This window comes from Notamacropus eugenii, chromosome 4 (assembly GCF_028372415.1).
Source record: "Notamacropus eugenii isolate mMacEug1 chromosome 4, mMacEug1.pri_v2, whole genome shotgun sequence".
NCBI classification, from domain to species: Eukaryota; Metazoa; Chordata; class Mammalia; order Diprotodontia; family Macropodidae; genus Notamacropus; species Notamacropus eugenii.
Genome location: NC_092875.1, coordinates 271,116,463 through 271,260,641, shown reverse-complemented (window position 1 = coordinate 271,260,641; position 144,179 = coordinate 271,116,463).

Below are 144,179 nucleotides of genomic sequence, written 5' to 3'. Positions count from 1 at the left end.
TGAAGCTAGTACCAGTGTTGTATTTCTACAGGAAGATTTCAGTTAACAGAACACACACATGCACACACACACACACACACACACACACACACACACACATATACTCTGACAGCTATTTTTTTAGGTTTGTGATCTTTGCTTCTACTTTTCTCAGAAATAGGAAAAATGAATCCTATGGCTTTGAAAACATTTAAGCATTGGTTTTGAAGGCTACTTTGTAGCAGAATATGGATTACTTTTTTAAAAAAAGTTTTTATTTATTTAGTTTTTAATTCATGGAATAAAACACATTTCTATAACATAGCAAAATAAAAATGATTATATATGAAACTGCAGATCTGTTATGTACAACTTGCCATTCCTTTTAAATATACAATAAAGTTATCATGCAAGTTTCTTTTTTTCACCCTTTTTGCTTTCCTCCCCTTGTTCTAGAGTATATGTATAATCATTCTACAGTCTTCTGTTTATTAGTTCTTTCTGTGGATTATTTATTAAGAGTCATTATTTCTATTTTATGACAAGACTCATGTGTCTGGTTTACTCTGAATTGATATCTAGTAAAATTGCAAGGCAATGGTTTTGTTTTCTAATTGAGTTCATGCCTTTGAAGTGAGGTTTGTATTGTAAATTGAAAAGAACAGTATAAGCTTGCAGACATTTTAGATACTTCTAAGCTAGACTTGCGTTGGAGTATAATAGAAGAATAAGAAATAAGATGTCAGGTACTAAATTAACTTGGCAGTAAAGAAATAAGGAGTTATTGTTCAATACAAGTACTCCCAGATAATGGATAACAAGGGTCACAACTTTGTACAACTATACGTGGATTGATTTCAGTAGCTCTAGAAAACCTTGCCTACAAAATAGCTCTTAGGAGTTAGTCATTCTTTCCTCCCTGGCTTGAACTTTTCCTATTGTGATTAAACATGGTTTGGTATCTGTTGTAGCAAATTAAACTAACAGGTAGGCTTAAGGTAGCTGGCAAAGAATCACATCATATTAGAGTTTGGTTGGACCTCAAAGGTCACCTAGTCTAATCCATATATGAATAGATATTTACTCTAGGGCAGCTAGGTGGTGCAGTGGATAGAGCACCAATGCAGGAGTCAGGAGGACCTGAGTTCAAATTTCACGTCAGACACTTGACACTCACTAGCTGTGCGATCTTGACCAAGTCACTTAACCCCAGTTGCCTCATCCTGGGTCATCTCCAGTCTTCCTGATGAATATCTGGTCACTGGATTCAGATGGCTCTGGAGGAGAAGTGATGTAATTATATATTAGTAAATTATATATATTTGTATATGCTTATATCTATTAATATATCATTTGTCCATAGCTATTTGCACATTTTCTTTTCCATAAGATTGAGCTCTTTGAGAGCAGGGGCAATTTTTTCCTTTCTTTGTATTCTGAGTACTTAGCATGTTGTCTGGCACACAGACACTTTAATAACTTGCCGACTGACTAATACAAAAATGTAGTTCAGTCTTGCCATAATGTGCCTGCCATTTTACAGTTGAGGAAACTGAACCCCAGAGGGGTTGTGTCTTTCCCAGAGCTAGGACCATGTTCTTTAACTCCAAGTCTAGGTCTCTTCACTATGTAGCAATGTCTTTATCACTCTAAGACCAATTATGCCATGTATGAACGTGACAATGGCTCTTAAGAATACTGACAATGGCTATGGTTGTACCTGAGTAAATATACACCAAAGAGATGTGTTTGAGATGACACAAAATGAAAAGCTCTCACAGAGTCGATTGTCAAGTAATATTTAAAAGGTGAAGATTCAAAAATAATGGAAAAAAAATCATGGATGGAACTTTATGCAGAGAGAGATGACCATGAAAATATCAGCAATGATTTATTCATAAGCCTAGTTTCTTATTTTGAAAATATCTTTATTAAAAAGGGGCATTCATGCTTCAAGAATGTTTTTAATAAAAAAACATGAGCCGAGATCAGCAAGACTGTGTAAACAATTTCCTGCAGAAGACTAGATGCTGATAACTGCACAATTATTGAGAGCTATAGAGATTATCAGGTAGCACTTTGTTTATTGTTTGTTCATTTCAAATAAGCATTTGATTTAGTAGAATAAAATATATCTTCAAAAGTTTCCCACAAGTAAGGTGTCTCCCATGGATATGTTAAAACCAAATGAAAGTCTGTAACAAATGGCATAAAAACTCTTAGGGAAAAAGATATCCTAGGATATTTTTTTTTCTTAAGGGAAAAGATATCTTAGTCTCTTTTTTGGAGGCGTCATGGACCAATTTGACGATCTTATAAAGACTATGCCCCCTTCTTAGAATGTTTTTAAGTACACAAAATAAAATATAGGATTACAAAAGAAACCAATTATGTTGAAATACAATTTTCAAATATAAGTTAATGAACCCTAGGCTCAGAGCCCTTAATCTAGAAAGAAAATAATCCCTACTGATGTTAAGGTTCTGCAAATATTTCAGCGTAAAGGAATATCTGGGAAAACACTAGTATCATTGATTTAAAACTGGAAGAGATTTTAATGGCCATCTTGTCCAACCCTCTGAAGCCCAGAGACATTAAATGATTTGCCCAGAGTCCCATGGATAATAAGTGGTACAGCCATAATTCAATCCCTGATCTTCAGACAATAAATCCAGTTTGCATTGTAGAATGTTGCTTCTTTAATTGCATTAAACCCAGAAGAAAAGAAAGACTTTGCAATGAAATCCATAATTATTTGAAAGGGATTAATTGAACCATCTACATTAGAAAAACAAAGTAGAGTAAAAAATCATATTCCCCCAATTATGATATACATTGATTAATAGTTCAAAAGTTGACTTGTGTTGAGCAGGTGTCATAAATAGGCCCTGATTTTGGGCCAGATTTTAATTAGCATAAGAAAATTGTACTAGATAGTATTGGGGAAATTGTCTATTATTTTTCAATCATTTGGTCCTGATAATTTCTGGAAAAATAAAAGTAAACTCTAAAAAAAGACATCCTCCTCCACTTCCCCATCCTTCTTTATGATTATTTGTTGTTCAGTCATTTCAGTTACATCCAACTCTTTGTGGCCCCATTTAGGGTTTTCTTTTTTTGGAAAAGGTACTGGAGTCATTTGCCATTTCCTTCTCCAGCTGATTTTACTGATGAGGAAACTGAGGCAATAAGGGTTTAATAACTTGTACAGGGTCACATAGCTAGTAAGTGTCTGAGGCCAGATTGTAACTCAGGTGTTTCTGATTCTGATCCTCCACTGCATCATGTAGCTGCCTGTGACTATAAATGATAATAAATTGTGAAATACCACAACCTCAGAAAAATCAAAATTGTAGAGACAAAGAAGCAGGAACAAGAATTATATAGGATGAGAAGGCATGGAGGGCTTTTAATTTGCATCAAAGTATTTATAAAATTTTCCCATTCTTCTTAATCCAACCTCTTTTTGTCTTCTAGCATTTTAGGACATGGAATACCCCTTATTTTGTTTCTTTGAATTTTCAGAAATCTGTTTTGCTAACATCTAAGGACTACTCCAGATTAAGCTTGGTCTTCGCCTCTTTATTTAGGAGGACCTTTAAGATAGTGTGAACTTTAACCCATCATTCTTGTTGTTTTATTTTATTAATTAGTCTTTCTATATTTATCAGAATCATGACTGGAATTATTGTGTTATTCATCACAGGTTTAGAACTTGGAGGGACCTTAAAAGCTATCTAGCCCAAATTCCTTGTGAAAAATGGAATTTTCTGTATGACAAACCAAGAATGCTTTGTATTATCTGCTTTTAGTCCTCTAGTGAGTATCCAAGTAGTAGAAGTTCCCTATCATAATCATATTTGCTTCTCTACCTTTTCTGTTGTCTTTCATAAATTCATCATCTGCCTTCTCCTTCTGGTCAAGAGGTCGATAATATAATTTCACAACAATATCAATTCTATTCCATTTTTCCTTCCTTTGATTCTTCCCAAAAGATCTCCACCATACTTCTTCCTCTCAGGTTGAAGAATTTCAGCATAGCACATATGTGAGGAAGATATGTACTTATAATCACTCCTACCTCATTTGTTTCCTTTGAACCAAGTATTTTTATCAGTCAGTCATTTTTCCTGTCATGCCTGACTCTTTTTGACCCCATATGGGGTTTTCTTGACAAAGATATCGGAGTGGTTTGCCATTTCCTTCTTCATCTCATTTTCCAGTTGAGAAAACAGGCAAGCAGGATTAAGTGATTTACCCAGGGTAACACGACTAGTAAGTGTCTGAGAACAGATTTGAACTCAAGAAGATGGGTCTTCTTGATTCCAAGCTTGGCACTCTGTTCATTGAGTCACCTAGCTGTGTCTGAACAAAGTATATACACTTCTATTACTTAACTTCAGTCACGGGAACCCATCTAAACTAGTTTCAGTGAATCTGTATTTATTTCTGAAAAGCCACAGTGCCTGGCACATAATAAGCTCTTAGTGAATACTTGTTCTTGCTGTTGACCTCTGTGTTAAAGTCTCAAATTCATTTCATCATTTACCTTTACATTATTGTGTATTGATACTGAAGATTGCTTTGATGAGTATTTTGCATACATAAAAGCATGATGAAGCTTTTGCTTCTCTTTCTAGTTACTCTCTGCATGAAATACCAGACATTTCTAGAGCTATTTTTATTGTGTGCCTTGCTTATGATAGGGTCTAGTCTGAGACTTGGATCTGGGCACTTATATCTATATTCCTCCCTTACCCTACAATTTCAAGTTAAATTCCTCTTGATCAGATGGAGATAGGTCAAATTATGGTATAAGAGCTTCTGAAAAGGTGATCTTGCTCATTTTGTTCAAGAATTCTGAGGGTGTTCTTATGAGTTCTACCCTTCTCATGGCAGGAATGATAATAACAGTCCCTACTGGAATGAAGCACTTTCCACTTAAGAAGGAGGAGGGAAGAGAAAAGAAATCATTTAGTTAGTGCCTATTAAGAGCTAAGTACTGTGCTAAACACTTCACAAATGTATCTCATTTGCTCTTCAAAACAACCTTTCAAGGTAGGTGCTATTCCATTTCACAGAAGAGGAAACTGAGGCAAATAGTGGTCACATGACTTATTCAGGATCACTTAGCTAGTAAGTATTTTAGACTAGATTTGAACTCAGATCTTCCTGACTCCAGATCCAATGCTCTATTTTCTGTGCTACTGTAATGCTAAGAGTCAAGAAGACCTGAGTTCATATTCAGCTTCAGACATTTACTAGCTGTGTGACCCTGGGAGAGTTACTTAACCTCTGTCTGCCTTAGTTTCCTCATCTATAAATTGGGGATAATATTAATATCTACCTCGTAGGGTTGTTGTAAGGATCAAAATAAGATACATTTGTAAAGTGCTTTGCTAGCCTTAAAGTATTATATAATATTTGCTATTATCATCTCATTTTATAGGTGAAGAAACTAAGTATCATCTGATTTGATAGAGTTTGGAACATAGGTCTTCCTAGGAATTCATTGTGGGCTTGGGACTAAGAATCACTGCTGTAAAGTCATGAAGTATCTGAATATTACTTTCTTCAAATATTTTCACAGAATCACAGATTTGGAGGTGCAAATGTGTAAGGCCAAGCAAAATAGAATCTTTTGTTGTTTTTGTTTTACTAAAAATACCTATGAATAATGATTAAGGAGGATCTTTCCCACCCATTGTGAGGCCTGGGAAGATTTGTAGTAAGGTTCAAGCCTTTTGTTTATGAGGCACTGGTTCTCAAGGGATGTGATGCCCTCTGGCTCTAAAAAGTGTATAAAGACTCTGAGGGGTGGTTTTATTTTGGGACTTATTGACTAAAAGTGTTTGTTTGGCCAGACAAGGACTCTGGGAAGCTGCTAAGGAGCCCCTGGCTTTGAAATCCTAGACGTTGGTGGTTCCCTTTCTGGTAACTACAGTCAGACAGTTGGACCTGTCTGTTGATGGTCAGGCAGAGGAAGCCTGTTGATCTTTGATTTCTCTGTATTTTCTTTGAAGTTCAGGGGACTGACTCCCCTGAACTAGGTGAATAATATATGTACGTGATTAAAGTCATTGTTAACCTCTCAAAAGCTGTTTTTCCTTTTAGAGAAGCAGATCTAAGAACCTGTGATACCAGGCCCCCCTGTGTATGTTGGGGTGCTTACTTTTACAAAATGACCTTAGAGATCATCAGTTTTGAGTACTTAATTTTGTACATGAGGAAACTAGGCCTCAGAGAGGCTAAGTAACTTGCTGAGGACCACACAGCTAGCAAATATTGATTCCTGGCTCAGCACTCAAATAAGATCATGCTTATTTTGTGCCTGCGACTTTGTAGCCTCTCCACTGTCCTTCCTGTTCTGGTATTCGGTGAGAGTGTTTCCTGGGCTGTGCCAAAATCCTAGACAGTAGAATCAGGTGTAATACAGAGGGAACGGAGGATGGTTTGCAAGGGGGTTAGCATCCAGACTGGTTCCTGTCTCTGTGGCCTTTGAAAATGTGCTATGCCAGTTCATGGGCATTTGAGGTTCAGACACTTCTTGCTTTGAAGAATGTTACCGCACTGCCATTTGAGGAAGATTTAGATAACATGACTGTCTCTTCCAAAGGGAGCGGTGCCCTGGTGGAAGGAGTCCCTCCTCATCACCCATCCTGAAACTCTAAAATACTGTTAAGCTCTGAGATGCTCATTGTAGTTAATTGAATTTTCTAGTTAATGGGGAGGCAATAGAAGAAGTCTTTTTGTGGTGTCTTTGTTGAAGATCTGAATAAAAAAGTAAGAGGGCACTCTCTTGTGTTAGTAAGTGCAGTCTAGTAATCAGTTATTTGAGGCTATTTGAGGGCTTCAGGTAGCAGAGGCTGAGGTACTTGTGCTTTTTATTACTATAAATGGCCCTTTCAGAGCCAGACTTTGGATATCCCCTTGAGATTTGCTGTTCAATATCCACCCTGCCATCTAGATATTATTCTCTAATCTAGAAGTTGTATTTACTGATGCCAGTAGAGCATTCTTTAACCTTTTGAAATCATTTTCTGTAATTCTATGGTGATATTTACTCTTGTGCTTAGCTTTCTCTCTAAATAAACTACATAAAACTCCAACCAAAATGTTAGTGAATGTGGGAAAGTGAATAGTGGAGTACATTGACTTTTTTTTTTTATAATTTGGGGATTAAAAAGAATGATTTACTCCTCAAAACTCATGGAATTTGATTACAAATATTGCATTTAAAAGGTAATGGCTTAATAGTGCTTTAATATTTTACTTTGTGTTGCATAAAAAATTTCCTTAAAATGAAAAATAATCCATTTTAATGACTGTTAATCCAAAGAAATTGAAACTCACTGGGGAGGCATGTCTTTTTTCAGAAACAAAAACCAGAGGGAAAAAAATCTCCATGAACACTATTGTGTAGGAATAATTAACAGATTAGCTACCAATTAAGACTATAATTACTTACTTCATAGACACAATAAGATTTTTCAAGGCTTTGAATTTATGAATTTATATGAATTTATCTTGCTAAATCCCAGTGGGGTGACTATGAGGCAAATAAGAAAACATGTCTAAGCCTTTTTTTTGGTGCATGTGTTGGGAAAGGAAGGGAAGGAGGAATCTGGGGAGAGGAGACCAACAGTGTCATTTATTCTCCTTATGAAATCCTGGAGTGAATTAACTCTGAACAAAAACACCAACAATTCATTTCATTTTTTACTGTGGAATTTTCTCAGAAAAACAAATGAAAATTACTCAAGATTTTGTCCCAGAAAGAAATTAAAGGAAAAAAGAAAAGAACTGAGAGCCTGTAGTGTCAGCAACATCTGCCAGGCTATAAAATCAGTACCACTTGACTGCACACTTGAAACAGTAAGCATACTGAGCACAGAGGAAAGTGGCTTTTTGGCAGCAACAGGGAAAGATGTACCAACAGCTGGATGGAAGGATTATCTCCCTCTCCTCTCTGCTGTGTCCTTGGCACAGATGAGAACTTTTGGGCACATTTCCATGAAGATAGAATGAAGTTATACAATTAGAGCATATGCTTGCATGATTACTATGGAAATTAAAAAAAAAAAGGCATGACCATGCTACCTTTAGCAACAACTAATCATATATTTAGTTTCACCAAGGCTGTGGTGATACAACAGTAAGATGCTGTTGGAAAAACAACAGATCAACAGAAAAGGTAACAATACAGAAAGGCAATCTAGGCTAATAGGAAAGCAAAGTACTGACTTGGGTCCAGAACCTGTTTTTTATTCCTGACTCTATGATGGAACAGCCTTTTAATCGTAGTCAAACTATTAAATCTCTGTGGTCTTTGGTTTACTATACAAATTACATGTGAACTGTAATAGTGGCTGTATCTTCTTCACAGGAATATTATGACAGACGACATAGATCGCTCTTAGTAAGTGTAGAGTGAGCTATATCAAAACAGACCATTATAAGCCATCTTTTAACACCAACATTCTTTTAGTTATACTCTATGGTGATAAATAATACTATCTCCAAAAAATGAAGTTACTGGATACTCCAAAGGGAAGTGGTAGGTGATGGTTGCGAGTAGGCTGGCACATATTATCAATGACAGCTTATATATTAGAAGTGGAATCAATATAGTATTGAAGGTCATGTAACAAGCAATGGTTGGACAGCTTGCTGTTCTACTGGTGTCTGTGTCATATCAAGTGATCTAGGGCATGACCCCCAGAACATTGGGTGGGATACTTATAGGTAGATTAGAATCTTGCAGCAGGAGAATGTGTGGATGTGTTGTAATCTGCATGATAGGAAGGAGAATTCTTATTGATGACATCTCACATTTATGAAGGGATTGAGCTACTATCATCCAGTATCATTAAGGGCAAAAGCTACTGGCAAAGATGATGCTGAGCTAGATGACAATATTAATAGCAGTAGCACTTGCTAACGTTTGCATAGTGCTTTAAGGTTTGCAAAGCATTTTACAAATATTATTTTATGAGGCAGCTAGGTGGCACAGTAGATAGAAGGCCAGGCCTGAAGTCAAGACTTGTATCCTCAGCTATGTACAACTGTGTGACCCTGGGCAAGTCACTTAGAGCCATGAGAGTTTAAGGATTTATAGAAGTTTGGTACTCTAGAAGTTACAGCCAGCATGAACTTTCTTACTTTGCAGCATAGCCAACAGACCCCTCCCAAAACAAAACATAAACAAACCAAAAACCCAAACCAAATATAAACATACACACTATGTGGCAACACAGAGAAACAAGGCCACACACAGGCCCAGGGTCCCTCATGTGAGGGAGGAGGCATGCACTATGGTAAAGATGTCAGTGAGAATACATGAGTGATGGAATTTCTGATCAGGGATGAGAACAGGTAATCCATACCAAATATAGGAGGGTGCATTCTTACTCAGATCTGGTGAGGATATTCTCCAAGGTGACTTACTATACCAGACTTGGATGGGGAAGTTTCCTAATCAGGGTCATAAATTGGGTGAGAATTTGAGTTGATAATAGGGACCTCAGTAATGGGGCAACTGCTGCAATGGACCTGGAGCCTCATCCAGTTAGGATCTCTGCTTCCTTATGCACTTGAAAAAGGAGTTAGAATGACAGATGAAGTGAAGAGTACAGGTTATCTATCATTGTTTATTTACGTATAGTCCATAGGACCACTTAGCCTGACTCCTATTAGAGTCCTGTTCTTTCTAAATATAACATCAAGTAGTAAACGTAAACAATGGCAATCATCACATTCCTTACTTATCCTTACAACAGCTCTGAGATGTAGGTGCTTTTATTACCCTCCTCTTACAAATGAGGAAACTGAGGCTGAAGTTGTGACTTACTTAGGGTCACACACCTAAGTAAGCATCTGACACTGGATTTGAATTCAGGTCTTTGTTACTCCAGATTCAGTATTTTATTCACTGTGGCACCTGACTACTGCATCTGTGATCTTGGGCAAGTCATTTCTTTCTGACTCTCAGTTTCTTTATTCTGAATGGAACCCATGCCTATGCTAGGAATACCCATATCAGATCACTTCCTCTGTTATAGACTCTCATGTGTTTCAGGCCCTAGAACACTGCAGGGATGGGGAAACTGTGGCCTTCTAGGTCCTTGGGTATAGCCTTTTGACTGAGTCCAAGTTTTTCAGAACAAGTCCTTTTCTTAAGGGGATTTGTTCTATGAAGTTTGGATTCAGTCAAAAGGCCACATTTGAAGATATAGAGGGCAACATGTGGCCTCAAGGCCACAGGTTCCCCATTCCTGGTTCGAGGGCTGTGAGAAGTAGCAATTTTTTATTTTTAATTTATAGAATAAAACATCTATTTCCATAACATTGTACAAGAAAGTCTAGGTTCATATTCAGAGGAAGATAGCGAGACAAGAAAAGCTACTCCTACTTTGAAGAGTAATGTTAAATGGTCACAAGCCCAAAAAGAGATCTTGGAAGAACTTAAAAAGGAATTAAAAAACCAAATAAGAGAGAATGAAGAAAAATTAGAAAAAAAAAGAGAGAACAAGGAAAAATTAGAAAAAAATAAGAATGAAGAAAAATTAGAAAAAAGTAATCCAAGAAAATTATGAAAAGAAAGTTAACTAATTAGAAAAGGAGATACAATTTTTAAAAAGCATTTATTTATTTATTTGTTTTTAGTTTTCCACATTCACTCTTATATAAGATTCTGAGTTCTAAAATTTCCCCCCTCCCTCTGCTCTCCAGTACCCAAGATGGCATGCAATCTGATATAGACTACACATGTATGATCATGTTAAACATATTTCCACGTTAAGTCATGTTGTGAAAGAAGAATCGGAACAAAAGGGAAGAACCATGAGAAAGGAAAACCAAAAACAACAATAAAAAAAGAAAACAGTGTGCTTCAGTCTGCATTCAGACTCCACAGTTCTTTCTTTGAACGTGGGTAGCATTTTCCATCTTGAGTCTTTTGGACTTGGTCTTAGATCCTTGCATAGCTCAGAGGAGCTGAGCTTAACAAAGTTGGTCATCACACAATGCTGCTGTTACTGTGTCCAGTGTTCTCCTGGTTCTGTTCACTCAGCATCAGTTCATGGTAATCTTTCCAGGTTCTTCTGAAGTCTGCCTGCTTGCTATTTCTTATGGAACAATAGTATTTCTTTATATTCATATACCACAACTTGTTCAGTCATTCCCCAATTGATGGGCATCCCTTCAATTTCCAATTCTTTGTCACCACAAAAAGAGCTGCTACAAATATTTTTGTACATGTGGGTTCTTTTCCTTTTTTTATGATCCCTTTGGGATACAGACCTAATAGTGGTATTGCTAGATCAAAAAATAGGTAGAGTTTTATAGCCCTTTCGGCATAGTTCCAACTTGTTCAGGGAGATACAAAATCTTAAGGAAGAAAATAACTCCTTGAAAACTAGAACTGGGCAAGTGGTCATCATACTGTCTTTGTCTCTGTACCATACATCCCACCCTCCCACCCCATACACATGTTACCTCCTCCCTGAGTTCCAGGGAATGCTTGCTTGCTTTGGGAGAGGAGGACTCTTCCCTCCCTTCCCCACAGCAAAAATAAGCAGTAACATTTGTTCCTTCTTTTCTCGGGCCTTTGAAAATTAGACTAGATGTCCTTCTTTGCCATGTAGGATTATGTAAACCTTTACCTGATGCTGACTTCATGTATAGTTATTTCCAGCCCTGGAAAGTATTATGGCATCAGCCAGAGAGAAGTTTTCAAGAAGTCATTCCAGTACAAGGTACAGTATAAAGGCAAGGAAATATGTGTTAGTCAGGTTTTCCTGCGTTGCTGAGTAGCTGCTGGGGTCTATACTTCTACATGCAAAGACTAGGATGAGTGAAACAAGATCGCTGTTTTGGATAGGAAGGGAAATCTGCCAGATGGAAACCAGCAGATAGAGAACTAAATTGAGTTGCAGGTCAAGAGCCAAGTTACCTTCCAATAATCTTATAGTCTGGTGAGAACAGAGAAGGGAGTTCCAATTCTCTGACACTTTCCTGAACTTCCTTAGTTTTTCTTTGCTAAATGGCCCAGCTTCTAATATCTCCCTTCATACATAATCCCTTCTAATATGTTCACAGGTAAATGGTACAGAATTTTCCCAGGAACCCTAAAGAAGTAGGAACATGACGGTGAGGGATTGAAGATATTTTGAAAGTATAGAACTTGACAGATTCTTTTTTTAAATAAATTTTTCAATCAATGTAAATCCACCCTCCTCTCACCCCCATTGTGAAAGAAAGAAAAAAAAAACCCTCTATTACAAATATGCACAATGAAGCAAAACAAAGGCCCAAATTGGCCTGTGTGTGTGAAGCATATGTAGCACTAGCCACCCTGTCCCATATTACCTGAAGACCAGATATGTTCCATTTTACCTCTCCTAGGGTGTTCTAGCACACTTATGGATGTTTGGAGTGCTACACTCTCCAAATGACTCCAGATTCTACCAATAATGTTCACCCTAATGTAGGGAGGTATCCTACATAAAAGTTCTATTTAGTTACTAACAAGTTAGTTTTTAATAAATATATAATTCAAAAATATGACCATAAATATAGAAACTTACTCACCCAACACATGGGAGACATAATTTTCCTCTCCATACCACATCAATCTCTGGGGAGGGAAAAGGAGGAGATTCAGTTCATAGATTAATTCAGTTCTTATGTAGCACCATACTAAGTTCCAAATCCAAAGTCCTCTTTGAACTTGAATTGCAGGCACCCTATCTTCTCTGGGCTTCCCTGCCCAGGCTGGCTTGCTGCGAGATCTCAGATGCAAACCTGCCTCTTGAATGCCTATATTCAGTGGGGATCACCCTTCCAGCACTTGAAATTGGGAAGGACAAATGACATAGAACAGAAAGAACCCTTAGGATATTAACAATCTCAGAGCCAAGGGTCAGAGGGAGAGCAAAAGAAAAAAATCCTTCCCCTCTTAACTGATGAAATGAGAATTTTACTCTCTGAAAGTGGGAGGAAAGAGATCCCAAGAAAGAGTATGAGGTACAGAGCCACTGTCTCAAGTCTCAAAAGTTTTAAAGATGCAGGCTTTTTGGCTACATAGCCAATCAAAGGAGGCTACCTTCATCCATGGGATAGGATATTCAGAGTAAAAATTGTAAATTTTTCAAAGCTGTCTTTATGAAATTGTTGATACTATATAAATTGTTCTCTAAGTTGCATTCACTTTGTATAAATTCATACAATTTTTCACAGATTTCTCTGGGAAACCATCCCTTTGATCATTTCTTATAGCATAAAAGTATTGTATTGAATTCATGCACCATAACTCACTTTGCCATTTCCAAATTGATGCCCTTCCCTTGGTTTCCAGTTCTTTGCCACCACAAAAGACTTACTACAAATACTTTGGTCCTTGTCTCTTTCTTTGATCTCTTTGGGGTCTAGGTCAAGTTGTGGTATTGATAGTATTTTTACAAATTTGAATCAATTCTTGATATATCTCAGAAATGAGATTTTATCAGAGAAACTTATTGCAAATATTTTTTTCTCATTTACTTGCTTCTTTTCTAATTTAAGTTGCTTTACTTTTGCTTGTGCATTCACAGCTATGATAATTAATTGTGTACTTTTCTTCATCCTGTTTTCTTACACTTCTTATTCCCTTTGTAAATTCTTCTCTTTATAAAGAAGAAGAGGGTGTTGAGAGAGGGAGTGTTTTCAGTCCAGGTGCTCTAGGTGAGGTGCAATCTGTTTCAGATTGATTTGTTCCTCTGCCTCTTTTTCTCTTTTCACCCACTCGTGATTCTCATCCTTTCTTTCTTTTCATAACACATTTCCCTTAGTTGGATTTTGTTTTTCTTAAGACAAAACTCTCTAATCTACCTAACCTTTTATTTTGTCTTCTCTCTTTTGTTTCCATGTTGAATAAAATGTATTTCTGTATTCAACTGTGCCTGTGCTGGGGGTGTATTATCCACTTTGACCAGTTCAAGAAACAGGTTGTATCCCTTCCTCCTTTGTGTAATCTTTTACTTGCACATTTAAATTATGTGAGATAATTTCCTCCATCCTACCTTTTCCCTTTCTACACTAGTATATTCCTCTTTTTCTCCCTTTCCGTTCTTCTTTTAAGATCACCAAAATATAACACTATCATTTCCAGGCCCTTTACCTTGTTAGACTCCCTCTCTAACCCTTGATAATAAAGTTCTATGGGGACACATGTAACATCTCCCTACATTAGAATAGAAGCATTTCATCCTTTTTTCAAAATTCCTTTTGCTTGCTTGTGCATGCTTTCCCCTTTTATTAAAGATACATTTGGGCAGCTAGGTGGTGCAGTGGACAGAGCAGGAGTCAGGAGGACCTGAGTTGAAATTTCACCTCAGACTCTTGACACTCACTAGCTGTGTGACCTTGGGCAAGTCACTTAACCCCAATTGCCTCATTCTGGGTCATCTCCAGTCATCCTGATGAACATCTGGTCATTGGATTCAGATGACTCTGGAGGAGAAATAAGGCTGGTGACCTGCACAAGCCCTCCCTCTTTCAAAAAAAAAACGAAGTCAAATGCAAGTCATATCATTATTTCTCTGATGGCATGGTCTTCTTTGGCAACGCAGGATGAAGACAAACACAGGTACATTTATTTGACCTGCAGGATTATATTCAGTTTTACTGGACAAGTTAGTTTTGGTTTTAAGTCTATATTCCTTCTGGAGTATCAATTCTAAGTTCTCTATTTCTTTATAGTAGTGACTGCTAAATCTTATGTGATTCTGACTGTGGCTTGTCAGTATTGGAGTTCTTTCTGGTTGCTTGCATTATTTTCATTTGATCTTGAAGCCCTGAATTTTAAATATAGTGTTCTTGGAAGTTTTTATTTTGGGTGACTGGAAGATTGCTTCTTTCTTCATTTTGTCCTTTGGCTGTAAGAGACTTGGGTAATTTTCTTTTATGATTTCTTGAAATATGATGTCAGAGGTTGAGGGGAAGAAATTGTTCTTAAATTCTTCCATCTAGATCTGTTTTACAGGTCAATTGCTTTTTCTGTGATCTTCCTTCCTTCCTTCCTTCCTTCCTTCCTTCCTTCCTTCCTTCCTTCCTTCCTTCCTTCCTTCCTTCCTTCCTTTCTTTCTTTTTCTCTCTCTCTCTCTCTCTTTCTTTCTTTCTTTCTTTCTTTCTTTCTTTCTATTTTTCCATCTTTCCTTCCTTCTTTCTTTCTTTCTTTCTTTCTTTCTTTCTTTCTTTCTTTCTTTCTTTCTTTCTTTCTTTCTTTCTTTCTTTCTATTTTTCCATCTTTCCTTCCTTCCTTCCTTTCTTCCTTCCTTCCTTCTTTCTTTCTTTCCTTCCTTGCTTCCCTCCTTCTCTTCCTCCTCCTTTGTGTTAACATTTTTTGTTGTCTTATGGAGTTCTTTTCTTTTATTTGGTCCACTCTAACTTTCAGAGGCTTTTGTACATCTTTTGCCAGGTTATTAATTCTATTTCCAATTCTTTCTTCCATAGCTCTCATTTCTTTTCCTTCCCCCCAACCCAAACACTTTGATTTCATTTTAAAAAAAGCAACACCATTTGAATGTAAAAAAACCCTCTTGTTTCATTTCTTTTAGCGTGCCCAATTTGTGTGGCCCTATCTTATGGGTTTTTTCTTTAAGAATCTGATTGTAGATGTTTTGGAGTCACTCTCTTTTTCAAGGTTTATTTCTTGAACTTTTCAATTTATGCTATTTTTATTGTAAAGTTATTTTTTAAATTTGTTTTCTCACTTTTTCAGCCTATGCTCTGACTTTGGATTTTATATCAGGCACAAACTCAGTGAATTTCTGGAAGTAATGTCTGGGCTGTGTTTGTATTCTCTTGTGTCCCATTGTTGCTTTCTTGAGGGGGGTAATTGAATGTTGTGTTATTCCAGGATTTTAGGCACATGTTCAGGATGGGGATCTGAATATTTTTAGTGCTACCAAAATGTTCTGATGCAAGGCAAAACCTGATCATTGCCCTCCTCATCTGGGCTCTGCAAGATCTTTTATGGGTTTGTGCCTTAGGAAAACATCTATGGACTTGATCCTGATTTGAGTTCCTTTACATTGCTGCTGAACTCAGGCATTATCAGCAAGTTGGAAGCTCTTACGATTCAGTGACAGAATGGAAGGCTCATTTTTAGTCCAAGAATTTCTTCCCTGGTTATTCCAGAGCAGTCTTTGGACTGAGTGACACAGTTACTTCTTGGTCTGAACTTCTGGCTAATGACACAGATTAGGATTGCTTCTCACCCTGGAGTACTCCTCCTATACAGAAGTTTCCTCCTTAGTCTTCCTTAGATCTGTGGCCTAGAATGGGCTAGTGATTGACAGAGTTGACACTTGGCATCTGTTTTTTTTAATCCTTCACAAGGTTTGGGCTCCTCTTTTCTGGTGCTGGGACCAGAATGGTCTAATAATGGTGATCAGCCACCTTGCACCATAAAGTTCCCTTTGGCTGTTCTTAGTAGCCCTTATCCCCAGGATTTCTCTGTCTTTTTCTCTATGTGAACTTGGTTGGTAAATATGACTCACTGCAACATTTTCTTGGGTTTTTCGTTAGTACTCAGTCTTGTGCACTGTCTGAGTTGAACAGGACAATTTCTATGGTTCCTTCCAGTTATAACTCAATAATATTAAGGGTTAAAAATTTAAAGGTGAGGTTGTTTAGTTATATGATGGAAATGAATCTATTAGCTGGCAATTGAATAAAGCTTTGCAAGGGAAGATAATTCTGGGTTTAGTGGGACATTGTAACTAGCTATTTAAGGCACCTTCTAACTGTAGTGAATAGGATCCATTTTTGTCACTGGATATGCTAATATTTAATATCTCTGTACAAACTGTTGTGGCAGATGCTGGAGTGCCTAAAAAGGGATCTGGAACAGTAGGGAGAGAGGGAGGCAAAGAGGGGTACATTGTTTAAGAGAGAAAAGACTGGCAGTTTCATCACTGTGTCACATTAGGTCCAATACCAGCAAACTTGTTTGTGTGAACTTCTTTAAAAGCCTAGCTCCCCACAGGGAGCAGAGCACTGTAGAAAATATCACAAACATAAATCAGACTTTTCCAGGGTTCCCTACTGTTTTTCAGGTTCCATTCTGGAGACAGATGTTTTGTCTAGTATCATCTGTTTCTCCTCTGTAAATATCAGTAGTATCGCCTCCATAGAGTTGTTGTGAGGTTCAAGTGAGCTGAGCAAAGTGATTTACTAACCTTAAAGCACTATACAAATATCATTTATTATTCCTAATAATTTCTGCTCTCTGTCTTCTTTTACCATGATTGATTTTAGAGAAAAGGAAATGTTTTCCACCAATTCATGTTTCCATTGAAAATGAAGCCATATCATTCTTCTTTCATTAAAACTAAATAAATATTATTTTATAATCTTTCTCCAGTGGAATTGTCTGATTAGCTTGGGGTGGGGGAATAGACACAAAATCTTGGCAATTATATATTAAGTGATTGATTTCTGTTGAACCCAGTAAACAACTGAGGAAACCACTGGACAGCTCAAGACAAATGGAGAGGACAATAGCACCCTGAACACAAAAGAAATAAAATTGGATTATTATTTTTAAAAATGATTCCAAATCTGGGAAATATGATGAAGGCATAGTTGTGTCCCATATATAAACTCTCTTCCAGATCTGTGGGATTAAATCAGTGGTGGCAATCTCTTCATTGTTCTCTAGGTCCTGGGTCTTCACTGACTGATTTCTGTGTAAGAGAGGATTAGAACTCTTGTGTTAAATAAAATTTTACAGAATTAAGAGGGAAGGAAAGGGGAAGGCAATATACATCTATTACTCTATGTGCCAGGCATTGTGCTAAATGCTTTATAGATTTTCCTTTTATAATTAAGAGCTGGCAATAATCTTAGATATTATCTAATCCAAACCACTACTTTATATATAAAGAAAAATATGACCCAAAGAGAATAAATAATTAGTACAAGGTCATACTAGATAAAAAATGACACAGCAGTATTCAATCATGGATCCCCTGACTTCAAATCTCATATTTCCCACTGGATTTGCAGTTAAGAGTCTAGTAAGAAGAAGCTGAGCAATAGTACCTTGGACGTGTAGTGGTTAGTGGATGCCATAAGACTGATTGTCTAACTTATGGACAGAGAAGGTGGCCATCTAAGTAATGACTTGAGACCTTCTACCTTAGATGTGTCCCTTCTGAATATATTTCTCAATTTGATTTAAAAGTCAGCATCAGAGTCAAAGGACTGAGGTTCAGATCCTATTTGTGCCCCTTACAACCTTTGTGTCCTTGAACAAGTTATTTTAACTCTCCAGGCCTCAGTTTCCTAATTTTTAAAAATAAAGGAGTTGAAATAGATGACCTCTCCAAGGTCTCTTCCAACTTAGATACTTAACAAGCTGTGTGATCCTGCACAAGTCACTTAATCTCTGTTTGCCTGATAGTTGTAGGGGAGGGAAGAAAATTTGCATTTATAAAACTTCTACTTTGTGCCAGTCACTGTGCTAAGCACTTTTCACAAATATGATCTGATTTGATCCTCACAACAACTCTATGACATAGGTGACCTTATTATCCCCATGTTTCAGTTGAGGAAACAGACAAATAGGGATTTAGGTGACTTGCCCAGGATCACACAGCTTCTAAGTAACTAAGGCTGAATTTGAACTCAAGTGTTCCCGATACCAGTCCCAGTGCATCAAGCCACTGCACCCCCAGCTGCTTGTACTAGCATATTAGCATAGCTTGTGTTGGGATTTTCTTTTTTCTTTCGCCTGTCCCCTTGGACTGATTTAAGAGAGTTATGGTAATGTTCTAAGGTGAGAAGCATTTTCCTTGATGTCTCTCATTTGCTTGAAGAGATTTCTTGTTTTGCCCATCCTATTGTTTTCTTTCTTTGTACTACTCATTTAAGAAAACCTTCTTACCTCTCCTTGCTATCTGTAATTCTCCATTTTGTTGGATATATATATATATATTTCTCTTTTGTTTTCCTTCTTTCCTCAGCTATTTGTAAAGCTTCTTCAGATAGCTGGTTTGTTTTCTTGCTCTTGTTTTCCTTTGGAATTTTTTATTGTTGTTGCTGCTTCCTGTACAATGTTGTGAATCTCTGCCCATAGTTTTTCAGGCAGGAAGTCTTTCTACCAGATCTATTAAATCTATTCATCACTTCCACATCATATTCATAAGGGATATTATTTACACCATACCTATTTGATCTGATGGTTTTTCCTGCTTTCTTTAATATGTCTGAATTTTGCAATAAGTAGCTCATGATCTGATCCACAGTCAGCTCTAGGTCTTCTTTTAACAGAGCTTCTCTACTTTTGGCTGTAAAGTATATAATCAATCTTATTTTAATATTGACCATCCAGTATGTCTGTGTGTAGAGTGGCCTTTTGGGTTGTTGAAAAAGTGTTTGTTATGACCAGTGAGTTATCTGAATAAAACTATACTGATCTCTGCTCTTTTCATTTTGTACTCTAAGGTGAAACTGACCTGTTATTCCAATTATCTTTTAATTTTCTCCTTTAGCATTCCAATCTCCTATGATCAATGTGACATCTTTTTTTTAAAAGTGTTATTTCTAGAAGATGTTATATGTAGTCAAAGAGGAGATGGAAAGATGAAACATTGACATGTTGGGTGTTAATAAATCTGAATGAATGGAAATGGGTAAATTGAATTCAGATGATCAGTACACACACTGTTATGGGCAAGAATCCCTGAGAAGAAAATGGAGTAGTACCCATAGTCAATGAAAGAGTGAGAAAAGCAGTACTGGGCTATAATCTTGAAAATGACTGCTATCTGCTTTGAATCCAAGGCAAATTATTCAGCATCAAAGTTATACACATCTATGCTCTAATCACTGATGCTGAAGAGGACCTGAGAAGAGACTGGTAATTACCATAGATTGTTAAAGACCATTTAAATAATCTTGCTCAAGCTTTCAGAAGAGAACATTCAGGGACAATTATGGTGCACTATCATTGAAAGATAATTAGATTTGAAGTCAGAAGAGGAGATCTCAAATCTTGCCTTTGCTACTAACTAGTATGTGATCTTGGAGAGGTAGTCTATTAAATTTCTAGTTTTCTTATCTGAAAAATGAAGGGTTTAGACTGTTATCTTAAGTGTCCCTTTTAATTTTAAATATCCTATGAGACTAATCAAGTAGGTGATATTTGATGGTAGAAGGATGTTCATTCCATGGATCAGAGAGAGAGATTAAGAAGAAGTGAATGTTTTGGGTTACGCTACCTGAACCTGAAATTTGTTCTAGAGATATTCACAATATTATAACCCAACAATATATCCTACTATGTCTTCTCAAAACATTATGGAAATGTCTGACAAACACAATTGCTGTTTTTGTGACAAACACAATTTTTGTTTTTGTTGTCATTCATCCTTCATTCTCCAAGAGGACCAATGACATCTAGGCTGATGTCTTGACTTGCAAGTGAACTGGATTTAAGTGAGGTAGAGCTAAAGTCATCAGCCTCCCTCTTTCTTCCAGAGTCATCAGTGTACTGTGGTAGGACATGAATCAAGATGACTGGCAATGGCCTAGGATGCAGTGGGATACCTAGGCCTTTTTAATTTAAGATCTTTCCCAAGTCTCAGTTTGTCTGAGGCAACATGCATTCAGTAGTTAAAAGCTAGGTAAGAACTGATACAAAAGGTGACGTAGTTTGCCTTCCTAAAGAATCATTCTGGGAGGAGAAGACCCTCAGAGTTTATGACCAGAATAGAAAACAATTGCTATTTGCACACATTCTGAGCCAGAAAAACCAAAAGAATGAACAAGTGAGCCTTGAACTGGGACCTATTATTGGCCATTCAGGATAAACACAATAATGTTCTGAAGAGGGTGCCCCTCTATATGTGTAACACACTACTCTGAGAGCTATATGTAAGTCTTGGAGAGGACTTCACAATCTGAAAATATTTCTCTCACTCTGACTTTGTTGACTGGACTTGTACTTACAGACCTAACACCTTTAAAACTTTCTTCCCCCCTCAACTGATCAACTGCCACAAGACAACTGTGAGATGAATCTTGAAACAATCATTAGCTGAGGGCAGCAGAGAGTAATACCTCAAGTCACCACTGAGAACATCTGGAACTAGAGAAGAGAATCTTATCATGGGGCTATGGACAGACAGAAGCAGGTGACGATGAACTTGTGAAGAGCCTCAACTGAAAGAAACATTATATTTGAGACTTTAAGTGACTCTGGGAACTCTGGGAATAAGAATTCTTTCATTGATTTTTTCTTACTTTTTCAATAAAACTGTCTTTTATGTGTGAACTGTATATTTGCAAGTGACAGGTGGAAAGAATTTCATGGGTTTTCTGGGTGGGACTGTATGTATTCTCATCATTCATGCAATGACAAAAATATTGATTGATATTCCCAGTTATCACTCCTTTAAATTTCTTTAGGCTTGGTTGCATTGTCTTCTTAAGTACTTAATTAACAAGTACTTATTAAACATCTGCTAATTGTTATTATTTGATTGGGGGCATAGAGCATGTTCATTAACAAATATACAACAAAATAAATGCAAGTTGAATTTTTGGAGGAGGGGAGAGAGACTAGCTGTTCAGGATATGAGGAAAAGTATTTTTTAGGAGAGTAAAATTAAGATAATCTCTGAAGGAAAATAGAGATTCCAAGAGGTAGTATTGAAGAGAAAATATCAACTAGTAATGTGGGTAGATTGTGCAAGATGTTGGACAAAAGATGGAATTTTATGTGTTTGGAGTAGCAAGAAAGGACTGTTGAGTACATGAAGAGGAATAATATATAATAAACCTGGAAAAGTAGGTTGGAGCCAGGTTCTGAAGAGCTTTAAATGCTTTACAAAGGATTTTATATTTGATCCTAGGAATGATAGGGAATCATTGGAGTTTATTGATAAACCTGTGCTGTAAGAATGTTATTTTGGCAGATGTGTAGGATGGACTAGAGAGGAGAAAGATTTGAGGTGGGAAGACCAATTTAGAAGGTTATTACAATACTTTCAGACTTGGATTGCAATGATCTGAATTAGGGTGGGGTTGTTTAAGTGAAGAAAAGTGATATGAGAGATTCTGTGGAGAATGACAAGAGGGCACAACTTATTGCATATATGAGTTGAGGGAGGATCAGGAGTTGAGAATGGTTTTGAGGGTGTTAACCTCTTGACTAGAAAGAAGATGATGCTGTTGACAAAAAGCTAGAAGTTCAAGGGACACATTGGATTTGGGAGAAAAGATATTGAGTTCTCTCTCAGTAAGTTGAGTTTGAGATGTCATTGTGGGCCTCAGTTTCCTGATGTGCCTTTTTGAGACAGATAAGTGGTACAGTAGACAGAACATTGAACTGAGTTCAAATGCAGCCCCAGACATCAATAGCTAGTCATTGAACATCTGTATATCTCATTTTCCTTATCTGTAGAATGGAAATAGAAACCATACCTATCTCCCAAGGCTGTTGTGAAGATAAGTTGAGATAATATCAGTAAATCACTTTGCAGGTCATAAATCATCATGTAAATTCTAGTTGTTAGTATCTATAAAGCAATAGGTTTAGACTACATTGCTTCCCAAGTCACATCCAACTTTAGCCCTATCATCCCATGAATATGGAAATTGGAGATAGGATCCTGATTTTAGGTAATTGGCATCAATAAAAATTTATTGGGCACCTGCTCTGTGCAAGGCACAGGACTAGGTACAATGGATGGATATAAAGATCAAAATATAGTACGCAATTCTTGCCCTCAAGAATCTTACATTCTACCAGAGATTGAACAAATATACCAACAGGTGATGTAAGGAAAAGATAATTAGAGGAAGCTGAGATCAGGAGAAGGACCTTGTAAAATGTGGAAGGTTGGAGAATTTGAACTGCTTATTGGTACCCTTGCAGCATCCTTAGAATAGCAATAGCTGGGGGTAGTGGTTATACCAGGAGAGGAAGATAATTGAAATGTTGAGAGAAAGCAGTTTAAGGACAACAAAGAACCCAGCGGAGGACTACACCATGCTCAGGGGAACTTCATGAGGGCCCCACTAAGAACCACAAAGGACATTTTAGCAAAAGGACTTCCAAGATCTATGAGTTACTCCTTTCCAATATATGTTCTCTGAGCTTGAGCCCAATTTCCCCTGGTCTCTGAATGACCTTGTCAATGAATATGTTACAGAGTACTGGGGGCAATGTTTATATCAGCTGTTCTTACTATTGTCATCTTAGTAAACACCTGTTTCTAATAGCTAACAAAATGGCTTTTTGCCTTGATGATGGGAGGGGAAAATGCCATTGAATTCTTTATAGACACATTGTGCTTATTTGTTTGAGTGATCTAACTATTCTCTTTCTTTTGAGGAAATAAAATGTGTTAAGTTCAATGATTGTTTATTGGTCATTCCTGTGTGCAACAGTCATTTGTAGTACAGTGGACAGAGAACTGGCCTTGGATTCATGAAGCCTGGGGTTCAAGTCCCAGCTCTATCACATACTGGCTGTAACTTTGGGAAAGTCGTATAACTTCTCACTGATCCCAGGGAAATACCAAAGACTATACTTAAATTTCTGGTGCTGATTTCCATTGGTCAAGGTGGTTTCCTCACGAGAAGTTGTGTACACCAATGAAGTCATATGTCTGATTCGAGAAACTATGCTTGGAGTTGGGGAAGATATAAAGATAGGCACAACTCTTGGCCTCATAGAACTTAAATCTAGCAAGGAGCAGACAATAAATATAGACATAACTATAAATAAAAAAGGTAAATATAGGAGAGGCACAAAGAAAAGAGGTCTGATCTCTGATGAGAAATGATCACTTATCTTGTGGGGCAGGGAGAGGCTGGAAGAAGAGGAATCTGAGTGAACTCTTTAATGATTATAGGCTAATATACTTAGAGCTGGAAGGTGCAATTGTTGTCATCCATTCCAGGCCCCTTCACTTTATAGATGAGGAATCTGAGGCCCAGAGAGGTCACTATTTTCTCAGAATCACACAGTTAATAAGTGTCTCAAGTGGGATTTGAGCCTAGGTCTTTCTAACTTCAGGTGTTACTACTTTATTTCCTATAGTATGCTGCTGCTTCATGAATAATATTTAAACAGGTTGGGATAGAAGGTGAAGATTCCAACATAAAGTAAACGATGAAAAAAGGTGGTGGAAAAGTGTGGAAAATGTGTTGGAGACCTCAATATGTTCTATTTGGCTGGCATACAAGGTATATGATGGAGGGCAGTGAGAAATAAATCTATAAGGTAGGGAATATAATGTCAGATTACAGAGGCCTAAGGAACTGTCATTGCAAATGAACAATTATGAAGAAAGGATGTCAGCATATAAATACATGAACACGAAAGATAGGCTGGTCATGTGGCGAAAATGAAGGATAACCAATGGATAAATGTATTCCACTGGCAGCCTTACAACATTAAGAGAAAGCAAACAAGGTCCCTAGGACTTTGAGTAGACCCCTTGTATCGAATTTGTCAGAGAACATAGACAATAATTGAATAGATTAGGTAGGCATGTATGGATTTGATAGGCTGAGGACAATTAATTTTGATGTGTAACCACAATCAACAAAGTGGTCATTCAGGTTCAGGTACTAAATCTCGAGACTCACTTTTCATCTGATTAATAGCTATTAACAAGAAGTAGGAGAGACAGCTAGATCATGCAGTGGATAGAGTACCAGGCCTGAAGTCAGGAAGACTCATTCGTCTTCCTGAGTTCAAATCTGACTTCAGACACTTACTATCTGTGTAACCCTGGGTAAAACACTTAACCCTGTTTACCTCAGTTTCCTCATCTATAAAATGAGCAAAGAAGGAGGAGAAAATGGCAAACCATTCCACTTTCTTTGCCAAGAAAACCTCAAATGGGATCATGAAGACTTGGACATGACTGAAATGACCGAACTACAAAAGATGTAGGATAGAAAAGCAAACATGGAAAGCAAACAATCCAGAAAGATATCTGCAGCTCAGATTTGGGCAAAGTAGCTGACTAATCAGCTGGGAAGTCCTACTTATGAGTCGAATCATCCATCGTGGTCCATTATTGAAGTCTCAATGGCAGAGATTAATTTCAATATGAATTTAAAAGCAAATTCAAAGCCAACTCATTTCTTTCTTTTTTAGAAGGGTCAAGAGATTCACAGAGAGGTAAAGAGGTTTAGTAGAATTAGATATCATAGAACTGGAAGGAACATTCTAATGTTTCTTTTTAAAATGAGTTTTAGAGATGAAGAAATTGCAATCTAGTGACTAATAACTTACCCGAAGACACATAGTCAGGTAGTGAACTACAGTCCAAGTCTCTTGATTCCTTTCCAGTGCTTCTTCCACTCACTTCCTCAGGCTGCCAAACATGAAATGATCTGACTCCCCTCCCGCCCCAATCCTATGTTCTTCTATTAGCCTGGAATATTTTGGAAAAATAAGGAACAAGATAATTAAAACACATATACATGGCACAATTTATTGCCATTCAAATAAGCATTAAAACTTCTGTGTGGGCTCTGTGAAATGGAATGAGCTCCTGCTGTTCTTGTGCTATATGTAAGGCTCTGTTTGCTTCTCAATATGGGAAAATTAATTTCTACTTGACAAGCCAAATGTTATGCTGCTGGGATCAGATAATATTTTTCTGGCTCATCATTGTGTTCTTAAAAAATTCTAATCATTTGGAATAAACAGTAGGAGGTTTTTGCTGGTTGGTTTTATTAAAAATGTTTTCTTTAATCTTTTCAGATGAGGTTCATTTAAGTGGCATTAAAGTGTTCTTCTGCTGCCTTGGACATACCTCCAAAATCATGTACTTATCACTAACAATTACGTATGACAAGAGGCTTAATTTAAGCGTAAGAATGTAGGAGAAACAAAAGCAGTGTGAGTTACCTAAAACAATTCCTTTGACAGCTATTTTTTCCTAAATAATGGCTTCCCTTTATGGTATGTCTTACACTCAGGCATATTGTGACTCTGATTTTTCCTTCTTTTAAAATTAAAGTCATTTAATGCTTACTGAATATAAGTGTGGTCAGGACCAGTAAACAGATAAAATGACAAAGGGACTGACATCCATCTTTAGTGCACGTTAGAATCCCCTTTTTGGGTGCCTCTCCCTATATTCCATTGTTATTTGTACAAGTGAACTGGGGAGGAATCCTGCCACTGACACTAGCTGTATAACCCTTGCCAAGTCATTAACCTTCTCTAATCTTTAGTTTCCTCATCTGCAAAATGGGGATAATAATAACACCTACCTCATAGGGATATTGTGAGGATCAAATGAGATGATTCAGGAAAAGTGGGTCGTAAAATACATACTCCTTTATATAAATGATTAAAAACTGTTTTTCATTAATTAAATAAAGATCAGTGATATCCTCTTAGAAAGGGCTTTTTCATACCCAACTCCCTATTTTTGGGATTGTTTGACATCCATTCCTATTTAGATAAAAAAAAAGTCTATCGTCGTGAAACTTAGAATATAATAGGGAAATAAGAAATACATAATAATGTACAATCAATGTGCTAGAGAGGTGAAAAATGAAGTGCTGTGCAAGGCTTAAGGAGGGCACCTGGGTAGTACAATGGTTAGAGTGCTGGTCCTGGTGTCAGAAAGACTTATCTTGGTGAGTTCAAGTCTGGTCGCAGATACTTACTAGCTGTGCGACCCTGGGAAAGTCACTTATCTTTGCCTTAGTTTTCTCATCTGTAAAATGAATTGAAGGAGGAAATGGCAAACCACTCCATTGTCTTTGTGAAGAAAACCCCAAAGGGGATCATGAAGGAGTCAGATATGACTGAAATCACTGAACAAAAACAAGAAGAAAGGTCTAAGGAAGAAAAGGAGCAATAAATAAAGCTTCCTAGAAGAGGTGATATTTAAGGGGAACCTTTAAAGAATGGGTAGGAATTCATTATAGTTAACCTATATATTAAAGTGCTAAACAAATGCAAAGCTAGTAGAAGGTAAGTGTGATATGGGCTTAATCAGAGATAGATTCCTGGAGGTGATTGATCTTAAAAGAAAACATGAATAACACTGGGTGGAAAGGAAACGGGACCATATGGCGGACGGAGAGAGGAAGGGAATAGATAAGGAAAAAATGAAGGCTCAAGAAAAAGTGGACTTATTCAAGCACTGGACTGAGTAAGATGTGGAGATGCTGTTTAGAGAATTAACAAAAGACAGGTTTGGATAGGTCTTGGGAAACAGTTAATGAAGAGTCTTGAACATTAGCCTGGGAAAAACTGGAATCCGTCTAAGCCTGAACTGGATGGGCCAAATGTTCTTCTATTATGTGAGATTTTATTTCCTATCAAAGTTATGCACTTTGCCTAACTTCCTAAAAAAGCAATTTCACAACCTAATGAACTTTGTAATGCTCTCCTTTTCTGCTGTCTTCATCTAGTACAGGATTGGGAGTCAGACTGTTTGGATAGTAGACTTGGACTTGTAATTGACTAGCTTATGACCTTGGGGAAACACTTAACTTACGTGGGCTCAAGTTTCTTCATCTGTAAAAGAAAGGAATTGGATAAAATAACCTCTGAGATCCCTTCTGTGATTTATGGAAGGTGATAATTCTTGGAATCTACACTTACTTCTATGCTTGAAACTTTCTGCATTCACATTAAAAACAAAATCATGCATAATCATTCTATCCGATACATCTGCATTTATATTAGCAAATACAGAACATGGATTTAAACAACTGATGAGTTACTTTAAATCACAACAGACTGATTCTCAGTTTTATATATATATATGGGAAGATTTTAGATAGCATAAACTGGTCAGCACCAAGGATGACATTAGCATCTCTGACTGGAGACCGAATCATCAGGATGGGAGGAATTAATAATTCTTTCAACCAACCAAAAAAATATTTGGCAGTGTGACACTGGGCAAGTTGCCTCATTTTCCCCATCTATAAAATGGGGATAACAATAACACCTACTTCCCAGGGTTGTTGTGAGAATAAAATGAAATAATATTTATTAAGTGCTTTGCAACCTTAAAGATATATATAAATGCTAACTATTATCATATGTTGGTGCTAGCTTTTTAAACTATGATGCTACAGTTCTGACCCATGGAAAGCTTACCATTCATACCTTAAGATTAGCAGGCAGTTTTTGTTACTATTTTTCCCATGAAGTGTTTGTGCCATTTTTTTCAACTTTGCTTTTTCTTTAAGTGTCCTTCTCTACGTGTGATCTTACTGAAATTCATTCAGTTGATTTTTGCTCAGTGTTCCTGTTTATTAAGGCCATTTAGAATTTGAAAATGATGTTTCAAGGATTTATACTGTTCTGCTTTCTTCCCTTCCTTCCCAACATCAAACTCTGCCTTTCCCCAAAACATTCTTCTCTTATTTTATCACTATAACCATAATTGCCGACCTTATTTATGGAGTACTGTTGAGTCACATCATACATACACACACATATGCACATATACACACATAAATATGTGTGTATATATACATATACATACCTACAGACATATATACATATGTACTGTATGTATGTATATACTGTATATGTGTGTGTGTATATATATATATATATATACTTTCCATTCAGTCATCCACATAATCATGTGGTCACAGGGGTAAAACTATTTTAGAAGAATTCTAGTGATTATTTCTGTTTTATTAGAATAATTTTTAATGTGTGAGATTAGTTGCTCAACCTTTCCAGACCTATGCAATTCTCCTTTTTGTGCACTTTATGGTCCATGCAAATTATTTTTCATGCTGTCCCTCAGAGATGAATCTTCCTTTTGTGTGTCTGTATCTTTGTATAGGCTGTCCTTTATGTACTCTCTACTCAGCTCTGTCTCAGAGAATTCCCAGTTAGTTTCCTTCAAAGCTTAGCCCAAGCACCACATCCTCCATGAGACCTTTGGTGATTCCCCTAAGCTCCCAGTGCCTGCGTTCTGTATGAAGAAAGGAAATAAGCATTGAATAAGTGCCTACTATCTCCCAGTCACTGGCTGAACATTTTATCTCATTTGATTCTCACAATGACCCTGGTAGGTAGGTGCTATTAGCATTTCCATTTTACAGATAAGGAAAGAGAGGAATTAAGTGACTTGTCCAGGGTCATACAGTTAGTAAGTATCTGAGGGTGGATTTTAACTCAGGTCTTCCCTACCCCAGACCCAGCACTCTATCCACTGTGCCACCCAGCTGCCTCCAATTACTTTGTATTTACTTTGCATATAATGCCATGTGTACATGTTGTTTCCCACACTAGACTATATAATAAGAGCCCTGAGAGGAAGCATTATTATGTTTTTATCATTTTTATTATTATACCTTCAGTGCTTAGCACAGTGATTAGATCATATTAGTTTCCTAATTAATTCTTCTTTGATGCTTGCTGATTTAAAGCTCATGAAAAAACAGTATCATGAGAGCACATTTCTAATTAAAATTACATATTTGGATCGGACTAACATGATAAATTCTGAAGTTTCATCAGGAATCAAGATTTATACAAAAGTTATAGAAATGGGGAGAGTGAATTTATTCATTCAACAAACATTATTATGAGCTAGGCACTGGATGAAATATTGGGAATCTATAGATAAGTATAGGGTAGGGAGGCTGCACAGTGGATAGAATGCTGGGCTTGGAGTCAGAAAGATCTGAGTTCAAATCTGGCTGCAGACAATTACTAACTATGATCATGGGTAAGTCACTTAACTAAGTTTGCCTCAGTTTCCTCATCTGTAAAATGATCTGGAGAAGGAAATGGCAAACCACTCTAGTATTCTTGCCAAGAAAACTCCAAATGAGTCAAACATGACTGAAACAACTGAACAGCAAAAAACAAGTAAGTACAATATAGTTTGTTATTCTCTCCTGGAGATGTCAAAGACAGATTGAAAACCAGAGGACATTCCAATTAATACTGAGACAAAGGGAAGGTCTATTTGCCAAGAAATAAAAAAGCAGAAAGAAAAGTGAGGCATTGGCTCTAATAACAAAAAATATCACTTTGTTAGAATTCTAGTTTATGTTATTCTATTGAATAGAGAGCTCCATTCTAATCCTCACTCCGCAGCTATCTCACCTTTGACATTACATGAGTTCACTTCATCTCTCTAAGCTTTGTCTTTCCTGCTCATAAAACTGAGGAGTTTGGATTTGATGGTCTCTGAGGTCCTTTACAGCTCTAAATTAAATCTTGTTCTTAAACAGAATTATTTTTCTTCTTTTTCTTGCTTTAGAACTTTGTTGCTTCTGGTTTTTCTCCATTTAGCCATAGCTTAGCTAGCATCATATAAGAAATATTGAAATAGGACTGAAAGTTTCGTAACTAGTCCTCATTTTGGGGGGGAGGGGTTGATTTATATAGTTAAACTTTCCTTTCCTTCAAAATGTGACACATTGGAACAGAGTGTTCTAAGATGCATTTTGAATGCAAAGACATTTTTTTTTTGTCAAACCAATAGCAATTAATGGGACCCCTGATAATATATTAGGAAAAAAATACATAGTTGTAAAAGTATGTGCAATAGAAAATTCCTTATAGAGTTTTAGATGAAAAATAGATGGTCTAGATTCTAGTAGAAATGGAATGACAATTCTATCAAGAAAATGCAGTTCCTCTTTGTTAGCAGCATGGGTATAGTCAAATTATTTGGAGAGTTGTATACTTACTTGAGTAATTGAATTTGTTTCATTTCATCTTTTGATTTAATTATTATTCAGTTATTTGAATGATAATAATCATCATTTATATAACACTTTATACTTTGTAAAACATTTTAAAAATATTAATCTCATTTGATCCTCCCATCAATCCTGAGAGGTAGGTGCTATTATTATCCCCAGTTTACAGGTGAGGAAAGGGAGACAGACAGAAATTGAGTGACTTGCCTGGGATCACACAGTAGTTTCTGAGGCTTGAACCAAACTCGGGTCTTCCTACCCAAGGTTAGTGATATTATGCCCCTTAGCTGTCGATCTGAAGGCAGCCTAGCTGGATGGTTCAGGTCAAACCTTGTCCCAAACTCTTCTTTCTTGATAAGAGATTGTGTGTGTCTGTGTAGGGCTTAAATTTTTCCAATAATTGTCTCCACTGTGGACTTGCTTTTTTAAAGTGCCATTGTTAAACTTTTTCACTAGGAAGACTGGTGTTTAAGAATACTTTGAAGGATCAATCAAATTTTTGAATCATTTGATGTGCCTGGTCCTTTTTCAAAGTGGCATCCAAGTCCAATCTTGTATGATGAGGATGTGTGTGTGTGTGTGTGTGTGTGTGTGTGCATGCATGTATTGGGAAATATACTGGAATTGGAGTCTAAAGACCTTCCTTGGCTACTTTTTATTGTGAAGAGGAAGAGGAGGAGTCAGGTAAAGAATGGTATAAAAGAAATATAATTATAATGTATGCATCACCTTTTGGTATAAAAAATAATTTGGAGCAGCTATGTGGTGCAATGAATAGAGCACTGACCCTGGAGTCAAGAGGACCTGAGTTCAAAGTCTGACCTCAGATACTTAGTGGCTGTATATATCACTTAACCCTGATTGCCTCCAAAAATAATTTTTTTAAGTTTCCTTCAAAATAGATTCATGGAGGGAGAAAGGGTGAGTACAGAGGAAAAAAAAGTTGAAGATTGTCAAAAATATGACAGAGGACAAGAACAGAGCAGTCAGCCAAAAGAGAAACTTCTCTGTATTACCATTTCACTTGAGACTGGTCTCCGTGAAACTCCATTAAAAAATAGTTACTTTCTGAGAGATGAGTTGGAAGGGATATCTCCACCCTAGTTAAGCACAGCCAGGCTACTTCTATTTAGTGATACCTAAAATGGAGCTACTATTAAGTAGCACTTTGAGCAGACAGAAGTTTTGCTGCAGCCATTACCCAAGGTCATTTAGAAAGGCCACAAAATACCTTTTGGCTCAAGAACAGAGGGATATTTGAATGTAATGAGTGAATTACAAGATACAGCAAAGTCTCAGGGAAAGAGATAAAAGAAGTGATCTGGCCCTGGTTTGCTGAAATTCGTGTCATCAGTACCACTCAAGAGTTTCAAATTGGCTCATGGGATTATAGAAAAATGAAAATAGAGAAAAATGAAGGTAATGCTCAGCATTTCTACATTCCCCTCATCTAGAGTGGTGCAGAGAGTTTGAACACAATCCAAAGGAAAATGAACCAAAGAATACTGCACTCATCTCTAGAAATCCTTTGCTAGGACATGTTTTTCCTATGGGGAAAAATTCCTTCTAAAGATGTGAGAATAAACATACTGATAATTTTCCAGGACAAATATGCATATTATAATAATAGCAGCTGTGTTTATACAACATTTTAAGAATTATGGAACACTTTCTTTACAAAACACAGATAACATGTTGATATAATGGATAAAGTGCTAGCCTGGGATTCTCTGAGACCTGGATTCAAATCCTTCCTTTGACATTAATTGCATGACCCTGGGCAAGTCACTTGACCTCTGAGTGACCACTTCCTAGTAACGAGGGTTCTTTTTTTTTTTTTGCTCAATTCTATAGTTTTATTTATTTTTAGATTTTGACATTCATTTCCACAAAATTTTGAGCTCCAATTTTTCTCCCTACCTCTCTCCTCCCCCTACCTCATAACACTTTGCATTGTGATTACCCCTTCCCTCAATAAGCCCTCCCTTCTATCACACTCCACTCTTCCCTTATGCCCATCTTCTCTCTTTTCTTGTAGGGCAAGATAGATTTCTATACCCAGTTATCTGTATTTCTTATTTCCCAATTATATGCAATAACAGTTCTCAACATTCATTTCTAATACTTTGAATTCCAACTTCTCTCCCTTCCTCCCTCCCCACCCATCCCCACTGAGAAGGCAAGCAATTCAATACTGGCTATACATGCATTGTTTTGCAAAAGGCTTCCATAATAGTCATGTTGTGAAAGACTAACTATATTTCCCTCCATCCTACCCTGTCCCCCATTTATTCTATTCTCTCATTTGACCTTGTCCCTTCCCAAAAGTGTTTACTTCTAGTTACTGCCTTCTCCCATTTGCCCTCCCTTCTATCATCCCCCCACTCCACTTGTCCCCTTCTCCCCTACTTTCCTGTAGTGTAAGATAGATTTTCATACCAAACTGAATGAGTATGTTATTCCCTCCTTAAGCCATATGTGAAGAGAGCTTCACTTTTCCCCTCTCACCTCTACCCTTTTCTCCTCCATTGAAAAAGATTTTTCTTATCTCTCTTATGAGTGATAGCCTGCCCCATTCCATTTCTCCCCTTCTCCTCCAAATATATTCCTCTCTCACCCCTTAATTTTGTTTTTTCTAGATACCACCCCTTCTGTTTCAGCTCAACCTGTGCTCCCTGTGTGTGTGTGTGTGTGTGTGTGTGTGTGTCTGTGTGTGTGTATAATCCCTCCACCTACCCAAATACTGAGAAAAGTCTCAAGAGTTACAAATCTTATCTTTCCATGTAGGAATGTAAACAGTTCAGCTTTAGAAAGTCCTTTATGATTTCTCTTTCCTGTTTACCCTTTCATGCTTCTCTTGATTCTTGTGTTTGAAAGTCAAATTTTCTATTCAGCTCTTGTCTTTTCTTCAAGAATGCTTGAAAGTCCTCTGTATCATTGAATGACAATTTTTCCCCCCTGAAATATTATACTCAGTTTTACTGGGTAGGTGATTCTTGTTTTTAATCCCAGTTCTTTTGACTTCTGTCCTCTCTTCCAGTTACTGAATGTTTATTCTATTGCAGAGGTTTTAATCTGATCAAATCTTTTTACAGTGATAATGAGTGTAATGAAGTGTTTTAATACTGAGTTATACTGATTCTGGAAACTCTTAACTTTACATAGCACTATAAGTGTGTGCCATAAAACACAAGGAGCTCAGTCCTGTATACATTTCTTTAGCATTACACCTCTGTGTCTACATTTTCTGTATCAGTCATGAATTGGTACCTTATGATAGCATGACATAGAACATATTTGACTAGCAGCTACTTTGCTATATTAAAACCATGCGTATCTTCCACAAAGAACATTTGCTGTGGATTTTCCTTGTGCAAGAGAAAACAGTGCATCTGCTCCCAAGGGTTCTACCCCAGAGATATTGGCCACTTTGGGGAGAAATATTTAGGTTTGCCACTTAATTGGATTCCTCACATAGATTTGGTGTCAGTGTCTTGCTTTGCAGAAAAATATTCTTAGAGAAAGAGAATTTCTCTTTCAATCATCTTTGAAGGGTTAAGTTCACAAAGCTGCAAAAAAGCTGATATACCAGGAAGTATCATCCATGATTTAGTAGAAAACCGTAGCAGTAATTTGGTGACAATATAAAAAAAGAACTCTCACTATGATTATGCCAATCTTCTATTAAAAAATAAATGTTTCCCCTTGTCTCCTGAATCAATTTGATGTTCCTGACCCTAGCTAGCATTCAAGCTCTTAGACAATCTAGCCCCAACCTACATTTCTACGTTTATCTTATATTACTGCCCTTCACATACTTTTTGTTACATCCAAACCATCTTGTGCTCTTGTATTGCCATCTCCTATCACCATGCCTTTACTTGTTCCATACTTTATGTCTGGAATGCTCTAACTATTAATAGTTGGGAGCAGGTAGGTGGTGCTATGGATGGAGCACTAGGCCTGGAGTCAGAAAGACCTGAATTCAATTCTATTCTCAGATACTTATTAGCTGTGTGACCCTAGGCAAGTTATTAAACCTCTGTCTGCCTCAGTTTCCTCACCTGTAAAATGGGGATAATAATAGCACTTGTTTCACAGGGTTGTTATGAGGGTCAGATGAGATAATAATTATAAAGCACTTAGCACAGTGTCTGGCATATAGTAAGTGCTACATAAATGTGAATTATTGTTGTTGTTACTCTTAACTGTTATTATTATTAACAGCTAGGTGATGTAGTAGATAGAATGCCAGGCCTGGAGTCAGAAAGACCTGAGTTCAAACCTGGATTCAGAAATTTACTGTGTGACTCTGACAGGTCACATAATTGTTTTTGCGTCGGTTTTCTTATCTGTAAAATGAACTGGAGAAGGTACTTCAGACCACTCCAGTATCTTTGCCAAGAACACTCCTTACGAAGTCACAAAGAATCAGACACAACTAAGCAAAATCTTTATTATTATTAATGTGACCCTGAACAACTCATTAATCTCTGCAAACATCCACTTCCTTGTTTGTAAAAGCAGGAATAATGATATTTGCATTAGCTACCTTACAGAATTATAAAGAGGGAAGGCACTTGGTGAACTCTGAAACATTAAGTATGAATTGTTTTTCACCCTACACTCTTCCCTTCTCAATACTTCTTTTCTTTCAAGATATAACTCAGGTTCTATTCCTTTTTGAAGTTTTCCTTCCTTCTTCCATGAGAAAATTATCTTTCCCTCCTCAAATCTCTTTTGTAAACAATTAAAAATTTATTCATAATTTAAAAACAAAAAGAGCATTTTTACATAAGTAGTAGAAGATAAAAGTGGACTCGATATGAAAAAAATGAATCTCTCCTTAGAATTTATGTTAACATATTATCTGCACATATTTATGATACTTTCTAAGATACTTTGAAAATTGCCCTACTTACCTATACCTCCTTCTGTTACCTTCTTTGTATTTAAAAATGCTTTAATAGTTCTTTTTTGGACATATACTATTATTGCTTCTGCCTGTTCCCTATCATAATTAAAACTTGATAGAAGGGGGAAAAATAATCTTGCAACAAATAAACAGTCAAGAAAAATGAACCTATCAGTGGCTATGTCCAAAAAAAATGTCTGTTTCTGTACTTTATGTCTATCGTCTGTCAGGAAGTGGGCAACATATTTCATCACTGGTCCTCTGGAGACTTGGTTGATCATTTTCTGTTTTAATATTCTCTTCTGTATCGGGAATTTTGTTTTGCTTGTGATTATCCTTCTCCCTGGTATTATCCTTCCTCTTAACTTATTCCACTTACATGTACTGGTTTCCCTGTCAAATATGGTGTATTTTCATACCAAACTGTTAGTCTGCGTATTCAGGACTCCTTTGTCCATTGTAGATAAGAGTGTCATCTCATGTCTGATCTTCATATTTTTACTTCCATGTTCATATTCTTCTCAATCATCCCAGATGAGAGAATCAACAAATTCTATCCCCTTCATCATTCACTGTACACTAGTATTTGCCTTTTTCCTCTCCCTTCTTGTTCCTCTATTAAAACCTCCATAACAAAACCAATTCACCTCTAAGGCATAATTTTTTTTTTCTAATTTAATCTCCTCAATATCCTTAGAAGACATAAAGATTCTGGAGGGACACTAGTTTCTTCTCCTATTAGCATATTAGCATACTAGATAGCCCCTTCCAATGGCTCAAATAAATTTACTTTCCTAGGTTTCTCTATTTCTTACGTTTGTGCTTCAGTTTCTCCTCAGTTCTGATCCTTTCTTTAGAAATGCTTGGAAGTTCTCTTTCTCATTAAAAGTTGATTTTCTTCTCCCTCAGTCCCCCTATCTCTGTAAGTTTATTCAGCTTTGCAGGTTAACTTATTCTTGGTTGCAAGTCTTTTGCCTTTTGGAATGCCTAATTCCAAGATCTCTCTTGCTTAGAACAAACTGCCGGGTATTGTGTGATCCTGAGGTATAGATCCTCGGCATTTGAGCATCTTTCTGAATATTTGGATATTTATTTTTAACAAGGGATCTTTGGAGTTTGACTATGTTTCTTTCCATCACCAATTTTTTTCCCACATGAGATAATCATTGGATTCTTTCTGTTTTCACTTTGCTTTGTGGTTCTAGTAGATTTGAGAAGTTTCAGTTTCTTATTTCTTGAAATATTTTGTACAGGCTTTTTTATTTTAAGGTAATTTTTTGGTTGCATTCTAAATTCTGAACTGTCTCCTTCCTTCTTTCTCTACCCCTCATTAGCGAAGGCCTCTGACACACATGTAAACCATACTATGCATTCTTCTTTTTAACAATTCTTTCTGAAGGTGGATAGCATCTTCTTTCATAGGCCCTTCGCAGTTGATTTAAGTATTTATAATACTCAGAATAACTTAGTTGTTCACAGTTATTCTTCCAACAATATTGCTATTACTGTATACAATGTTCTTTTGGTTCTGCTTATTTAACTCTTCAATATTTCATGAAAGTCCTTCCATGTTTTTATAAGTCAACCTGCTCATCATTCCATCATAGCACCAGGGTTTTTAAAATCCTGATTTGTCAGAAAATCCAATTATTCTTAATTTTCCTTAATTATTCTTTAATTTCCAATTATTAGTCTTTATTCTTTATATTCCAATTATTCTTTAATTTCCTTATCTGTTTTCCAGGTCAATTGTTTTTCATATTTTCAGTCTTTTAATTTTGTTTTTCATATATTTCTTGTTATCTCCTGGGATCACTGATTTTGTACTATTCTAATTTTCAGGTAGTCCATTACTTGGAGAAGGTTTACCATTATTACAGAACTTTTATTTCATGTTTCATCTCTTTATTTATTTTAGGCATCCATTTAGTCCTTTTGAAAAATATTTGTTTCTGCTTTTGAGTTATTGCTTACAGGTGTTGAAGAGATACTTTTTATGTGTGTGTGGATCTCTTGTTCTTGTTCAGCTATTTCATGCCCAATTCTTCTTTACTCCTTTTGGCATTTTCTTGAGAAAGATAGTGAAGTGGTTTGCCATTTCCTTGTCCAAGTCACTTTATAGCTGAGGAAACTGAGGCAAGCAGGGTTAAGTGACTTGCCCAGGATCACGCAGCTCATAAGTGTCTGAGATTAGGTTTGAACTAAGGACTCCTTGACTCCAGGCCGAGGCCTCTATCCCCTTGCAGCACCTAGCTGTCCTGGGAGGAATAATAACTCAGGACAATTTTGTCCTTGTATAATTCTTAGGAGATACGCAGTACTTCCCTTACAACAATTCTGTGAAGGAGCTAGATCAAGAATTATTATCCTCATTCTACAGCTGAGAAAACAGAGGTCTAGAGAACTTAAATGGGCTGTCGTGAGCCACATAGCTATGACACAGAAATTTGAATTCAGCTCTTCTACACTTTTATGTTTTTTTTCCTTTACTCCATATTGCTTCACAGTAGACTAGGTCACAACAAGAAGCCCACATTGTTCCCCTCAAGCCATCTGCCTCTATGTCCATATTCTTGATGAAACTCTAAAAACTAGCTTCATTTTTTTGAGGGGGGAATATTCAATAAGGTTTTACCTAGAGGGAAATTCTCTTTTAAGGCATTGAAGCATTGTAAGTTTCTCACTTGTTTTTTTGTATTTTTTGTAGAGTTTGTCAAAGTTATTGACATTTCGTGACATGTGCTAGAACATCCACAGGGAAGTAAAGCAAAATGACTCATTTGGATGAGGACAAATCTTTGGGCACGAATTGAGACTAATGAACACATAGCTTTGCTGTGCTCTTCCTGCATTTAGTGTCCAAAAAATAAAGTCAGGCATTAAAGGCTTTCAAAGTCATTCCTAATAGAAATAAGTATGCTCAAGATCTGAACAGTGGAAAATCAGAGCAGAAAAAGCTTGTTAAATATAATAATATATGAGAATATGAATAATGTTTTCCTCATTGGTGGAAGCATTACAAACTGCACCTACTAGCTTTTCCTCCTTTCCTATCCTTCCACTCTTATGAAAGTCTTGACATTAAAATAGAGTGGAGAATGAATGGATGGTTATGATATTTATTTGTTAGTCAGCTCAGCTCTCCCTTATCATTGCTATCTTCATGAACACAATGTGTTTGGGAACCAGTTATTGCTCTTACTCAGAGAAGGGAATGGGATAAAGCAGAAAGAACATTTTCCTTGAAGAATGGACATTGCTTCTTTTTGGACTGCAAGTCATAGCCTAAATCCAACTTTGCATATCTCATGAACATTACCTGATTTGTAGGACAGTGAATTTTCCACCAATGGAGGTTTAAGTGGTGGAAGAATAAACAACCATTAAAGATATTTTAGAGCCCATCCGTATACCCTTTCATAGACTAGATTTTGTTCTAGATTGTATCTAATGGCTTGCTTTTTTAGGTCTAAATTTGTGATTATGATTAATATTTTATGCGCTGAGTTTAAACTCCTCTGTTGTTGCCTTGGTGTGCACCGTGCCTCACACATGGTTGGTGCTTAATAAATATTTGTTGAATTGAATTAAATTGCCTAGTTTTCAAGACCTTCTACAGTTTGACTCTGGTCTCTCTTTAAAATCTACTTTCATATTACCTCCTAACATACATTCTTCCCATCAAACCAATTTTCCCAGTGACCCATGAACATGTCCTGCTTATGTTCAGGAAAAAAAAACATTTTGGAAGCCAATGATTTATTATTGCTCTTATTATTAGTATTATCATATCATCATCGTGATCATTAATTATACTTATGTTTAGAATAAGCAAAGTCTTGGAGTCATCAGACCTGGATGATGTTAATCAGGAAAGACTGTCTAAAAATGTATTTTAAATGAAATTTTGAATAATATAGAACTTTAGAATTGCAACGTACTTTAAATATAGTGTTTAATTTGTGATGAAATTATAGGATTTGGAACCAGACAAAGTCTTGGAGATCATTTAGTCTAGCTCTCCCCCTTTTAAAGAAGAAACTGAGGCCAAGGAAGGTGAAATCCAAACTTGACTGGGTGTTCTTGAACTTAATGTCTGAACTCCTGTCTGCTAGCTTAGTGTTCTTTCTGTTACATTATGACCATCAGATGGAATGGCAGAATGGCAGTATTCTATGCTGCAAAAATTCCCAGAAGACACCTGTGCTTCAACATTGTGATACTATTCAATGATCTGAAACCCAATTTCTCCAATGAGATGTTCAGTCACCAGGACTTTAAAGGGTGTTCTGGGCTTGAGTAGAATGCTGAGCAAAAATGAAAATGTGATGTGCATGCCATAATTCCAGTTATTTTCACTGAATGGTGTACACTTTCTGAATAGCAATTAGTACAAAAATTAGCCTTGGTCTTACCCATCCAAATATATTATTAATTGCACTTATAAGCATTCCACTGACAGACAGAGTGATAAGAAATGGATTTTCAGTAGATTTTTTTGACATTTAAACAATCTGATAAAGTGTTTTCTGATAGTTTTTATTTAACTATAGCATTTTAGATGGAGATTTACTGAACTTTTGAAAAAATAAACATTATAATTTAGCTGCTTGAATTGTATTTCTAGCATTAACTATTGACATGCTCATGCCATCATGGAATTTTGAACACTTTTGTATGGTTGTCCAGACCCATGCCTACATTATTTTTATGAAAGAGAGAGCTTTATTGTAATTAAACAGAAGAGTTACACAGTGTTTATCATGAAAAAAAAGAATCCCCAAATAATAGATAAATTAATGCTTCCTAACATTTTTCCAAGATGAAAAGGTATTTCAGGGATTTTGTCTTGTTTGAATGTACTTGAATCTGTTTTTATATTTTTGAAATTGTATTGAACAAACACTTCCAACAAGTAAGCCCCAAAGTAAAATCTCACCTCAGAGTATGTATACACTTTTCAGAGCCAGAGGGCATCACAACCCTTGAGAACCAATAAGTTGCATGGTTAGAAATTAACAAAAGGTATGGGCCTCCCCTAATCAAACTTCTCTTAATAGGCAGACCCATCAATGAATGGGAGAAGATCTTTAACTCTCTAATTAACATTACAGATTCAAACCCAGGTCTTCTGGATCTGGATTCCATACCTTTTTCTATCATAGCACCCCATCTTCCTCTGTGTTCAAGGTGAGCCCATTCCAGAGGGGAGGGTTAGGAAGAAGTGTCTACTTTCCCTCTACTTTGTTAAACTTAGTGGGTGAGGCAGCTTTTTAAATGACACTTGAATAAAGGAATAGGGATGGCTTGCCAAGTTTGAGTAGAGAAGATACTGCTCTAATAATCCTTGATAGATATCAATTTATGTTTCACGTAGGGGACAAATGTTTATTTCATTGCCAAGCTGTTAATGGATTAAAATTGTTTAGATAGTCACTTGTTTCCTCTTAATCTAAGTATCTAAAAAGCATTACCTCCAGATCATTGACATTCAATTCTTTTCCCCAAAAGGAAAATAGACCTTAAACTGACATATCCCTAACAAAAGAATATTTACCTAAACAGTGGATGACATATAAGCCATTAAACATCATCTTTTTGTTTTATTTTGTTTTATTTTTTATTTTTATTTTTGTGTGTGTTGAAATATATAGTTGTATATTTATTATGTAAAGTATGTTTACATAATATATACATGTGCAATATATTTATAAACATATTTGTATACAGATATATAAATTATAAATATATAAAAATATATATACACATATATATACATATATATAAATATAAACACATAAACTTATTTTGTATTTGTACATATGTATATACGTATGTGCATGTATATATGTATGTATATATATATGTATGTATATAAACACATCCATACATGTACACACATATATCTCATTTTGAAGCTTGAATCTATCGCTTTTCTGTCAGGAGGCTGATAGCATGTTTAATCATCACTCTTCTAGAATCACAGACGATCATTGCTTTTTTTTTTTCTTAATCAATTAATTAATTAATTAATTTAACTTTTAACATTCATTTTAATAAAATTTGGGGTTCCAAATTTTCTCCCCTTTTGTCCCCTCCCCCCCCAAACACCGAGCATTCTAATTGCACCTATGACCAATCTGCTCTCTCTTCTATCATCCCTCTCTGCCCTTGTCTCCATCTTCTCTTTTGTCCTGTAGGGCCAGATAGCTTTCTATACCCCTTTACCTGTATTTCTTATTTCCTAGTGGCAAAAACATTACAGTTGATCCTAACACTTTGAGTTCCAACTTCTTTACCTACCTCCCTCTCCACCCCTTCCCTTTGGAGGACAAGCAATTCAATATAGGCCAAATCTGTGTAGTTTTGCAAATGACTTCCATAATAGTTGTGTTGTATAGGACTAACTATATTTCCCTCCATCCTATCCTGTCCCCCATTACTTCTATTCTCTTTTGATCCTATCCCTCCCCATGAGTGTCGACCTTGAATTGCACTCTCCTCCCCATGCCCTCCCTTCTATCATCCCCCCCCACCCTGCTTGTCCCCTTATCCCCCACTTTCCTGTATTGTGAGATAGGTTTTCCTACCAAAATGAGTGTGCATTTTATTCTTTCCTTTAGTGGAATGTGATGAGAGTAGACTTCATGTTTCTCTCTCACCTCCCCTCTTTATCCCTCCACTAATGAGTCTTTTGCTTGCCTCTTTTATGAGAGATAATTTGCCCCATTCCATTTCTCCCTTTCTCCTCCCAATATATTTCTCTCTCACTGCTTGATTTCATTTTTTTAAGATATGATCCCATCCTCTTCAATTCACTCTGTGCACTCTGTCTCTATGTGCATGTGTGTGTGTGTGTGTGTGTGTGTGTGTGTGTGCATGTGTGTGTGTGTAATCCCACCCAGTACCCAGATACTGAAAAGTTTCAAGAGTTACAAATATTATCTTTCCATGTGGGAATGTAAACAGTTCCACTTTTGTAAGTCCCTTATGACTTCTTTTTGCTGTTCACCTTTTCATGCTTCTCTTCATTCTTGTGTTTGAAAGTCAAATTTTCTTTTCAGCTCTGGTCTTTTCATCAAGAATGCTTGAAAGTCGTCAATTTCATTGAAAGACCAATTTTTCCCCTGAAGTATTATACTCAGTTTTGCTGGGTAGGTGATTCTTGGTTTTAGTCCTAGTTCCTTTGACTTCTGGAATATCCTATTCCATGCCCTTCGATCCCTTAATGTAGAGGCTGCTAGATCTTGTGTTATCCTGATTGTATATCCACAATACTTGAATTGTTTCTTTCTAGCTGCTTGCAATATTTTCTCCTTGACCTGGGAACTCTGGAACAATGTTCCTAGGAGTTTCTCTTTTTGGATCTCTTTCAGGCGGTGTTCTGTGGATTCCTTGAATATTTATTTTGCCCTCTGGTTCTAGAATCTCAGGGCAGTTTTCCTTGACAATTTCATGGAAGATGATGTCTAGGCTCTTTTTTTGATCATGGCTTTTAGGCAGTCCCATAATTTTTAAATTGTCTCTCCTGGATCTATTTTCCAGGTCAGTTGTTTTTCCAATGAGATATTTCACATTCTCTTCCATTTTTTCATTCTTTTGGTTTTACTTTGTGATTTCTTGGTTTCTCCTAAAGTCATTAGCCTCCATCTGTTCCATTCTAATTTTGAAAGAACTGTTTTCTTCAGTGAGCTTTTGAAGCTCCTTTTCCATTTGGCTAATTTTGATTTTTGAAAGCATTCTTCTCCTCATTGTCTTTTTGAACCTCTTTTGCCAATTGAGTTAGCCTATTTTTCAAGGTGTTATTTTCTTCAGCATTTTTTGGGGTCTCCTTTAGCAAGGTGCTAACCTGCTGTTCATGCTTTGACTGCATGTCTCTCATTTCTCTTCCCAGCTTTTCCTCCACCTCTCTAACTTGATTTTCAAAATCCTTTTTGAGCTCTTCCATGGCCTGAGGCCACTGAGTGGGCTGGGATACAGAAGCCTTGACTTCTGTGTCTTTCCCTGATGGTAAGCATTGTTCTTCCTCATCAGAAAGGAAGGGAGGAAATGCCTGTTCACCAGGAAAGTAACCTCCTATAGCCTTATTTCTTTTCCCTTTTCTGGGCATTTTCCCAGCCAGTCACTTGACTTCTGAATATTCTCTTCACACCCACTTCACCTCCAGATCCTCCCAGCCAGCACTTTGGGTCTGAGATTCAAATGCTGCTTCCCAGCCTCAGGGCTTTGGGCAGGGGTGGGGCTACTATTCAGTGTGAGATCAAGTTCAGGTGCTCAAGTAGGGGCAGGGCCGCCTCACGGTCTCAGTTCCCTGGGAGTGGCGGGGGTTATGCAGAGACCTTCAACAATGAATATGGGCTCCTGCCTGCTTGGGGAGCCCTGGTCTGCTCCCACCTCCGCTGTTGCCTCCTGAGGGGGCCTGAGTTATGGGGGCACCCCACTCCCCTCTCAACCCACCAAAGAGACCCTCTCACCGACCCCCATCACCTGTGGGTGGAGGGACCCACGCGGCCGCTGGAGATCCCGTCCCTGAAGCCTGCTCAGATGTGCTCCTCTTGGTGCTGTGGCCAACGCAGGGCTGGGCTCAGCTCTGTGTCCACAGTGTGACAGACCTTTTGTGAGAGGTTTGCAGGTCCCTCTGGAACAGAAATCTCCTCTGCTCCACTGTTCTGTGGCCTCTGCTGCTCCAGAATTCACCAGGAGTTCTTTTTTTACAGATGTTCTATGGGTTGTGGGTTCGGAGCTATGTGTATGTGCATCGTTCTACTCCACCATCTTGGCTCTGCCCCCCATTTTTTTGTTTTAAAATGAATTATTATTTTTTTTTTAACATTCTTTTCTTTTCTAATTTTGAATTCCAGATTCTCTCTGCTTTATCCCTCCCACACCCAACCAAGACAGAAACAATAAAACATAATCTTTTAATGGCCACTTTGGTTTAAAACTGGAGTAGAATTATAGCAAGTTAGGACTGGAGGAAACAAAGACTCAATCCAACAACCTTTATTTAAAAAGAAGGAAGTGAAGTTTAAGAGAGGTTTTCCTTTCATTTGGCATTTAAAATGTTCTTTTTGGATAGGGTTAGATTTGAGTTAACCAACTCACACAGGGCAACTATGTGGCACAAGATAGAGGATTCAAGTCAGAAAGAGTCATATGCATGAGTTCAAATCCAGCCTCAGACACTTACTAGCTGTGTGGCTCTGGGCAAATCACTTAACTTTATTTGCCTAAGTTTCCTCATCTATTAAATGAGCTGGAAAAGAAAATGTCAAATCCCTGTGGTATCTTTGCCAAGAAAACCACAAATGAGGTCATGAAGAGTTGGACATGACTAAAATAACTTACACAGGTTTTAGGCACAATCAAGTATTGTGTTCGTCTGGGAGTCACATAAAATCATTAGAAAACGGTGACATTTAAAAGATGGGTCCTTATTTCAGGCAGAGACTTGAGGTTAAAACTTCTGCACAATTTCTCATATGCAATCCAGCTTGTTCTCCTCTAGCTGAAGTGTTTGTTCAAGATGTGTATCAATTAACAAGAAATTTGCATCATCCATCTAAATGCATTCATGCAATCAATCAGCAAGTATTTATTAAGGATCTGCTACATGTCAAGGATTGTACTAAGTACTTGACATGCACAGAGGAAAAGGAAACAATCTCTGCTCTTAAATCTTATATTCTATTGGAAAGACATGTATATATACAAGTATTTATAGAATAAATGAAAGCAAATATTAGACAGTTAATTGTAAGCTAGTTAGTGAAGGAGGACATTAGTAGATGGAGAGATGCATGATGAAAGGCATCATGAGAGAAATGTTGCTTTTGCTACATCTAGAAGGAAACTAGCAATTCTTTAAGGTCAAAATGAGTACATTCTAGCTATGAGGGATGTCTAGTATAAAATATGGAGATAGGAAATGGAGTGCTATGTGAGGAATAAAGAGAAGTCCAATTTGGCTGGACCATAGTATTTGGGAAGAGAGTAAAGTAAAAGGAAATTAGAAAAATATTTTGGGATCAAGTTGTAAATAGATATTTTTTTTCTCAATGGGATTTCCTATATGTGATTATGGATTTCAGTTAGGAGATTCTATTATGATTCAAAATTTGATGGAATACCATATGGCAAAGCCTGACCTCCCAAGGCTAAAAAGGATATGGGGAGATGGGGTAACTGTAAGTTAAAACATTTTGCCAATGAAGACTTCTATAGGAGAATTGGAATAAGGATACATTAGAAACACATATAACCAGAAAAGGAAGTTGGCTGGTCATATAACAATAGCAAGAAATAACCAGTGACAAGTTTTCATATTCAGTTGTATCCTTATACCAAACAAACATTTGTTGTATGCCTGCTGTATAGCACAGAATACTGTGCTAGTTGTTAGAGGAAATACAAGGTTAAAGATGATATAACCCCCACTTTCATGAACTTTAGAGTGCAGGAAGAGGCTAACACACAAATGTAGATAAATATAACACATAATACTATATGACTCATTTTTTTTTTACAGATGAGTAAACTGAGGTGAGCAAGGTTAGGTGACTTGCCCAGGGTCATACCAACCTGTAAGTGTCTGAGGTTGGATCTGAACTCAGGTCTTTCTGACTCCAGACCTGGCACTAGCCCTTGTGTCACCTAGCTTCTCCTTTACTGTCTTAGATTTGTGCAAAATTTAAAGAAATATTTATATAATGAGAATTATTCCTTTTCTCTTGGATAATCCTCTCTATCACTTGTTTAGTCATGAACTCTTTCCTTATACATAGAATCTGAAAAGCAATTTCTTCCTTGCTCTTCTGATTTGTATCTCCTCTCTTTGAGTTTTTCTTCTTGGTGGCTCATCTTCCTTTTGAGGAATCAAGGGAAAGGAAAACAATAAACTCAAAACAAAATTTTTCACTTGACCTTGCTACTTGTCATTTAGCTATCTATATTTTTTTTCTGTTCTTGTATAAGACTAAGTAGCTCAAATTGTTCCATAACAAGTCTTCTGAAATGAAAGGTCTACTACCTTTTGTTTATTTCTATACATGTTGCTATTGCTTTTTAATTATGTTCAAAATAATGCTCCATTGCTCTTTGGTTTTGTCACAGGGTCGCCCCTTCAGTTGGTAGACTGCAGATCCTCAGTTTCTTGGTTAAATGGTCATGAGTTGTTGTGGTGGCGAATTTTTTATTGTTCATTGAATAGCTTTTCTCTCGGAGCTTTAGCTAGACTGTTCCTCAGATGACCTGGGTCCTATAATCAAAGCCTTCCTAGTTTGGTAGGATCTCTCAGAATTTTCATTTTGTTTGAGAACCCAGGGTTACCTCCATGCTACCATGAAACATTTAAGTAGGACTAGTGGAGTGTCCAAAATGATAGTTCCCCTTAGTTTTGAACTGTAATAGTAAAAATATTTATATAGCAAACACTTTAAAATTTTAAATGTATTTAATGTAGAAGATGTTTTGAACTATATGACAACCTGGTTAGGTAGGTGCTGTAGATTGTACTATTCCCATTTCACAGATACATTTGTTTCAAAATAAAAAGCAATATTAAGTCTGAAAGTCGTTATTATAAGAGTGAAGGAATGGAGAAGAGGGAAGTGATCAAGGAAAGCCTCTGATATCTGAATTGGTCTTTAAAGAATGGATAGAAATTCATCAGGTACAAAGGAGAAGACAGAATATTCTAGGCATAGAGATCATTTTGAGAAAAAGACAGGAGAGCACAAGAATCTAAGAATCTAAGAATCTAAGAAATTCTTCCAGAACATTCTTGGCAGATGACCCTCCACTATCATTCTTGTTCCATTTCAGTAATGAGGAGCTCACTACTAGCCCACTCATTGTTGGATGGATGCTAGAAGGTTCTGGATGTTATTCAATAGACTAAATCGTTGATACTTTCCACTGACTAGCTTTTTCATTCTGTCCTATGGACCTAAAGGAATCGTAAAATGGAGGAGATTAATCACCTATAGAAATCCTCCTCAAAGTCACTCACTATAAAATAAGATAATAAGTAAACTGAAGAAACAAAGGTGACTTGTAACTCTCCATGAACAATTTCTTTATATGTAAAGAACAGTATAAACAATAATATGAAGCCTGGCTGGATTATAGATATGGAATGGGGAGTAAAATATGTCTGGAAAGCTAGTTTAGGATCACTTGTTGTAAGAGTTTTAAACATCAGAGGAGTTTGTACTTGGTTCTAATGGAGCCACCATAGCCTTGGGCATCACCATTTCCATGGGAAAAGAAACAAACATCCTTGACCTTCCAAGGTGAAAGTGATCTCTCCTTCCTTAAATTTTTCATAGAGCTTTTCCTGGACCTCTCGTTTGAATTTTCCTTCCTTCCTGTATATCTTTCTTTACCCTGTGCCCTCCTTTTCTCCTTCACACCATTATATTGGAAAGTCATGAAGAGCAGGCTTTGTTTTACAGCACTTTTTCTTCTCAGTGCCTTTCATGCACTGATGGTTAACAGTTGAATGGTTAAATGTTGAATTTATTGAATAAAAGGGAGTTCTTAAACAAGAAAACTCCAAAGCCAGAACCTTGACAGGGTGTAGGTCTATCCAAAAGAATAGACAGCTATCTCCTTACTCATTCATTTCAAGGATAGTCTGACATGAAAACGGACAAAATTGTCTGTGTGTTTGGAGAAGTATCAAGAGCGCTTAGGATGGAATTTCTGAAAGTCAAACCAGTTTGAAAGTGTAGTAGAACACAGAAGACCCAGATCTTTTCAATTGAATCAGTCAATTAAAGGTATGAAATAGGTATAAACAAGACCTAGATACCTTTTTTTGAATGAATTAACCAAAGCCCTAAACTAGGTTTGAACAATCAAAGAAGGAATAGAATACTTTTGAGCTGTTGATTGAAAGTGAATGATGCCACACAGGAAATATTTTGTGGGTTGAGGAGAGTCATTGAGTGTGAGGATTGTATAGATATAACTAGCTAGTTTCAAACTTGCAGATTCAAGAAGCAGGTTCACCTAATGGTGGAGCAATTCTGGTCAATCCTCTGAACAATACTTGAAAAAGGATTAAGGGAAAGGACAAAGACTCTCTTCCACTTCATCCTTTGACTAGAGGATGACCTTGTGGGGCAGCTAGGTGGTGCAGTGGATAGAACATCAGTGCAGGAGTCAGGAGGACCTGAGTTCAAATCTCACCTCAGACACTTGACACTCACTAGCTGTGTGACCTTGAGCAAGTAATTTAACCCCCATTGCCTCATCTTGGGTCATCTCCAGCCATCCTGATGAATATCTGGTTACTGGATTCAGATGGCTCTGGAGGAGAAGTGAGGCTGGTGACCTGCACAGCCCTCCCTCACTCAAAACAAAGTCAAGTGCAAGTCATGTCATTACTTCTCTGATGTCATGGTCTTCTTTGGCAACAAAGGATGAACACACACACAGAGGATGATCTTGTGAACTTCAAAAGGTCAAAGGATTTGAATTTAGCTTGGTCCCTGTAACAGCAGTGGCTGGATGGCAACAACTGTACCAGGAGTTGAGGACAAACCAAGTATGTTGAAGAAAGTAAATGTAAGGATTCTACAAAGAGCCCAGCAGAAAGTTATACCTAAAGTGAAATTTTATGTGGCCACCATGAGGGAGAAAAGATCTTCCAATAGTCAGAAGAAGCTACGAGTCTATCACTTTGTCTCATGAACTGTCCAATATTGAATCCACATTCTCCTGGTTTCTGCATGTACTTGTGGGAGAGTGTATCCCAGAATTTTGAGAGAGGGGATATTTTATACCAATTATTCTTACTATGCTACCATACCTGGTTTTTATTTATTTTGATAGCTACATTCCAATAAAATTTATTTTCTTCCAAGTCTGTGCATTTTATTTTGTGTATTTAAAAATATTATTTAGGGAACAGGTCACCAGGATTGAACAGAATGCCACAGGAATCTATGAGACAAAAAAACAGTAAAAATTCCTGTACTGGAGGAAGTTGATTAACCTCTCTGGGTCTCAATATGTCAAATAAAGGGATCAAACTAAATGACTTATTTTTTTGCCCTTCCAGTTATAAATATAAGATTCCAGTACTTGACCTGTTGGACAACCAGATGGTACAGCAGATAAGAGTTCCATGCCTAGAGTCAGGAAGACTCATCTTCCTGTGTTCGAATCTGACCTTGGATACTTGCTAGCTGTGTGTCCCCAGGCAAGTCACTGTTTCCAGTTTGCCTTAGTTTTCTCATATATAAAATGAGCTGGAGAAGGAAATGCCAAACTAGTCCAATATTTTTTACAAGAAAATCCCAAATGGAGTCATGAAGAGTACATGACTGAAATGACAGGCCCAACTGAGCTGTAGCCCAGCCTGTGTTGTAGAATTTGTATGACTTTGGGCATGTGTTCACATTCCTCCTTCACAGTTGTAGAATTGTTTCGGTGGCTTCACACTCTGTGTGAGAATTTTTTTTAAAAAAAGACTAATTATTGTGTCCTTCACCCATTTTGGCAGTCTTTTCATGCCTATTTTCTCCTCAGAATGTTTTAAAATGTGTAACATTTTAAATATATAATATTTTAGATATATGAAATTAGATACTTGGGATTACAAAGGAAAGCAAATATTACTGAAAATAAAACATCATTTTTTTCATGGATCCCCTGAAATTATCCGTTGGGATTCTGTGGAACCTAGCTTTATGCTATTTAATTGGAGAAGATGGAAGGGAGACTACTTGAAGATCAAGAAGGAAGCTGGCTTACAATGTCTTCGATGCTTAAAATTCTTAGTAGATGATGAATAGGCTTCTTGGTGTTATCTGTGCTGGTTGTGTTTACAGATACAGATAATTTAGTTTCTGAGGGATAAAATGAAGAAATGGGAAAAATACTAAAATGAATCAACAGATTTTGTTTTATTTAATTTAGTTGTTTAAATTGAAACTCTTTTTGTATTGATAACAGTTTCAATTGAATGAGTCTACATGGAAGTTTCTTGTGTTTTGTCAGGCTTGGCTGATTCTCAATAAAACTAGAAGTCTTTATTATTAACCGAACTGTTCTGCTCCTTACATTTGCTCCAGGAAACCTAATCCCCAAGGCAAAACCAAACAAAAACACAAAAAAAGCATGTGTGGGTTGTTGTTTGATTCATTCATTTTCCAATTTCAAACTGAAGCTTCTAGAGTTTTAAAAATTTACATTTTTGTTCAATTTGATAGCTTGATTTCATTTGTTTGTCATTGGTATTTTGCATAATATGATGATTACAGAGTGCACAAAAGGAAAAAAATATGAATAAAAGTCAATGTAATTAAAACTAGGTACTATAGGAATTGTACTGGATATAAGTGGTATTATTGAGATTTATAGAATGGATAAAACTTTAAAAAAGAATGTAGATGTAGTGAGTCAACAACAATCTTGTATGTTGATGCTTTATCAATCTGTGGAGATAGGCGTGAGTCTTTAAAGGCCTTGCAGTGGAAAGATGAGCTCTGATATAGCCTACCAAGCCAGAAAAGGCAGGTTCAAGGATGGTCTTCATGTTTGGCCTCTGAAGACTAACCAGCTACAGAGTTGTGGAAGGCTGTCAGTCTTTATCACCATCACTGAAATCATAAATGTTTGAAATGTTGAAGCAAATGGAATCAGATTCCATAAAAGCAATTTTAAATGAGTGCCATCAATCTTCCATAGAGCAATGAGGTGGGGAGTAGAAGCTTGAGAACCATCAACTTTTTTTTTTTTTTGTTGGAGGAGAGAGTCAACTCTTGTTCTTGAGCTAAAATAAAAATGATGCCAGTGAGTTCAAGTGTTTAACAGTTTAACCAGCAGATAAAGCAGGGTTTTTAAACGCTGTACCTGAGAAATCCCACCAGAAAAATGTTGCGGGACTCAATAGGCTACTAAAAGTAACATTATTGAAGTAATATTGTCAAGTGGAAAAAAGCTGTTAAATGTTTTTCAGTGAGGCTACTGTGTAATCAGATAATAATATGACTGGATGGTCTCTGAAGTCCCTTCCAGTCTCAGAGCTATGACATTTTGATTTGTTAGAATTGTACCTATGTGCAAAACATATAATTGTGCCTTACTGAGTGTTAGGACAGGTACAGACAGGCTCTGGGTACAGACAGGAACACAAGTAGTTGAAAAATGAAGAAATCAGATGGTGGGAGAGGATTTTTTTGTGGTAGTAGAAGGAAGGGGTAAAAAACTTGTTTGACTTATTTTTTATCAGCACTCATTGAACTGATTGATTCAATGTCATCAGGAGAAAACTATAGTTATTGTCTGTAAGGGCAAGCAAAGTGGGATCTTTTGATGTTTTTATTTTAGTATAATCAAGAAGTATATTGCCTTTGATTGAATCTTGCCTTTATCAACCAAGAGTCTTTACTAGGAGAAAGTATAGAAACAAGGGTTTCTTTAACTAGAAACACTATATGTATTTGTATTGTTAATGTGATTGAAGATCTTCCCCACCCATTAATGGGTCTGTCCATTAAGGGGAGTTTGATCAGGGAAGATTTGTAGGAAGGCCCACATCTTTTGCTAATGAGGCACTGGTTCTCAAAGGTTGGGATGCCCTCTGGCTCTAAAAAAGGTATAAATATTCTGAGCATGAGGTTTTACTTTGGGGCTTAGTTTCTGGAAGAAGCTTTGTGTGCCAGAGGACAACCCCCCCCCCCCCCCCCAAACTCAGATGTTGGTGCTTCCCTCTCTGGCAACTATGGTCAGACTGTTGGACCTGTTTGTTGATTTGTGATATGAGTATTGCTTATATCAAACAGTTTGGAAGCTCTGTCAGTTGATTTCCTGAACTAAGTGAATGATATATGTGTTTGATTAAAGAAGATTGTTAACCCCTCAAAAATTATCTTTCCTTTTAGAAAAGCAGATCAAAGAAACTGTGATAGCACACACCCCTGTGTATGTCAGATGTTGACTGTTACATTGTCCTTGAAAAGCATGCCCAAGTTTCTTCTTCTGTTAAATGGTGATAGTAATTATAGATGTTGTGTTTCCAGGTGGAGAAGACAGATGGGGAAAAGTCAGTGGTCAAGTCAGCTAGTCTACAACCACTTATTAATTATGTACCACATGCCAGGCACTGTGCTGAGTGTTGGGGAGACAAAGATAAGCAAAAATAAATCCCTTGTCTCAAATGGTAGGGCTATCTCCCTCCAATGGGGAAGAAAAGAAACAACCATGTATAAAAAAAGATATTGATCTCTGTGTGTATGTATCGTTTAGATGTGTGTGTGTGTGTGTTTGTGTGTGTGTGTGTTTGTGTGTGTGTGTTTGTGTGTGTGTGTGTGTATGGTGTGTGCTAAGTCAGAGATAAGACACCTAACTTTAAGGAGAATTGGGAAGAATCCAGTGATCAGTTGTGACTCAGTGATGAAAGATGTTATCCCTTTCCTTTCGGAGGTGACAGAACAAATATAGAGAATGAGAAAAATAAATTTGTACATGGCCAATTTGATAATTTTTTTTTTGCTTAACTATGTATATCTGTTATGAAGGTTTTAATTTTATTCATTTATTTTGGTGGGGAAAGTAGGAGAGATAGTAAGTACCTGTTAATTGAAAAATCACAATTCAATTTAAAGTAATTAGTACTTATTCAATATATTAAAAGTTTCAAAATTATATGTAATTTCATCATATTAACTAATACTAATTAATTAATAATTACTTATTAACATTTATATAGTTCTGTAAAGTTTGCAAAACACTTTACAAATATTGTCTCATTTTATTGACATACCAATCCCGGGAGCTAGGTGCTATTATAATACACACTTTACAGATGATGAAATTGAAAAGATTAAGTCACTTGTCTAGGGCCACACAGTGTAAGTGTCTAGGGCTGGTTTTGAGCTTATCTTCCTGACTCTAGGTCCAGTGTTCTAGCCACCGTATCACCTCTTTATAGTCTCACAAATGTAATAAGTTTATAGGTATCATTATTGCCCCATTTTATAGATAGGGAAACTGAGACTCAAAGAAATTAAGTGACATGCTTATGGTTACATCGATAGTAAATGACAGACAGGCTCTAAACCTGTCTTTCTGATTCTAAATTCATCATGCTTCATCCTACCTCTTAGATGGCTGCTCCATTAATTGAATTCCTGTTTCAGGTCTTTCCTAATACATGACTGCAGCAGAAGGATTGACTGTCCACAGAATCCAACTGAGTCAGATAAGTTTAGCACCACCTAGGACACCTTGTGGGCAATTATATTGGAAGCTATTTGTATCATCATGGAAAAGTTTTTACCAAGGATTATGAATTTGGCCCTTTTGACTATTAGTAACTTTTGCAAGACCATTTGCATCCATAGAAGACCACAACACATATAACCTTGGGTGAACTCTTCGTTCCTATTATAGTGACTTATATTTTGCTCCTGGCCAAAAGTAGTGGTGACTAATTTGGGGTGTTGGGGGAGAGTCTTGTCTTCATTTCAATTCAAAAGCATATTAAGTGCCTAATATGTATAAGGCATCTTGTTAGTAGTATTTAAAGAAGCATGAAAAATCACAGACTTCTTTCCTCAAAGGAGCCTACCTGATATAGAGGATAAAGCATATACACAGGAAGTAATATTTCAATGCAATGGAAAGGTCTAGCTAGAGAGTTATAGGACATTTGAAGAAGGTGGTTCCATTGAGGGATGGGGAGGATCCAGCAAAACTTCATGGAAAAATTTTGAATGGAGTTGGTGTTTGAAGGAATAGAGGTGTTTGAACAATCAGAAATGGAAGTAGGAAGGGCAGAAGGGGGGATGGTGAAGATAAGAACTGCCCGGGGCGACTCCCGGGCCTTCGCCTTCTACTTACCTATCCCCGGTCCTCGGACGTCTCCGGCCCTCCTCCTGGTTCGGGGGAGGGAATTCCCTCTCCCTGTTGGGGAAGGGGAATAAACAGGCAGGGCACCCGAAAGGAGTTGCAGCCAGCAAGCTTTATTCCCTTTCTCTCTCTCAGCTCTCATGGTCATCCCCTTTTATTATCCCCTGTCTCCTCCCCCGTACCTCCCATGGGCGGGCGAGCTCCTCCCAAGTGCCTCCCCGTGGGTGGAGCCAGCCTGTTACCAGGGCCATCCCAGTACCTCGTGGCTTGCTAGACCAGCTAGCCTGCCACGTAAGCAGGTTCGGACCCTCAGGCGGCTCACGGTCCTCACAGGGGACCCCGGTCCAGAGCTGTCCCCCAACATCTCCCCCTTTTTTGTTTTACACGGGTAGATTGGGTGGTTCCCCCCACGGGGACCTGTCTTTGCGATGTCTCAGAGACAAAACATCGCCTTTAAGACTCTCTAGTGCCCGTGTCAATAATTGCAGGAGGCACTTCAGGAGGCACGGCAGGACGAGACACATAAGGACAGGAACTGCAGCAGAGGAGAGCATGCCTGGCAGCCAATGCAAGTCCAGGATTCGTTGTAACCAATCAAAGATGGAACGCTCTTCTTGTTCACGCTTTTCCTCAAACGTTCTGGAAAGGTTATTCAGCTGATCAATGAGCAAGTCCAACTGATGGATGTCATCTGTGGCGTTGTAAGCCAGCATAGCCCCCTGGAGGGCTTTGCAGACCGCCGGCCATTGATTGGGGAAGGTTGAGGAATGTTGAGTCTGCATAAGGCGGGGAGTCCCTGTGCTAATGTCCAGTAGGTGTCGCCCCTTTGATCCGCGGCTCGCTGCTCTGCGGGGGTGGTGTTGTACCATTTGGACTGGACAGCCTCGGACCCAGGAAGGAACTGTTGTAAGTCCATCAGAAGTGTGAGCATGGTTATCTCACGCTGTTTGCACATCTGCTTCGGACGGTGCCTTCCTCTCCGCCCTCGTCTCCTCCTTGTTTTTGGCTTTTCGCAGCTCAACTGCCCATCGTGTGGGGATCCAGATCTCCGTCCCTGGGTCAGCTCCATCTGGTTGGACGCAAAGATACCCCTGACCTCTCGCTATAACTACTCCAGGGCCATGCCATTTGCCTTCTTGGTCCCTCCACCGGATTCGAGCTCCGGTGAGGCAGGCAGTAGGGGCCTTTAACGGCCTTTCCCTTCTGCCTCCCTTCTCGTGGAGATAAAATCTTTGTGCGGGGCATGTGCCATCGTCTCGGATTTGCAAAAAATTGTGAGTGAAGACGGCTTGTGCCAGATCACCTCGGGAGAGGCGCCCTGCTGCCCTTACTCCCCCTTTTTGTTTTAACAGAAGAGTTTTTATAGTGTGGTTAGCACGCTCAACAATGGCCTGACCTGTGGGATTATATGGGATGCCAGTAATATGAATAATAGAAAATTCTTTACAAAAAGAGGCAAAGGCAGAAGAAGTATAAGCTGGCCCATTGTCTGTCTTTATGGCTCGAGGCACCCCAACCATGGCAAAGCAACCATAGAGGTGGTCGATCACTGCACGGGCTGTTTCCTTAGGCTGTATAGAGGCCATAATAAAATTGGAGGCCGTATCAATACAAACATGTATAAGAACTTTGCCAAAATGCGTTACATCCATTTGCCAAAGATCGTTAGGGAGATCACCACGGGGGTTAATTGCGGTGTCTCGGGCAAGAGGGCGAAATGGGGCACAATTGGTACACTGTTTGACTATTTGGCGAGCATTTTCTCTGGACAATCCATAAAGGCGTCGCAAAGATCGTGAAGATAGGTGATACTTATCATGGGCTGCCTGTGCTTCTAAATGCAGAGGGAATATAAGGGCTTTATCTACAATATCATTACCCTGATAAATGGGTCCTATGGTGGACATATGTGAGCGAATATGCAATACATAAAGAGGAGTAGAGCGTTGTAACATGGACTCTTGAATATCATATAGGATTTGAGCTATAGTTGAAGCACGGGGATTAATGAGGGCAAAAGGTAAAGCAGCAATAGCATTTGCACAATACAAGCTATCAGTAACAAGATTAAAGCTCTCATTAGGTAATATGGAGAGAGCATATTGTATTGCCAGCAATTCATTTTTCTGGGCTGAGGAATGCTCGGTGGTGTACACCTTAAGGAATTGCCTGGAAGGGATCTAAACCGCAGCCCTATGGTTTTTAGTAGCATCCGTAAAAACAGTAGGTCCCGTAACTGGCTGTAGAGATACAATAGTAAAAGGCATATGAATAGGAAGGACTTCCCATCCTCTAAGCGCTGGGGGGAGCGGAAGCTTTATGGTATTACACATACATAAAAGAGAGGCCCATTCTGGAATCTCATCGGAGAAGCACCTTAAGGCTTCCTCTGATGCCTCTAAATTCAAAATGGGAAATCTGCCAAAAGCCAATAGGCAGCGCTCGGCACCTAAAAGAAAAAATTGGGCGACCATTCGCCATTTATGTGGAAGGGCCTTTTTGTTGCAAGGGTACAGCCACTCCAAAATGCCATGTGATTGATAGAGGCACCCAATGAAAGTACTGGCTTTTAATATAGTGGCATAAATGGGTTGGTTGGGTTCCTGCCGCACAACAACTGTGGAGCATCTGTTGAGGATGCTCTTGGCTGCCATTAAGGCCTCGGATGTCCAATGTCTGGGTGAAAGCAGAGTGGAATCCCCTCGCAGCAAATCATACAACGGGTATAATTCACCATCAGGGATAGGGGTAACTGCCCGCATCCACTGTATAGCGCCAATCAGCTTTTGAAAATCGTTGAGAGTGGTGAGCTGAGAAAGATCAATGCTCGGAGGACGGCGAGCAATCCGTCCTTGTTTCAATTCATGGCCAAGATACTGAAAAGGGGGTGTAGTCTGTACCTTGTCTGGAGCCACAGTTAGCCCGTGGGCAGCTAAGGTATCGACCATAAGCGCCATCGTGGAATCCTGATTAGGCGTAGCAACAAGAATGTCATCCATATACTGTTTGCCATCCCTTGAGGGAGCACGGTAAAATGATACCTTTCATATGGCTGCTGGCGATTTTCCGAGGGAATGGAAAAGGCAAATTTGACTCTATCTTGTGGATGTAAGGGAATGCTATAGAAACAATCTTTGATGTCAATAATTGTCATACTAAAATCTCGGGGGATCGCAGCAGGGCTAGGGAGACCAGGTTGTAGCGCCCCCATAGGCAGCATGCATTTATTAATCTCTCTAAGGTCTATGAGCATGCCCCAAGATCCATTTTTCTTTTTTATAACAAAAACAGGAGAATTGTAAGGGCTTGTAGTGGGCTCAATGCGGCCCTGCTCCAAAAGGGAAGCAACTATAAAGTGTAAGGCAGTGAGCTTTTGAGGGGTTAGGGGCCACTGCTCAACCCACACAGGGGTCTCGGTTTTCCATGTTATAGGCGGGCTGCTCACCGTCACAGTGGCCCCAGCATGTTTAACTGAAGGTGTTCTGGAGTGGTGAGGTGTAACCCAAGTTGCTGGAGAAGGTCGCGCCCCCAAAGGGCGTAGGCAAGGCCGGTCAATTTCAAAGGCCTAAAATACCCCTGATGATTCTCAAAGGTCCAATTCAAATGTTTAGCAGCCCGTAGTGCCAAACTGGCACCCCCTACTCCAGCAACCTGGGCAGCACCATCGTTCACCGCCCAACTGGGATCCCACTGGGATGCATTGATGACTGAAATATCTGCTCCGGTGTCGAGCAGACCCATGACTGGGCGTCCTTCAACCAAAACTTGTATCACGGGGCGATCGCCCACAATGGGAGAGCACCAATTAATTTGATGGGTGTTCTGCTCAGGCTCTTCAATCCAAGGCAGGGAGATACCCCTCCCAACGGGAGTCCCTGGGGCAATATTTATAGGATAACAATGCGGGTTAGTCAAATAAATCATGGAGGACCCGCTGGACAACAATTGAGTATGGACTATGAATGGCACATAGCCGGAGGGTCCCACCACCAAGCAGGGAAAGGGAGCGGGGGGCACGTCGATCCCTTCAGTATGCCAAGGTCTTATAACTAAATCGGCATCGGGGGAATCCGTGGTAGACGTGCATATTAGGGTTGCAATTTTTGGAGAGCCTGTTGATACTGCTGCGGGAACGATAGGGGTACAGAATTCCCGGGCTGGGGGGCAGGGACAGGGCCTACAGCCTCCACTGGGAAGATCTGTTTCTGGGGTCGGGGCCCCCCCGAGGGAGGCCCCCTTTCCCGTTTCCCGACCGAGGTGGTTGAGGCTGCTGCTTTAGACGGCAATGTTTGGCAATATGGCCTGGTTTCCCACAGCGAAAACAGGTGGGCAATGCTCCCATTTTAGCGACAGGGCACTGGCTCTTAAAGTGCCTCATTTGGCCACAGCGATAACATTGTTTCTGGGCCTTGATACCTTGAAGGGCCTGAGTCACCCCTTGGGCCACCGCCGTCACCATGGCTTGGTGGGTGTCTTTGGGTGGAATGTCTAACAGCCTCTCTACTATCTCCTCAAGGGAGGCGAGAGGCCCCAAGCCTGCTAGGGCTTGGGAGCATTCAGGACGCAGGCCATCTCGGACCAGCTGAGTTATCAGGGAGTCCGTTCCTGGTCCCGAGCCAAGAGACCGCTGGACCACAAGCTGGACCCGACTCACAAAATCAGTGGGGGACTCGCTAGCCCTCTGCTTTAGCCCTACCAATTTGTCCCTCATAGTCCCCGGGGCATCAATCTTGGCAAAACCCCTAATATGACAATACTGAACTGCAGCCATCACCCGAGGATCGAATTGGAGCTGGTCAATAAGCTGCGAGTATGGCCCTGCCCCTGTTATCATATTCACAGCGTCCTCTGTCCCTGCAATATTGTGTTCCTTGACATATCTGAGCGCCTCTTGTCTAACGGCAGAGCCATAAGCCACTAACTGTCCTGGTGTAAGGATAGCCCCTGACACTTCCTTCCAATCAGCTGGGGCCCATGGCCAAGTGGCTGTGGTATTCGCAAGGAGGTGTTTCACATAAGGTGACGAAAGGCCGTATTTGGAGACGGCCTCCTTCAGTTCTTTCAATAATTTGAAGGGCACCGGTCAATGGAAACGGTTCTCGTTTCCCATCGGATCCTGCTCCACAATGACAGGGTAAGGGCCTGCCCCCTCCCACTCCTCTAAATCTATCTCCTGTCCCTCCGCCAAAGCTGCGGATAGGCTCTGAGTGAGTACGCTCAGAGGCTCCGAGGGCCCAGACCTCCCGTAGGTAAATGACCGCGTTCCTTGTGATGATTGTGACAAGGACGTGGCGGCTGGGGAGAAGGAGAGGGCATTCAGCCTGACCTCAGGAGGACTGGGAGTTCCCAAATTCCGTTGAAACTTTTTCCTGTGAGTTCCCCAGCCCTCTCTCTTGGGCGTTGCCTCCTCATCAGACTTTCCCTTTGTCTCGGGGGCTTTCCACTCCCTCTTGGGCGTTCCCTCATCAGACTTTCCCTTACGGTACTTGTTAACTATCGGTCTCGTGCCACCTCTCAACGGTTTCACACCCTCTTGAACTCTCTCTTCAAAGTCCTTTTCAACTTTCCCTTTTGTTCTTCCCCTTGGGGCTCTAGCGTCCCTGCCTGCACATTCTCTTAACATACCCCATGGATATAAGGGCTTGGGGTTGGGATCATCCTCATTGGATTCCTCTTCTTCTTCTGTCGTCCCTTGAAGGGACTGCCCTGACTAGGTCTCGCCGTTTGATCGCCAGAGGGGACGGGGATCCGAGCACAAAAGTGCGGCGACCACTTGAAAGAACGTAAAGTCCTCCTCTGTTAATACACCCGGGTTCACCCTCTCATAGGCAACCATCTGTTGTCCCACTATGTCCCATTTAGCTGGGCATAACCCACAATGCTCTAGCCAAGGGGAAACATCCCAGATCTTTTCCACAAATGCTCTACAGTCCCGAATGTGGGGCTTAAGCCCATGGATCTTACAAAGCTTATACAGCTGACAAGCAAGTACTCCTTTATCTTCGGGCTTTAAACTGGGAAAACTATTTCCCTGACCCATCCTGGCCACTTCCCAATATTAAGACTGCCTGAATCTTCCCGCAGTAGCGGGTCAAGGCCACTTCTCAATACTGAGGCTGCCTGAATCTTCCCGCAGTAGCGGAGCAAGGCTACTACTGCGGGGCAAGGCGGATTCTCCTCTCCCTACGGCGGTCCCTTGTTCGGGGTGCCAGATGCCCGGGCGACTCCCGGGCCTTCGCCTTCTACTTACCTATCCCCGGTCCTCGGATGTCTCCGGCCCTCCTCCTGGTTCGGGGGAGGGAATTCCTTCTCCCTGTTGGGGAAGGGGAATAAACAGGCAGGGCACCCGAAAGGAGTTGCAGCCAGCAAGCTTTATTCCCTTTCTCTCTCTAAGCTCTCATGGTCATCCCCTTTTATTATCCCCTGTCTCCTCCCCCGTACCTCCCATGGGCGGGCGAGCTCCTCCCAAGTGCCTCCCCGTGGGTGGAGCCAGCCTGTTACCAGGGCCATCCCAGTACCTCGTGGCTTGCTAGACCAGCTAGCCTGCCACGTAAGCAGGTTCGGACCCTCAGGCGGCTCACGGTCCTCACGGGGGACCCCGGTCCAGAGCTGTCCCCCAACAAAGAACTGAAGATAGTGAGAAGTACAGTTGGGCTGAAATAAAAATCATACTAAGGGTATCCATGGGAAATAAGACAGCAAAAGAAGACGTGCTTTGTGGAAGGTCTTGAATATGAAGATAAGTTGGTAGTTTATTTCTATTCAACGGAAATTCATCAAGAAGCTCTCAGACGTCTAGAGTAATATGGAACACTCTAAAAGTCTCATTATCATTATTACCATCATCATGAAACAACATGTTAATATTTGCCCTTTCCATAACCATGAATCTATGGATACTACCTAACTTGAAAGTACTGTGATGCAAATACTTGGTATTTGCATCCAATTAATACTTGGTATTTGCAGTTTTGAAGTTACAATTTGCAGTTTTCTTTCATTTCTAGGTAGCCTAGGCAGCTGAACTAAATTGAACATGTTGCTGATACAAATAGGGGCTTACAGAACCTTAAACATCACCTATAAGTACATGTAGGATAGTTCTACATACTTTATTTTGACCTGTTTCTCTTGTCCCTGCATATCTTCACCTGAAGATTGAGTCCTTGCAGCAGCCTTAAGGTTCAATTTTATTGCAAAAGTCCAGTTTCCAGTCAATCAGTGATGCTAATTATTTAGTTTTTATACTTTAAATTTTCTTCACCTGTCTTTGAGATTAAACTTCTAAAACTGTAGATCTCAGGTAATTAATATGAATTTATCTATTGCCTGTGAAATACTTCATGATCAAACCCTCCATCTTTCCAGCTGGTCTACTGTCTCTGGTACATATCCTACAATGAAGATCCATAAAAGCAAAAGACTGCAAAATTAGTGAGGCATATTTTAGATTAAAACATGTTTAACTATAGCTTTTTGTATTTAAATTACCATCATTTTCCATTCCACCTCTACAATGAACCCCCAGCAAAAAATCACTTACAGAGACTCAGTCTCCTAATGTATTCAATATTCTGTTCTCACAGTCACTCACTTCTATGCCATGAAGAATGAGATATGTTTTTATCATCTCTTAGGACCTTTATTAGTTTTTCCTTTGTTTATAATTCATGTCACTATAATTGTGTTTTTGTGCTATAATTATTCTTTTGACAATTCTTATTTTGTTTTGTATCATATTCCCATTTTATCCTGTATCCTCAATGTTTCATTTCTGACTGTATAATAACATTCTGTCATATTAATATGTCATATTTCTAGCTTTTTGTCAATATAAACAGTGCTACTAAGAATATGTTTGTATGTATTGGACCTTTAGTTTCTGCTTTTGACCGTCTCGCACAGCATCAGGCTTGCTAGGTCAAATTGTATGGGCAGTTTTGACACGTTTCTTGCATAACTCCAAATTGAAATCCAGAATAGTTTGACCACTTCCCAGCTCCACCAATAGTTTTTCAGTATGCTTGCCTTCCCACAGTTCTTCCTACATTGACTGTACCTTTCTTTTTTATCTTTGCCAATTTCCATTAATTTGCATTTCTCTTACACATAGTGAGTTAGAGCATATTTTCATGTGGTCACTTATGGTTTGAAGACCTTTTGATTACTGTTTGCTCATGGATTTTGACCACTTTTCTCTTCATGCAATGGCTTTTTTGTACTATATACTTCTGCCGATACTCTATATGTTTTGTACATTAGATTTTTTTAATGAATTGCTCTATTATTTAATGTAAATCTTTCTCTGTTCTACTATTTCTCTCAAAAAATTGGTTTATTTATGGGAAAGTATTTTCATAGAATCATAGATCTATAACTGGAAGGGACTCCATAGGCCATATTTGGAGATGAGGAAACTTAACGCCCAGGGAGGTTAAGTGACTTATGCAAGATCATGGAGGTAATAAGAGTGTCGCAGGTGTGATGTAAATCTAGATTCTCTGACTCCCTCTGTAATTAATTTTCTTTATAGTAAGCTATGCTATGCATGCTATGTTTACAATTTCATGTTGTTAATGTTATGAATTTTATGTATACATATACATGAAATTCACAATTTTAACAACTGTATCTATATAGCTATATCTCTGGTTTGGTTAAGAATATTCTCCCTAGATATAACTATGTTTGTCATTATCACACAAGAAGAGAGAAGTCAGCACAGTATTGCTAATTTCATGCTTTTCTATATTTTAAAATTTCTATGTTTTAAATTTCTGTATTTTCCTATATTTTTAAAAATTATGTAGTGCTTCATATTAAAGTTATGCATTCATCTTGAGCTTATTCAAGACATAGTCTAAAAATCATTTCTGCTTAATTTATTTCCAATTTTCTTAGGAATTCTTATAAAAAATCAAATCTCATCACTAATTTATATTTTCAGGGGTATTAAATACTGAATTACTGCTTTTAATTGCTTCTCTTTCTTGCTTCCTTTGTTCCACTAATTTATTTATTTATTTTTTCACCAGTAACAGATTGAGTGATTACTGTTTTATAATATTGTTTGAGGACTACTGTACCCCCTTCCATTGTATTTTTCTCATTACTTCTCTTGAGATTCTAGACCTTTTCATCTTCCAAATTAATTTTATTAGTTTAGTTCTAAAAAAAAGTATATAACCCCCAATTCAACTGAGATAGAACTAAATCGAGACATTTACTTAGCTAATATCATTTTTATTATGGACCTGTCCAAACAATGAGCAATTTTTATCTCTTTGATTGACTCTATTCCTGTGAAGTGTTTTAAGTTGTGTTTATATTAATATTGTGAATTAATCTTTCCTCCCTATTTTATTTTTGCTACTATTGGTTTTATTTTACATCCTTTAACTTTACAATAGCTATTAATTCATCTTCTATCTTTCCTGATTCTTTGGAGTTTCCTAAACAGAGCTTCATATCATCTGCAAACAGGGATAATTTCATCTCCATTCTGGTGATGTTTATACCTTTGAATTTGTTTTCTTGCCCAAACTAGAATTTGTTGGGCTATGTCAAAAAATATTGGGAAGAATAATCATATTTGTTCCCTTAGAATACATCATGTGTATTTAAAAAAAACTATCAAATACTTTCCTATTTTCTCTAAAAATGCACCTATTTCTGAGAACTTGTCTGACTTTCATGGAATGTTACAATGGTGTAAATGTGGTGAGACTGTTCCAATTATTTTGTCCCATAAATGAAGCATAATAGTTCTCTATCTGTTGGATAAAGTACCCTTTTGAACTTGATGCTCCAACTAAATGAGTCTTCGTACCCTTTTCAGGCCAACCATATCTATAGGAAGCATTCAAGGCATTCAAGGAAAATCAAGTTATGAGAATAGTGCATTAGAAAGATCGAGCAGTTGTTAGTATGATGGATTTTCTTCTGTATATCTTGAAATACTGGGTCCTATTTGGGGGCCCTACTGGTCTACACATGCATTTGAGATTTGGAGCACACCCCAAACCTTGCCCTGGATCTGGTTGGTTTAGCAGAGATATGACAGCGTCAGTGGCCTAAGGTAAATTTTTCCCACAGAGCAGTAAAATTGTAGTCTGAGGTATAATAGTTCACCAGATGTGGTAGAATAGTGAGGAATCATGACTAGTTACAACCTTTCCAAACTCAGGGAGTATTACATTGAGTTTATTTTATTTAAGCCTTTCAAAAGTTTGGACAACTACAGGAAATAAAATATCAGGATTGGGGGTTGTTTTCAGTCACTTTGCCTGTGGGCATTTGGAATTAAACTTGACTTTGCTCCTATTTAACAATAAGATAAAATACCAACCAAAGTTCTTCAATGTTTATGGGCTCAAACTGATAATTTCACCTGCCCATGGATGATGAGGATTGAAATTTCTGGTTTAAACCAGTCAGGAAGATTCAGTTTGAACCTTGTACCAATACATAATTCCAGCACGTATAAGCTGATTTTGAAATTGCCTCACATAATTGGCAAAACTTCACAGATGAAATCAGAGCTTGAATCTATTCAATTGACCAACCATTATGGGTATACAAGAGGATAAAATTACTTCGTCCTCAGCATACCCTCTAGAAATGCTGTCATTTGTCCAAAATGAATGAATGCCTTATTTTCTCATCATGCCCCCTTTAGACTGAGAGCCTTTTAAGAAATTACTGCCAGACCATCATTTTCTTTCATTATTTTTGAAATTCTTATTAAATAGCATCAATTCTAGAGGCCCTACCTCTCATCTGAAAGACTTTCCACTTTGGTTGTCTTGCTGGATTTGAGATGGAAAATCCTGTGTATTATTTAATTTGGGTTTCTGTAAACCTCTGCTCCCTCCCAGTTGTTTTTCCATTTGGGACACCTTCGCTGGCTGGACTCTCTCAGCCATAGAACCTCAGTTTTTTCACTAATGAGGGCACTCTGTTTCCTGTCTCTCAAGCTTTCTGTTTCACTGAATTCTGACAGTCTTTTTATTCAAAGGTGACTTGGAACACAGCCTATCACTCAAATACTATTTCCATCAATGCTTTCACCACAGGAATATCATTGATCCCAGCAAGACAGTTAGCAACACTGTGTTGACTTCTCTCTTCTTGTGTGGTGATCACATTTTTCCTCTTTCAGGGTGCTGTTTCCATGCTGTATGGTTAGAATCACAAGAGGTTGTGATTTTGCACCATTAGGTTCTTAGGAAGACCTTACTACACCAATAGCAATCTTACCCGTCTGATGTGATCAACAAGGATCACTGCCCTTCTCAAATCATAGATGCTCAGTGACACATGCTTCCCGAATATTTTTTTCCTTCCAGAACATTATTTTTTGTAATTTTATGGGATCATGAGTTCAGAGTTGGAAGATTCCTTAGAGATTACCTATCCCTCATTTACACATATAGAAACCAAGTCCCAGAGATGTAAAGTTATTTGCTCAGGTTCACAGAAGTAATAAGTAGCTGAGTCAGGGATCAAACCCAAGTTTTTTTGGATTTAAATCCATTGTAATCCCTTACTTTTCTTTTATTATGTTTCCCAGATGCATATCAATCAATCATTAAGTATTTACTAATGGTACCTATTGTGAGCCAGGCCCAATGCCTGACTGTGGATAAAAATACAAATAATGAAATCACCTTTTCCAGCAGTGGGTTTATAATCTAATGGGGGCAACCACAAATGATATAAAATTATCTAGCACACATACCAAGTCAATATGTATACACAAACAAAATGTAATTGAATACAAAGTAATATGGGAGGGAGGTACTGATGGCTGTTGGGGAGGGATCAGGAAAGGTTTCATGAAGATTATGCCTGAACTATATCTTAAAGGAAGAGGATTCTAGGAAGCAGAGAGAAGGAAGGAGTGCATTTCAGGCATGGAGGCTTTCTAGTGCAAAGGCATCAGAAGATGGAAGATCAAATGTCGTGAGCAAGGTAGAGAAAAGGTAAGTTTGGTTGGATTGTAGAGTATGTCTTAGAAAAGTAGGTTGGAGACAGATGGTCCAGGGATTTTAAAACTAAGTGGAGCAGTTTCTATTCTGGAGGCGTTATGAAGCCACTAGAGTTGGTTGTGTAGGACAGTCACAAGTCATATTTGTGCTTACGTGGCAGCAGTATGTAAGATGCACTAGGACGGTGAGAAACTTGAGCCAAGGAAACCACTTAGCAGATTGTTGCAATAGTATAGATGAGAGGGAATGGGGGCCTGAACAAAGGCAGTAGATGTGTGAGTGGAGAGAAGGGGTCTTAAGCAAAAGATGTTTTGAAAGTAGAAATGACAAGTTTGGCAATTGATTAGACAGGTGGCTGATGCAGAGTGAAGAGTCGAAAATAATGCCAAGGTAATAAACCTAAGACACTTCAAGAATGGTGGTGCCTTCTACAGAAATAGGGAAATTTGGAGGAGGAAAGAATTAGGGAGGAAGATAAAGAGTTTAGTTTTAGATGTGTTAAGTTTAACATAGTAGGGTCCCTATCTTTTAACAGTTAATAATGGTAGTTGTTAATACGTATGGCAAACATATAACACCTGCTTCAAGAATCCATCAAATAATAGGTATTTATGATTCATCTCCCATATATTAACATCTTTGCTAGTTCTTCTGGGGACAGAAGCAGCACTAGTCATCGTTCCTGTCCTCAAAGAATTTGCACTATAGTCAGAGGTATAATGTTCCTGTCATTTTTGAGACTGGTGTGAGTTCTGGGAAAGAGGGGGTGTCCTAATTATCTTATGTCTGAACTCCTTTTCTGATTTAATGCTATCAGTGATGAATCAGTGTTACAGATTGGGGTAGTATAACCTGCAAAGATGCAGGCTTGGGACTTAAGGCTAGAAACTAAGAAACATCAGCACAACTCTATAAATATGTTATGTATAAGAGAAATGTGTTCAAAGTAACATTTAATTCACTATATAAAACATAATTTAATTAATCAAACCATGCAAAATGTATTGTAGGAAAAAACCAAAAATATAGAAGCTATGTTTTGTATTACTCAACATGTATGATATACTTCATTTATAACCAATTTAGTACAATGTCTTTCACCTACATGCACACAGACACACAGGCACACCTATGTACATGTGCTCTCTCAGAAAATCCATTAATAGCTGTTTGTTTTTATAAATTTAAAATTTCATTGATGCAACTAGATCTGTGATGATCTGCCTAGCTGTACCTGACCTCTGTGTCCTGGGATACAGCCAAAATGGCCTCTCTGTTCATGTGTATGGCATTTCATTTCCCATCTTCCTCCCATTGCACTGGCTGATCCTCATGCCAAGAAGATCTCTCTCCTTGCTCCTGCCTCATAGAATCCCCTTCTTCCTTCAAGAAAGATAGAACTTCTCCTGATCCATCCCCTCAATTGTCACTATTCTCCATGCTAAACTGCCTTATAATTTAAATATAAAGACAACAAATTCCAAATAGTTATTCTCCATATTCTCATATATGTCCTTTTTGGTCTTCTTTGTTAGAATGTAAGCTCCTTGAAAGTAGTAATTATTTTACTCATCATATTTGTATCCCCAGAGTCAAGCGCGATACCTAGCAGATAGTATGTATTTAAAAAATATTTTTACTGATTGACCTTAAACCAATGGGGCTTGTGGGTGATGAAGCGTGGAATTCTAATTCAGTTCTGTTAGTAGGTAGCTGTGTGTTGAGACAGTTGCACATTTAAAGGGTGGGACAAAATCATTTCTAATGTCTCTTCGTGCCCTGAAATTCTAGAAAACTTTTAAAATAGCTTGAGGCTTTATGCAAATTGCATAAGCCTGTTTTATCAGCTGCAAAACGATGGTAACACCTATCCTCATAGCAGAGTTTATGAGACCCAAATAAGATGAAGTATTAAAAGTGATTTTAAAACAATAAAATATAAATGTATATTTTGGTAGTCACTAGTAATGATTATTATTTATAAAAATATACAGATTCACAAGGTCTCATAATTTGAAAGGATGGTAAAGACCACCTAATGCAAGTCGTACTTCACTGGGAATACCCTCTGGAGAAGGCATTCTTAATTCGGGGTCCATGAACTTCTTGTTGCATTGTTTACACACCTTGATAACTGGATTTCAATATAATTGGTTGCCAATGCATTTTATTTAATGCATTTAAAAATATTTTTCTGCAAAGGGGTCCATAGATTTAAAAAAACCTGCCAAAGGGGTTCATGATACAAAAAAAGTAAGAAAGTCTGCTCTGTAATATTCCCATAATGGTGCATCTATTCTTTGCTTATACATTCAGAATGGAAGTGAATTTATTACTTCCTGAGGCAGTCCATTCCGCTGTTGAACAGACTTAACTCTTAGAGATTTTTCCTTTATAAAGCATGGAATCCTATCTTCCTCAATTAGCAAGATACCCTCTGCCCTGATGAGATGAGAATGTCTCCTTGTACTGGGTTATTGAATCAGTCACTCAATCAATCAGGGGCATGCTTGTGAACAAAGTGAACAAAGTTTTCTGCAGTCCTTAGGTGTAAACCTCTTTGATTAGGTCAAGAGGGGAAAATGTGATTGACTAACCAAATAAATGAGCCATGCCTCTTGGAGCTTTAAATAGCATGTGAATTCCAATTGTTTTCCAACATGTTAATGGAAAATGTCACTTCAGGAGTTGAGTATTCCAGTTTGAATCAAGCTTGTGAGAGGGAACCTCTCTTGGGAGGAAGAGAATTTTATAGCAATTGTTCTTATTTCATTTTAGTACATACATTTTTAAAAAGTCAGTCAAAGTCTGTCTGTCTCATTAATAGTGAGAAGCATGCTGGTTCAAACTTGTACTAGAAAACATGGACTTTCAGAATTACTCCTAGACCCTAAAAACAGAACACAGTAGAAAAGGAAAAAAATGCCTCAGACTCATGTGCAACTCACTGAAATTCCTCACTTGATCCTCAGAAAGCAAAGAACTTTAGAGGGACCTGGCAATAGGAGCAGATGTTATCAGTTCCTCTATAGTCCATAGTAGTTGTCCTGCATTGGAAAAACAGTGTGAAGACCAATTTTAAAAACAACAAACAAAAAACAATACAAATAGCTCCTAACCTTTGCCATGAAGAAAGAATTCATTCATTGATAGAGCAATACAAAGACTGAAACACTGAAGATTGGGGGGGGGGGGGGGGGGAAGTAATTTCTATTGATGAAAAACACTTTTGCAATTATGGATACCCCCAAATTATCAGAAATCCAGATGAGACTGTGAGAAGTGGGCAATTTCTTTAGATTGTAAAACATCAACCTTCAAGAAAGTACTTTGGAGATTTTCATTTCCAGGCTCTAGAAGTTTAGAAGGAAATAATAAACTCTAGTAAATAGGCTGATAAACTGAGAAGTGGAATTTTCCCTGAATTATTGAAAATCCCAAGTGGAGTTAGAATACTACAAAATGACCTTGTACCATGCCACATACCATAAAAGGTTAAGAGATTTATTTAAAAGATACAGTAAAACATGCCTCAGTGGACTTGCAACTCACCCAATTTGAACTCTGTTGAAAACCAATAGCTAAAATCTATGATAACCCTGGAAAAATCAACTTTTTGTTAAAGATATTGCTAATATCCAATACTATATAATATATATAATACTATATAAACAGTGGATTCATAATGAAGAATTTAAAAATGTCAAAATCTCATGAACTCAATGCTACTCAATGCAAGTGGCTACAACAGCTAAAGGAAGATACATTTCATATTAAAAATTCTTCAAAGATATGGTGTAAGGTTTATGGCCAATAAATTTAGGTATTTTACTTATTCTAGTTAATTTACACACCACTGTTAGGAAACTTACATAAGACTGTGAATATAGGTGCAGAAGTAGAAAATTATGAAGAATATTTTGAGGACAGTGAGTAGAGCAGTGTGATTGAAGCGCAGAGAATGAAATTAAATGTAGTTGAGACAATGCTTGAAAGGCAGTTTGGATACAGATTGTGAAGAGCCTTGAATGCCAATTCAAGGAGATTGGCCTTTATTCAAAAGGAAATGAACCATGAAATAGTTTTCATCAGTAAACTAGATAAAATAGAACCATCTTTATCTTCAAAATATCTCAGGTAACTTGAAATTTTGAAAATGCAAACCTTAACATTAGTATCTTCTACTTTTATTATCAGGGATTATTAACCAATCCCTTTGAAGAGAGGGCATAAGTAGTGGGTAGGCCAGATTCTATAATAAATATTTGATACAATTTCAAGATCTTCACTTCTCCTCTCCTACACACAGGTAATAGTAAGCTTTCAAAATGATTTATTTCATTAAAGGCTTTAGAAAGGGAAGTGATGATAAAATAAGCTGTAGTGATTACCCTTTTAGTGACCACCATGTACTGCATTTATTCCTAATAAGTCCAAACAACAATTGCAACATCTGTCTAGCCAGAGATAATAAATGTTCCAAATGTGTTAATCTTTGGAATCTACTTGCAACATTTTCTAGAAATCCCAAAGTACATCTCAAATGCTCATTTTTGATATATCAGTGTTGTGATTGAATTTGGATAGTATATTGACCCAGTTACTGAAACCATTTTGTTACTTAAGAGTCTCTATTTGAGTTAGAAGAGAGCTCAGGGATCATAGAGTGCAACCTCATCATTTTCCAGATGAGGAAACTGAGTCTCAGAGAGATTAAGTAACTTGCCAATCATTAGCTAGGAAGGGTCTGAGGCAGAGTTTGAGCCTAGGTCTTCCTTCCTTCCTTCCTTCTTAATGAGAGTCCAGCACTCTCATTCATTATTGTATGATTTGCAAAATTATACCCTATGGTTGAAATTGAAATTGTAATGCACTTATTTTGAGGATTAAAATGGTTTCATGGATCTGTGATCTCATGAAAGTAGGCCTCCTCTCTACCAGTGCTGATGAGATCCAATCCTTATTTGTCTATCCTGTACAGCTCTTGCCCATGCCATCTTATAAGTAACCCATCGTGGGTCTTTTTCTTTTTCTCTTTGCCCCAAAAAGGTGACCATGCACCTTTTTTTTGTTCATATTTTTCTTTGATGATTTCTGTTATTCTAGTTATCTTTTGTTTCTAATGTTTTACATATATTTATATCTACCATGTACTTATCCACTGTCCACTGGAAAATAATTAAATACTTGAAAGATTTCTGGTTGTACTGGAATTCATATTTTCTTTCTTGATGGACACTAGAATACTCTACAACTTGGTAGGTGGTCTTTAAGAATGTCTGTGTTTGAAAAATCCATCACCTTGAGGGTAACTTGGTTTAGTGTCTATAAAGTTCTTGATGACTGACATATTGCCAAGCATTGAACCATATCTAGTTTGGTAAGACATCTCAGAGCTAACATGACATTAGATGATCCCTGAGAACTCAAGATCAATTCCATACAACAACAACAACTGGCATTTAATGTTTCAAGATACTGTATCTCCCTAGTTGAGCTTTACAATAACCCTGTATAGTAATGCTAGTATTATTCATTTTAAATATGAGAAAACTGAGAATGAGAGAAGTTAAGTGATTCGTCCTAGATCACATAGCTAGTAAGTATCAGAGATAGGTTTTGAACTCAGGTATTCCTGATTCCAAGTCTAGCCCTTTATCCACAATACCACCTAGTTGCCAACATCAAAGTAGAGGACTTAGTGGTGGGAGGGTACTATTACTCTGTTAACAACAACAACAACAGCCCTCACTCCCCACTGTTACCTTAAATGGCTCTCTGTTGCTTTCTTAATGCAGTTCAAATCATTTTGCTCAGCATTCAAGGCCCATCACAATCTAACATCATTTTACCTTTCCAAATACTTCACATTACTCCCCTCCGTACACTCTGCAGACAAGAAACCAGAACTTAATCTGTATCTTCAACATGGCCTAGTTTTTTTTGAAAACCCAATTCCAGTGCTCTCCTCTTCGTAAAACCTTTCCTGATTCCACAGTTGGTAAGAATTTCCCACCTTGAACAAAAGAGCATTGTTTTGCACCTCTCTAGTGCACTTATGGGCAGCTAGGTCATACAATAGATAGAATGCTTGGCCAGAAGTCAGGAACACTCATCTTCCTGAGTTCAAATCTGACCTCAGACACTTACTAGCTGTGTGACCCTGGACAAGTCCCTTAATCCTGTGTGCCTCAGTTTTTATTTATAACATGAGCTAGAGAAGGATATAGCAAACCACTCTCATGTCTTTGCCAAGAAAACCCCAAATGGTGTCATGACTGAAATGACTGAATACCACCACCACCACCAAGCAGACTTAGGGAATTATGATAATTATAGCTATCTGCATACACATTCTCTTTTACACATAAGGAAGTTGAGGCCAACGAAAGTTAAATGACTTGCCCATGGTCACAGAGAGTCAAAACTTACATCTAAATTTTCGGACTCCATTTTGAATTCTAATCACTGAACCACACCATCTCTTTTAAAAAGGTGACACTTCACAATTATATCTCATTTTATACTCACAACAACCATGTCTGGTAGGTGCCACTATCATCTCCATTTTACAGACAAAAAAACTGAGTCATACAAGTCAAATTATGTGTCCAGGGTTACACAATTAAAAAATGTGTCTGAGAGAACTGGCTTTAGTCTTTTTCTGTCCAATGCTTTTATTAGTGATTAGAGAACACACTTAAATTTTCATGTGGCATGATGAGGAAATGCAATGCTTATCACAATGCTTGGTGCATCATTGGAATTTAATAAATATTGACTAGTTAATATGTAACATGTCAGAGTCATGATCTAAACAAGATCTTAAGGAACTAAATAAGTTGAATCAAAAAAATGAAGCTGACAATTGTTAAATCCTTTACTTGAGTTAAACAAAAGCAACAAACAAATAAATGCACAAGTGAGAAATGTGGGGATATGTGGGTTAAAATGCACAGATATGTTTTTCTAGAGCTTGACCTAATGCTTGGCATATAGCTTTTGTTGTTTAGACATTTTTCAATCATATCCAACTCTTCATGACTCTATTTGGGGTTTTCTTGGCAGGGATACTGGAGTGGTTTGCCATTTCTTTCTCCAGCTCATTTTACAGATGAGGAAACTGAGGCAAAAAGGGTTAAGTGATTTGCCCAGAGTCATGGAGCTAGTAAGTGCTGGAGGCCAGATTTGAACAAAGAAGATGAGTCTTCCTGATTCCAATCCCACTGCCTATATGCACTGTGCCGCCTATCTACCCTGACTATTAGCGGGCACATAGTAGTCAAGTAATGATCTGTAGCTAACAGATTGACTACTGGATATGAGATATTTTTTTTCTATGGTACTCTGTGAATGATTCAAAAACTCTTTCTGCCAGAATTGTTTAATGAACTGCAAAATCAATATGCACAAAAAATTTTATGTGGTAGGCAAAAAACACCAGACCAAAAAACCTCTAATGCCAATCTCCAAGTACAGTAATGGAATTATAGTTTTCAGAAGAAGGCAAGCAGTCAGTACTCTCCTGTGTGTGTCTTGATCATGATACATCTGATATATTGAGTTCAATTCTGAGAGCATCCAGAGAAAAGGGAACAGGATCATGAGGACATTTGAAATCATGTTGCACAAGGATTTGTTGAAGAAAATAAGGATATTTAATTAAGATATTTGGTGGAGATGTAATTGCTGAATTTGGATACTTAAAGGGTTATGATTTGATTGAGGGATTAGTTTGTAATGCCTAATCCCAAAGGGTGGAACTAGGCATAATAGATTGATGTTACAGGGCATCTGAGTTTAGTTCACTCTAAGAAAAATAAACTTTATAAAGTGCTATCCAAAAATAAAATGATCTTTCATGAAGCAGTGAATTCTTTATCACTGGAGGTTTTCAAGATGAACACCTGTCATGATGTTGTAGAGGGGAGTCATATGTTAGGTAAGGATTGTAGTAGATGACTTCTGTGGTCCTTTCCAACTGTAAAATCTATAATTCCTTGATGGGACAAGAGATTTTTGATTGAAATGTTAGAATCAAGTGATAAAAAATTAAACAAAACTACTCAGTGACCATTGTGACAACTGGTTTACATTATCTTTGGGCATGATTTGAAGAAAGATTTGTATTATAGAAGGTGAGGAAATGTCTTTAAGGTCTGGTGCCTACTTGCTGTATTTTATCTTTCTTTTATATAATCTTTTTCTGATATGCAAGGATCAGTTGTGTGAGTAAGAAGCAACCTGTCAGGAGATCCCTTTGAAAACTTGTAGAGAGAATCCCTGAAACATTTGGAGAGCCATTCTGGAAAACATTTCTTCTTCAGTGGCCTATGTTAACCTTGGTTTAATTCTTTTTTTTTTAAATTTTGCTCAACTCTAGGTACTGAAGGCTCTGACTTAAGGAATCCAACTTTTCAATGAACTCTTTTCTTTTTTTTTTTTCTTTTTTTCTTTTTTTAATGTTTAACAATCACTGCCATACAATTGCGATTTTATCCCTCCCCACCCACCCCCCACTACCTCCCTCCCTCCCCACGACTGCATACAATTCTGTATAGATTCTACATATACTTTCCTATTGAGTATATTTTCACTATAGTCATGCTATGTAGTCAGACTAAGATAAATGAAAGAATCCGTATAACAAATCAGAACATGATACACAAACAGATACACATACACAAACATGATCTGCTACATTATGTGAGTGACTTCCATATTTCTCTCTCTGAGTGTGGAAGGCATTTTGCCTTGAGGTCCACCATTGGGATTTTTTTTTTTTCAGAAGTTCTTGTGTTATTACAAAAATCTAAGTCTACCAGAAAAAACTCTCACACACTGTGGTTGTTGCTGTGCATAAAGTTCTCCTGGTTCTGCTCCTTTCACTCAGCATCAGATCATATAAGTCCTTCCAGGCCTCTCTGAAGTCTTCTTGTTCATCATTTCTTATGGCACAATAGTACTCCATTACATTCATATACCATAATTTATTCAGCCATTCCCCAATTGATGGACATCCCCTTGACTTTCAGTTTTTGGCAACTACATAGAGTGCTGCTATAAATATTTTTGTACATGTGGGACCCTTTCCCATTTTTATGATCTCTTGGGGATATAGTCCTAGTAGCGATATTGCTGGGTCAAAGGGTATGCACATTTTTGTAGCCCTTTGGGCATAGTTCCAAATTGCTCTCCAGAATGGTTGGATGCGCTCACAGCTCCACCGACAATGAATTAGTGTTCCAACTCTCCCACATCCTCTCCAGCATTTATCATTTTCTTGTTCTGTCATGTTTGCCAATCTTATAGGTGTGATGTGGTACCTCAGAGTTGTTTTGATTTGCATCTCTCTAACCAATAGTGATTTAGAGCATTTTTTCATATGATTATAGATAGCTTTAATTTCTTCCTCTGAAAATTGCCTGTTCATATCCTTTGACCATTTATCAATTGGGGAATGACTTGTATGATTATACATTTGGGTCAGTTCTCTATATATTCTAGAAATGAGGCCTTTATCCCCGAGCTTAGCTGTAAAAATTTTTTCCCAATTTACTACATCCCTCTGGATTTTGGTTGCATTGGGTTTGGTTGTGCAAAAACTTCTCAGTTTAATGTACTCAAAGTTATCCATTTTGCATTTCATAATGCATTCTATCTCTCCTTTAGTAAAGAATTCTTCCCTTCTCCATAGATCTGATAAATACACTATTCCTTGCTTCTCCAGTTTATTCATGGTATCAATCTTTATACCTAAATCATGTACCCATTTGGACTTTATTCTTGTGTACGGTGTCAGGTATGGGTCTATGCCTAATTTCCACCACACTGTTATCCAGTTTTCCCAGCAATTTTTGTCAAACAATGAGTTCTTATCCCAGAAGCTGGGGTCCTTGGGTTTATCAAACAGAAGGTTGCTATATTCCTTGCCTACTGCATCTTGAGTGCCAAGTCTATTCCACTTGTCTACCTCTCTGTTTCTTAGCCAATACCAAGTGGTTTTGATAATTGCTGCTTTATAGTACAGTTTAAGGTCTGGTAGCGCTAGGCCACCTTCCCAAGCATTTCTTTTCATTAGTCCCTTTGATATTCTGGACCTTTTGTTTTTCCAAATGAATTTTGATATTATTTTATCCAGCTCTAGAAAGTAATTGTCTGATAGTTTAATTGGTATGGCACTAAATAAGTATATTAATTTGGGTAGAATTGTCATTTTTATTATATTAGCACGGCCTACCCATGAGCAACTAATGTTTTTCCACTTACTTAAATCTGACTTTATTTGTGCAAAAAGTGTCTTGTAATTGTGTTCATATAGTCCCTGGGTTTGTTTTGGCAGGTAGACTCCTAAGTATTTTATACTGTCTACCCTAACTTTAAATGGGATTTCTCTTTCTATCTCTTGCTGTTGGACTTTGTTGCTAATATATAGGAATGCAGAAGATTTGTGTGGGTTTATTTTGTACCCTGCAACTTTGCCAAAGTTGTTTCTTAATTCAAGTAATTTTTTACTTGAATCTCTGGGATTCTCTAGGTAAATCATCATATCATCTGCAAAGAGTGATAACTTAGTTTCTTCTTTGGCTATTCTAATTCCTTGAATATCTTTATCTTGTCTAATTGCTACAGCTAACATTTCTAGTACCATATTAAATAATAGTGGTGATAATGGACAACCTTGTTTCACCCCTGATCTTATTGGGAATGCATCTAGCTTATCCCCATTGCATATAATGCTTGCTGAAGGTTTTAGATAGATACTGCTTATTATTTTATGGAAAGTTCCCTTTATTCCTACGTTCTCCAGTGTTTTCAGTAGGAATGGGTGTTGTATTTTGTCAAAAGCTTTTTCTGCATCTATTGAGATAATCATGTGGTTTTTGTTAGCTTTGTTGTTGATGTGATCGATAATGCTAATAGTTTTCCTAATATTGAACCAGCCCTGTAGTCCTGGTATGAATCCTACCTGATCATAATGTATTAATCTCGTGATAAGATGCTGTATTCGTTTTGCTAAAATCTTATTTAAAATTTTTGCATCTATATTCATTAGGGAAATTGGTCTATAATTTTCTTTCTCTGTTTTGTCTCTTCCTGGTTTGGGTATCAAAACCATATTTGTATCATAGAAAGAATTTGGGAGGACTCCTTCTTCCCCAATTTTCAAGAATAGTGTATGTAGTATTGGAATTAACTGTTCTTTAAATGTTTGATAGAATTCACTTGTGAATCCATCTGGCCCTGGAGATTTTTTCCTAGGGAGTTCATTGATGGCTTGTTCAATTTCTTTTTCTGAGATGGGGTTGTTTAAGTATTCAACTTCCTCTTCTGTTAATCTGGGCAATTTGTATTTTTTAAAATATTCATCCATCTCGTTTAGATTGTCGAATTTGTGGGCATAAAGTTGGGCAAAGTAGTTTCTAATTATTGTTTTAATTTCCTCCTCATTGGAGGTGAGTTCACCCCTTTCATTTTTAATGTTAGTAATTTGGTTTTCTTCTTTCTTTTTTTTTTGATCAGATTAACCAAAGGTTTATCAATTTTATTAGTTTTTTCATAAAACCAACTATTGGTTTTATTTATTAATTCAATAGTTTTCTTAATTTCACTTTTATTAATCTCTCCTTTGGTTTTCAGTATTTCTAATTTGGTATTTACTTGGGGATTTTCAATTTGTTCTTTTTCTAGCTTTTTCAACTGCAAGCCTAAGTCATTGATCTCCTCTTTCTCTATTTTATTTATGTAAGCATTCAGAGATATAAAACTTCCCCTAATAACTGCTTTTGCAGTGTCCCATAAGTTTTGGTATGTTGTCTCACTATTGTCATTCTCTTGAATGAAGTTGTTGATTGTTTCTATGGTTTCTTCTTTAACCCAATCCTTCTTTAGAATTAGATTATTTAGTTTCCAATTGATTTTTGGTTTCTCTTTCCATGGCCTTTTATTACATGTAATTTTTAATGCATTATGATCTGAAAAGGATGCATTGATTATCTCTACCTTTCTGCACTGGATTGTGAGATTTTTATGTCTTAGTACATGGTCAATTTTTGTAAATGTTCCATGTACCGCTGAGAAAAAGGTATATTCCTTTCTATTCCCATTTAATTTTCTCCAAAGATCTATCATATCTACCTTATCCAGAGTTTTATTTACCTCCTTAACCTCTTTCTTGTTTATTTTGAAGTTGAATTTATCTAGTTTAGAGAGGGGGAGGTTGAGGTCCCCCACTAGTATAGTTTTGCTATCAATTTCTTCCTTCAACTCCCCCAACCTCTCCTCTAAGAATCTGGATGCTATACCACTTGGAGCATACATGTTTAGTAATGATATTGCTTCATTGTCTATGGTGCCTTTTAGTAGGATATAGTTTCCATCTTTATCCCTTTTGATTAGATCTATTTCTGCTTTTGCTTCGTCTGAGATTAGGATTGCTACTCCTGCCTTTCTTACATGAGCTGAGGCACAATATATTCTGCTCCATCCTTTGACCTTTATCCTATGTGTATCCCCCCGTTTCAAATGTGTTTCTTGTAAGCAGCATATTGTTGGATCATGGCTTTTAATCCATTCTGCTATCCGTCTCCGTTTTATGGGAGAGTTCATCCCATTCACATTCACAGTTATGATTACAATCTGTGTATTTCCCTCCACCCTCTTTCCCACCATTTGTGCTTTTAACTCTCCCGTCTCCCTTCCCCTCCTCAATAGTATTCACTTTTCTCCCCCTCCTCCTGCAGCCTTCCCCTCCTTCTTTTAACCCCCCTCCCTTTTAGTCCCCTTTACTCTTATTGCTTCTTCCCTCCCTTTTAGCCACCCTCCCCTTTCTTCCCCCTTCCCCTCCTACTACCTATAGAGCTAGTTAGGATTATCTACTTAAGATTATTGTTCCCTCCTTTGAACAAATCAGATGAGAGTACCTCTCAAACAATGCTCATCTCCCTCCCCTCCTTCCCTCTACTATAGTTTTGTACTTCTTCCTGTGATATAATTTGCCATTTTCTGCTTCCCCCTTTCCACACCTCCTATTACATTCCCTTCTCATACTTAAATCATATTTTTGACATGACATCATTTACTTTATGCCCGTTCCCTCTACATATATCCCTTTTATCATAATAGCTGCACAGTTCTCAAGATTAACAGGTATCATCTTCCCTTACAGGGAGGTAAACAGATTGCCCTAATTGAGTTGCAAGTTTTTGTTTTTGTTTTTTCCCCTCTGTTTACCTTTTTATGATTCTCTGGAGACCTGCATTTGAAGATCAAATTGTCTATTGAGTTCTGGTGTTTTGGTCAGGAAGCTCTGGAAATCCCTTATTTCGTTGAATGACTTTCTCCTTGCCTGAAATGTTATGCTGAACTTCGCTGGGTAGTTGATCCTTGGTTGAAGTCCCAACTCCTTTGCCTTACGGAATATTGGGTTCCAATTCTTTCGATCTTTTAATGTAGAAGCTGCAAGGTCCTGTGTGATCCTGACTGTGTGACCTTGATATTTGAATTGTTTCTTTCTGGCTGCTTGTAGTATTTTCTCCTTCACTTGATAGCTCTGGAATTTGGCAACTATATTTCTTGGGGTTTTGAGTTTGGGATCCCTTTCGGGTGGGGAACGGTGGATTCTTTCGATGACTATTTTGCCCTCTGAGTCTAGTACTTCTGGGCAGTTTTCCTTGATGATTTCCTGGAAGATATTGTCCAGACTCTTTTCTTCATCATGGGTTTCTGGCAGGCCAATAATTCTTAGATTTTCTCTCCTGGATCTATTTTCCAGGTCAGTTGTTTTTCCAATTAAATATTTTACATTTTCTTCTATCTTTTCATTCTTTAGATTTTGTTTGACTGATTCTTGTTGCCTCATTGAGTCATTAGTTTCTACTTGCCCAATTCTAATCTTGATCGTATTGTTTTCTTCAGTTAGCTTTCACATCTCCTTTTCCATCTGACCAATTTTTCCCTTTAAGGAGCTATTTTCTCCATTTAATTTTTGTACTTCTTTTTCCATTCGACCAATTTTCCCAGTTAGGTTTTGGGTTTCCTTTTCCATCTGATCAATTTTCCCTATTAGGTTTTGAGTTTCCTTTTCCGTTTGATTAACTCTTCCTTTTAGGGAATTATTCTCTCCAGTTAATTTTTGAACTTCCTTTTCCATTTCTTCAATTTTCTTTTTCAGATTGATGTTCTCATCAGTGAATTCTTTTTTTATAGTTTTAAAATCATTGGCCAGTTTTTCTTTTATATCCTTCTTCAGACGTTCCAGGTAATCTAGTTGTGCTTGCGAGAAATTCATAGTCCCATCTGAGGTTTCAGATGGAAGTACAGTCTCAGCTCTGACCTCTTTGGTGTTTGTGTTTTGGTCCTTATCCCCATAGAAAGATTCTATGGTTTTTTCACTTTTCGTCTGCTTTTTCCGATTCATGATGTTGGCTGAGTGTTGTAGCTTTTGGTTCTTTCAGTCAGAAGGTACAGATCTTTTAAGTTGAGTTGATGTTTGTCTAGGCTAAAAGCAGGCTTTGTTGTTGTTGTTGTTGTTGTTGTTGTTGTTGTTGTTGTTGTTTCCCAGATCAACCCTGGGGTTAGCTTGATAGATGTGTGGGAGAGGTGGTCTGGTCTCAGGATATCTCCTCAGCTGACTGATCACTCCGGCATCCCAGCTCCTGGATGTTCAAGTAGTGACCCACTGAAGTCCCGTCTTTAGGCTGAAGATTTCAAGGGCAGTTGCGCTGATATCGTTGGCTCGGCCTGGCTTATCTCCTGCTCCGCTGGTCTTGCCCGCCACTCTCGGGCCCCTCGGGTCCCCTCCGCCCTGCCGCGCCGACCGCGCTGCGCTGTGCGCCGGGGTCTTACCCCCGCAGAACAGATCCCTCCCGTGGACCCTCCAGTCCAGCCTGGGCTCCGAATCCGTCAAAGTCCATCTCCCACTGGATTCTACACCTCCAAAGTCTGGTCAGACTCTCCCCCCAGAGATATCCAGAGGAGTTTTTCCAGGAGCTTAGGTGAGTCGTTGCTTTCACTCCGCCATCTTGGCTCCGCCCCCCAATGAACTCTTTTCTTTAAATTCAGCACGAAATCCAAGGAAATGAAGTAAAATTATTTTGTCCTAAAATGGTACTTAATGTCTTTATTATCAAATAGCATTATGGAAAATACTATAGTCTGTTTTCTTTCTAAGTACCTCTTCAAGATTGTTTGGTAATGGACTTCTCTTCACAGAATTCTTCAAGTGAAGTTCTTCAAGCAAAGCCTAGATGACCATTTGTTGGGTAATGCTGTAAAGAGAATTCTTGGTTAGGTAGAGTTTGAATTAGACAGTTTTTATGATCCTTTGTCTACTCTGAGATTCTGGGATTTCATTGCTAAAGTCAATTTTATGTCTGGTTTAGGGGTTGTAAAATCTGAAAAAATCTTGATATGCTCTCTTTCTGTCTCTCTCATATTCTCTCTTTTCATCTCTCCTTTCTTTTCCCTCCTTCCCTTTGTCTCTGTTTCTCTCAGCCCTTCTCTTTCCTTCTCACTACTTCTCCTTCCTCTATGTCTCTTTCACGTTACACTCTTTCCTCCCTCTTTCCTATCACCCTTCCTTCTTTCTCCACTGACTATAAAATAGGGTTTCCAAGGAGACAGGCACCTAATGGGGAGAAATGTGCATTGAACAATAGAAGAAACAGATAGGAGACTGCCCATTCTCTTTAAAGGTCAGCAGGTTTCATTACTTGAAAGACTATTCAATAACAGATTATCTGTTGACTACCAGTATTGCTCTCATTTGATGTTATTGCCTTGGGATGGAAGCTTTGAAGCAATATAACCAACATTATATTGCTTTAGAGTGAGTTGTTTACAAATAGCAAATTCTTAAATCTATTTTTTGTTGGACACAAATTAGTTCAGTGTTTGGAAATATTTAGATTTTTTTTTTTGAAATGGATTGAAAGATGTTTCTTTGACAAGTGAATTGAGTGTGACTTTGATGCCAAATAAGTACTTTCCTGTTTCTTTAAGAAGTGAACAAAATCTCTTGGAATTTATTTTCTTTAGCTGATGTGGATAAAATGATTCCAGGTTTAAAAGTCCAATCCTTTCATGTGCTATGGTTCCTTCCAAACTAAAGACAGTATTGAAAGATAAAAAAAAGTCATGCCTATCTAATTCCTAATATAATTGAAATCAAAACCCTTTATTTAATTGAATTTCTTTTGTAAGCCTTTCTTATCTAGTGACAATATTGTACAATTTGTTATAACTATATAATTATGCTGAAGAGTACTGTGTCTGCTGGACATACTTAATAATATCCAACTTTTAGACATTCCAAGATTCTTCTTTTTGAAAGGAAGAAAAAAACTTTTATGTTACTTTACGTGGAAATGTTAAATTCAATTTCCACATGAAATTGCTCAATTTAGAGTCTTTGTGCACTGTAGTTGCTCTGTAAAGTTAGTGGGAATTAATATAGAATAACAGAAGGTCTGAATCTACTCCACGACTCAAACACCCTTTTCTTATTTCATAGCTAATGGAATTGCAAATTGATTTTCAAAATAGTTGGACCACTTCACAGCTCCACTAACAGTGCATCAATATGCCTTTCTTCCCATATACTTTCCAATATTTATCATTTTGTTCTTTTGTCATTTCGCAGTTTGATGGGTGGTGAAACTGTAAAAACTTCAGAGTTGGTTTAGTTTGCATTTCCTTTATTACTGATTTGGAGCCCTCAGTTTTCTCATCTATAAAACAATATAACAATTTCTCTAGTACCTACCTCACAGTGTTATTGTAAAACTAAAATATGCTAAGGTACAGACAGTATTTGCAAACTTTGACTGGCTGTTTAATCATTTAATATTAACCTATCTATGACACTAAGTCATGCTTTCCTAGGTTCTTTTGCAATGATCTAATTGTTCTTCTGGCTTCTCCCATTTTTCTTTACTTATGCAAATGCAAGATTAATTGCCTCAGTATTATTATTTAATTCTCTTGTCTTATTGTTCTCCATTGCCTAAAGGATAAAGGATAAATGCACTCAAGGACTCTCACAATTTGGTATTTCTCCAGCCTAATCTCCCATAATATTTCCCTAAATAAACCTTCCACTTCAGCCAAACTAGTTTACTCATTATTTCCTGAACAAGCCTTGTATATTCCAACTTTTCTGCCTTTGCTCATTCTGTTTCCTACTTTCACAACAGGATTATCTTTTCTTCTCTCTTATCAACATCCTATTCAGTTTCTAGGACCCATCTTAAATCCTATGTTTTCCATGAAATCTTCCTTAAAAACTGAAGCCAGAAATTCTCCCTTCTCTGAATTTCTATAAACTGCTGACTGGACACTTTTAAACTTCTACTTTACATTGCAGTAATATTTTTGTTTAATAGATATAATGGTTAATGTATAATACCTTCCAAACTAGGTTGGAATTTTCCAAAGAGGACAATTCCATCTTATCTACTATAACTTCTGGCAGAAAGCTTTAATCATTGTAGATATTCAATAAGTAATCATTGACTAATTGATCAGTATTATCTATTTAAACAGGGATCCTCTAGACATATTAACTTGATTGGGATTGTAAACCTTCTCCTAGGAAGAATTATCATGGTGGCTTAGAATCAAGACTAGAACCATGCCACAAAGACAGTTCAGTTAATTCATGGACTTATAGACTTTTACTTTAGTTTGATCTTATACAACTTTACTTTAGAACTTGAAATTAAGGCTCATAGAAGTCAATTGACTTACTATAAGCCACATAAGTGAGCATCAGAGCTAGAATAAAAACTCAAGGAGGTCTAACCCCTGGCCTCTTGAGCAATCCAAATAAGAAATAACCAAAGCCTGTCAATTACTAACTTTGTGATCCTGGACAAAACATTTAACTGCCTTAAGACTTAGTTTCCTCATATTTAAAATGGAGGTGGGAAAGAGGACAGGTTAATAGGACCTCTAATATTCCTTCTAGTCCTATAACTATGATTATGGGATTCTATGACACTATGTGCACAATATGGCTATTGCACAATCCTGAGAGGGAGCCCCAGATATAAGAAAAATAGTTCAGGAAGAAATGATTGGACTTGATAACAATTTGAAGCACAAAATAGAGAATATTTTGTCTGCTGAAAGAATTCTCTCAGGGATCATTTCTATTATGTATTACTAAAAGTGGAGTTAAAAGGTATGAAGCACATTCTTATCAAGTAATCTTTCAGTATATGTACCATGGAATACAGAATTTGGTGTAGGAAATATGAAAAATAGGCAGTTACAAGTAAATGATCAATCTTCATAGTTTATACATCCCTGTGTCATTTGAAAAGTCCCTTCTGACGATGCCAGGGAAAGAAGTAAAGAGAGCAAAAGAGAATTTTGCCCTTATTAGTGTAACCACAATGATAACTCACATTTATGTAGTAATTTCTGATTTTCATTTTCATATGAATCTAAGGAAAAAAAAAAGAACTCCCACCAGAATATCTTCAGGTGCAACTTATGTCTTTGGAGGACCAACACAGCAAGGGAGCAGTTCAGTCACTGGGATTTGTTTTACCATACATACTGAGAAGGCATTTTATTGAAACAATCATAGAATTTGGTGTAAGAAGTAGTAGAAGTCGTAGCAATGGCAGCAGCAGAATTATCAATATCAAATATTGATATAGCAGCTAGATGATGCAGTGAATAGATGGTTGGACTTAGAGTCAGAACAACCTGAGTTCAAATTTGGCCTCAAAAACTTACTAGTTACTTGACCCATGGAAAGTCACTTAATTTCTTAATTTGTCTCAATTTTCTCATCTATAATATGGGTATAGTAATCATACCTACCATGCAGGGTTGTTGTGAGGATAAAATGAAATATTTATAAAGCACTTCACAAATGTTAAATACTATATAAATGCTAGATATTATTTTTTTCACATGTTGATTGAAATCATCTCCAAAATAGGCCTGTACTATAGGCCAGATTCTACATGTAGAAAAAATCTATGTTTCATTCTATCAGAGGGATCTTGAAAGGACTCACTGAAGCTTTGTGTTAGAGACACACTTGACACACAAAAAGGTATCAAGGAAATTTATTAAAGTAGAGTTCAGAGGAATTGAACACCTTGGCCAAGGTGAGCTCCATTCTTCCTCAAAAAGGGAGAGAGAGAAAGAGAAAGAGAGAAAGATGGGAACAATAGCACCTACCCCCACAGTTATTGTTCCCAGTAAGATAAAACATGGGAAGCACTTTGTGAAACATCATGTGCTAGATGATGATAATGGTGGTGATGATAATGGTAGAAAAGTATCTGACAAATGAATGAGTCACACATTTGCTCATGAAGATAAAGGGATTTTTGATTGGATTCAGGGACAGATTACATCTGGATTATCTTTAAGGAGTCCAGAACTAATAATCAATGATGATTGTGTAAGGAATCAGTAGACACAGTTCAATATATCATCATAAGTTTCATGAATTTAGCATCTATTTTGTACTTAGAAAGACATTATTTAATGATGAGAAGTATGTACTGGAAACTTGTTATCCCTTTATAAACTAACATATGACCAATTTTCAAAGTACAAAAGAAAAATATAAATAATATTGAGAATACAGTGACTAAACTGTCTGGAACTGGAGCTTCTTTACAAACAGCACCATTGTCTTTGATCACATGAACGTAGTCATGCATGAAAATAATTGAAGACCAAAATTGTAATAAATGCCAGCATGGTAAGTACTCATGTTCTCCATACTGCATTAGCTGAAAAAAAATTCAAGACATATAGATCTTGTAGAAGAAATTAAAAACAAAACCAATGTAGAAACAACATTAGGTATCTATCATCCCTGTCATCCTAACCACTAATGGAGCTGTTCAGGTGATGCTCTCTGTAAATCTGTAGAAGCTGAGCTTAGATTCCAATACTGCTTATGTAATTACAAAAGCAGTAATTTTATCCAGTTCTGCAATAGTCTTCAGAACATTAAAATAAAATAATAATAACAGAATAGCAGCTTACTCACAGACTATTTCTACATGAACTCTATCAAAAAGATGAGATGATTAAGAAAGTAATTATAGTATTAATTCACTTTTATGTATTCTGTCAGAATTCTCCCTTCACAACAGTTTGATAATATTGATAGTATTAGTATTAGTATTACAATTTCAAAAATGAAATAAAAGCTCAGAGTAATTTGTCCAAGGTGACACAACTGTGAAGTGCCAGAACCAGTACTTTTCATTCAGGATTTTAGAATCCAATCTGATCTTTCTAATTGTACTACTAATACATGGAATTGCTCCAAGGAAAGTGATTTGGAAAACTTGAAGTTTCACATTAATATATTGTCATTATCTTCAAAAGGAAATCAAACTCCCAGAAAAGTAATGTTGAAATTCTAATAAAGCACAGGCCATCACTACTGAGTAACTCTCCATAGTCCTGAAATCATGCTTCTACCGTTTGATTAAATAAGGGTGGTGATAGTGAAGGGATTGTTCAGCCTCTGGCTTATTATCATACTGAGATCATTTACTCCTCATGAAAAACCCTAATTGAAAGTAAATGGTTGGAGATAATAGCTGTCTTCAAGTATTTGAAAGACTATTACATGAAAAGGTATTAGGTTTGTTTTACTTGACCCTAGAAGGTAGCACGAAAGCAATAGAGGTGAGTATGGGGTGGCAGGAAAATATTTTTTGTTTCAAAGAAAAAATCTTAATAATAATTAGAGTTGCTCAAAGTAGAAGGGGAGAATTTTGAAGGTGGTGAGCACAGCATGATAGTAGTAATGATAGTAATATATTAAACTTCTAGGATCTATAATTAATTGATGTGGGTACATTTTTCACAGGTAAAGCTCCTTCCAGCCTTAGTAGATATCTTCATGAACTACTGAAATCAATAAAATCATCACCTGTTGATGAGTCTCTGTGCTTTGGTGAGTTTGTCCTAAATGATAAACAAATAGTTCAATGCTGGGCCCATACAGTAAACCTTTTCAACTTGCTAGTACTTGTACTTGACAGAGCTTATACTTCTCTGGCATATCCATCAAGAACTCATGATTAGCTCAATTCTGTGTTGAAGAGTCATAATAGGACTTTGGCAGAATATAAATATCTTAATTTGTAGCTGTCCAATAAATCTTGAGTGCCTGCTCTGTGGTAATACCTTGCTAAGCTGTGTTCAGTGCTTTATGCTTTTAGAAGTGCTTTCATATCACGTGTCACAGGCATGAATAGCCTTGTCTCTTCCAACAGCGTAAAGTATATTGGAATACAAACAAAATCCTTTCACAAGTGTCAAAGAACTTAAATAAATTGTAGTCTAGATGAATAATAGAATCTTTAAGTTAGCACAAACCTCAAAGAATACTAGGCCAATTCATATCTGAGAAGAAATTCCCTGTAAAATATTTTTTCAAATATTGTAATTGTAATCCAGTCTCTTCTTGAAATCTCTAGCTATAAGGAGATCATTACCTTTTAAATAGCCCATTAAACTTTCTGACAGATCTAAATGATTTTTCTCCATTAAATTAGCCTAAATCTGCCTCTCAGCAATTTCCCTATTATATTCCTAGTCCTACTCTCTATCAAAGAAAATAAAATTTTATTCTACCTCTTGACAATACTTCAGTTGCTTTGAATCAATAATCATATATCCATGTCTCCTCCTCTTTAGGCTAGATATCCTTTGTTCTTTCTATTTACATTCCATGATTTCCAGTTGCCTCACAATCTTGGTTGGACTTCCCAGGGTTTGGGAATGTCTTTTATAAATTGTTGTGCCAATAACACAACCTAGTATTTCTTGTGTGATACTAGATTTGAATACAATGGAATTATGAGCTCTGTTGTTCTCAGTAGTTTTAGTTTAGCCCCAAATAACATATATATTTTTTGCCTTCCATATAATAATTTCCTTGTATTGAATTTACATCTTGATAAAGACTTTCATATTTTTCGTATGAGCTGTGAAGTTTTCCCCAATCTGTACTTGCGTTTAATTTCTGAACCTATGTGTTAGATGTTATGTTTGTTCCTACTAAATTTTATCTCATTGTATTTGGCTCACCATTCCATTTTGTGGACACTTGGATGTCATTTTTATTATCCATTTCAGTTTCATTTCATTTGCAAATTTAATAAGCTGACTGTGGTATTAATGTTTTCATAATAGATAATAGGTAAACATGTAGAACAGGTAATAGATAAACATGTAGAACAGAACAGGAACACAGGTGTAGCCCTATGGCTCCTCACTTCAAATCTCTGCTCAGATTGACATAAAAATATAAATTTCCATACTTTGACTCTACTCTATCAATCAGTATTAGTTAGTATACTATAATCAAGCCCAGATCCCTTCACTGTCATTTGAAACTTAAATATCTCACTGAGATATAATTGTAACACATTTATGACTTTCCCATGATCTGTTTGTGTAGAAAACTGTTTAATTTCAGCAAGTTTATTATCTTTTGGATATGAAGAGTCCCTCCAAGTGTGCCCATGGGGACCTTCCAATACATTCTTGTCCTTCTTGTCCTCTTAACTATGCAATAAAACAAGGGTCCTAACTTTTTTTGTGTCATAGATATCTTTGATGGTCTGGTGAACTCTATGGGCTCTTTCTCAGAATAATATTTTAAATATATGAAACAAAATATGTGGGGTTACAAATGAAATCAATGATATTGGAAAATATTTATTTCTGTTGTCTATCATCTGTCTGTCATCTATCTATCTTAGAGCACCAGTGCACGAGTCAGGAGGACCTGAGTTCAAATCTCACCTCAGACACTTGACACTCACTAGCTGTATGACCTTGGACAAGTCACTTAAGCCCAATTGCCTCATCCTGAGTCATCTCGAGTCATCCTGGTGAATATCTGGTCATTGGATTAAGATGACTCTGGAGGCGAAGTGAAGCTGGTGACCCTGCACAGCCCTTCCTCACTCAAAACAAAGTCAAGTGCAAGTCATGTCATCTTTTCTCTGATGGCATGTTCTTCTTCAACGAACACACGCACACACACATCTATCTATCTGTCTGTCTGTCTGTCTATGTATCATCTATTATGCAAATTTCATGTACCCCAGGTTAAGAACCTCTTTCATAGGCAATCTATCTAACATGTTAGAAGTCTTCCTATATGACTACCAGTATGGTACTTGACCTGCCCATATGATGTTCCTCCCTTTCACTATACAAGAAACCAATATCCCTTTTTGGATCAAACCTTTTATGTCACTTATTGCACACCAGTTATTATTGATAGCATGCTAGAGCCTACTTGGACCCACCATGAATTTCTCTATTGCTATTTGAGTAACCTGAAGTTTAAACACTTGGAAATGTTTCTATTCTATGAATCGTAATCAAATTACATCATTGGGACAATATTGATGTTAGAGATTTTTGTGTCTCAGAGTAGACTGGGATTGCTGAGAGTGTTGTGTAACTTTGTGCAACCCAAAATTTTAGTCCATCCCATATATGGTGTTTCTCCAAAATGTGTGTTCTGATAGGCAAATTCAATGGATTATCTATCCAACTGCACCGCTGGAACTTCTTTATGCTTCTTTTTTTCTGTATTATTAGGCTGACCTTTTTTGAGTCTTCATGGATCTAATACCTGCAGTTCTGTAGATCATAGTGCAGTCATCACAATGTCATAAGCAAACATAAGCATCTGGGGAGTTTCACCTTTCATATTTGGATTCTGCAACAAGATATGCTCCATGGCAGTCTTTGATGAACATGTAGCTCCCTGTCTCTTTGTCTTGAGGCTGATCATGAGATCACTGAACAAAGTTATCTCTGTACTTACATGTAGTAGAATCTTGCATGATCTCAATATATGCACACATATTGTTTGAGTGACTTTAAGGCAGTATTTTGCTCTATTGAATCAATATTTTGATGAGGGTGGTCCTAAGGACTTTCTGTTTCACCCACCCCAACACACAATAAATCTCACCATTTGATTTGTCCTTTCCTGCTCTCTGGCAGCTAAGTATTGCTAAAGACAGTTAAACAATCAAGGTATTTCTACCTACTATAAATCTGTGCTTCAAAGCTCACCTCAAAACTGCTGTTTCAGTTTTTTCTATTTCTATTATTGATTCTCTATACTATTATGCACTTCAAATGTTCTAATTTTTTTCTTTCTCTTAAACCCTTGAATGACCTTTTACTTTCAGTGCACAAGATAACTTCAGTATTTCAGTAAGAACATGGAGGTGATGGGATTTCCTTCATGTTCTTTTCTTAAAATGTCATCCATTATCTCTTCATTCCTTCTTGTCTTGTAGGCAGTGATGTCACTACCTTTTTCTAGGGCTAATACTTCTAATAGTTGCTTTTGATTCCATCACTCCTACCTCCTGCAAGACTTATTCTAAGAATCACAACCTCCCTTTTTGTATTTTAAGTCTCTTTCTTTCCATGATCACCTTCTGAATTACCAACAAAGGTATTTATCATTTTATTCTAATCATTATAAAGGCTATCTTTGAACCTTCTATCTGACCTAGTTACTATACTGTCTTTTCCCTTCCCACTGGGCCAAATTTCTTTAAAAGAACCCTGTACAAAATCCTCTACTTCCTCACTCTACCCTTTCTATCACCTCTTTGCAATATGATTTTCGTCTCTACCTTCTACTGAAAGCCCTCCTAAATACCATTTCTTTATCTAATTAAATCTAATCTAACAAAATCTAATTTAAAAACTTTTCAGCATTTTAGACTTCTCTGCACTATTTGAAACTTTTGGCCACCATCTACCTCTGAGTGCTGTCTCCTAGCTATATCAGCCTAAATGAAGGAGCTCCAAAGGAGATATTGAAGAAGGCACCCCTTCTCTTCAGATTGAGGTGGAGATAGGTCAGGATAGTTAGAGAGCCATAGAAATTGCAGTGACATCTCACCACCAATTGCTACCAACATAATCCCTATAGCTATTGTCTTGTGGAGCAGCACTTGTATTTTCAAGTGACTAAAAGTAAAAAATAGATATACTTTTATAAATATGTGACATTTCAAGAAATCATTACTATTTTCCTGCTACTATACATTAAGAACCTATGGTCCTTTCCATATGATTTGCAGATGAAATCTCTTTTATGTGATGCTTCCTTAAATTAAATCAAGAGTTCCTTGAAAATGAGGATTGTCTCACTTTTCTATTTATATCTTCAGTGCTTAGCATATATAGTAAATCCTTAATAAATTCATTTTTCTATCTATGCTAAAATGGTACATTCTTCTTGCTCTTCTACATATTTAAATGTTCCTTCTGTGTCTCCAGCCAGTCTTCATCCTCTTTAAGATAGACTTCTTAAGGTCAATGTTCCCTAACATGCTATGCTATTAAATTTCGCTTCTATTTTTATGTTCTCTTCCTTAGCCACTTTTCTCATTCTCATGTGAGACCTCAGTCTTCATAAAATTGATACCTTTTAAATATTTTATTTATTTTTAACATTAATTTTTTAAAATCAAGTTCCAAATTCTTTCCCTCCCTTCCACCCCCCCTCCCACAAATTGAGAAGGCAAGCTATAGGATATCATTTACATATGGAAAGTTATGCAAGATATATTTAGATGCTATGTCACAAAAAGCAAGAAAAATTTTTTACAAGAAAAATTAAAAAAGTAAAAAATTTATGCTTCAGTCTCCACCTAGACTTCATCATTTCCTTCTCTGGGGGTGGATGGCACTTTTCATTGAAAGTCATTCTGAATGGTTTTGGATCATTGTATTAATCAGAATAACTGAATCTTTCACACTTAATCATCATTACAACACTATTTTTACTGAGTACAATGTTCTGGTTTTAATCACTTCACTTTGCATCAAAGTCTTCCTAGGTTTTTGTGAAAATTTCCTGCTCATCATTTCTTGCAGCACAGTGGTATGCTATCACAATCTTATATTATACCTTGTTCATCCATTCTCCAGTTGATGGACATTCCCTTAATTTCCAATTGTTTGTCACCCCAAAAAGAGCTGTTATGAATATTTTTGTGCTTAAATATTCTTTTCCTTTTTTCTTTAATCTCTTTGAGACACAGACCTAGGAGTGGTATCTCTGGGTCAAAGAGTATGCATAGTTTTACAGCCTTTGGGGTATGGTTCCAAACTGCTCTCTAGCATGATCAGACCAGTGCACAACTTCACCAATAAGTCATTAATATACCCATTTTCCCACATCCCCTCCAGCATTTACTGTTTTCATTTTCTATCATGTTAGTCATTATGATAGGTGTGAGGTAGTACCTCAGAGTTGTTTTAATTTGCATTTTTAAAGTTAATTTATTTTTATTTTTCAACATTCACGTTCACAAGATTTTGACTTCCAAATTTTATCCCTATCTCTCCCCTCCTCCCACCCCAAGACATCATGCATTCCAATTACCCCTTCCCTTAATCTTCCCTCCATTCTATCACACTTCTTCCTTCTCTCATCCTCTTCCCCTCTAATTTCTGTAGGGCAAGATGGATTTCTATACCTCATTGCTTATATGTCTTATTTCCCAGTAGAAAGTAAAAACAACTTTTGAAACTTGTTCTTAAAACTTTGAATTCCAGCATCTCTTCCTTCTTCCCTCCCCTCCCATCCCCACTGAGAAGGCAAGTAATTCCATATGGGTTATACCTGTGTAGTCATGCAAAATGCTTCCATAACAGTCATGATGTGAAAGACTAACTATATTTCCCTCCATCCTATCCTCCCCCCCCCATTTATTCTATTCTCTCTTTTGACTCTGTCCCTTCTCAAAAATATTTGCTTCTAATTACCATCTTCTCTCATTTGCCCTCCCTTCTATAATTCCCCCCCCTCCTCACTTATCTCCTTCCTGTAGCATAAGATAGATTTTCATACTAAATAGAGTGTGCATGTTATTCCCTCCTTAAAACAAATCCAATGAAAGTAACATTCAATCTTTCACCCTCCCCCCTCTTATCCTCCATTGAAAAAGCTTTTGCTTGGCTCTTTAATGCAACAGATAATTTACTCCATTCTATTTCTCACTTTCTCCTTCTCTCAATATATTCCTTTCTCACCCCTTAATTTTATGTTTTTTAGATATGATCACTTCATATTCAGCTCACCCTGTACCCTCTGTCTACATGTATATAATCCCTTCAACTACCCTAACACTGAGAAAAGTCTTAAGAATTATAATGATTATCTTTCCATATAGCAATGTAAACAATTCAATTTTAGTAAATCTTCTTTCCTGTTTATCTTTTCATGCTTTTCTTTCTTTTATCAATCAATCAACAACATTTATTAAGTAGCTGCTCTGTGCCAGGCTCTGTGCTATGCTCTAGGGATACAAAAAGGCAAAAGACACTCCCTGCCCTTAAGGAACTTATTACCTAATATATAGAAGTACTCTGTAAGCCCCTGTGGCAAGGAGAGTAGAAAGTTTTCTTGACTTTACAGGTTTGAGTACAAGTACTTGCTCTTTTTTAATGTTTATTTATTTTCAGCTTTCAACATTCATTTCCACAAGATTTTGAGTTCCAAATTTTCTCCCCATCTCTCCCCTCCCTCTCCCCTAGAACACCATGCATTCTAATGACCCCTTCCCCCAATCTGCCCTCCTATCACACCCCTCCCTTCCCTTATCCCCATTTTCTCTCTTTTCTTGAAGGGCAAGATAGATTTCTATACCCCATTACCTGTATTTCTTATTTCCCAGTTTCATGCAAAAACAATTCTCAAAGTTTGTTCCTAAAACTTTGAGTTCCAACTTCTTTCCCTTCCTCCCTCCTCACCTATCCCCACTGCGAAGGCAAGTAATTCAATATAGGTCATATATGCTTAGCTTTGCTAAAGATTTTCTTAATAGTCATGCTGTCTAAGACCAACTGTATTTCCCTCCATCCTATCCTGCCCCCATTTATTCTCTTCTCTATTTTGGCCTTATCCTTCCCCAAAAGTGTTTACTTCTAATTACTCCCTCCTCCCATTTGTCCTCTCTTCTATAATCCCCCCACCCCACTTATCCCCTTCTTCCCAACTTTCCTGCAGCATAAGACAGATTTTCATACCAAATTGAGTGTGCATGTTATTCCTTCCTTTAGCCAAATGTGATGAGAGTATGCTTCACTTTTTCCCTCTCACCTCCCCCCTTTCCCCTCCATTGAAAAAGTTTTTTCTTGCCTCTTTTTTGAGAGATAACTTGCCTCATTCCATTTCTCCCTTTCCCCTCCCAATATATTACTGTCTCACCCCTTAATTTTATTTTTTTTAGATATTGTCCCTTCCTATTCAAGTCACCTTGTGATCTCTGTCTATATATATATATATATATATATATGTACACACACACACATACACATATACATATATGTATGTGTGTGCATGTGTATGTGTGTGTAATCCCTCAGACTACACAAATAGAAAAGTTTCAAGAGTTACAAATATTATTTTTCCATATAGGAATATAAACATTTCAACTTTACTAAGTCCTTTATGATTTCTCTTTCCTGTTTACCTTTTCATGCTTCTCTTGATTCTTGTGTTTGAAAGTCACATTTTCTATTCAACTCTGGTCTTTTCATCGAGAATACTTGAAAGTACTCTCTTTCATTGAATGACCATTTTTTCTCTGAAGTATTATACTCTGTTTTGCTGGGTAGGTGATTCTTGGTTTTAATCCTAGCTCCACTGACCTCTGGAAAATCATATTCCAAGCCCTATGATCTCTTAATGTAGAGCTGCTAGATCTTATGTTATCCTGATTGTGTTTCCACAATACTAGAACTGTTTCTTTCTGATTGCTTGCAATATTTTCTCCTTGACCCGACAGCTCTGGAGTTTGGCTGCAATATTGCTAGGAGTTTTCCTGTTGGGATATCTTTCAGGAGATGATCAGTGGATTCTTTCAATATCTATTTTACCGTCTTGTTCTAGAATATCAGGGCAGTTTTCCTTGATAATTTCTTGAAAGATGCTATCTAGTCTCTTTTTTTTGAGCATGACTTTCAGGTAGTTTGATAATTTTTAAACTGTGTTTCTGGAATCTATTTTCCAGGTCAGTTGTTCTTCCTGTAGGATATTTCACATTGTTTTCTATTTTTTCATTCCTTTGAATTTGTTTTATGATTTCTTGATTTTTCATAGTCATTAGCTTCCATCTGCTCCATTTTAATCTTTAAGGAATTATATTATTCAGTGAACTTTTGTAACTCCTTTTCCATCTGTTCAACTTTGCTTTGTAAGGCATTCTTCTCTTCATTGGCTTTTTGGATCTCTTTTGCCATTGTGGTTATTCTACTTTTTAAGGTGTTATTTTCTTCATCATTTTTTGATCCCCTTTAGCAAGCAGTTGACTTGTTTTTCATGATTTTCTTACATCACTCTCATTTCTCTTCCCAATTTTTTCTCTACTTCTCTTACTTGATTTTCAAAATCCTTTTTGAGGTCTCCCATGGCCTGAGACCAATTCATATTTTTCTTGGAGGCTTTAGATGTAGAAGTCTTGAATTTGTTGTCTTCTGGTTGTATATTTTGGTCTTCCTTGCCACCAAAGTGATTTCTATAGTATAATTTTCTTTCCTGGTTTTTGCTCATTTTCCCAGCCATTTCCTTGACTTTTGAGCTCTTTCTCAAGATAGTTCTCTGCTTCCAGTGAGGGTGAGGGAGTGTACCGTCAGCTGCTCAATCCCCCCACAATCTGTGGGTATAGAAACAGCCAGTGCAACTGTAGCTGCCCCTGGTGCTGTTGCCACAGGGTCCTCCACCCCCTCTGCCACCCTGGGGCTTGGGTCCAATCACTGTGCTCTCTCACACAGTTTCCACAGGCTTTTTCCACTGACCTTCCAATTTGTCCTTTGAATTTTGGAGTAGTGAAATCTGGAAGCCACTACAGGTGCCAGAGATTCAGTACCCCCTCAGCCTGCTTAGGTCCTGTCTGTATAGGTATGGCTCACACCGCACTGTGCTCTGCTCCCAGCCAGTTGTCCCAATAGATGCTTTCCATTGACCTTCCAGACTTTCTTGGGCTGGAGATTTGCTTCACTCAGTCATTCTGTGGGTTCTGTGGCTCCAGAATTTGTTTAGAATCATATTTTTACAATTATTTGGCTGGGCTTGGGGGGAGAGTGGTAGCAAGTTTCTGCTTCTTCTGTGCCATCTTGGCTCTGCCCTCTGCACTTTTCTTTCAATATTGATTTAGAGAATTTTTTCATGTGACTACAGATAGCTTTGATTTTTTTTTGAAAATTGCCTGTTCATAACCTTTGATTATTTATCAATTAGAGAATAACTTATATTCTTATAAATTTGATTCAGTTCCATATATGTTTGAGAATAAGGCCCTTATCAGAAAAACTTGCTGTAAAACTTTTCTGTACCCTCCCAGTTTGCTCATGATATCACTCTATGTGTCTTATCTAGATCATGTACCCATTTTGGCCTTACCTTGGTATATAATATTAGTTGTTGGTCTATACCTAGTTTCTGCCAGACTGCTTTCTAGTTTTACCAGCATTTTTGTCAGATAATGAGTTTTTTGTTCCAAAAGATTAGATATTTGGGTTTATCAAATATTAGATTACTATGGTCATTTGTTACTGTGTATCTAATCTATTCCATGGATCCACCACTCTATTTCTTAGCCAGTATAAATTTTGCAATGTTGTTTGAAATCTAGAAAATACTTGGGAGTCTATCTGCCATGATAATTCTGAGAACTATATGAAAGAGACAGAAGGAGAAAGAGATAGACAGAAAGACACAGAGGCAAAGACAGAAATAGAAACACACAGAGAGGTTACAACTTTCAGCCTATGTCTATGGAAGATATTTCTCTGACTTGTGAGTCCAGCAGCCTTTTTCAGAATTTGGCACAATTTGTAGTTCTTGCCCTTTTGATTTATGTTTGGATCAAATCCTTTGCTTTAAGGGCTCATCCCATTATTCAATGCAAAGTGTACATATCATATAGAAGCCACAGTACTTACGTAAGTTGTCCCATTTTGCAATTTTGAGAATATGCCCTGAAACAGCTTGAGTAAATCCTTTGTCCTGTGAATTTGTTCCCCAGTAATAATTACCAAAAATGAAATACTGTAATGACTTGGCTGCCACTTTAACCCTCTAACCCTCACAGTTGGACTTACTTAACTTCTACCTATAGAACTATCTCTTTCCCAAGCTCAGGGATCAACTTGTCAGGGATCAACTAGGCAGAAGGAATATGAAGATCCCTCAGCTCAATGATTCAGCATTGAGCCAATAATGCCACTGGCCTTGCAATGACCTTGGTATTTCTGTTCCCAAGAAACCATTAACTGCCTTGTACCCCTATTCATGATTGTCTGAGATCTTATCTTATCCCCTAGTCTTGCAGTGACTAAATTTATTGCCTCTCTACTCTGTTCTTAATATCTGCTGCTTGGTTCTCTGTCAGCTGCCTACTTTTAACTTGATAGACATTCTGTATCTTAAAATTGGTTTGGATCTTTTGTTGCCAGTACTTCTAGTCTGCTTTTCCTTTTCTCCTGTGACCTAATCTATTTTCATAGTTCCCTTCAGATTCAGTGTGTATCCTTAGACTGACCTCTGATTTTTCTCCCCTGTTTATAATACAGACTTCACGAATAACCTAGTGAATCTGCCTGGACTTTGGATCACTACCTTCCCTGGGCTGGCTCATTTTACACTATCTAATCCTTGTTCATAAAAATATGATCCATTCCTCTTTCATTTTCCCATGTCATCCTGTTCTGATGTCTCATCATGACATAGAGGTGATCCTGACTTCTTGGAGGCTATGCCAGAGGAACTCAAATTCTGGAGATTTTGCTAACTGTAAAGGTTCAGTATATAACTTAGGGCTAAATTATAGGTTTGAAGACCAGACAAGGTAGGTTTGGAGAGGCTCATCACCAAATTGACTACAAGGTGATGAACTTTGCCACCACAGCAGTACTTGGAAGCATTCAAAATTGTAGAGGAGTAGAAATTTGCATCAGTGGAAGGAGAGCTTGTCCCAAAGTATTATAGAAATTTGAAACATGGGAGTACTCTTTGAATCTTACATATGGCCATTCATGTTGTGAATAATGGTATTGATTAATTATTTTTTCCAAAGTACTCATTCTGAAAAAGTCACATAAAATTTCATTGTCTTGGAATAAATGTTAATAATATACTATCTTATTATGAAGTCATATATATTTAACCAGTCACCAATTTAATATTACCTTTTCCCATTCATTACAGTCAGCTATACTAATCTTTGGAACTAATATATGAGTAAGTTTGCTCACTTTCCTCATAATTCATTTGAATCATTTAATGACTACATATTTAAATTGATTTGCCATTGATTGGGTACTTGATGGTATTTTACATTCTCACAAGCAATTCTACGGTATGGCCAATATATACTAGACTACTTGTATTATGAACCATATTCATTTTAGAGAACAGAATTGACTGACATCCATCTAATGCATGACTCTTAAGAAATTGATAGCTCCTTTATTTGAAAAACCTGTTGCAAAGGGCATTTAAGCTAGTAAATGCAATGGTTAAACCATTTTAAAATTAGATCATGGATATGGAAACAATTCCTCTATTTTTTTCTGTGGTGGTTTGGATAAATTTTGATCAACACTATTTGTTGGTTTATAATTTAGAAACTGGATGATACTAAAAATCTCAGTGCCAATTATCCTATAGATATACTCCTATCCACTTAGCAAAGCCCTCTCAGGAGAGGAAGAAAATTGTTCAAGTACCTAAAGAAGCATGATTATATGTGATATATGTATGTGTGATCATGGCAAGCCAGATGGATAATGGTATAACGAACCCAACTCAATTTGTTGCTAATTATCTTAACTTCATATGAGTACTTAAACGAATGTTTCCATTGCCTTTTGTTAAAATTCTCTTGTGTAAATGAGTTGCAGTAAGTCAAAAGGAACAAATCATATAACTTCAACCTGGTACAAAGATGGAAAATAAACATTATCAAAAAGCTCCAGGAAGAAAATTATATTTTGGGGCTGTACATATTGCTGAAATTAATATTAAATTTTTAGAGCCCACCTAACTTAGTGTCATCTACTTCAGTGTAGCAAAATGCATTTACAGGATACCAAAGTACTCAATCAATTAACAAGCATATATTAAGTGCTTACTTTAACTAAGTGCTTATTTATTAAGCACTGAGGATATAAATGAAAAGCAAAAACAGTCTTTACTCTCAAGGAACTTATATTCTAGTAGGGAAAACAATATATAATTCAGAGCATATAAGATAAATACAGAGTAGAAGAATGAAAAACTTAAAGAAGATTGCACTTAACAGATGACAGGAGAAAGAAAGGCCTCCTGGAGGAAGTAGCTATTGAACTAAATCTTAAAGAAATCTATGAGTTATCAAATTTGGAGAGTTAGAGGTAGGATAATTCAATTATGGGGAACAACTGGGGCAAGGCAAAGAGATGAGATAAATTGCTGTATGCAAGGAAATTCAGTTAGGGTAGCAGGGCTGGATTTTTGAGTATATGGAGGGGAGTAGTATAGTGTAAGAAGATTAGAAAGAAAGATAGAAAGTCATGGTTTCTCCCATTCATTTTAATTCTTCTATGCAACATGACTAATGTAAAAATGTGTTTAATATGAATGTATGTGTAGAAGCCATATAAGATGGCACGCCATCTTGGGGAGAGAGGAGGAGAAAACTTAAAACTTACGGAAGTGATTGCTGAAAACTGAAAACAAATTAATTATAAAAAATAAATTACACATATATATGTATATATGTAGAAAGATTAGAAGAAAGGGGCCAGGTTTGAAGAATTTTAAATGCCAAACAAAGTACTCGATATTTTATCTTGGAGATAATAAAGAGCCACTGAAATCTTTTGGACATGGTGTTGACACAGTTAGATTTTTGGGAAAAAAAATTTGGGAAACAAAAATTTGGCAGCTGGGTGCAGCACATGTTGGAGAAGGGAAAAGAGTTAAGGCATGGAGACTAATTAGAGGCCTATTGTACACGTTCAGGTGAAAGATGATGAGGGTCTGAATGAGGATAATAGCTGTGCAAATGGAAAGAAAGGGATGTTTATGAATGGTGTAGAGAAAGCAATGATGATTGAATGGATGTGTGGGGTGAATGAGTGAGAGCAGTCCAGAATGACCCTGAGGATTTCAACCTGAATGATTAAAAATGTGATGGTGCCCTCCCCAGGGAAGTTCACAGAAGTTTGGTGAAAAGAATGAAACTTTCTTTTCTATCATGTAGAAAAAATTCCAATTAATCAGATATCACTTTTTACCAGATTGTTTTTGCCACATTTAGACAGCCATTCTTTTCATGATGTGTGTGTGTGTGTGTGTGTGTGTGTGTGTGTGTGTGTGTTTTGTAATTCACATAGACCAGGCTATTTGTACATTTCTAGGCAGTAAGACTGGAAGATCCATTTATTCCTATATTGGGTAGAAACAATGTATGTCTTCATGCTCTTGGAGAATCCTCTTCATTGAGAGGAATTGGACCTCTGGACAGAGATATGCCCATAAAGGGGAGTCTAATGATTGTGGGTCAAAGACAAGAAGACAAATCGAAAACAAAAAGATTTATTAGCAAGCTAAGAAAGTCTGATAGCAGCTTCAGTTTCCTGGAGTAAGATTTGCTTTTTACAATCTTTCAGACTGATTTAGAATTTAAAACCAATCAACAGCATTCTCTAGCAACTTAGGAAAGATAAATAACACATATTTCCAGGAGAGAAAGAGATAAAGAAAGAGAGGGATTAGTAAAGGGAGAAGAGAAGAATATTCAAAAGATAGTTGGCAGGATTTATTACCAGAATTTAAAAAAATTCCCTGTTCAAGGACAAGAGACAAGGGGAAGAGACTCTTACAATTGTGGAAGAAGTCCTTTAAAACAAAACTTCAAAGTCTATTATCCAAGGACAATAAATAATTTTTAAAACAGTTGGAGAGAACATCTACTTTACCATGTCCTTGCAAAATTTGCCATATTTTATTTCTCCATACTTTCCATTTTTAGGCCACCAGGTACTTGGAAGATTTTAGCATTGTTAATCCATCAAGATGATGCAAAATAATTGTATTTTCTCTCCCCCACCAATAGTGCCTTGTAACACCTGGAGGGAATTTATTCATTTTTGCTAAGGGATGTAGAGAGCATAAGATACTTCATATACATTTTTATGAGTTTTATAATTAATAATATTTTATTTTTATAAAAAATTTATAATTCTTATTAATTTTATAAATGTTTATATTTTTATTAATCTTATAAAAAATCAGTGCTCCAAACCAGTGTGCTCTTCATTGGTTATCAAAGCTAATTTACTCTTAAAAGGGTATTTGCTAAGTAAATATAGGAAGAATAATAGTTAAGGAAACATCCCCTCATGGTAGAAGAACCCCCTCCCCCAGTACATTCAAGATTCCTGGGGAGAACACATTTGGTCAAAGGATAAATCTATCTAGAAGTCCTTTTCACCTTTTAAAGAATCCTCATGAAATTTCCTTTAGGTGTAGGTGTAATTTGTTGCTGGATTTTGAACAGAATCTGTCTTTCTTCACTTTGCTTAGTTTGTCCTTGATATGTCTCATCTTGTGTTACAGAATCTGCCATTGGCCACTACTGTTCCAGGGAAGGACTGCTACCTACACTGATGAGAATTTCAAAATTCACCTCTTCCTGCACCCAAGATTGTTTCTTCTCTGGGATCCTTTGCCTCTGCATTTGATTGTCACACCACTTACCTGATTATGCAATATACAATTCGGAATTGGCTTACTGTGTCGTAGAGAGGCCCCAGGGTGTGCCTGATGCTCTCATCAACAGCAATAATAGCTAATATTTATATAGTATTAACTATATGTCAGACACCATGCTATGTGCTTTACAAATATAATTTCATTTGATACTCATAGCAACCCTGGGATATGAGTGCTATTATTATCCTCATTTTACAGTTGAGGAAACTGAGGCAAGCAGCAGTTAAATGACTTGCTCAGCATTACACAACTGTTGTTGTGTTTGTCCTTCGTTCTTGAAGAGGACCATGACATCAAGAGGATGACATGACTTGCAGCTGGCTTTGATTTGAATGAGGGAGGCATGTGCAAGGTCACCAACCTTACTTTCTCCTCCAGAGCCATCTGGGTCCAGTGGCCAGATGTTCATCAGGATGACTGGAAATGGCCCAGGATGCAATGGGAGACCCTGGTCCTTTCAGGCTAAGCTCTTATCACATTCTCACTTTGAGTGAGATACACCCAATCAATGAATAGGCTTCTTTAAGTAGTTACTCAAGAGATGGCCCCTTTAATAAAAAAAAAGAACAACAACAAAAACAAACTGAGACGGGAAGACCTTCAAAGTTCCTGGGTAAAAGAGAAACAGTTACTATTTAGCAACTATGCTAGTAAGTGTTTGAAGCTAGGTTTGAATTCCTGACTCCAGTCTTGGTGTTCTATCCACTACACCATCTAGCTGCCCATTGGATCACAAAATATTTTCTGTATTACAACATTTTTTCATATAATGACTCAAGTCCCCACCATTTTCTTGATTGGTTAGGGCCTTTTCAGATTTATTTTCTCATCTAACTCAGTCTAGATGTTGGCATCTTCTGCAATTGTATCATTTGGAATTGGGATAGACTCTCACCCCTATAGAAATATGGCAGATATAAGATTTAGACCAATATTTTGTAACTTATACCATATTAAACTTAAATTGGATTTACATTCTAAATATTATAGCTCATATCATGAAAGAAGGAAGGAAAGAAGGAAGGAAGGAAGGAGCAGGGGAAAGTGATGGCATGTCTTTCCAGTTTGCTTTTTCTCTTCTATACCAGTTTTCCTCTTTATAACAAGGTTTTTTGGGCAAAGTCTTCACAGGAATTTTTTCAAAGAAATTTCTGATATCTAAGATATATAAAGAAATTATTCACATACATGTATGTATATATATATATATACACACACACACACACACACATATATATATGTATATTCACATACACACAATCATTCCATGTAGTCAAAGAATATGAACAGACAGTTCTCAGAGCCATTAATAGTCATAGGAAAAATGCCTCAAATAATAATAGATAGTATTTGTACAAGGCTTTAAGATCTGCACATATTAATTAATTTGATCCTGATAACATTCCTGTGAGGTAAATTCTATTATCCCCATTTTTCAGAAAGTAAAACAACCTGAGAGACATTAATGACTTGCCTAGGATCACACACTGATGTTTCAGGCAAAATTTGAACTTGTCTTCTTGACTCTTAAGTTCAAAACTCTACCTGCTGTACCACCTAGTTGCCTCTACCAATAGTCAGAGAAATGCAAATTTAAGTGATCCAGAAATTCCCCTTCACATCTGTAATATTGGATGTTTCTTAGTGCTCCTCTTTTCTGTCTCCTTCTTCAGTTTCTTTACTAGTGAATCATCTGCATCATGCCTTTAGCTGTGGGTATTTCCCAAGGCTTTGTCCCGGCTCTTTTTCTTTTTTTCCTTTCTCTCACATGGAAAGTTTATTAGCTTCAGTGCATTCAATTGTCATCTCTATGCAGATAGCATGTATATTTGCATCTATCTATCTTGAGCCTAGTCTCTCCTCCAAGCATCAGTCCCATATTATCAGATACTTATTGGAGGTTTCAAATTGGATGTCCAGGAGATATCTGAAAATCAACATATCAAATAAAGTTGTCCTTTCCATCAAAATCTCTCCTCTTCTAAAAAGTTTCTACCTTTCTGTAAGTGTTCCTGGTTCTTTACCTCAGTATTACCCTGGATTACTTATTCTCATTCATCACACATATATAATCAATTGCCAGTCTTGCCATTTCTGCCTTTACAATGTCTCACATCTGACCTTCTTGCTCCACTCACACAGCTACCGCTCTAATTCAGGCCCTTACTATCTCTTTTTTTAGGAGTATAAAAAATGTACAAATGATTTTACAAATGATACAGAAAATAAACATCAAATATCTTGCAAAAGTTTAAACCACATTAGTACTAAAATAATAATTTCTGTCCTTAGGTTGGCTTTAGCATGGGTGTGTGTGTGTCCTGATTTTGGTTCCTTAAGCCATCCTTTCTATTTCAAATTTCTATTTCTATTTCAAATATTCATGGAACAGATGTCCAAACAATCAGGTGAGGATTATTTATTTCAAAGTACTGAAGGAAATTTATGACTGCTATGCTAATCAGATCTATACCACCACACTGTCCATATGCACAGAGGGCTGGCTCATATTGGGGGCCAACTTGCCACCCAAAAGTCTAGCTTATTTCAAAAACCTCCAAATAGGACTTCCTGCCTCATCTCTTACCAATTCAATCCACCCTACACCCAGATGCCAAAATGATTTTCCTTAAGTTCATATATGACCATGTGATTCCCTTCCTCAATCAATTTCCAGTGTTCTTTCACCTCTAGGATAAAATATAAACTCCTCTGTTTAGTTTTTTAAAAAAGTATTTTATTTTTAATTTATGGAATAAAATAAGCACTTCTATAATGCAGTAAAATAAAAAGATGATTATATATGAACCTACAAATCTATTATGTATAGTCTGCTATTCCTTTTAAATATGTAATAAAGCTATCATGTAATTTTCCCCCTTTGCTCCCTCCTCATCCTAGAGATGGTTATCATTAGATACAAATGTGTCTGTGTATGTAAAATCATTCTAAAACAATATTGGTGTTACTGTATAAAATGTTCTCTTGGTTCTGGTCACTTCACTCCTCATTATTTTATGTATCTATCCACATTTTTCTAAGATCTTCAAGCTCATCATTTCTTATAGCACAGTAGTATTCCATAACAATCCTATGCCATAACTTGTTGAGCCATTCCCCAGTTGATGGGCATCCCTGCAATTTCTAGTTCTTTGCCACCACAAAGAGAAATACTATAAATACTTTAAAATATACAGGTTCTTTTCCTTTTTCCCTAATTGTTTTTGGATGACAACCTGGTTACCAATCTAACTTTCCATCCTCAGTGAACATTATTTCCCCTGTGGCACGTTATGATCTTGCCAAGGGGCCTATCTATTTTCCACAATAGATACTCCATCCTATTTCCATGTTTTTGCACCAGCCAGCCCTCATGCCCAAAATGCACTCCCTCCCTATGTTCACTTTATAGAGTTCTTCTCATCACTTAAGATGCATCTCAAGTACCACCTCCTTCATGAAGCCTTTCCTGATTCTCCCAACTATTGAACCTGTCTTTCCTATATTACTTTGAACTTAGTTACCCTATATTTATATGAAATTTACTTTACATTTTTGCTAAATATATATATATATATTCTTATATGTACCTGTCTCCTTATTAAAATGTAGGAACCTTGTGAGTAGGGATTGTTTCTTTCTTTGTACTTGTATCCTCAGCATCTGGCACATCATAGGTTCTTAATTAATGCTTGATTGATTAGTTAACTATGGAAAGCAGGCACACTAATGGACTTTTGCTGGAGCAATGAACAAGCCAAATCATTCTAGCCAGTAATTTGGAAATGGACTCCTAAAGTCACTGAATTGTGAATACCCTTTGTCCCAGGGATACCATTACCAAGCCTATGCCCCTAACTCCTCCAAAAAAGTCAAAGAAATAAGAAATTTGTACTCATATGTACAAATATTTACAACAGCATTTTTCATTTGTGTCAAGGATTTAGAAAGTAATGATGTACAGATGAGTGGAGGAAGGGCCCAACAAGGTATGGTAGATTAATATAATGTGATATTATTGCACCATAGAAAATAATGGTGCTTGCTGATTGTTTATCTACTGACCAAAATAGATAGATTCAAAAAAGCCTTGGAAGACATTTAAATTGATACAGAGTGAAGTGAGCAGAACCCAGAATATAATTTATATAAGTATAACTCTGTCAAAAAAAACCAACTTCTTTGACAGATTTAATTGATTAATGCAAAGACCAACTATATCTCCAAGGGACCAGTGATGAAGCATATTATTTACTATTTGAGAGAGAGAGGTGGGGAATTTGAGGGACATATTGAGGTAAATGTTTGACATAGTAAATGTGCAGATTTGTTTTGCTTTGCTACAAGGGATGTTTTTAAAATCTGGGGGAATTTAGGAAAGATGGGGACTAGTGGTGGAGAATCCAGAAAAAGAAGATAAAAAAGAAAAGGCAATCATTATAGCACTTGAAAAATGTATAGAAAAGAACAGAAGCATGTTCAGAAGGAGGCACAAAAAGAGAATAGCTTTGAAACTAACATGTTGAATGTAAAAGATTTATATATATATTTTTTTACGATGCAAGATGCATTTTATAGCCATGTAAAATAGCCAGTATAGCCATAAATTAGGAATATTGCACAGTGATTCCAATAATCTCTAACTGCTTACTGACACAGAAGCAAATATCATTAATATCACTATTATTTTCATGATATTCTGTGACTGTAAGTCATGGGACACTTCAATAGAAGGAAGAACACTATTCAAATGGCAATAGAAGCATACATGATGAGTGTAAGCAGGTTGCGACACAGTATCAAAGATCACTAGAGTATGAGATATAGCATAAACGGCAACATTATGGTTGTACATGATCACATTTATTCAGAGAAAAAGTGGTAGACTTGTCACCTAGAAATAATGAGAAGTAAAAGATGTATAAGAATAATAAACCATGAGCAGTCATGAAAGGGATGCAATCTGCATTGGTGGAAAGAGCACCCATACCATAAAATAACTGATCTATCAACATGCCAAATTACACAGATGGTTAGTCTAAAATGTTAATTATCTAGATGTTTGTTATTTCATAAGCATGACCATAAATGATCTATATGACAAGGAAAGAGATAGGCAATTTCATTAATATCATCAAATGACAGGAAAATTCAGTGGAAAATATCAGCCATTTATCTTTTGTGAAGAACAAACAACTGGCAGGGTACTCTACTTTTCATCTAGATGCTTTGACTGTGGTAGATAGGCAGAAAGAGCTAGAAGGTCACCTTTGACCAGGTGGCCTTGTCCACACTGCATTTCTCATTTCTCTCACTTTTTTTTTTCTCCTAAAGGTGATTATAAAAGGGGTTCATGTTTATACATTTAATTGGCAGAATGAGCATTTTTGTGGATATAAATACTTGGATAATTTGTCACTCATATCTAGCAACAAAATCCTAACATTCATGGCCAAGTTGTAGGCATCCTTTCCTTCAGTATTCCATGACTATTGCTGGTGGTAATGATAGCTGAAATTGATATTGCACTTCAAGTTTAGTAAATTATTCTCCATTGTCTCATTTAACTCTCAGAATAACCACAGGATATAGGTATTCTTACCACCATTTTTAATATTAGAAAATGCAGCCTCTCAACTGAGATTAACTGACTTGTTCATAGTCACATAGCTGGTAAATGTTGGAGGAGAGATTTGAACGCAAATCTTCTCAATTCCAAGTCCTGAATTCTATTTGCTGTCACACTGATACTTAGTACCAGTTTGGAAAACTGGTGATGTTGTTCTGTTATAGTCTCTGTGACAAACATTTCTTGTGATGTAGGTAGAAGGGTAGACCAGCTTATAAATAAAATCAATGATATTGAATGAACTATGGTTAATTTCTTCCCTCTCCTTTCTGTTGGAATTTCTATAAAATATTCTCCTTTAAGGAATAATCTTCTCCCCTAGTTCATTGCCCCTTAGCAACAGAAATAGCTTCTTCCCTACCTGCAGTACGGAAAATTCTTAGATGTAAGAGCAATTAAAATAATGCTAAGGGAATTTAACATTAAGAAACACTTTCAAATAAATTGTAAGATAAGTAGGGGGGGGGGAATCACTTAACTCTGTTTGCCTCAGTTCCTCCTCAGCAAAATGAACCAGAGAAAGAAATGGTAAACCAGTATCTCTGCCAAGAAAATCCCAAATGGAATCTAATAAAGTGTTGGGCATGACTGAAATGACTGAAAAATGATAATAACAATGGTGAAAATAATTCCTCCTAGACTACATCTACATAAAATCAAAATGTAGAGATTAAAAGGGAAATCCTTCATCAAATATTTTAGCTCTATGTAACCCAAGGCCAAAATATTCTGACACACTTGGATGATTTATGGCACATGTAGGTAACATCTGGATATTTGGAGGCACATTAAAGTTTGGTTGTATAAGACCAAGCACTTGGGCAATTGAATTGTTTATTTCTATCCAAATGTCTTGTGGTTTGGATGCCAATTTTAGAGTGTGAGTCCCTGTGCAAGGACCATGTTTCATGTACAGTTGTAATTTGTGCACAGTGCCAAGGACATTGTTATGAATCCTACCCTGGCCACATCCTTCTGATTACTCAGAATGGTTAGACAGCTTTGTTATTCTCTCTCTCTCTCTCTCTCTCTCTCTCTCTCTCTCTCTCTCTCTCTCTCTCTCTCTCTCTCTCTCTCTCCTTACATAACTATACAATTTATAAAGTTCAGAGGAATATGTTTCAGAGATAGCAGCAGAAACAGTAATGTATGAAAAAAAACACGCTGATCTATTCTATGTTCTATATACAACAATAAAATGTCTCCTTTCTCTGACAGACTCTAAAATAATTATGATCATAAACATTTATAAAGTACTCTAAGACTTTCACAGCATTTTCTTTGCAACAACCCCACAAGGCAGATTATGTAATATTATTTCCATTTTATAGACAAAGAAAGAAAGACTAAGAGAAGTTAAGTAACCTGATCGTGTTCATACAGATCAGTTGTCATAGGGTTACACCACAAAACCTAGTCTTGTGTTCCCACCCTCAATGCTTTTTTACATTACCCTGCCTCCTTCTTCGGAAGAGCAATAATTTATAAAGAAGTCTTATGTTTATGACAGTTAAATCATGTCAGGAGAAACTAGAGAGCATTTCTCTGGCAGATTAAGAAAGTTATTTCTATAGCCTAAAATATTAATCCTGGAGAAATTAAAAAAATATGCTTAATGTTCAACAAAAGGAATTTAAAATACTGTTCAAGGTAACTATTTTACATATCTATAGACATATGTAGATATAGATTATAATGTATAGATGTACAAACAATTTAAAAAAAAACTTGTGATTTTATCAGGGTAGAGAGTTCTTATCAGGGTAGGGCCTACCTCTATGTGTACATGTCAGTACCTTTTCTACACCTTATAGTTTTAGAAAGTTGCTTAAGGCACTGAGACAGTAAGTGACTTCTTAGGGGGCACAGAAAATTTATATTAGAGATGGGTTTTAAACTCAAGACTATCTTAGAAGAAGGCCAGTTCTGTAGCACAGCAGATAGATTGGTAGATTTATAATCAAGAATGTCTGAGTTCAGATTTGACCTCAGACATTTACTAGCTGAGTGACTCAGGGCAAGTCACTTAATCTCTGTTTGCCCCAGTTTCTTCAACCGTAAAATAGGGTAATAAGAGCACCTATTTCACAAGGTTGTTGTAAAAATCAGACAGGATAATTTTTGTAAAAAATCACTTAGCCCAGTGCCTGGAACATTGTAAGTGCTATATAGATGTGTATTCTCTCTCTCTCTGTCTCTCACTCTCTCTACATATGTATATATGTGTATATGCATATATATGTATATATACATATGTGTATATATATGTGTATATCTATCTGTCTATGATAGATTGGAGGAAGACTAATATAACTATATTAAAAGATATACATTATATACACACACATATATGTATGTATATATCAAGAGTACTCAGAACATTGGAGAGGGAAGGATTGATGATCATTCCAGAGGCCTGCTACTGCCCAGGAAGCTCATCATTGGGAAAACCTTATCGTCCTTCATGTTTGAATCAGCCCTAGAACTTACACCCTCATGACAACTGATTGGAGGACAAAGCCATGAAGTTAAAACCTCCATTTTAGGAGAGTGCTCAGCATAGATATCTCATTTCCCACCTGTCTGCACTATATTGTATACTTGAGATTTTGAAACTTCTCTGACTTTCTATCATGTTTCTGCATTGGCTCTACGTCCTCCCTCCTCTTTCCTCTGACTTTTCAGCTTCTTTTTTGTTTTAGATTATCAGTTCCTTGAAGTCAATGATTTTTTTTGCATAATTATATCTTTAATTCAGCACAATGTTTAGTAATAATAGAATGGAAACTTCCATATATTCACACAAAAATATGTGTATATATATATATATACATATATTGTATATATATATATATAGCAGCTAGGTTGTGTAGTGGATAAAGTGCAAGACATGGAGTTGGGAAGACTCATATTCCTCAGATTCAAATCTAGTCTCATATATTTACTAGCCCCGTGACCCTGGTCAAGTCATTTAACCCCATTTGCTTCAGTTTCTTCATCTGCAAAAAGAGCTGGAGAAAGAAATAGAGAACCACTCCACTCTTTGCCAAGAAAACCTCAGATGGGGTCATGAAGAGTCAGACATGACTGAACAAAAACGTAATATGAGTATGCATACACACATAATGTCAGGGGATATACGTTGAGATGGGCCTTTGTTCTGGACTCATCGTAAGACAAATGTGTTGTCCATCAGTTTCTACTTTGTGCTCATGTGTCTTCATGACTAGAAGTTGTTGGAAATGGTTAGACATTGAACCAGGAGGATCTTCCATCTCTCTAGAGGGCATGAGATCTATGAAAATGATCTCCCTTTTTCTCAGTGGACCATCTTTCTTTTAGGATACATCTAAGCCAACTCTCTTGGGCTTCCAGTAAAGTAGGGGTAAAGGGATTATGATTCCTCTCTCTTCCCCACTTTCCTTCCCCACAATAACCTTCCCTATAATGACCAGGTCGTTGTGGCCTACCTTGGGCACATGACAATGTTAGTCAATGTGTGCTTGTCTAGCAAGCCTGAGACAGTACTTCAAGTCCTTGATCACCTATTCTGCTTCATGTTTGTTCCCCTGAGCTCCAGACATCAAACAGTGATCCTGAAATTCTTCCAGCTTTGGCAGCTACCTCATGAATATGGGATGTCCTCCATTCATAGTCAGGGCTAGTTGGCCAGTGGAGAGTCTCTCTTGAAACTACACTTTTCTCAGAGAAGATCACCACTGCTGAAAGGATTAAAAAACTCAGGTCATGCTTGTTTGGGCAGAAAATCAGGACTTCATGGAGTTGCTTGTACAATGCAATTCTGAAACAAATTTGAATATATGTTCAGAAGTCCCACATGTCTTTTGAGAGTCTTTACCTCAAAAACATAATAGAGATTAAGAAGTTACTAAGTCTTTTGTATATTAAGCTTTTTATTTTGGTCAAGGAAATAAATGTGTCCTTTATCTGGTATTTACTATGGTGCACAAAGAGTATTAGCAAGGACCTATTAATATTTTTTGGGATTACTGTTGACATGAGCCATACCTTAGTTTAGTTTAAGATATTTTCCTGGAAAATCTGAGATAGTGAAGAAGACAATATTGTGTTTGTCCTACATTTTTGAAGAGTACCATGACATCAGGGATATGATGATATGACTTGCAGTTGACTTTGATTTGAGTGTCTCAGTGCCATCTCCCTGATGATAAGGAGACAAAAAGTCAGGGAGATAAAGAACATATCTCCCCTCTTTTAGGGTCAGGCTCCCACATGACAGAACCTGGTCTGTGTGACTCTAGAGCCAAGATTCTTTATGGCAAGAGTAATCCCTACTGATCCATGGGTAGTAGCTAAATAAAATTTTGAGGAAATCTATATAGGATCAAACCATTTATACATGATCAAAAGGGTTTTGGTAAATGGTAATGCACCATCAAGTTTATTTTCTATCCTAGAGAAAAGTACTTTATTCTCCAAATTATTGAGCTAGAAGCTCTATTCCTGTTGCGTCCATCAGCCTTCTGCCTCTGTCACTAGCCTGTTTTGGGATGATGGCATGCTGCAGTCTTCCTTTGTTCTTTGCTTGATTTAGCACAAATCTTGGAAATGTGGGAAAGAGGAAAAGGAAGAAGCAAGAGCTAATCTATTTGTGCTTAACGTTAACGGAACATTGCAATTTCTCTGTTATTAGAACATGTTCATTAGAGGAGATTGTTTTGAATCTTCTTACATTCAAGACTTTCTCCACGTTTGAAGCTGATGAGCAGCAGGCACAGCAATTTCCTCTTAATGATACCATTGCTAGAATATTTCAGCTGGTCTATTTGCAGGGTGTCTTTGCTGTTCCCAGAGTTAAGTCCACTTTCAGTTGCCAGGAGCCCTTTATCATGAAGTTGACCTATTGTGAAAATAAATATATCTGAAGAGAAGTAGGGGAGGCAGTTTCAGAATCTGGATTTATTTGATCAAATGCCATGATTATTTATAAAATAAAGGTATTTTCTCTCTTTATATTGCATGTGTTGTTATCAGAAAATTAATGAACAAATTGTGAGTTATTTTGTATGTCCAGTGTGATATATTACCTGCAATAAAACTGGCTCTTGGAAAGCTATACTGTAAAAACATTGTAATAATAACAACCAATTTATCTGTCCTTTATGTCTGTGAGGCATTTATTTGTTATGTTTCTCATTGGTGCAATATTTATTATCATTCAAATTTTACATATAGGAAATGGAAGCTCAGGGAGGTTCAGTAACCACTCCAAAATTATGGTTCTAGTAAGTGACCAAGCTGGGATTAGAATCCAGGTCCATTGCCTCCTTGCCTCCTAGTCTTTCACTTATACCATGCTGCCTTCTCAAATGATGATTGCTTTATGATTTTAATGACATGATCAATTTCAACCAGCCTGAAAATTCTTATCCTAATGAAAAAGATAGAAGCCAAAGGGGATTGAAGTTATCTTTTTTCTCTCTCAGAAACTGGTGAATATTACATCATCTACCCGAAGTAGCAGAACCTATCTTTTACTTGTTTTTCCTGTGTTGGATACAATGTGAAAAGTCCCTTTCCTCACCTATAGATTTTGGGGTGGGTGACAGCTTGTTCTAGACTTTAGTATTCGAACACCAGACTTAGCAGTGTGTGTCACTTTTTTTTTTTTTTTGGTATTCTTCTTTGGTTGTTTGCTCTTCTTTCCATCCTTTCTATGTGCTTTTTTAAAAAAGTTCTGAACCCATGAGAATATTTTTTAAACAACCAAATCTGTGCTATTATATGCCATCTCCATTTCATTTCCATCAGATTCACTGATCATAACTGACATTAACATAGTGCTTCAGGGTTTGTAAAGTATTTTATATACCACTATTTCAGGTGATCCTGAGAGCAACTATGTGTGATAAGTATAATAATTATTATTTCCCCAATTTTACAGGTGAGAAAACTAAGGCTGAAAGAGTTTAAGATATTTGTCTATGGTTGGGTAGCTGCTAAGTATCAGAGGAAGGATCTGAATCCAGGTTTCTCTTGACTTCAAGTCCAATGCTTTTCCCCACTATTCCACTTTGACTCTAGTTCACAATTGTATCATTATTATTTCAGTTAACAAGCATTTCTTAGGAGATTTACTGGATGTAAGGCGTTGTACTAAGTACTGGAGATACAAAGAAAGACGTTAACAGTTCTTACCCTCAAAGAGATCACAGTGTAATCGAGGAGACAGCATAGAAACAACTGTGATAGATACAGTGTGATCAGGAGGTAATTTCAGAGGGAAAACACTAGCCATGGGATGACTGGAAACAGTTTCCTAGAGACATTGTGATTTGGACTGAGTCTTGAGGGAAGCCTGTGAAGTCAGGAGGTGAAGCTAAGGACACAGAATGTTCCATGTATGAGGTACAATGACTAAAAAAAAGCAAAGATTTGGGAGAGGGAGTAACACAAGAAGATTAATGTCTCCAGATTGTACAGAATATGGAATGTCCTAAAGTGTAAAAAAGATTGGGAAGGTTGGAAGGGACCAAGTGGTAAAGGATGAAGGACTTTAAAAGCCAAATATAGAAGTTTATATTTGATCGTGGAGGTAATAGAGAACCAATGGTATTTATCGGGTAGTTGGATGACACTAACAGAGCAGTACTTTAGGATGATCACTTTGGCAGCTAAGTAGATGGTGGACTGGAGGGGAGAGACTAAAGATAGGGAGATCACCCAGTAAGCTGTTGTAATAGTCCGGATCTGAGGGGATAAAAGCTGGCAGGAGGATAGTAGCAGAATGACTGTGAAGAGGGGCACCTATACAAGAGAGGTTGCATAGGTATAAATGACAAGACTTAGCAACATTGGGTGTATGTAGGAAAAGTGTGATTGAAGAGTTGAGAATGACACTGAAGATGACAAGAATTGAGGTATGGTAACTTGGAGAATGGGAGTGACCTTGACAATAACTTCAAAAACGGAGAGGGTTTGGAGGTAAAGGTAATGAGTTCTAATTTTATTTTTTAAAGCAACCCAATTGTGATATATTTGAAACAACAATATCAAATATATATTAACATCATAGATTAAGAACTTTAATATACTGGAGAGGCCACTTAGTCCAAACCATATATAGGGATGAGGAAATTGAGATTCGGAGTGTGAAAGGGACCCAAGATGACCTATTCAGCAAGAAGCTGAGCTGGGATCAGAGCCATACCTCATGCAATGCACATAGGGCTTTGTCCCAATGTGCTGAAATTTAGAGTAGAGTTTAATGCATGCTCCCTTTCAGCAGTTTGATAATATATAGTTAAGAATAATTAGTTAAAATAAAGAAAGCTATCAGATTGAGAATATTTATAGTAAATTACGCCTGTGATCCACTAGATAATCAGGTTCTCTTCCTACTCAACTAAGGGATAGGTATAGGAACTTGCCTTATGATTTAATTGACTGAAGGAACTCCCAGGGAAGGAAACTTCTGTTTCTTTGAAACTTAGAGATTTTCAGAGTTGCCTGTAGCATGGGAAAGTCACATAGACAGTTTATGTTAGAAATGGGACTTGAAGTAAGGCCTTCTTGACTTTGAGATTGGTCTTTATCTTTGATGAAACATTGCTTCTAATTTGTCTTTTTTAATATAATTTTTAAAAAAAAATTTTGGAGGCAATAAGGGTTAAGTGACTTGCTTAGGGCCACACAGCTAGTAAGTGTGGCTGAATTTAAACTTAGGTCCTGACTCCAGGGCCAGTGCTCTATCCATTACATTACCTCGTTGTATCCTAATTTGTCTTAAATGTTTCTTATATTATATTCACATAATGACTTACAAAACACATGTGAAAGAATCCTTAATGGTACTAAGACTGTGCACCAAAATTGCTAATTATGCTCTGCCCGAGATTAGAACCCAGGTCACCTTAAAAATGAATTTTTGATACAATTTGTTCATGATCATTTATTATTATTTCCTTCATTTTTCCTTCTGTTTACTACTTGTTTATTCATCTTTGAATTTATGAATGTTCCTTTATGCCTCTCTGAATTATATACATATACACATACTATGCACATATATGTTTATAGTCAGCATGGATATGTAGGTTGAATTCTTTTAATTGATTATACATTTCAGAGAGGAAGTTTTACAATGTTCTTGGACTTGATGCAATTATCATGATGTCATCTTTAAGCAAAAAGGTGGAGGACTTCCTCTTCCATAGGAAATCCCTCCCATCCTTGGTCTCTGCCATATATTTTTCATAACATGGTAAACACCTTTGATGACCTTGCCTCTGAGAGGTCATTGCATAAGGATATCTTTTTTTATAATTCTATCTTTCAAGATTTCATGTAGAACTTTAACATTCTCATAGAAGATACTTTGTTAGAGGAGAGTCTTTAGAGTTGTGTTTTGTTGTACTAAATGAAATACTTTATTTAGCAAAGAAAAATCAATCACGTTGGGATCTTATACTTCTTGTACCATTTAGACATGTGTATGACTGTTACCCATTGTTAACCAAAAAATATTGCTTGTGAAAGCATGCTGGCTCGTTCCAACGAGAATGTCCTCTATACGTATGTATGTAGATTATTCATACGAGGAATTCAGCCTAATTACCCATGCAGTAAAAAAATTAAGTGCATAATGTTACCCAAATAATGATGAGAATTTGGATGTAAAACCCATGGAACATATCTACTATTTTAGACAGATACTGGAAGTAGACAATGAATGATAAGGAAGATTCTGGAATGAAATATAAGGAGGAAGGTCGTGTGTATTACCTCTGGAAAATTGTTCAGTTTTTTAAATGACCCCAACCTTCTCCCTGAAAAAAAAAGACCCTTCTTTTTTAAATTTATTTATTTATTTTTAGTTTATAACATATAGTTACATGAACTCTTGAGTATTAAATTTTCTCCCCCTTCTTCCCTTCCCTCCTCCCCAAGACGGCATGGAATCTGATATAGACTCTACACATGCATCCATATTAAACATATTTTCATATTGCTCATGTTGGAAAGACCTTTTGTTTTCAAACTGATATCCAGGCAGTGCTAAGATATCTAGAGGAGACTTTCTGTCTCCCATGGAAGAAGACATGGAGGAGAGTTGCACAAAATAAGAAATTATGGGTAAGTTGGAAAGAGCATTGACTTGAGTTGTAGGACCTGGATTCAAATCCCTTCTCAGATGCTTAAAACTTTTGCAACCTTGGGAAAGTCACTTAAACTTTCTTGACCTAAGTTTCCTCATCTGTAAAAATTAGGAGGTTTCACAGGACAGCCTCTGAGGAGCTCAAGCTTAGGATCTAAGCCATTATGATTCTCTCCAGGTCACCATCTACACCATTGAAAGGAGTGCCAGGAGTGATGAGATAATAGATACACTGAAGTGTAGAAATCAGAATGTATGTTGCCCTTCTCATTTTATTTTCTTTCACAGTACTTCACGAGCCTTTCCAATTTTCTTTACATTCTTCATACTTATCATTTTAATGGAATTAAATTATGTTACATAGTTTAACATCACATAATTTATTGTACTATTTGCCAATCCCTGGCTACTCAGATTATTCCTGGCTATTCAGAATATCAAATAATGCTTCTCCATATGTTTTTCACAGTATTAATTTACAAGTGTAAGGCCTGCTGAGTTTCTCCCAAGTTGATGGGTCACATCATGTCTCCATGGGGAGTGAGTACTGAAAAGATTGAAGCCTTCATCAGCAGATATTTAAAGGATTTTGAAGAGCTAAAAACTTTTCTAGGATCCTGTGGTTGCTATTGAAATTTCTAAAGTGTTGCATCATCACTGCTAAGCTTTTCAATGAACTCACAAGGAGGGTGGGATATGATTTTGAAGAACTGAAGAGATAAAGGCAGAACTCCAGTCTAAACCTTCTGACAGCATTTGAAGATTATTGGGACAAGAAACATGAACAGACGGAGGGACTTAGTCAACAGCCTAATAATGCACCAGTACTGGGTAATGTAGATCCAAACAAGTGCTTCGAATTACGTACACATGCCTGGCTATAATAGTGGAGAGCAATTTTATATGTAGAGAATAATGGGCACAAGAAGTCTAATGAATTTGCCAGGAGAGGTCTTACTGACAGATACATTATTCTATACAGCTTGGAATTTTTGGCTTTGATATGAATTGTCACTGAAAATATTTGAGATTATGTGAATGAAACTCCATGTTAAGCATAAACTGATAACAATCTACTGATACATTATGACCAGTGCCAAACTGAATGTTTCTTTCCACTTATGGGTAGTGGGACTAGTCAACTGTGATTTCACTGTGCACTGCCAATCAGGGAAGATTAATGTGATCCAGCTGTCCTATTCCATCAGCAATGTGATTGAAGCAATGGTAATACCCATTTATGGGTAAAGGTAATCCATGATCCAAATGGACACAGGCCACTAAATGCAGCTGGATATTGAACAATTAATTCCATTTTAGAGTTTGCATAGCACCAGTGGATGTACATTTGATATTTTTGGAGCAGTTCTTACTTTCATTTTCTTTTTTCTACCAGTGGTATAAACTGCTTTATTATGAAAGACTATTTCAAAAAGAACAGTATAATCCTCAGAAACAGGGGGTACCCTGATTTTGAGAGAATGGCCAAATAACCACAGTTGACTTCATACAGTTCACCAGGAAACAATTGCTGCCACTATAGTCATCTTGCTTTGTGGCTGTCAAAGTATTACGTAAATGACTTTGGAGACAAATCAGAGAGAAATTTAGAACTAGTATAAAATGAATTCTACTGGACCAAGATGCCAGAAAATGTTTGTAGGAAATTTTAGATCTTTTCTTCTTGTTCCAAGAAAATTATTTTCCGGGTATAAGGAAGTAGCAAGATTTTGGATCTTGTTATATGTAGATTTTCATCTCTGGAAGGTGATAGAAATAATATGATGGGTGAACATTGATCTTATTTTGTGCAGACCCAGATGTTCTATGCCACTGCCTGTTCCTTTCCATGCTAAGTCACCTGTGCTTCAACTCCCTATCTCTGTGACCCCCAACTTGGGATCCCATCTATGGGACCCTTGGTTTCTGATTAGTGAGCATTCAACCTATGTATCCCAAACCAAAGCCTTCATATTACTTCCCAATCATCTCCCTGACATGTTCACATGAGAAAATATTTAACCTCTCCCCACTTTTTCTAACTAGTTCTGGGAGCAATAGCCATTAATATTCCTGGGAAGGATATGTCAATCAATTACCCTAATCACTGTTGTCCTACTTTCCTTACCAAGATACTTCTCCCTGAGCACCAGTTCTCCACATGGGACATGCTGATATCCACCTTGTAGCAGCTAAGTAGAAAATGGATTAGTGTGGGGAAAAACTTGAGACAGGACCTAAGTGACCCAGTAATACTGAAATTAGCTATCAGAAACTTCAAAAAGGGAATAGAGTACTGCTAAAGAATTTTAATGTTCAGGGAAAAGCATGAAACAGTAGACCAGTAGAAACTATCTGTGCCAAATAGTTATGCAAACCAGCAATGCCAGGACTTGACAATACATCACAACCACATCTTTCTCACTTGAGAATTAGTTGAACTTCTTTACCTTGTTCATGAGAATGAAAAGAGCAACAGAAAGTCAACTGAGTGGATTCCAATAAAGGCTCATCTAAGAGTTGTGAATAGACAGTTAGATATAGATTGTATTTGACCTTGACACCAGAAGCAGTATGGTGTAGTAGATAAAGAGCTGGCCTCAGGAAGACTTCAGTTTAAATCCCTACTTTGATACAAATAATCTATTAGATCCTAGGTAAATCACTAAATTTCTCAGTATCATAGGCAACTATCTAAGACCATAAATTTCTGAGAAGCCAAACTGATTTTCCTTACATGGGAGTTCCCTATACCAGTAAGACCATCAATGTGCATTTATTAAGTACCTACTATGCCAGACACTGTGGTAAGCATGGAGGATGCAAATGAAGAGAAAAAAACAAGTCCTTTTCTTATAAAATTCACAGTCTAATCAGAGGCAACATGGAAACAACCATGTACAAGCAGTACACGTACAGGATAAACTGTAGATAATCGAGAGAGAAGGAAGCTGTTAGAATTAATGGTGATCAGGAAAGGCTTCCTATAGAAAGCAGAATTTTAGCTGAGTCTTGAAGGAATCCTGGGAAGCCAGGAGGCAGAGATGAAGAGGGAGGGAGGGATATCCAGGCCTGGGGAACAGTAAATGAAAATACCCAGATTAAGGAGATGTAGCATCCTGTGAGAGGAACAACAAGGAAGCTAGTGTCATTGGACTGCAGAGCATGGGTACATGGGGATGAAGGGTGCTGTGTAAAGTGTAAGAAGATTGGAGAGTAGGAGGCAGAGTAGGTTATGAAGGGCTTTGAATATGGAAAAGAGGATTTAAAATTTGATCCTGGAAATATTAGGGAGGGACAAGAGTTTATTGAACAGAGGGGTGATATGGTTAAAACTAGGCTTTAGGAAGATCACTTTGGAAGTGCTTGGTGGTCTCAGTGTCAAAGGAGAGATTGTGTCCAATGTCAATTCCTACTTAATTTCTTTTGGGGGCTATGCATTGGTTTGGGGTTCACATATTTCCTTTCTTTTTCAACTAAGCTTGTTTGTCCCCTTGTTTGTGAGCTTGGAACTCCATTTGGATTGCCCTTTCATTAGCAAGGATCCATTGAAGATTAGGTGCACCATAATACTTTTTATCTGGACTTCATAATCGTTCCTCAAGCATCAGATCTCTTTTTTCTAGTTCACCCTTTACATTGCTGCTGGTGATGCTCTTAAAATGTGAATTTCACGTTCTTAATCCATTGAAGTTTCCAATACTTTAACCCTCAGCATAAAATATAGACTCATCTGTTTGTCATGAAAATTCTTCAACATCTAACTGTCTCGTCAGGTGTATTAAATATTACTTCCTTTCATATGTGTTGTATTATGGATAAGCTAGGTCACTTTAAGCTCTTCATAGAGGACAGTCCATCTCTAGTCTCCATGTTTTTGTAGAGGTTATCCTCAGTGCCTCCCTCCATACTTCCTCCTCTTAGAATTCTTGGCTTCCTTGAAAGCTTAGTTCTACCTAACTTCTTTCCTGATCTTTCCAGGCACTACTGCCCTCTCCTCAAAAAAAAAAAAAAAATCATTTTGCTTTTATTTTGCATGTGTTTTTCATTTACTTATATGTGTATGTGGTGTTTGCTTCCATTAGAAAATGAATCCCTTGGTGGTTAGTAAGATTAATTTTTATATCTATATCCCTAGTGCTTAACACAATGCCTGGTGCATAGTAGGAACTTAGTAAGTGATTACCACTAAATGAATACTACATCTCCCTCTGTTAGTTTAAAAACTAATCTCATATTTTCTTTGTATCTTAAATGAATTACTTGTGGCTTTCTAAAAGTTACACTAATGTAATTAAATTCATCTATTTTATCCTAGTAATTTATTTGGTTAAAAGTTAAAATTTAATCCAGAATTTTTTTCTTCTGACTTTTTACACTTCATTTTTAAATATTTAATTCAATAATCCATCTGGAATTTATTATTGTATTTGGTGTGAGATGGGAATCTAAATTTAATTTTTTCCATATTGCTAGCCTTTTTTTCCAGCAACACTTATTGAATAATGAACCCATTTCCCAATTTGTGTTGTGTACAGATTTATTAAACACTAATCCTTTTTATGTATTAGGTTCTATTTCTGGGTTTTCTATTCTATTCAACTGGCATTTTTCTCCCTATTTTCTTCAACTACCAAGTTGCTTGAATGAGACCGTATTTTTAGTCTGGAGGAGCAATCCAACTTTCATCTGCTTTTTTTTCTTCTTCAAATTAACCCTTGAAATTCTTGCCTATTTATTTAGATTGCACATCTAATTAGGAATGTAGATATTTATGTAAATAAATCAGTGGATACTTTGTAAAATCACATTAAATCTATGAGTTCATTTAGGAAATATTTTCTGGTTTGCTTTTTTGAAGCAGTCCTTGTGTTAGGGGTTATATACTAGGCTTATATACTTATATATGAGGCCTATGTTGCCCAGTGGATAAAGACCTAGGTCTGGAGGCACAAAGACCATGAGTTCAAATATGACTTCTGACTTTATTAGCTGTGTTACTCTGGGTAAGTCATTTACCCACAGTTTGCCTCTGCTTCCTTAACTGTAAAATCTTCCCAGGAAAGGAAGCAGGTGGTGGGGACCAGAGGCTGATCTGCTCTCCTCAGACAGAGGAAGTACAAGGCTGAAATTTTATCTGTCTTCTCCCTTATATATTACTAGTGTAAGAGATGTAATTTTAAGGTTTAAGATGAACTCTTGATCACCATTCCTCAATGGGGAAAGGAGGACCCCAAGTTCTATATTCAAAATCTGTAATGATACAACCTATATACCAGAGTTTTTGCGATTAAAGAATTAATGATCTACGTAAAGGATTAAACAAGGCAACATTAGAAAAGTAATTAGCACAGTGCCTGGCAGAAAGTAAATGTTTAATAAGTATTTGCTTTCTCCCTTTCTTCCTTAACAATGAATTTCCATCTAGTTATTTAAATATTCCCTTCTGGAGTTTTGCCTTTACTTCAGTCTTTTTCTACTAGAAATCAGGCTCTGATTGCTCTAACCCTTTCACTTTACCAAGTCTGTAACCAGACCACTTCTTTCTTGGCCATTTCCATTCCATGTCACTTGTACTCCAATTTTCCCCACTTTTTTCTGATATTTGGACTCTGACTCCTTGGGACACTGGATGTTTATTGTTTAGCTTTCAACTTATCTAGGCCATGCCCAAGCCAATCACTCCCCCACCATCTCCATGCCATGCAGTATGATACAGTCTTCACTTCTCCCCTCCATTCCGATGCTAGTTCTGAGAATGGTAACCAAGTGATCACCACCATTCTGACAATCTTCTTTTCCCCACTCTTTTGTATGTGTTGTGTTCTTCTATTAGAATAAAAACTTCTCCAAGGCAAGGATTATCTTGTTTGCTTGTTGTATTCCTGGTCCTTACAATGCTTGGTACATAATAAGTGCTTAATATGTGGTTCAATCCCTCCCCCCCTCACCTTTTTACTCATTCATTTTGATCAATGTGGTTTAAAGTTATCTTTGTAGAACTCTTGTTGAGGTAAATTAATTCCTTGATATTTAATGTTTTCTACAATTGCTGTAAATGATGGTTCTTCTTAAATATAAAAAAAAATTACTTAGTTCAAAGTAAACCATTAATGTGTCTTTGCTAGTAGTATCCAGCAATGCACTATTTTTGAGTGGTTTATCTTGTATTCTTCAACTTTGCTGAATTTATTTGTTGTCCAATTATTTTTTCCAGAGAGACATTTTCCAAATATCTGCAAATAGCATCATTTCTAATGCTATACCTTATTTCTTATAGTAATTGCTAGTTTTTATATTATTTTATTTTATATTTTCTACCAGTGAAAGTGCTTTTAATATTTTTCCATTGCTTATAATGCTGACTGCTAGTCTCAAGCAGATACTCTTTTCTGCAGGAAGGACAAACTCCTCTAGTTATCTTTCTTTGAACAGAAACTATGATCAAAAACATTTTCTGAATCTTTGGATATGAGCATGCATTTCTTTTTAATAAACTTTTGTTCATTTATTTTTAAAAAAACATCAAACAATATTAATCTCTTTAGTAATTTGATCATTGGGTAATACATACTATTAATATTTTTAAAAGTCTTTCTGAAGTTAAGAAGTATCTAAAAAATTCCATATACAAAATGGAATAGAAAAAGAGAATTGCTTATGAAACCATGAAACTTTATGACATACAACTTTCTTTTTGTTTTATGTATTTACCAAATTCAATAACTAACTTTCAAAACTACCCTGCTCATCTGTGTTTCCTTCTAGCCTTCCTTCTTTTCACTTCTGTGGAGTATAAAAACAAAAACAACAAAATTTCAGTGATTCTGTCTGTCTCTTTCTCTCTCCCTCACAAATTAATTGCTAGCTCTTCTTGATTTTTTTATAGTTCAGTATTTTTATGTTCTTATATTTTTGTGAGTATTTATTATATTCCTACTATCTAACATGGGGCAGTTAGTTGGTGCAGTGGATAGAGCACCAGTGCAGGCATCCAGAGGACCTGAGTTCAAATCTCATCTCAAACACTTGACACTCACTAGCTGTGTGACCTTGGGCAAGTCATTTAACCCCAATTGCCGCATCCTGGGTCATCTCCAGTCATCCTGATGAATATCTGGTCACTGGATTCAGATGGCTCTGGAGGAGAAGTGAGGCTGGTGACCTTGCACAGCCCTCTCTTACTCAAAACAAAGTCAAGTGCAAGTCATGTCATTATTTCTCTGATGGCATGGTCTTCTTAGGCAACAAAGGATGAACACACACAATATCTAACATATTTTCTTTTCTGCTATAAATTCTTTTTCATTGTGATGAATGTTTTGATGAATCGCCAAACTTTATTTGCTAATGGTGTTTAGTATTTTTGCATTTATATTAATTCATAAAATTGAACTACATTTAGTATCATCTTTCTCAACTTTCAAAATCATATTTACCTCATAAAAGACAGTAAGCAGCATTTCACATTTCTCCATTAAAAAATGGTCTGTGAAGTATTGGAATTGCCATTTGTTCTTTGAAATTTTGAAAAATCAACCTGTAAAGCTATCTTGGTCAGATGATTTTCATGGTGTAATTCATTGATGATATTATAATTTTTCCACCGAAATTATTATTTAAATTGTCTATTTTTGCTATATGAATTTGGATGTATTTTGCAATCAGCACAAGGTTGCCCACAAACAGAATTATCTGAAGGACTTCCTCAACCACAGCAGAGGTTCTTAACTTTTATTGTGTCATGGACTTGTTCTGGCAATCTGGTAAAGCCTATGGACGTTTTCTACATATGTTTTAAATGCATATGATAAAAAACAAAGAATTATAAAAGAAACCAATTATATTGAAATAAAGCTATAATTCATTTTGATCCAAATTCTTGGACCTCCTGAAATCTAATCCATAGATCCCTAGAGAACAGTGGACTCTAGATTAAGAATATACAATCTATTACAAAATCCCTTTTCCTTTTGGAGTCTATATCCTTTATGTTGCACAGTATCCTCTATGAAAAGCACAACTGCTCAAAAGAATTTGATTGATACTCCACACAGGAAAAACCAAATGGATGAAGAATATTTCTTGTCTAATTCAATTCAACATTTATTAAGTACCTTAAATGTGTAAAAGCCTGTGATAGATTATAGGCATGCAAATAATTTTTTCAAGTCCCTGCTATAAAAGAATTTAAATTCTACTGAAATAGCTATACAAATGGAAATGTAATGAATTTGTGTTGATTTGGCTTTCTGGGAAGACAGATTAGATATAAATCTACAATACAACTCTAACACCCTGTTTATTCTACTTAATCTTTCTTTCTTTTAATGAGCTCTTGTGTTTCTGTATTTCCAGTCAAAGCCTCATTCCATAAAGTCTTGGTGAAGCCTAGGTGACCATGTTTACCTCCTTGTGTTAAAATGTTCCTTGAATTATTGATAAAAATTAAAATTTCAAGAGTGCTTTAATATTCACCGTGTATGCACATTGGAATTTTGACACTCAAAGATGTAAATGTTATTCCTCACCCTCTTCCTAGTTATCCCTTTTCCTTCCCCCCTGAAATTGAATTGTCTTGATATATTTTATTGATCTTACAGCTTTATCTTGACATTTTTTTTGTTTTCATTCTTTATTCACTTCTAACTTGAGGTCCTTTTGAATAGATCAAGAATTCTCCAGTCAATCTCCACCCCTCCTTGACTAATGAGATAAACTTGACCCTTACTCAACAGCCCACACAGTGTTCTGATACCTTATTGTGTTCAGAAGACCAGGTTCTTCTCTTCAAACCCATCTATATGGGCAATTCTACTCTCCATACTTTTCTTTTTCTAACAAAGTTCCAGCTTCCAAATGAGAGGAGGAGCTAAATTGTTGAAGGCTTTAATTTTCTGGTTAGTTCCTTCCAGTCAAATTCAGTTTGCAGGCATAGACAGAACTTTAATGTTTAAGATCAGCACAAGAAATATTGTATTGAGAGAGCCTCCTGTGGAGAAGTTTGAGGTCTATGGAAGCAATTGAGCCCATAATTATTAGAATACATTCTTCCTTTTCCTTGTATCTCCCTAAAACCATTTATTATTCTGTTTTATTAGATACTCAGGTTATTTATTCATGATTTCACACAAATTAGAGATGCTTCTTTTGCTCCTTCTTTGATTTGCTTTCAAAGACAAATGAGGGAACAGAATGTAACCTGTAGATTTTGCTGTTGTCTAAAAGTCAGGATTTACTTTCAAAGCCCTCCTTCCCTTTTGGTTTGTGCAAGCTTACATTGACCTCTTCCTTTGATTTATCCTTTTTCATCCAGGTGATCTGGGTGATGACAGAACAACCTTGGCCTGGTGGAAGGATATGTGATCAATCTCTTTTCTTACGATGCTTTTATTAGAGGGAGAAGCAAATAGGGCATTGGCTTCTCCCTCAGGATATTTCTTCATTAACAATTTTTAAAATAAAAATGAACATATTCTACTAGCCAAAGTACCAGCTAAGCAGCATGGAAGGATTTATTCAAGAGTTTTCACCAAAATAGAAGTGAATCTATCCATCTGTGTAGTATTGTGTTCCTGTGTACTTATATGTTTATAGGGAGTAGGGCATGTATGTTTGTTAAAACTGATGTTTATTCTGTCCACTTCAGAAAACTTCCTTTCCATTAATCAAAAAAATTAAAATGTGCTCAGCTTTGCTTGCTAAGATCATTGACCTGGAACTCAGCAGATAAAGTGACGTGCACCAGAAAACCTGTACATCTACCCTCTGATATTTCCTAGCTATGTGACCTTTGGCAAGTCACTTAAACTCTTTCAGCCTTAAAATTACTCATTTGTAAAAGGTAACTAACAATGTATATTTAGCCCACATAAGCTCTGAACATCCTTTAGTTGAAAATCAGTTTAATCAATCAGCCTTCCGTAGTGTTTTGAAAAGGGCATTTTTTTGTGTTGTATAGAATGAAGAGCATTACATTAGAAACCACACATGCCAGCAGAGTAATTCATAGCCTTTGGTTGCTGGAAGCCATCCTCTCCCATTTGTGGGCTTCTTGAATTTCCTTTGGATATGATATAATTTCTTTGAAGGTCTCCTTGTTGATCCATAAGTCCAGTCTATCCTTGGCTCCCAGTGCAGATACTGTCACTCCTTGATCTGAGAATATGGTTAGAAAAAAGTCCTGACCCTTTGAAGCTTGGAAAATCCTCCTTTAGTCAAAGGAGATAGGGATGAAGCCTGGCCAAGACTGAAGTTAAGGACTCTCTTAGTCTCTCCTCAGGTGGTTTCTCCTCAGAAATATGCTAGAAAATCACATGTTGCAATTTCAGGAATCCATTCCTTTCTCAACTCACTTGCAACAACATTTTGTTAGCCCTTCCAAATCTTATGCAAATGTCATTCTAGTTCCTGTTCAAAAGCTTTTATTACTTAGTCAAAGACCTATGATTGATTGAATGGGAGATAGTCTTACCTAGTTAAGGTATCAAAGTAAAGATGGACTGGGATGATTTTGAATTCACATGGAAGAACTACATCAAAGGGTTATTATATAGCTCAAAAAGAGCTAGCAAATGTGAAACAAATAAAAAAAGCCCTCTCTTCCCATATGGTTTTAAATAGTTCTAGAGGGTACAGAGAGAGAACTTTGAGGACGAATGAATGAAAGAACATTTATTAAGAATTTACTCTATGGCAAACCCTCCAAGCAAGGGGAATGCAAATACAAAAATATAGTCCCTGACCCATTCTAAATATTAAGTAAAACTAACAAAGACATCAATCAAGAATGAAAATGTGTGCAATATGTGGATTAATTTTGAACTAGCATTATCTTGGGAAGAACAGCTGTTGACTTCTATTGAAGCTGCCATATTCCTGGAAAAATGATTGTCCAAAATGGGATTTTTCTGGATACTAGACGGTAGTTATTTTATCAGGTTTGGTCACTGGGAAATATTGTGGGTTTACTTTTAAATAAATTTTCTTAATCATAAGCTAAAAACCAAACACCCTAACCCTGGAACCTCAAATAGTCTTAAAGTCTCATCAAGAGCTACTTCCTTTTCTCATTATCTGAAGATTATCATATTTTCTCATTTTCATGTCATATGTCACTTATAAAACACTTACAGTGGAGGGGTGTATTGGTTTGGAAAAAATTATAGGTATGGAACTGGAAGAAAGCAGATTTACGCATCATTTCCAATAACAATGGTGGTACTATTTTGATTGTGATTCTAGAAGTAGAAAGGAAGAAGAACACGCATTCTGGGGCAATGCGGCTGTTATCATGACTGCAGGGAGTAAAGTGAAGCCTGATTAAACCTGGACTAGATTTGGATGGCCATGTGGCCATTCATCAATATTGTCTACTGGAGATGGAGCAAATAAAAGGATTTTATATGTCCTATATAAAATAAAAGGAACAAAATAAAAAGATTTGCTCAGTGAAGTTTTGATTCAGTCAAAAGGCCAAACTTGAGGACTTAGAGGGCTGTAGGTAGCCTTGAGGCCACAGGTTCCCCACCCCTGATCACTATCCTCTAAAATGTAGTTCTGGACAAAACTTATTTTTTCAAGAAGTACATTAACAACCTGGAGAATCCAGAATTGGGCAGCTAGGATGGTAAAGAGATTAGAGATTATGCTATACAAAAGTTGTTTTCAGGAGCTAGGAATATGTAGAGAAAACAGGATTGTGGCAGAAAGGAAACAATCTCTGTTCCCAAATATTTTAGTAGCAGCAGCAGCAGCAGCAGCAGCAGAAGCAGTAGTTAATATTTATATTGGGATCGATAGGTGGTACAGCAGATGAGATGTTGGTTCTGAAATCAGGACGACTCATCTTTGTGAGTTCACATCTGACCTCAGACACTTCCTAGCAGTATGACCCTGGGCAAGTTACTTAACACTGTTTGCCTCAATTCTCTATCTATAAGATGAGTTGGAGAAGGAAATGGCAAACCACTCCAGTTTCTTTGCTAAGAAAATATCAAATGTCACAAAAATATCAAGAGTCACAAAAAGTCACACAAGACTGAAATGACTGAATAACAAAGTATTTAACAACAAAACTTTGGGTTTCGTAAAGAGTTTTTTTTTTTTTTTTTTTTTTTTACCAATATCTCACCTCACAAGAAAACTGTGAGGTAAGTGATGTTATTATTTCATTTCACAGACGAGGAAACTAAGGCAGGCAGAATTTAAATGACTTGCTCAGGGTCACACATCTAGTAAGTGTCAAGCTATGTGCCAGGAAATGTGTTAAGCCTTAAGTGTAAGAAGGACCTTCCTAACAAAACTGTCAAAAAATAGAAACAATTGTCTCAGGAGATAATGATGAACTACTGACAAGATATCTTCAAATAGAGACACTCATGGATGTTGGTGATATTCATTCTTTGCTGTTCAGTTGTTTCAGTCCTGTTCCACCCTTTCCCCATTTGGGGTTTTCCTGGTAAAACTCTGCCATTTCTTTCTCCAGCTCATTTTACAGATGAGGAAACTGAGGTAAACAGAGTTAAGAGACTTGCCCAGAATCAGTAACTAGTTAAGTGTTTGAGGCTGTTTTTGAACTCAGGTCTTTCTGACTCCAGGGCCTGTAGTCTATATGTAACCAAACTCACATAAAACAATTATGACAATAGGATTTATATTTGGAAGGAAACTTAGAAATCTTCTAGTATGACCCCATTTTATAGAAGATGGATGAGATAAATCCCACTAGAGTGAAGTGATGTTCTTGAGGTCATCCCCCCAAAAGCTAGAAAAGCCTTCATCTAAAAAGGATTCTCTGATTTTAAAGTTAGCCATCTTTCTGTTACACCCTACTATCTCACTAGTATAAGACTATTTTTATCTATTTTATATTTAACTATGTATCTACTTACTGTCTCTTCTGACTAAATTATAAGTATTTCAAGGACAGAGATTATTTTATTTCTTTTTTCATTTTAATTCTAGTATAGTGCCTAAATACTTAACATAGTAAGTTCTCAAATGTGTAAGTATGGATTGCGGGATGAAATGGACTTGGACTACAGTTTTTTTTTTTATTTTAATTGGTTTTAGGAACCTTCCATCATCTTCAATATTTTCAGGTTCAACCCCAATTCTCTTCATTGTTTAGAATAGAGAATCAAGAGTTACCTGCCTAAAAGAGTACTTTCAGCAAACAAAGCTCAGTCAGATGAAACCAGTAGGATTGTGTTTTAGTTGAAAGACCATATGGTACGATATCAAAGACAATTCATACTATAACCAACAGACACAGGTTGCAGTCCCAGTCGGTGACTTACTAGTTATGGAATGAAGCACAAATCAATTTACTTCTCTGGACCTTACTTCCTTGACCCGTAAAGTGCAACTGAAAGAGATGAGGCCCCTTTTATTCTGAATATGCTACCATTCTAAGCACTGGGGAGAAGAAATGTATACCGGGATATTAATAGTATTTGTGAAGAACATTAAATACTTAGCACATTGATTAAAAAGGAATTAACTTTGAGGACTACAGGTAAAAGAATGTATATTTAAATGGAAATGTGAGAACCCCCATAAGGATTTTGAATGTCATGTGGTAGGCAGACACTAATAGATTCCTTATGGAAGAGTGGGGGTTGAATGAATCAATCACTGCCCATTCCACTTACAATACATGACAAGATGTTCTTCCATGAAGCTTGTCATCCTTCTTTGCTTGATGGATCTGTGATTTCATTGCTGTTGGAATCATTCACTAGTGCTGATTTTTCCCTTCTCATCTTGTTTGATTCTTGTCTTTGTCTTTCTATAAATTATCCATAGAAGATCACCAAATATGATGAGACTTTTATCTGATTCTTCAAATATTTTTGTGGCTACCACTGCAGTATTCAGGCTCTTTATCTGTTTTCCACCACTCTTTGCTAATCAGCCAACAAAAATTATGTCTCATCTTTGAAAAGACAGTAAGTGACTTAATTGAGCCTTCCAAAATGTCTTCCTGAGAAAAATACCATGAATGGCATTAGTATCTTTTCTGCCATACTCCTGTTTTTACAAAGGCAAGAAAAATGAGGTGAATACAAATCATTTGATGTCCACATAGTTCTCCAGTAGATCTCTGGTAAATGTCCCTACTTTGTACAATGACAAACTGTGATTGGCAGCTCTCCTTTATGCATATATTATTCTACATAGGGTAAGGGAAATGATTATAGAATCATATATCTAATAGAGATAGAAGAAAGTCATAGTCCATTAATCCCACCAATCCCTTTATTTTTACAGATAAAGAAACTGAGGCCCAGGAAGATTAATCAACTTCTCCTCTCCAAGTTTTGACTACACCAAGGTTAAACAGGTAGTAATCATTAAAGGAAAGGTTTCATTAGTAATGTAATGAGGGATCTGCACTGAAATCTAAACTAGAACACTTTACATAGTTTAAAAAGATTATCCTGTAATCACTGAAAACCAAACTGAATGCAAATCAGTCACTTTAATTTTTTGAATAACTCAACCAAAGTTTTAAAAGAAATGTAAAATAATTTGTTACATCTGAATCTACATATTTTTTAAAATCATTGAATAAGGAAAATGTAAAATATTCTCAAAATTAAAATTCAACCAACATTTCCTTGAGCTCTGGTCTATGAAAAAGACGAAAGTCATCTGTTTTGGTTTACTTCTTCTTCCATTCATTTTCATTGTTGACTTGCTGTCTACTGTCCTAGGGATTGTATGTCAAAGAACCTTATTTTAATAAGTATCCTTGATAACAGTTAATATAGTTTGCCTTCAAACCTCAGTATAAGCTAAAAATATGTTAATGTGCATGCCGCACATGTGCAAACTGTTAGACATCAGCTCCCATGTAAATGGTATCAGAGAATATTAGTTATATATAGAGTATCCATGATGGGCCTAGTCAAGGTTAACTCCTTGTTAACCAGGTCAACATATTCAAAGAATGAGGATTTTTTCAATGACACTAGAGATATCACTCTTTATAAAGGTCAAATATATCCATTGATGTCATATGTGAGATTTTGTTCTGGTACGGAGGATGTTTCATCAATGTGACATGAACTTTTCTTGCCTTTGTTGTTAGTAAGCCATTGAAAACACATTGATAATTTATTGATGGATATAAGGCCAAATTTCAGAGTATTTGGCCTATTCTAGTGGTTTAAATCTTTAAAAACAGGAGCTAGTGAGATGGAATAAATGTTGATGAAAATGCCTATAGGAAGAATGGCCCCATGATAAGAGGAAGCATATGGCCTCATAGACTGTAGCAGATACAGACAACAACAGAGGGTGAAGAAGGTCCTGGACCATGTGGAGGATCTCTGAGTTAATGCAGGAGCAGAGCTATGGATAGAGGACAGAGCCATAATATCAAGGAACAAATCCAGACCTTGCCTTTCACCATAAGGAGTTATATGAACTGTATATGGGGAAAAGGGATAAATTCTCTAATGACCTCAAGTACTTTTTCCTTTGGGATAAGGAACTTCAACTCTGGGATGGAACTATTAGGAGTAATGTTTAAGTCTGTTGTTGGTAGTGTTCACTTGTTTTAATTGTATCTGATTCTTTGTGATCCCATCTGGGGTTTTTTTGGCAAAGATATTGGAGTGGTTTGCTATTTCCTTCTCCAGGGTCTTGGGGAAAGTTAAAATCACGTGAGGGAGAGAAGTTTGTATTTTATCTTCCAGTGCTTTCATTTGGGAGGGAGACTACAAATTCAGAACAGTCCTAGAGGAAAATGGAAAGGGAACTGCTTTGATTGTTTATGGTCTCTGGTACAAGTGTTTGCTGCTTTATCATTTGTGGGGGTCAGGTTAAAAAAGTCAGACACATAGCTATATTGTTAATGTGAGTGTCTACAAAGGAGACTGCTATTATATTTTACAGACACTTGAGCATAAGCCAACTTCCAACGTTGCCAGTGGAAACCCTCATGAAGACAAAATGAACTAACTTGTGATAATCCCAGGGGAAACCCTGAGTGCAGGATGTAGAGTAATATGTGAAATTAGCCAGTTTCTGATGTTCACAGGGGAAACAGTGGGCAGGGGCATAAGTCAAAGAGAAAGACTTGTGAAACACTCAGGATCAAACTTGGTCTGTGCAAACCTAGAGCTCTCGTTCTGGGTCATAGCTACACAAGCAATAAATGTATCACTGATTCAGACTAGATTGCAATAAAATATATTTACTTCTTTGGAGTCATAGAAAAGGAGAGTTGGAGACAATGTCTTCAAAATATCTGTTCTGCTTGGCTACCCCTTCAAGAATTTAATAGTAAATACCTTCCTCAACAAGAAGATGAGTGATTTCTGAAAGAAGGGGCTGTCTCCAGGGTTTTTACTTCACTCATGGTATTGCTTCTCATACCATAGAAAAGATGTCGAAGAGTTCTAGACAGTCAGGCTCCTATCTCATGAGAATAGATTAAAACCATAGATATCTTTAATCTCTACCACTGTCACTGACAATTTTCACAAGTGATGCTGTATACTGTCTGCATGCAACAGTTTTCTCAAGATAGTTGAAAAAATAATTTTGCCATATTCCAAGAATCTATTTAAAAGTCATACATTTTAGTACAAATTGATTTAAATTATTTACAAATACAGTAACCAGACAGAGGTTTATGTTTTAAAATTATAGTTTAAAGTTATGTGCCCGACAATATTATAAAATAGGCTGAATTGTGAATTGATCCAACCATTCTGGAAAGCAATTTGGAAGCATGCTTAAAGTACTAAGGACTAAAATATATATGCTCTTTAATCCAACGATCCAACCACTAGGAATATAAATATCTTAGGAAGGTCAAAGATAAAAAAAAAAGACTCCCATGTATATCAACATATTTATAAAAGCACTTTTTTTTTTGTGGTTGCAAAGAACTAGAAACAAAGTAGATACACACCAGTTACAGAAATTTGTTTTTAATAAGTCTTTCCAGTTTTGTCCAACTCTCTTTGACCCCATTTTGGAATTTTCTTGGCAAAGATACTGAAATAGTTTGCCATTTCCTTCTCTAGATCACTTTACAGATGAAGAACAAATAGGGTTAAATGACTGCCCCAGGGTCAACACAGCTAGTGTTTGAGGTCAGATTTGAACGCATGAGTATAAGTCTTTCAGATTCTAAGCCCAGTGTTCTATCCACTTAGCCACCTAACTGCTGAATGACTAAATACCTTTTGGCAGATAAAAGTAGTAGAACGCTACCATTCTCTAACAAGTGATTAATACAGAGAACAGGGAATTTTATGAGAAATGATTCAAAGTGAAGGAAGCAGAACCAGTAAAACTATCTACAGTGACAATAACAATGTCAATAATAAGAATAAAAGAAAATCAGAAGTTAATAATGGGAAATCACAATGAACAAATTTGGCCCCAAACAAAAGACACCAAAAGACACATCCCTCCTTTTTCTTTTTCTTCCAGTGGTGGGGGACATTGAGTGCAGAGCTCCTCATATAATATCATGCTTGGTTGAAATTAGTTAGTTTTGCTGAACTGTAGGGTTTTTCCCCTTCTTTTCTTCTTCTTTTTTATCAGGTATTGTTCTCTGTATGAGGAAAGATATATAGGGAAATGAAGGTAATATAAAAATAAGATACCACAAAATTTAAAAATGTAAGATATTGTGCTCGTGCATTGGAGAAAAGGAAAGAGCAAAGGAGAACATGAGAATGAAGTGTAAAAATTCCATGTACTGGATCTCAGGTTTGTCAACATATTAGGAGACACCCTATTTTCCAGAGCTAAGGCCCAGCAAGCAAGCTGTACTCTGAGCTTGGCATAACAACAATCCTTTACACTCACCCTCTGACAAAATCCCGTAATTGTTGTGTTGCTTTGACCAGCACCAGATGTTCTCTGAACCAGAACAAGCACTGGACAAGTACCCATGTTTTGGTCACCAAACCCCACCATGAATCAAACTTGTCTAACCGTTGTGGTTATCCCTCATTGTAAGAGATACAGCTCACTGTGTAGCCATTGGTATAAGTATTGAGAGCTCCCCACATTGCCTGGGTTCCCCCCACTAGGGGTGGGTTCCTGGTTACATGTGTCCTTACTTGCAAGCCTTTTCCCTTTACTTTGAAATTAAACTTCTGTTTGATTCCTGACTTTCCTATCTCTAGCTTGCTCTGTTTAGCTCCAACCACCCACAGGTGAGTTGCCAGTTTGGTCCAGTTGACAGGCTATATTGAAGATCACCTGGGTCCATACAGGCAAAGTCCAATGAAGCATCACGGAAATTATGTAGATAAGTTGTGCCAAAAAAAAGTTGCCTCTATCTATAATCCAGATAATTGATAGCAAAATAATTCTTCTGCTTAAGCTACATCAGTATTTGTTCCATCTTACTTTATTAAAGTAGAATTGAATTTCAGAGGAGTGAAGCCCCCAATGACAAATAACCAGAGGACATAAGCACACATGGGCTCACAATAGCTCAGTGTTGAGAGGGACTTCAGAGGTCACCTAGTCCAATAAGGTCCCTGATAAGCACTTGTATAAATTTGAGGTGTTATGATTACAGGTCTCAGCTGAACAACCCTCATCTCCATAGCATTGTTATTTAACTCAAGTGCTTGCTCTACACTTAGCCTAGAGGACTTCACTTAGTTTCTTAAGATTTTGTATTTCATCTGGCTTTAGGAGGACACGTTCCCCAATGAGCCTGCCTGCTCTCACAGAATAAGTTAATTACACCTGGTGAAAAAGTCAGATATGACTTTACAAAGTCTTCACTTCATCTCAGTTTGTTTTGGATATCGTTTGGGATACCCAAATGGTTTTAGACGACATCAGTACAGAACATCGTGGTTCTCCAGATGCTTTCACATATGGTATCTTATTTGAGTCTTACTAAAACCTGTGAACAAAGATGAGAACATACATGCATATTATTATCATCTTTCTTTTACAGTTGAAAGAACTGAGGTCTAAATAAGTTAAATGCCTTTGCCAAGGTCTTCCAGTAAGTGGTGGAGCCAGAATTAAATTTAGAGTCTTCTGAGCTCAGAAGCACAGCCAGCCCCAGACTACTTGGATACCCTGCTGTATCTGGGTTGGTTGAACAAATTTTGAGAGATCATCCCAGGAATTAATATAAATGATTAGAAAGTATGAATTATATGACACTGCTGATCATTCCCTCTTCCCAGATACTTTCTCCTTGTTTTTTTTTTTTTTTGGTGTGTGTGAATGAGTATGTATATGTTTGTGAAACTGTTCTTTTCTGACTCTTCTTGAGTTGTTTTGGCTCTCTATGTCTCTGTTTCTGTCTCTCTGTGTCATATATAGAGTTGTCATATGTTGAACTTTACCTGTGTAGGTATACTAGGGTTCTGTCTTGGGTCCTCTTCCCTCTCTACATTCTTTTTCTTGGTGATCTCAAAAGCTCCTATGGGTTCAACTGTTAGCTCCATGCAAGATGATTCATAAATATATAAATCTAGCACTAGAGTCTCCTCTGAGATCCAGTCCCATTTCAATAATTGGGCTGTATGTTCTGCAGGAATCTGAAGCCTATGTCCAAAGAATTATTTTCCCACAAACTCTCTCTTCTCCCTAGCTTCTCCACTTCTATTGATGCATGTCCATCCCTCAAGGAAATCAGGTTTGTAAATTCAGAGTCATCCTTGATTCTTCCCTTTCTACAACTCCCCATATCCAATCATTTGCCAGTGTTATTCATTCTGTCTTCTTGACACTTACATTGTCCACTTTGAACTACTGAAAGGACAGCTACCTTAGTTCAAGTCCTTATCATCACTCACTGGGGAAATTGCAAAAACCTCCTCTACATAGTTACCAAACTGTCACTCCCTTATACAAGTAGTTTCAGGGTCTCTCACTTATCTCTGGGATAAAATGTAAACCATTCTTCCATTTAAAGTCCTTCACAATCTGACACCAGCCTACCTCCCTTTCTTTCCTTCATTCATGTTACATTTCAGTCAAACTGGTTCCATACTGTTCCCCATACATGAAAAAGCATCTCTTACCTCCATTTTTTTTTTTTTTGCACAGGATGCCTCCCATGACTAAAATATTTTACTCCCTTTCATAGAATATGTTGTGGCTGTTCAGTTTTGCCTAACTCTTTATTACCCCATTTGGGATTTCCTTGGCAAAGATACCGGAGTGGTTTACAATTTTCTTCTCATTTTACAGATAAGGACCTGAAACAAACAGGGTTAAGTGACTAGCTTTCTTTAAAGCCCAAATCAAATGTTATCTCCTACAAGAGGTCTGTATTGATCCACTCATGTGTAAGCTCTCTTCAACAAAATCACTTTCCTTATACTTTCTTTATATTTTGCAGTTACTTATTTTTTAGAGGCAACTAGGTGGCAGAGTGGATAGAATGCTGAACCTGGAGTCAGAAAAACCCAAGTTCATCCACTTAATAGCTGTATGACACTGATCAAGTTACTTAAATTCAGTTTGCCTCAGTTTCCTCAACTGAAAAATTAAAATATTAACAGTATGTACTTCTAAAATTTGTTGTGAGGATCAAATGAGATAATATTTGTAAAGTGCTTACTAAAGTGCACGAAATATGGTAGGTACTTAATAAGTACTTGTTCTTCTGGCCCTTCTTGTGTCTATGTTGTTTCTCTGCCAATAAACTGAAAGCTCCATGAGGACAGATACTGTTTTGTTTTTTAATTTCTTTAGCTTTGTCATTATATCCCCAGTATCTAGAACAGTTCTTGATACATGGCATGCACTTGATAAAATGCTTGCTGAATGACTGAAGGTATGCTTTAGGCAGGTTTGGAAATTGACCACTCCATTTTCTGATGATGTCATTTCAGTTGTCTCCTAGTTTTATTTACTTTATTCAGTAGATGTTATAGTCACAAATATGAAAGTCTTTTTTCAAAGAAAAACAATGATGTCTAGACAGAAACTTGTAAACTATATAACATTCTAAGAAGAATATAACTTGTTTTTCTCAAAATAATGGTTCCTCCATATCTTTCTCAGTGTTTGGTAAGAGAGTTCTTCATACTGTCAGATCCAATATTAACATCGCTTTGAAAAAGAATAAAATTGAAAACATATTGAAAACAATAAAAAGATTTCTTAGTAGGAGAACACATTGAAAACAATTTTTATTCTAGTCAACCTTTAGGGAATGATGATTAAAAAAATAAAACGAACAAACCAAAAACCCTCCAGCAGTTCCTTTTCTATATGTATTCCAGGGAGCTTGTTACTAGAAGCGTTCATGCATATCAGCCCTTTTAAAATAACCCTTATACTATTCTTATCTTGTCCAAAGTGAAATGGGGAGTTAATTGTTATCTTTTTAATTAAATAAATTAGGTACTTCTAAGTAGGATAATTTGGGGGTCAATCGAAGGATGAAGTGATGGGCTTGTAATTAGAGAAGTTTTGTGGGGATAGGGGCGCAGATGACACTGTCACTGCAATAGTGAGAAAAAGTATTGGTCATTGACTGGGGCATCTAAAGAATAGGAATAACAATTACTGGTTGCTGGTGGGTGCAACTTTGATGCCCTTAGAGAATTTGATTATCACTAAGTAGGGCATCAAGAGACAAATTCAAGGGTTCAGAAAAGTAACCTCATGACTGATTTATCATAAGGTCCTGAAAAGGATTCCTGACATAGATATGTCCCTATTTCTCTTTTTCAGTCCTCTAACCATTAAGGAGGCAACATGTGCTTTTCCCCTAGAAGTCTTGTGACTTGTGGCCCCAGTTGATCTCTCTCCTGGTAGTAAAGAGAGTTTTTAAATTAAAAATTCAGTCTATGATGAACTAATTCAGATTCAGCTCAGGCTATATATCTGATATTTTCGTTAATCAGAGACTCCTATTTATCACTGTAAATTCTGGCCATGTTTAAGAACTCCAAGTGTAATAGTAAAATGGATTGTAAGAATCCATTGGATTCTTATGATTACCAGAACAAAATTCTTATGGTTTTTATTGAGACAAATTGGATGATTCAAGGTCCCAAAGACCACTTAAAGCCTTGAATAACAAAAGAAGAAGAAAAATTTACTTACCCATGTGATTTAGGTACTGTTTCCCTTAGCAGATCAATCTAACGCTACATATATGTATTGATTGCCTACTATGTGTCAGAGAGGCAATATGTTGGAAGGAACTGAGATTTGACCTTGAAATCAGGACAAAATTGGTTCCAGGCCTGCTTCTGACACATCAACTGACTGTGGCTCTGCGAAAGTCACTTAACCTCTCAGTGCCTCCAGTAATCCCCCAGACTAAGTTGCAGAGCCATTGTCCATCTGCATTAGTAGAGGGAATTTCCTAAAACCAACAAAATCACAGATCTCTTTTAAAAAAATCCAAAGAAAGAGCCCAGATGAATTTAAGACAATATGATGGTAATGTTTTCCTCTGTAATCAGTGATATTCTGTGAAGTGGATTTGCTGAAATCAAATCAACAAACTCATTCTTTATCCGTTCTTTCAATTCTACCTTGCAAACCTAGTTTCCAATTATTAAAGCAAACTATAGTCCTGTTCTTTGTATCATATTATTATAACTATCAATTTCTACTGCTGATTCATTGCTGTCTGTGTATCTTTCTAGTTATTTTTCGGGAAATAAATCTGGAGCTTCAAGAATCTTAAATCCACATTCATGGAAAAGGGAGAAGTATAGCCGTTTTTTTATTTGTTATAATATATTCTCATTGACCAGTAGAAATAAGAATAGAGGGAATTTTTCAGGGTTAAGGAAATTTGTCCTCCATTAAACCTTACTTCAATGCCTTACTCTAACATGAAGACAACTGAGGGATCCAAAAGGCTTGAAAAAGTGTGCAAATGCTCTGGCAGGCTCTATCCAATTGGAAAGTCTTTGAGAAAGGATACAATGGTTATCTGCTGCCTGATGTCTGGAAAGAAGCCTGACTAGAAACACCAGTCACTAGATGGTCAATGGATAAGCAATGATATTTTGGGGGTACAAAAATTCATAAAAAAAGGAGGAAGGACTTATATTAATGAAATCATGGATACCTGAAGTATTGCAGCAAATGTTCCAGTGTTGCTCCCTATTTCAAGGCACACAAAAAAAATTTATGGTCTTCTTTGTCCAGGAGCACCTAATGTCTTTAAATGACCTGATGAGATTACAAGGTATAGAACTTTATCTGAGAGGCATTATCCATGGAGATGGCATGTTCAGCTGTTAACTTCCTAAGTGAAAAAAAGGGAAATCTCTTTTTGATTCTCAGTGACTAGAAGTGCCTTCAAGAAGACTGTCAGCTGTGAGCTGAAATATCAGTTTGACTTTTCTCTCCCTTTGACTCTATGTACAGAATACAATAAGAGGTTGAAGGAAAATGGAGTTTTCTTCTTCCTTTCTTTGCCACACCCGGGCTAATAATAGCTACTTGTGGAAGTAGATAGCAAACTATGGTCTTGTTTTGCTACCCTAGACCTCAGCCTCAGGGCACCTTGTTTCTTTATTTCCCTTTTTGAGTGCATAAGATACTAGAGTTCTGGAGAATAAGCTCCCATGCCTAAGATGCATCAGTGCTTGAAGAATTAACGGCATTCTGGTAGAGTCACATGATAGTGGTGAACTTGTGCTTTTATGGGGTCTGAAAGGAGGCACTCTGAGAGTGAACTTTCTCAGCCTTGAAGGTTACTTTGTGGGTAATCTCATATTGGGAGGTTTCCAAATCCAAATATTCCTGAGTTCAAATGTTTGGGAACTAGGCTTCAAGGGAAGATTTCCTAATGCAGTGTGCTCCTTGCAGAAATAAGGGGATGATACACATAGTTCCTAGGCAGCTTTTACTTAAAATATAATGTCAATGAATAGCTCAAATAATTCAGACAAAACAATGAAAGAGATACTTGTTTAAAGGTCCACAAAATGCTTTACTTTGGAGCCAAATGAGGTCTTCAAGCTCTTTATATATCCATTTTTTTCAATAATTGTTTGAGTGTTTCACATTATCTTTTTGGCTGAAATAGAGACTATCTGGAACCTGATAGGATGTTGCACATTGAGCACCATTGTGGGAATGGGAAATGCTATTATTACTCATATTTAGGGAAACCTCAGATTTATTATGGAGACTTCAAAATATGGGGAATCAAGAATGAATCAATCAAAAGCAATTGTTAATCAATTACTGTAGGCCAGGCACTTTGCTAGACACTGAAGATCCAAATTAAAAAACAAAGTAAAACAAAACAAATCTATGACATTCCTTATCCTCAGAGAGCTTACAGTCTTCTGGATGGAGGGGAAGGAGGGGAGCCACATACTATATTTACAATCAACTAACTATAAGTAACATGCAAAATACTTATACACACACACATATTATATATATATATATATAAATACACAGTGATTTAGACTTCTTGAAGGAAGTTGTCTTGGGTTGAGCCTGGAAGGACTGGAGAGGACAATGGAGAATATTCCAGGCAGGAGGGACAGAGTGGGAAGAAGTATGGAGGCAGGAGAGGTAGCATCATGTATGGAGAAATTGAGTAAGTCAGTTTGGCTGAAGTTTAGTATATGAAGGGGAGAAATCCATAATCAAACCAAAGAGATAATAGCTTCAAGTCCAGTTGTTATGGGTAATGCCCCGAAGAGCAGTTTTTATGGGAAATGGTGAACCAATGAAGCTGCTTGACAAGGGGAGTGACATGCTCAGGCTTATGCTTTTGGCTTGGATAAGGAAAAGAGTGGATTGAAGAAGACCAATTAGGGGGTTATTACCATAGTCCAGGTAAGAGGTGATGAGGGCTGGTCCAAAGTGATTATAGTATGAGTAGTATGAAGAGAATGGGTTGAAAGATGTAGTGGAAGTGAAATTGACAAGGTTTGGAATTACATATAGGAAATAAAAAGGAAGGAGGAATTGAGGATGACTTCTTGGTTGTGAACTAGGGTTATATGAAAATTGATAGGGACTTAATCAGAAATAGAAAATTTAGGAGGAGAGCTAGGTTTAGAGGGAAAAAAGGAAAGAATTCTTTGGTTTTAGATTTGTTGAATTTGAGATGCCTATAGGACAGGTAGAAATATCCAAAAGGCAATTGGAGATAAAAGAGTGGGGTTTGGGAGAGAAATTAGGAATGACTCCAGAGACTTGGAAGTCATCTGCACAGATATAATAGTTGAATCCCTGGGAACTGATGTGATCACTAAAGAGAAGATAAGGGCCTAGGATAGAGTCATAGGATACTCATAGGAACCAGCGCATGGATGATGATCTTGCAAAGGAGATGGAAGGGAGTGGGCTAAGGAGCACGATGATGGAATTGAAGTCTCATGAAATTTCACGGAGAAGAGAATATCCAGAAGAAAGGAAGGATTAGGAATGTTGAACATCAAGAAAGATCAAAACAATGAGGGCTAAGGAAAGGCCATATAGTTATAAAGAGATTTTTGATAGCCTTGGTAAAGGTACATTGATGAGAAGTACCAAAACTAGATTACCAAGGGCTGTAAAGCAGGTGGGGTGTGCAAAAGTGGAGACAAAGAGTGTAGACATATTTTTCTAGGAGTTTATCTGTGAAAACAAGATGACTGACAGGAGAAGAGGGTCAAATAAAGCATTTTTGAAGAGTAGGGGAGATTTGGGTATGTTTATCACAGGCATGAAGGAATCAGTAGCTAATTAGGTTCTAAATTAGAGAAAGAGGAAATGATAAAAGGACAGCCCACTAGAGAGGTGGCAGATGGAATCGAGGGCATGAGTAAAGGAATTAGTGTTGGCCCAGAGAAGAGCTACCCACCTCATTCACAGACAGTGAAGAGGAAAGAATAGGAGTTGATCTTGATGCCATTTAAATTGTAGAATTGTGTGTGAGAGTTATCTAAACTCAACTGGTTTCATTTTTTTTCAATGACACATTAAATGAGATACTCTGTTGATAGGGACAGGAGAGGTAGTTTTGTTAGTTGCATAAGAAGAGAAGGTTTAGAAGATCAGCTGTGGGGAGGGCAGAAGAGTAAAAATATTGATGTACAGCCTTGATGTTCCACTTGAGATTGAATAACACCAATGTGTGGTGCACCCAGTTGCCATGGTTGTGTGATTTCCTCCAGTTAAGGTCAGCAGTATGTCAGCAGGAGTGTAGAAGGGGATGGTAATAATTATTTGTCTAGATATGGAATGGGATGCATAGTGATAAGACAAAAGGACAAGGGTTTTAAGGGTAGACGACAGTGTAAAATTGAACTGATAATAAAAGGTCAAATGTTTGAAAGAAAGAAAATGACAGCAGAAGGAAATGGACTTTCTTTGGGTCAAGTTCCTAGGATTTGACCTGGCTCATGTCAATCAAGATTTTGGGAGATTCAGGAACATGGGGTGTGTCTCCAGTATGTTCCCAGTTTAGCCGGATATTCAACCCAAACAAATACTTTTTCATTTATTGATAGACCATGTGTGTAGAATATGTATATATGCATACATATGTATAAGTAAATTGCATTTTATGGGTAGGACAAAGATGAGAAGGAACATTATGAATCACTACATTTTTCTCTCTTCAGAGTACTTAATTTGGGGCTTGTCAATTTTTAAAAGATATTTTGAAAACTACATTTTAATATAATTTCTGCTATAATACTATTTATTTTATTTTATGCACTTAATAACTATATTCAGAGAAGACACATATCGGCATCACCAGACTGCCAAAGAGGCCCACAACACATAAAAGTTAGCAGAGATAATTATTTTCACTTTTCCTGGATGAATGATTAAGAGTTTATCAAATACATACTACGCGCTAAGCATAATGCTAAACTATAGGGATCCAGACACAGATCCAGATCCTTTCTCAAGGAGCTCCCACCAATAGCAGAGAACACAGCAAGAGAGATTAATTATATGAAGGATGATGGGCTTCAAAAGTCCTAAATTTGGAGCAGTGGAGAAGATGGCAGACTTAAGGTTCCTAGATACTGGCATCACAGATGCCTTACCTCACAACACTACATGCCCATGACATCAGAGCAGAAAGAAGGATTGATTTTAGGTACTTATATTGGGAACTAATTATTTATGAACTCCCTTTCTGCTCTGGCCATGTTTTATATGCATCAAGCAAATAG